At 39.5% G+C, this 144179-nt stretch overlaps 3 protein-coding genes, 2 long non-coding RNA genes and 1 other non-coding gene across 7 annotated transcripts; 3 read left to right on the forward strand and 3 right to left on the reverse strand.

The window, feature by feature from the left end:
* Window positions 1-33352: 33352 nt before the first annotated feature.
* On the reverse strand, window positions 33353-35815 carry LOC103443679 (anaphase-promoting complex subunit 13). The gene is made up of 4 exons (XM_008382570.4): window positions 35539-35815; window positions 34243-34385; window positions 34078-34131; window positions 33353-33596 (listed from the first exon to the last, which is right to left on the reverse strand). Exons 2-4 carry the CDS (start codon window positions 34316-34318, stop codon window positions 33535-33537), a joined length of 192 nt encoding a protein of 63 aa, XP_008380792.1. The 5' UTR covers window positions 34319-34385; window positions 35539-35815; the 3' UTR covers window positions 33353-33534.
* Window positions 35816-46218: 10403 nt separating this feature from the next.
* On the forward strand, window positions 46219-46404 carry LOC114820771 (U2 spliceosomal RNA). Its single transcript, XR_003768249.1, has one exon. It is a non-coding gene; the product is annotated as a U2 spliceosomal RNA (small nuclear RNA).
* A 12145-nt stretch (window positions 46405-58549) lies between these two features.
* LOC139190419 (uncharacterized) lies at window positions 58550-59724 on the forward strand. The gene is made up of 2 exons (XR_011574665.1): window positions 58550-58696; window positions 58779-59724. It is a non-coding gene; the product is annotated as an uncharacterized lncRNA (long non-coding RNA).
* Window positions 59725-73947: 14223 nt separating this feature from the next.
* Window positions 73948-75755, forward strand: LOC103443678 (uncharacterized). Its single transcript, XR_530539.4, has 2 exons — window positions 73948-74822; window positions 75420-75755. It is a non-coding gene; the product is annotated as an uncharacterized lncRNA (long non-coding RNA).
* A 428-nt stretch (window positions 75756-76183) lies between these two features.
* On the reverse strand, window positions 76184-80631 carry LOC103444307 (uncharacterized). Of its 2 annotated transcripts, XM_070810687.1 has the most exons (4): window positions 80266-80631; window positions 79165-79360; window positions 78926-78998; window positions 76184-76639 (listed from the first exon to the last, which is right to left on the reverse strand). In XM_070810687.1, exons 1-2 carry the CDS (start codon window positions 80563-80565, stop codon window positions 79295-79297), a joined length of 366 nt encoding a protein of 121 aa, XP_070666788.1. In that variant the 5' UTR covers window positions 80566-80631; the 3' UTR covers window positions 76184-76639; window positions 78926-78998; window positions 79165-79294. The 2 variants fall into 2 exon arrangements, with proteins under 2 accessions (XP_070666788.1, XP_070666787.1); XM_070810686.1 differs by having other exon boundaries at window positions 76184-78998.
* A 21518-nt stretch (window positions 80632-102149) lies between these two features.
* On the reverse strand, window positions 102150-119526 carry LOC103429318 (ras-related protein RABA5e-like). The gene is made up of 2 exons (XM_029091095.2): window positions 118803-119526; window positions 102150-102881 (listed from the first exon to the last, which is right to left on the reverse strand). Exons 1-2 carry the CDS (start codon window positions 119143-119145, stop codon window positions 102559-102561), a joined length of 666 nt encoding a protein of 221 aa, XP_028946928.1. The 5' UTR covers window positions 119146-119526; the 3' UTR covers window positions 102150-102558.
* Window positions 119527-144179: the final 24653 nt, after the last annotated feature.

A 144179-nucleotide genomic window follows, 5' to 3' on the forward strand; every position in this document is an offset into this window, starting at 1 on the left:
CTCTCCCTCTCGAAACCGTACGGACAAAGAACAAAGCCCTCAAATCTTCACAGATCGAAGGTTCTAAGGTAAGAATCGAACTCCTCTTGAGTCCCTGAGTTCAAATATACTAATTTTAGAACTTATAACCTTCGATATCATCGTGAAACCATAACTCCGAAAATGGGCACTGTTCATGCACACGTAAAACATTGTGTTTCAGAGAATTTTAAGCTCACAGTGAGCTTAAGGAGGTCCTCACGAGCTTTGGGGTACGTCGTTGGTAGAATTTGGACGTCGGAGGACTGAGAACGGAACTTTTCAAATTCGGCCGGAACTTTCGAGGCTTTTTCCGGTGAATCCCCAGCGAGTTGGGGGTCAAGGCAAGTATGGATGTGTTCATCTCGTCAAGATCTTCATTTTGATATATTATACGTCAGAAATGGTGGAGGAATGACGGAGAACAAGGAGATTGAAAAATCTCCAGTTTTCCAGTGACCGGCAAAACCAGTCCGGCGACTGGAGGAAGAAGGTGATGCGCTCGTGGGGGCGTGTGGGTCCGTGCCCCTTCCGGAGCGTGGGGGCGCGTGTGGCCTCAAAAAAAATTTCTAAAAATACCTCGACGTCCGTGACGTCGAGTAGGTCACTGTGGTATATTCATATACCCAAATTAAGCATCATATGAGAAGTTATTTCGAATTGTCGATTATGTGCTTTAATTAACGTTTTTCTAGTTGTTTCGCATATAGGTGATACCTATCCCGAGGACGAGCGCATTCAAGGACGTCACGGGGGTTACGACCCTTCGACTTATCAGTGAGTGGGCAGTATTTTCTGTATTTACCTATATACAACTGAATTTCCCAGAAATTGAATTTAAATGAAAGTATGTTTTTAAAATGCCATGCATGCATATTATGAATTATATGAATTAGTAATTGATGCATATATATGTGAAATGGTGTTGTGGACGCACAAGTGAGTATCAGGTGAGTTTTATGTTATTCATGTGAACTATTGATGAAGTGAATTGTGTTGAAAGTTCAAATCTACACCCCTGGTGTTAGTGCTTATATTATTCACCCTGCATCGCACGCTCACTTTGGATCCAAGTAGGTGCATGTCGTACAGACCATGAGAGCGTTCCGACATGTCGTACAGACCATAGAGTGGTTCCGACTGTAGGTGATTTTAGATTATTAAACAGTTGTTGATGAGAGAAGCACTAGAGCGTATTCTTACACCTTTCTTATCGTACAGACTACTTCAGGTAGTTCCAATTTATGTGCAGAGTAGCGCCGTACAGGTCACTGTGGTGACTCTGGTTGGATTGGATATTGAGCTTTAGAATTAACCGTACAGGACCAACTGCAGGGTCTCCGGTTGATTCCTTATTTCACCTGTTATAGTGTTGCATTCTTATTCTATTGTTGACGTTTATGGCATGGCATACTTTCTGGTTTTTGATAAAGATTTGTGAATTGAGATATTTGAAGATTTATATGCATATTATGTTATTTTCTAGGAAAGTATACAGGTTTTACAGCGAGGGTTTAGAAATGTTATTATTTGAAACGTTTTCGAAAAGGTTTGTTTTACTGACCCACTCAACTTTGTTTTGCGCCCCTCTAGGTTCTAGTTAGCAGCGTTGGTGGCCCACGAGGATTTCCACAGCGTACTGACAGACAACATAAATGTAGGACTCACCTTCAGGTGTTGTAATTTAGTTATGGTCCTACTTGACTGCACCTAGTACTTATGCTCTGAATATGTGTGTTTCACACTTAAACTTACTCTAGCACGTTGCTTGGTTATTATTGTTAGTTTTTGGTTTTTATTTGTTTGTATTTCTCTTATCTATTGCTTCCGTGTCGCACTTTTGGTTACGTCACACTCACGTAACGGCCAGCACGCCTTGATTCTAGGATCGGGGTGTGTCACATATTCTTTCAGTGCTTCATGAATTTCATGGTGTTGGTTAGTGATTTTTCAATATTTGTCGGAATCTAAATATTTTTAGGTTAAAATGTTCATAAAATTAAGTTAGGATAGTTTACATAATTTTTTCTTTTAAAAATGTTACTTTAAGAAAAAAAAATTAGCTTAAATTCATTCTTTAATAATTTGGGGCTAAAATTTTAACCCACAAGGGTTGGAACATAAAAGCTATTTCTAGATTAAAACCTAAATATTCTGTGCTAAAATTTTAGGTTTTAACCCAAACGTTGGAGATAGTCTAAGAGACTGTTTGGCTTCAAAAATACAAAGTTGTACATGATGCAAAAATCTACACCTAAAAACTGTAAGAGCACAGGAAAGGGCGTATGAGCTCCACACCCTACCTTGTAGTTAAAAGAGATGCTAGACTTATGATTTTTAACCTTTCATGAGGACATGTCGGCATCAAACACCCTATATCAAATCCTCAATTTTCTGAAAATCAAGACCATCCTTTTGAGTAGAGAAATTAGAGAACAAAAACAAATAATAAAAAAAGCAGTTAAGGGCAACATGTCAAGACCAAGAAAACTAGAGAATGTTAAAAAAAATAAAGTAAAATAAAAAGCCGAAAATAAACAACAGAGGACAACACCGACCAATATATGAATAACCAACCACCAAGAAATCAGAAGACGCGGCACTGGCTTGATCTCGATGGTAGGTTCCAGCAGCACCTAGAGACAAAAATGCAGAGAAAAGGAAAATGACAGAGGAAATGTAAAAGTAGTTTTTCATTCATATTCCCAAAGGGTATCACAATGGGGATTGTATACCCACATCAGTTACTACAGACAAAAGAGTTGGGTACACTAGTGTTGAGTCACTGTGTTCTACTACTCCACTACTAGACAAGGAATTAAATAAAAGGAAATAGTTGAGATGGACTAGAATCCTAACAAGGCACCCCCCGTAGAAGAAGATTGTCCTCAAGCGTTAAACTCTAGAAAACGCCATTTGATCAACCAGCAAGTGACAGCTTTGTTGCCCTTTTTTAACATACCACGTTGGAGGATCAGTTCGGGGAACCACAAGAAAAATCCATCTGCGGCGACTGGTGGCAGTGTTATTGAGGCAACCGAATGTGTACCCAATTTCAGCTTGAGCAACCACACATGAAAAGTGGGGTGAATGCAAGATTGTGGGGGAAGGTCCAAGGTGTAGGCAACCAGGCCGAATCGGGCTATCACTTGGAAGGGGCCGTAATAGTGAGGTGCGAGCTTGGGGCAGTAAGTCTTGGATACTGAGGTCTGGTGATACAGTTGGAGCTTGAGAAACATCAAATCCCCGACTTTAAAAGTTATCCTTGATCTGTGTTTGTTGGCCTGTTGACGTATTCGATGTTGGACCATTTGCATATTCACCCGCAAGTGCTTGAGTAGAGTGTCTCTATCCTTGAGAGTGACATTAACCAGGTGTACCAGTGAGGAACCTAGCAAATACGACGATATCGTTGGATGAGGATAGCTATAGACGGCCTGGAATGGTGTCATCTTGATTGTCGATTGAAAGGTAGTATTATACCACCATTCTGACCATGGAAGCCAACGAACCCAAGTATGTGGTTTGACCATGACAAAGTTGCGCAGATAGTGCTCCAGTGTTCGGTTAAGAACCTCCGTTTGCCCATTCGATTATAGATGATATGCTAAGCTTTTGCAAAGGGCAGTTTGTTGGTGCTTGAAGAAAGCAGTCCAAAATTCACTAAGGAAAATCGGATCACGGTCATTGACAATGGATGCCGGCATCTCATGCAACCAAAAAACCTCTTGAATGAACACCTTGACAATTTGGGGGGCTGAATAAGGATGCTTGATAGGGGATAAAGTGCCCGCACATGGAGAGACGATCCACTACCACCAATATAGCATTTCGACCATGGGCCGAGGGAAGACCTTCGACAAAATCCATGGCGATATCTGTCCATACTTAGGACGGAATGGGTAGTGGCTGCAAAGGACATGGGGGTTTAATGGTTTCATAATGGGTGCGTTGGCAAACATCACAAGCATCCACAAAGCTCTTGACATCCTTTTTGAGGTCGGGCCAATTAAAGTTATGGGTGAGGCGCTTGTAGGTGTGCAAGAATCAGGAGTGGCCCAAATAAGGAGAAGCATGGAATTCCTGAAAGAGTTGGGAGTGCCACAGGGATGTAGCGGGGACAAAAATACTAGACTTGTAGTAGAGAAGGTCTTCATGCAGCTGAAATGAGCCTTTATTGTGTGGGTCTTGCTGCAACGCCTTAATCACTTCTGCAGTGTGAGGATCTGAAGGAAATGTTGTGAAAAACATGTTCATTTGAGCAACATCTATGGCATGCAATTAACAATTAAAGGTGGAATCATGCTTGTATGCACTCAAAAATAAAACATTACCCATGAAATTCAAAGCCTAGTAGAAGGGTGAACCAAGACTCAACTCAAGAACAAAGTGAGTTAAGAAATATTATACCTTTGTTGATTCCTCTTTGCATAAGCAAAGGCTAATCACCCAAGGAAAGGGCCTTCATTCCTTGCTTCTTAGCTCCATGGATTTCTTGGATAAGGATGGTTGAAAGGATTCTCCAAGTTCCCAAAGTTGAGAACTTCTAATTTTTCCACACCAAGGAGAGACTCGAAGAAGAGATGAGTGACCTTGGAGGAGGGAAGATTGCTAGCTAATCTCCTCCAAAGGGGCCGGCCTCCTAGAGAGAAAGGGAGAGACATTGTGTTCTCATCTTTTCTCCAAAAGAAACCCTAATGAAGAAAAGGCTATAAATTCACATTTATACCTACCTTCATTGGAGTGGCGAAATTGTAATAGGTCCAAAACCCACTTCTTTATCAATATGGCCGGCCATAGGGTTTTATTGGGCTATTTGGGCCTTTGAGAATTATTAGTCATTAAGTTGTCATACAACTTAAGTCTATGGGCTTGACGTTCGAAGCCCATTGGGCCCTGAGGCCCAAAACTAACTCGGGGTCTTTAACGAACTTTATTCGTTTGATTAATTAACATATTAATTAATAATTGCCATAAACAATTAAACCATTTAATTATCCTTACTCATCTCCGTTGTGAAGGAAGATTTTGTGAAAACATGTTCATTTAAGCAACATCTATAAGCATGCAATTAACAATTAAAGGCGGAATCATGCTTGCATGCACTTAAAAACAAAACATTAACCAAGAAATTCAAAGCCTAGTAGATTGGTGAACCAAGACTCAACCAAATCAAAGTGAGTTGAGAAATATACCTTTGTAGATTCCTCTTTGCATAAGCAAAGGCTAATCACCCAAAGAGAGGGCCTTCATTCCTTGCATATTAAATCTATGGATTTGGATGGAAGAATAGGATTCTCCAAGTTCCCAAAATAGAGAACCTCTAAGTATCTTCACCAAGGTTAGATTGGAGAAGAAATGAGTGACCTTGGAGTAGTGGGATTGCTAGATGCACCCTCCAAGGGGCCGGCCTCTTTAGAGAGAAATGGAGAGACATGTTCTTTCCAATTTTCTCCAAAACAAACCCTTAATGAATTTTGGCTATAAAGTCATATTTATACCTTTATTCATTTGAGTGGCAAACTTGTAAATAAGTCCAAGTTCACTACCCTTAACCATATGGCCGGCCTTAGGGTGTTGTTTGGGCTTTTGGGCTTTTGTGAATTAAGTTGTCATACAACTTAAGTCAATGGGCTTGACGTTCGAAGCCCATTGGGCCTAAACGTCCAAAACTATCCCGAGGTCTTTAACGAACTTATTCGTTTGATTAATTAACATATTAATTAATCCTTGCCATAAATAATTAAACCATTTAATTATTCTTACTCATCTCCATTGTTTCTTCAATCTCCACCTTACACGGTGTACGATCCATTAGGTTCCTTTTAGCGAGGCAGTGGACGATTCAAACTCTTTCAAATCGATTGTGAATTGAAACTTACTTTCAATTCTCCCTTTAGTGATTATACACGTTTAGGGCTTCCACAAACCAAGAGTGACACCTAGCAGCATATCATGGTTACCCAAGCTAATCAGAAGAGGTGGAGAACCTATTCAGTTTAGGATTACAAATGCAATACGGTCTTTCTCTAATACAATACTCTTGACCACATTGTTTGGTTTGATAGTTTATTTATTCATGTCTACTATCCAATGTGATTCGTGTGCTTATATGATTACCTTGAATGTGATTTGGAACGCATTCCTAAATCTCATTCATACTCTGGCCAGAGATTCTTCATCATATCATAGAGTATTCTCCCTCAAACAGTTTGAAGGTTAGAGATCCCTTGTTGCGCATTCACTTGCCTCCATGGCTAAGTGGCTTAACCCCAACGATGTCGTGGATACTCCAATGGAATGACATTTGACATAATCAAAAATCAAGGACTTAACCACAAGACAACGACGATGCCTCAGGTCAAAGGACTACTTTGCATTATCCCAACCATGAGTTCTCATGTGACATGAATATGAGAACTCTTCGTTGATCGTGTTCAGTGAACTCATTCTCTATTGAGCACCTACGTACTTGTCTTGATGTCACACACACCAATGACTCGAGACTAGTCACTCTCCCTGAGAGAAGACACAGTACGTACTGATCTTAACGGACTGTCAATGCCCAATTGGCAATCCTATGATCAGGAACATTTAGGACGTGTCTACGAAAGAATGGTCTTATGAATCTAACTTCATTAGATTGCATTCTCCCAATCACATATTCCTTGGACTTTATCGTTTAAGCATATAACATTTATATGAGACGGCTCAAACAATAATCTTTGCCTTTTATAGTTAAACTAGATTAGTTTAACATGTGAAATGTCCGTAAAGTATCATCATATGATTGGCTTTAGGGCACATTTCCAACACGTTGTTTCTTCAATCTCTACCTTACACGGTGTACGATCCATTAGGTTCCTTTTGGCGAGGTAGTGGGCGATTAGAACTCTTTCAAATCGATTGTGAATTGAAACTTACTTTCAATTCTCCCTTTAGTGATTATACACGTTTAGGGCTTCCACAAACCATGAGTGACACCTAGGAGTGTGTCATGGTCGCCCATGCTAATCAGAAAAGGTGGAGAACTTATTCAGTTTAGGATTACAATGCAATATGGTCTTTCTCTAATACAATACTCTTGACCACATTGTTTGGTTTGATAGTTTATTCATGTCTACTATCCAATGTGATTCTCTTACTTATATGATTACCTTGAATGTGATTTGGAACGATTTCCTAAATCTCATTCATACTCTAGCCAGAGATTCTTAATCATATCATAGAGTATTCTCCCTCAAATGGTTTAAAGGTTAGAGATCCCTTGTTGTGCATTCACTTGCCTCCATGGCTAAGTGGCTTAACCCCAACTATGCCGTGGACACCCTCTAACGGAGTGACTTTGACATAGTCAAAGATCAAAGACCTAACCACAAGACAACTATGATGCCTCAGGCCAAAGGACTACTTTGCATTATCCCAACCATAAGTTCTCATGTGACATGAGTATGAGAACTCCTTGTTCATCGTGTTCAGTGGCCTCATTCTCTATTGAGCACCTACATGCTTGTCTTGGTGTTAGTCACGCCAATGACTCGAGACCAATCACTCTCCCTAAGAGAAGACATAGCACGTATTGATCTTAACAGACTGTCAATGTCCAATTGGCAATCCTATGATCAGGAACGTTTAGGATATGTATACGAAAGAGAATGATCTCATGAATCTAACTTCTTTAAATCGCCTTCTCCCAATTACATATTCCTTGGACTTATCGTTTAAGCGTATAACATTTATCTGAGATGGCTTCAAACTATAATCTTTGCCCTTTATATTAAACTATATTAGTTTAACATGTGAAATGTCCGTAAAGTATCATTATATGATTGGTTTTAGGGCACATTTCCAACAATCTCCCACTTGCACTAGAGCCAATCAGTTTGGTCATCAGTGATGATACCTCTTCTATAGTCATTTCAAAAATGGCTGAGTAGTAGGCCTAGACAATGGATATCTATATGTTAACCATAGAAGTAACCTTGAGAATAACGACGTCACCATTATACATAATTCTTAATCATGTGGTTTAGTCTCTCATTTGAGTTCGGATCTTGATGAGACCTTGATTCCCTGGCTTGAGATATCATCCCATTAGTGTCATAGTGTGGGTACACTAGAGACACTTTCTGGTTGGAACCGAATAGAGAGTTCATAAATGAACTTTCCCATCCAAACAACATTGTTGTAAGCTTCTATATGGCAATATATTTTGCATTCACAATGGAACACACTAAAGTCATTCCTTTTAATGTTTCCGTCCAAATATCTCTTTAGTCATAATAAAAAGATACCTGATTATCTCTTCATTCATAATGAAGAAATATCCAATGATAGATTAGATTCATAATCTAATACATTTACACTTCCATTACGGTACTCTAATTCTTCCTCATTCTTTGAGGAATATATCCTTTAGTGTTTCTTAAATACTTAAGGACTCACTTGACAGTTGCCATGGTTCTGATTCCTGGGCTTGCACTGATATCGTCTTGTACCGTTCTAGTACAACTCATATCAATGTTTTTCATACAATATGGAATACGTAAATCACCTTTCTGCGTATGCATAAAGGATTCTATTTATGCATTATGTTTCTTTAGGAGTCAAAAGGGTACGTTCCCTTTGAGAAGAGCAACTTCCTAATCTCACTAGATTTGTCATTCTGATTGAAGTTTATCATCATATGAGAAACTTCCTAGCATCTTTTGTCTATCATTAGGGCTTGATATAATCAAATTATATCCTGAAATCTATCATTATAGATTTCTATCCCATGTTTATAGACTATGTCTCCCATATACATTCTATCGTTATAGAATGTTTAAAGTCATAACTTTAACCAAGAAGTATTCTTTTCATTTCCAAAATTAATATATCATATATGTCTATATATATATATATTCAAATTTAGGAACATGATTAACTCCCACTAATCTTTTGTAAACCTAGTAAACAAAAGATTCATTTACATCTTTATGAGAAATCAAATGATTTGATCTTTCTCTCATAAGACGCTTATAACTCCCACTAGCTTGCTAAGATTCATGATAGATGGATCTCTACAACTTACATGTCTTGTGATTCATAGTTTCAGACATATATTATCAAGATTATCTTAATAATGATTTCGGAAACCCATATTATGTCCAAACATTGAATCACCATTTAGTTGTAGCTAGCAATCTTTGAATTAATTGAAACCAAGACTATGTCAAAGATGGTTTCTTCCAAGTCAACCATTCTCTTTGAGTGTAGTCACCTTAAGCTACCAATTAGCTATGAAGGTTTCATTATTTCGGGTCAAATGGTACTTTACCATTTCCTTGAGCATATGTCGTATATACACTCAATGTAGTCATAAGGATTTTCATTCTTATTTCTTTCGAATTAAGAGGTGTAACTTTATGACATAGTCATAAAGTTCAAACCATTCAACTGAGACAGTTTATAAATCCTTCTCGACTACCTTAGAGCTTGTGGTGTATGAACTAGGTTGTTATATTTGTTGATTATCATCTTGTCTCTCAAAGAACCCATTCTTTGAGTTCTATCTCTGGTTCATTTGCGCTTAGGCAAATCATATTGTAGGATTACAATGAACTACCCAACAAAACAACATTTGTTAGTTGGTTTATAGAAGTGATATCCAAAGGTTAATTAAGGATATCCACAAGATAATTCTCGAACAAATATTGCTTATTAGCACACAACCCCAAATCTTAACACGATTAAGACTTATCTTTCTTTCCAACTACATCCTATGGAGTCATGAAAATTTTGGAAGATCTTCTAATTGACAATCAAATTGTCTTAGATGTATATATCCTATATATGGGTAATTGATAATCCATTATCTCATGATGCTTCTTTCCTTGATATCTTTCAAGGAAACTGTTCTAAAGTGTTACCTTTCCTTGGATCAAATCTAAGGAGGTAAATACTTTAGACATCTTACTCATCAACTTACATTCTTGAATTCTTTGAAACCTTTTGCAAAGTATTCGGACTTGTGTTTATTCAAAATAAACGATAGTCCAATCGAGAGCGATCTTCGGTGAATGTCATACAACATGAGTAGTATTATGTTGTGGACAAGTGCCACTAACATCTAAGTGAATTAACCTCAACAACTTTTTGATTCTTTCTTCCTTTCCAAAAGAATAAAGATTCAAACATTTTGCCTCTATACAATTTTAACAAGAAGGCATTGGATCCGGATCTAACGATCCAAAGCATCCATCTATGACCAACTCGTAATTTATGTTTTAGAGGTATCACAACTCAGTTGGGATTAGTCACTACCTTGCAACCTTTTGGGTTTTAAGCATCGTTATATTCTAAACAATTAACACTATCATATCATCTCTACTATAGAGATAATCAATTAGATTACAATAATCTAATCATTCATTAATAAAGAACAATGTTTTGTCAAACAAAACATTTATCCATTTCTCATACGGAATTAAGTTCCTTTATTCAATTGGAAAGTAAAGACAATCTTTGTTTTTCCATTTTCTTTGGTAGTTCATATGAGGAAGTAAGTACTACCTGCTTTCGCAGAGATCTACATTTGATTCACGTTCCGAATGTGAAGTACTTTCTCTTCTCTCATTAATCTTCTACTTCTTATTAGCCACACTTATACAACGATTGTAAAACATAGTTACTAATACGGAATCAACCATTCAAGTATAAGAACCAACTGTTTTGAACTATTCAAGAACAATTTACAACACCTTCGAAAGGTGTGTTCTTGACACTTGCAAGATATTTCTTGCAAATACCCCTTCCAATGTCCATCCTTTCATAAAGAAAGTTTGTTCCCTTGGAGTTATTTCACCTTCTTCATTTGACTTCTCCTTTAACTACAATAGTCATGGTCCCTAAACTCTCACTATCTCTCTTGAAACTCATTTCAATTGTGTTATACACATCAAACAATTTGGAGAGCGTGTGGTTATTGTTCACTATATAGTTTACAATAAACTTAGTGAACCATTTGGATAGGGACACAAAAGTGAAGTCCTTGCCTAGTTTCCATCTTGTGAAGTGGTTTAACAATTCAACACTCAATGATTCAAATTCAACATAAGTCCATGTTGATGGACTATTTTTGTCAACCAACCATTATGTTCTAAACACAATTGCAAACTTTCAAGAGTTGTTCAAGGCAACTCTCATTTCTTCATACAACAATTTGTAAGTGAAGAATCATGGCACATAAAGTGTCCATGCCCTTGTGCTTACTTCTCAAGTTTCTTGTTCATGTAACAACGAAACGAGCACTAATATTTGCATTAACTAAAGGTTGTTCAAAGCAACTCTTACTTCTTCATACAACAATTTGAATTGAAGAATTATGACATTAAAAGTGTTGTCCTCTTTATGATAAACTTATCTAACATGTTCTTCCAATGATACATTATCAATAGGAAGATTGCGAGGATGAGACTACTTAGGTACATATACAAGCCATTAAAGACAATCTATGGGATTGTAGTACCAAGTCCGGAAACTAAAGCTTTCGGCTTTTTCTTTGTCAAGTTTTGGATAGCGTTTGCAAATATATTGGTAAATAAATACATAACGAATATAAATTGATTGATTTTAAGCCATTTCATCCGGGTCTTTAAATCAAATAGCACCACCCATTATTTTTGGCAAATTCCATATCCTACATCGGAATTCGAGAGTTTTGGAGGAAACTCTTAGTAGGGTATGGGAAACTCATCATTACAAAGCCCACCTCACAATGATATGATGTTGCCTAGAATCAATAATAATGAGAGAGTACGCTTACTCATTTGCATCTCTTGCAAGTACCCATCTTATTTGGCCTCTAGAGAATGAAGCCTCATAATGATATGATGTTAGCTCCATTGCACTTAGTTAAGTCATTCCCACCATGCAAGTTCAAGTAGGGGTTCAAGAACAACCTCACAATGATATGATGTTGATCATTCTCGTTGCCTACCTTCACAACATCATGTATGCATATAGAACTTCTCCTGAGTGTAAGCACGCACTTTGTACTCCCCATGATAGGGTGAAGTTGGTGTACGAGTCACAAACGATCAGAGCCTACCACGATGGAAGGCCACGAAAGAGTGTTCAAAGCACTCTCACACTTATCAACTTAATAATGGTTTGGTTGAGGGTTTTAGGTCTCATCACATATAAGCATGCATTTTAATCTTATTAAAACAATTTGGTCCTATTACAACTATTGGTCCATGTGATTGATTTAGTTGTATATGATACTCCCACTATGCTTGTAAAACGTTTTTTAAAGCAAGAGTATGTGGTACTACTAACATAAGGTTTGCATTCATTGATGGACTATATAGTTGCCTTAGGGCCTTAGGATGATTATGAACCTTTGATTCAATCCAACACGAACCTAGTGTTGAATCTCGGTCTAGGGATGGTGATTGATTTTAGTTACGCGTTTAATCACATTAAGGCTTGTTTTCTTATTGGGCGTTGGACCCTCTACTTCATTTTCATGCATATCAAATAAAGCAAGAAAGAAGTACCTCAAAGTAAAGAAGAGCTTATGCTCTTTTACAACATTTGATCAAAACAAATTACTTTAAAGTAAAGAAGAGCTTATGCTCTTTTACAATATTTGATCATATCAAATTACAACCAAAATCTAATCTACACATTCCCATGGTTCAAACAAATTTGAGACAGCCTTTCACATAGCTCAATTATCGTAGGCTTAGGTTCATAATCACCATTTCTTTAATTAATTAACGCTTTAACTAATTAAACTTGAATGCAACATTTTCATTTGGTTTTTGTATCCATAGAATTTATTTAAATGGAGCTAAATGAAATGAAAATCCAATTCTCATTTAAAGATACAAAACTATTTTGTTCTCAACTAATTTGGGCCGAAAAACAATAACCTCAACTATTGGGCTATATTGCAAAACACAAACTTTTGAGGACACTTTGTAAAAACACAAAAGTCCACTACTTCATGTAATTACAACTAGAACCCAAAAATTTCATCAAAATACAAAAACTTCATTAAAGGAGCAAAACATTTTGTCCTTTAGTGATTTTGGGTCTTTACGTAAAAACGTAAACTTTCGGGTCAAAGTACAAATACACAAAAATATTAAAATTTTATGTAATTTCATAAAAGCCCCAAAAGTACTCTATTTAATAGGGTGGCCGATTTTGGATGAGAGATGGTGTCATAAAACTTTTGAATTTTTCAACAAAAGTGAAAGGTGATGGGTAGGTTTGAAAAAGTGATTTCCATAAAACATGGTTCCTTGAAACAAGGAAAAGGTGTAAGTGATTGGTATGGTGTTGATTGAAAAAGGACAAAACATGTCATACCATTTATTACAATAAAGTCACACCAACCACCATAAACCAAACTTTATGAAAAACATCAAACACTTTGAATCAAAACACCAAACCTTTTTGTTCTTGATTAGAACATAACAAGAACAATGAAGAACATCCATGAAAACCCATAAGAGCTCCATGAACATTTTTCACCCAAAGACACCCCAAAAACTCTCAAACTTAAGGGAAAAAACATATTACCATACTAGGGTACTTAGGGGTTCCTAATGTCACTTTAAAACACTTTTAACAAGACAAACATGAACCCAAAAATCCACCCTTTGGATTTGGCCGAATTTCCCCAAAAACATGGCACCAAATTTTAGCTCCAAAATTTATGCTCGTATGAACTACATCTACAACATTTGAGATGGCAAATTTTATAACAAAATTTACATTCAAAGAAGCAAGAATTAAGCTTGTAACAATTACAACATTCAAATCATAAACTATGAAAATACAAAACCCAAAAGGATTCACCAACTACTAGACTTAGGCTCTTGATACCACTTGAAGGAAATTTTATGAAAAACATGTTCATTTGAGCGACATCTATGGCATGCAATTAACAATTAAAGGCGGAATTGATGTGAAAAATAAGTTAACACACAAAATTAAACCCTCTTTTTATCAATTGTAGCAAAGTATGTAAGTAGGGATCGTTCTAAACCGGGGATTAGGAGGGATTGCTAAACACTTGAAAACTGACTTAGAAATGTAAAAACAAAGTTTAAAACACTAGATTAGACTCAAAGAATGCAAAACTCACGTTTAAAATACTAAAATAAACCAATAACTCAAAATAGCAACTAAAAGACTCAAAACTGCCTTAAAAACACTTTCTGGGCAGTTTTGAACACAAAGCACCAATTTGGACGAATTTCGGTTTTAACTTGTACCAAAACACTTAAAAACATAAACCAACACACTTTCTAACTAATCTAGGACTTCAAAATAAATGGGGAATTGATTTGGACGAAAATGAACTAAATGGACAGATTGCAAGGAAAACAGATTGTAATAGAAACAGATTGTAACACAAAGTTATGAATAATCAATGGATGATGGAATGGCTAAGGGGTTCTTCTCCACACATGAAATATATGCAACCTAAATCAATTTTCAGTTATCAATTTAATAAGTTATGAATCTCGACACTCCAAGTTAATTAGGTCCGTTTAAATTAACCTTCAGATTTCCCTAGAATCATTGAATTGGATGAATATGCATCGCAAACAAATTATTCCCAACAAGTTCTTTATATGAACAGCGTGATAAAGACACAAGTTAGAATCATTACGTTCTTTGGAAATCATAAGCATCGACAAGGCATTCGTAACTATGAAAAGCATGATACTCTTGCCAGGAATCTACTTAACACGATCGTGACTAGCGACCTTCACTACTTACGAATATAAATTCATAAGGATTAGGTGACACAAACTTATATCCTACCATCAAATTCAAGCATGCAAATTAAGCGTGCACTCTCAACCAACATACAAGAATAAGTTCTAAATCAAACGGTTAAGCAAATTGTATTCACGACTTATACAACGATAACTGAAAGTAATCAACTTATTTCACATATATAATCATGGTTTTGAATCCACCCTTAGCCAAAACGAAATTAGCCAATCATACTTAAAGTAAAACAAAGATTACATGAATTAGACATTAAAATCCAAAGAAAGAAAACACCTAGAATGCTCCAACTTGGCAGCAAGTGCATCCAAGATTCCTCATTTCCCTTGCTTGTGGCAGATTGGTTTGTGGACAGGTTTTGGGTAGTTCTATGGTGCAGAAAGGTTTATGGTGAGTGTAGAGGAGTGTTTGATGGTGGAAGGGTGGTGGAGAACTTCGGCAAAGAGGGTGGAAGAAGGTGGAGTGGCTGTGATATTTTCTGGGCACTAGAATGGTGTTTTTGGGGTGTTTTACTGCCTAGGGTGAGTATGGACGAATTTCTGTGATGAATGGTGAATATGAGAGTGTGAACCCTTTGCCAATGGGTGTAAACATGTATATATAGGCCCTAAAAACCCTAGAGAATCGGATTGGGCAGTGGGGAAAATGCACAGCAATGAGGGTGAATTTGTGGTGTGCAATGGTCCAAGGATGAAAATGGAGCAATGATGCAAAGTATGGAGGGTAAAATGGAGTGGTATTTCAGCTAGGGAGCATGAATGATTGTGTTCATTGCATGAAAATGTAAAGGGGAGGTGAAATGTTTCAGAAATTAGTCAAAGGTGCAGCAACATGTGTTGCACACAGCATTGGATCCCAAATGTGGATGATGGAGCATCAATTGGTGCATGGAATGGTTGTGAAAGTTGTGTCAAATCTGATGGGTGAAGGGAACAAGAGGCATGCAGCAATTGAGTGTGATAATTGAGTGAATTGAGGCATGAAATCAGAAATATTTTAGGGGACAAGGATGATTAAGCATGCATGGGAATCCAAAGGGAATGCTATGTGGTTACACGGCAAGGAGTGGGTGTTCTTTTGTGGCTGAATTCTTGATCCTTTGTACATTAATTCTTCACATTCTTAGCCTCTTTAATTCTTCAATTTCGTCCAAACCTTGGTTCCAAATATGTGACACTCCAAAATGCTCCAAAATGCTCCAAAATGCATCTTCTTGCCTACTTTGTCCTTAAAATCTGAAAACACACGAAAATGACTTTAAACACTAAAATAACTAAAGAGACACGACATAAATGCACAAGAACAAGCCAACTAAGTCGCATAAATATGCTCCTATCAAATTCCCCCACACTTAGCTTTTGCTAGTCCTCGAGCAAAACAAAATAACTAAACAAAACCAAACCAACAAAATGAACAAAATCCAACCTAAGCCTTCCAACGTTTGCCTCAGGGATTTCCAATGTACATGTCATGTTAAAAATTGTCATCCCCACAGATTTTAGTTGTCTTCACACTTAAGCACATACTTAATCATAGTCACCACTTACTTGTTCGCAATTAATCGATTAAAACAATGTTTTTGATGTAGTAACATGCCTTAGAGAATTTACTCAAGTCCTTACAAAGTATGCACTCAATTTTCACTCAGATTTTCTAACTACACACACTATACTAGTCATATGTGAGAAGATTGATGTAAACATGAAAACGAACGCTCACATATATGTATTACAAAGAAAGCGATTTCTGGAGCATGTTTAGATATGATCTCATGAATGGAATGCTACTACTTAGATGCGAGAACCAGTGACACCATATGCTCATATCAATTTCAAACTCCACATATTGAACCGCATGACACTCAAGATGAAGTTAAGGGTTGTAACGGGGCTTGGGGTGATGGCTAACAAATGAAGGATAAGGATAACAATCGTTCTTAAAGCAATAGCAAGCAAAGTAATGAAATTGAAACTTAGAATTCACTTAGATTGCAGAAATCAGCTTTTAGACACGAAGGGAAAATTCAAGCAATATTTAGGGCCGAATTCTATGTTTTGGACCCTTTCTTCAACAAGCAGCACTTTAAAACTCTTTTTCACATATTTTTCAACTCCCCTTTTTTTTTTCTCAACTCTTCTTTTCTTTTCAACAAGCATAATAACTCACACTTCCCCCACACTTGTTTTCTGCCATACATTAATCAAAAGAAATTCAATTTGAATCATGCTTTACTATGCTTCAAGAACAAGGGTATGGATGGTCCTAAACTAGGCTAGGTAAGGATAATGTGGTTTAACAAAGAATGTAGGCTATCAAGGCTCAATGGGGTTAACTTAAACATATAACGATATGGGATACATGGCAGTTTGGCTTTGGTGGTGGTAACTACACAACTTCATCTTGAATATGTGTTATGCAAATCAATAGCATGCTTTGAATGAAATAGGCATGAGTTCTAGCATTTGGAACTAAATGATGAAACGCCTTCTAAGTAATAACCAAGCAAAGAATAATGAGATCATGCAACGACTTTAGAAAACAATAATGCACAGATTTTAACTCTCCAAATAAACATTTAGGCTCAAGTCTCACAAGGTTGTAGCGTTAGTTTGAGTTCCTTCCTTCAAGCATGTTACAAAAACTAATTTTTTTTTCTTTTATGATTACATGTGATTTCATAAGTTATAACCACAACCAAGCATAAATAAAGAGTAAATCAAACTTTCATCCATGTTTATAACTCTCTTTAACAGTCATGCAATTACAAACCGAATCCTCATCATTGTGTTGGAAGGTACCCTAAGACACAAATAAGCACACAAAAACAACTCTTTTTGGGATTTTCAAAACAATTTTTCAAATTTTTATGAATTTTCGGATTTTTATGTCAAAACACACTGAAACACTCCAAAACAGCTTAAAAATACTTAAAACAGCAAGGAACAACACTAGAAATAATGGGTGATAATTTTCTACGAATTTTATGCAAAACACTAGTTACCCCCCCCCCACATTTAAATCAAACATTGTCCTCAATGTTTCAAGCATATACTCACACAAAAACAAGCAACGAATAACAGAACAAATATAGCAAAGTAAACAAAAAAAAAAATTAGACAGAGTAGAGGTTAAGAACGCAAATCTGGTTTTTGAGATAGATGATCTTGGTGACTTTCCACAGCTTTGATCTTGAACTGGTTTGGAATTCTGAGCGGGGAATATCAGAGTGTAGTCTGCATTCTTCTCTGCTTGTTTATTCTGCACGGCGGGCAGGCACGAGGTAAAGTTGTTGGTCTGTTTCTTTCTTCAATCTTTCCAAGTGCCCACCTCTTGCTCTCTTTCTCCTTGTCCTTAGTTGAGGATGAATCAGCACGTTGTCTCCACATGCTTCGAGGTATCATCTTCACTTCCCTTATAAGTGAGAGACAAAGCGAAAGCATAAGATGATGAGTACTCGAGAGCAAGAGCTGGCTGGAGAAAGGACAGGGAGAAAGCATGATATGAGATACTTGTGCTCTCAACCCTTATGATATGAAATACTTGTGCTCTGGATGGGTTGTTTGCAGGGGTATCCCAGGGGATGAAAAATACAGAGTGACTCGAGAGGGTTTGTTGGAAAGCCATTTCAGAGAGGATGAAGGGTTAAGTGAGGCTGAAAGTTGGGTGAGACTGCTTCACTTTGAAGTTCAACATTTATAGAATTTTCTTAATGGCTGGGAAGGCATTGTTCCATTACTCGTGTCGGCAAGCCTGCGATAATTTAACAGTAGTTTTCACGTGCATTCCGCTTCTCCAAAAATTTTCGACAGATTGCGCGTGATTTACGCAACGCAGATGTGCAAATTGACAGATGCTGACATGTCTCGATAAAGCAGAGGCCTCTTTAATATCCGGAATTTACGCTTCGAGTTCTGAGCTTCGTTGAGGGCAGAGATTGCATGTGACAAGTGCTGACGAGGTTGAGAGAGACAGATGGTTGGAATCGGTGCTTCGACAGACTGCCCATGATTTTCGCAAAGCTGAGTTGCGTGTGATGGGTGCTGACGAGGCTGAGACAGTTGACACTCTTCGGTATCTAGAATTGGTGGTTTGTGAGCAAGCCCAACTTTTGAGAAAGCTGGCGCCTCTTCGATCTCTGAATGGCTTCTTCGATTTCTGAGCTCATCTCTTCAATCTTTGAAATCCCATCGCGTGCTGATTTTTATAGAGGTATGCAGGACGTTCAAAGCCCTCTTGAATTTCTGTCTGTAAAAACTCCCGTTTTGCACTTTTACGATCTTGACTTATCCGATCTCATCTTTCTTTAACACCTCTGAAAAATGTCTGGCCCTTCCGACCGTCGTTTTGACTTGAACCTTGGTGAAGGAGCAGCCCCTCCTTCTCCAGACAACATATGGCGTCCGTCCTTCATATCCCCTACTGGTCCTCTCACCGTTGGGGATTCGGTGATGAAAAATGACATGATCGCTGCGGTGGTGGCCCGGAACCTTGTCACCCCCAGAGATAACAGATTGCTCGCTAGACGGTCTGATCAATTGGCAGTTAAGGAGTCTCTGGCTCTTAGCGTGCAGTGTGTGGGTTCTGTGTCCAACATGGCCCAACGCCTATTTGCTCGAACCCGTCACGTTGAATCGTTGGCGGTTGAAATACAGAATCTCAAAGAGGAGATTAGAGGACTCAAGCATGAAAATAAACAATTGCACAAGCTTGCACACAATTATGCCATAAACATGAAGAGGAAAATTAACCAGCTGCAGGAAACTGATGGTCAGATTTTACTTGATCACCGGAGGTTTGTGGATTTGTTCCAACAGCATCTGCCTTCGTCTTCTGGGGCGGCACCGCGTAGTGAAGCTCCAACTGATCAACCTCTGATACCTCCTCCTTCCGTGGCCCCACCGACTGCTGAGACTCCGCCGACTACTGCAACTCCGCCGACTACTGCGACCTCTCCCAAGCAGCCTTTGTGAAGGCTCCCTCTTGTATTATGCTATGTTTCTTTATTTCCCAGTTTCCTGTTCATTTCCATGAAGTTTAATGTTAAAATCCTTTGCATATTTGTTAATGTTTCAAAATAGAAAGTCACAACCAAAAATAATTAAACAAGTAATAAAATTGACAATCAAGCAGAATAAATGGGTTGCCTCCCTTAAAGCGCTTGCTTTAACGTCTTCCAGTCGGACGATGAACACCTTCACTTCTCCTTGGAACCCACGGCATGCAGTGGGATCTCCTCCACAACATGCTCCACAAAGTGCTCGTAGTATGGCTTCAAGTGATGTCCATTCACCTTGAATTCTTGCCCGGTTCTCAAGCTCTTAATTTGGACTGCACCATGCACAAAAAGATTAGTAACAACAAACGGGCCAACCCACTTGGAACGTAACTTACCAGGGAATAGACGAAGGCGGGAGTTGAACAACAACACTTTCTGCCCAATTTCGAAAGTCTTGCCTCGAAGCATCTTATCATGGAATGCCGTGGTCTTCTCTTTGTAAATTCTAGCATTCTCATAAGCTTCATGCCTTATCTCATCAAGTTCACTCAATTGAAGATTTCGATGAATTCTGGCTTGGTCCACATTCAAATTGAAGGTCTTGATGGCCCAATGTGCTCTATGTTCTAATTCCACGGGAAGATTACATGGCTTGCCATACACAAGCCGAAAAGGAGACATACCAATAGGGGTTTTGTAAGCCGTTCGATACGCCCATAATGCATCATCCAACCGTAAGCTCCAATCTTTTCTATTTGGCCCAACAGTCTTCTCCAAAATCTGTTTGATCTCACGATTCGACACCTCGGCTTGGCCATTGGTTTGGGGGTGGTAAGGTGTGGAGACCTTATGCGTCACATGGTACTTCTTGAGTAATGCCTCAATGGTACGGTTGCAAAAATGAGACCCGCCATCACTGATTAGCACCCTAGGCATCCCAAACCTAGAAAAGATATTAGTTTTCACAAAATCTGCCACAACTTTAGAATCGTTAGTTCGAGTGGCTTTCGCTTCCACCCACTTGGAAACATAATCAACGGCAAGTAATATGTAAGTGAAACCAAAAGATGAAGGAAAAGGACCCATAAAATCGATACCCCAAACATCAAAGATTTCAACAACAAAGATGGGTACCTGCGGCATTTGATCTTTTTGGCCAATATTACCTGTCCTTTGGCATCGATCACATGTTAAACAAAAGGTTCTAGCATCTTTAAACAAAGTAGGCCAATAAAAACCACATTCAAGAACCTTAAAAGCTGTCCTTTGGGTGCCAAAGTGACCCCACATGCATATGTGTGACAAAACCTTAAAATTGAGTGGAAATCTGATTCATGCACACATCTTCTTATAACCTGATCTGAACAATATTTCCACAAGTATGGGTCATCCCAAACATAAAATCTAGCATCCTTTTTAAGTTTATCACGTTGGAATTTGTTTAGGGTGCTAGGAACTTGTTTAGTCACCAAATAATTCACCAAATCTGCGTACCAAGGAGCACTTACCTGAACGGACAAGAGTTGTTCATCCGGAAATGTTTCGGAGATGGGAAGATCTTCTTCTTCACGCACGAACCTGCTTAGGTGGTCGGCAACAACATTATCACTCCCCTTCTTGTCCTTGATTTCGATGTCAAACTCTTGAAGTAGAAGCATCCAACGAATGAGTCTAGGTTTAGCTTCTTTCTTGGTGAACAAGTACTTCAAGGCTGCATGGTCAGTGAAAACAATAACTTTAGTACCAATTAGATATGATCTAAATTTATCTAAAGCAAATACAACCGCCAAGAGTTCTTTTTCGGTTGTAGAATAATTCAACCGAGCATCATTCAAAGTGCGTGAAGCATAATAAATAACATGTGGCTGTTTATTTTTTCTTTGACCCAAAACAGCGCCAAGTGCATAATCTGATGCATCACACATCAATTCAAAGGGAATGGACCAATCCGGGGGAGTTGTGATGGGTGCCGTGGTGAGGAGGTCCTTGAGATGCTTAAATGCTTGCTCGCACGCCTCGTTGAACTCGAAAGGCACTTCCTTTTGTAGGAGACGGCATAGGGGTTGTGCAATCTTGGAAAAGTCCTTGATAAATCGTCGGTAGAATCCTGCATGACCAAGGAAAGAACGAACCTCTCTCACCGAAGTGGGAGAGGGTAAGTAGCGTACAAGATCTATTTTAGACTTATCAACTTCAATTCCACGTTCAGAGATAATATGACCCAAAACAATACCTTGTTTAACCATAAAATGGCATTTCTCCCAATTTAACACAAGGTTTGTTTCAACACAACGTTTCAAGATTAAAGTGAGATTATCCAAGCAATTATCAAATGAATTACCAAATACACTAAAATCATCCATGAATATCTCAATAATTCTCTCAACATAATCAGAAAAGATGCTAACCATACACCTTTGAAACGTGGCAGGAGCATTGCACAAACCGAATGGCATGCGTCGATATGCAAACGTTCCAAAGGGACAAGTAAAAGTGGTCTTTTCTTGATCATCCGGGGCAATAACAATTTGATTATAACCGGAGTATCCATCAAGAAAGAAATAAAAGGAATGACCTACTAACCTTTCTAGCTTTTGATCTAGGAACGGCAATGGGAAGTGATCTTTCCTTGTGGTTGCATTTAGCTTCCTATAATCAATGCACACTCGCCAACCGGTTTGAATTCGGGTGGGCACAAGCTCATTCTCCGCATTCTCGACAACCGTCACTCCAGATTTCTTGGGCACACATTGGATAGGTGAAACCCAACGGCTATCGGAGATGGGATAAATCACCCCACAATCTAGAAGTTTGATTATCTCATTTTTCACAACTTCCATCATCGGAGGGTTAAGACGGCGTTGAGCCTCTCTAGTTGGTTTGGCCCCCTCCTCAAGAAATATGTGATGCATACAAGTCGTAGGGCTTATACCTTTAATATCGGCCAATGTCCATCCTAGGGCAGATTTGAATTCCTTCAACACACGCACTAGCTTCTCCTCCTCTTGTGCCGTGAGGGATGAGGAGATGATGGCAGGTAGTGTCTCATTTTCCCCCAAAAAGATGTACTTCAAATGGCTTGGTAGGGGTTTGAGATCAAGTATGGGTGCCCGAACGATGGATGGAAGCAACTTGTTAGTCGAAATTGGAATGGAATTAAAGTTAGGAGACTTACCACCATGCTTAGGTAGTGACTCAAGGGCAGCAACCAACTCAAAAATTTCATCACTAGGAGGCACGACATGGCCTAGTCCATGTATGCCATGGGTTACACTAGAATCTGCCCCCTTGGTTGTGAGTTCCATTCCTCGTGTAATGACTTTTTCAAGCGCATCGTCATTCAAATCTTCAAGATATCCCTGCGCCAAAGAGTCAATTATATCAATAGAGAAACATGAATGGTCCTCACTAGGGTACTTAATGGAATCAGAAAGATTAAAATTAACAACTTCCCCATCAAATTCCATGGACAACGTTCCACTATACACGTCAATCTTCGTTCAGGCCGTCTTCATGAATGGCCTTCCAAGGAGGATGGGCAATGAAGAAGCATGATCCGATTCATCCATTTCGAGCACATAAAAATCTGCTGGGAAGACTAAATGATCAACCTGCACCAAAACGTCTTCCAACACTCCCTTTGGATAAGCGTTAGATCTATCGGCCAATTGTGTGATTACACCATCATGTTTCAACTCACCTAAGTTCATAGATACATAAATGGAGTATGGCATAACATTTATAGAGGCTCCTAAATCTAGCATAGCAGATTTGAAACGAGTGTTACCAATGACGCACGGAATTGTAAAGCTACCCGGATCTTTGCATTTGGGGGGTAGTTTACGTTGCAAGATGGCGGAGACATTTTCACCTACCTTCACAACCTCCTTGGTTGAAATCCTCTTCCTAGTGGTGCATAGCTCCTTTAAAAATTTAGCGTATCTCGGGACTTGCTTAATGGCATCCAACAAGGGTATGTTGACTTGAACTTTCCTAAGTGTCTCAAGGATGTCCTTTTCAGCTTCTTCCTTCTTTGTTTGCACAAACCTGCTAGGAAAAGGAGCATTCGAAGGCACAACATTAGTAGAAACCGAATTTGACACATTCTTACCTTTATTGGATGAATTGGATAGATTTGGAGCCATGGGGGCTTGTGGCATAGGTGTGTCCACCTTTGCCGTGGGTGGGCATGCTTCCTCCTCCTCAAATTGAAGTTTTTCATCCTCTTTGTGACCTGTTTTTGATGAAGAACCTGCCCCAATCTCTCTTCCACTTCTCAAGAGTATGGCCTTTGCACTTTCAAAGCCTCACTTCGGGTTTGGAATGGTAGAACTAGGAAGCCTTCCTTGGTCTCTAATCTGCCCAACAACCTTGGCAATCTGCCCCATTTGTTTCTCTAGTTGGTCCACTCTTTTGTTTTGATTTTCCTGCCCATTAGTCAAAGTGGTTAGTAACTTAACAAGTGTATCATTATCCAAAGCATTACCTGAATTATTTGGGGCAGATTGTGGTTGGACTTGAGGGGGTGCGTATGGTTTGTTGTAGAAGCCCGGGGGTTATTGCCTAAAGCCTCCTTGTGGTTGGGCTTGTTGTGGCTCTCTCCATTTGAAGTTTGGATGGTCTCTCCACCCCGGATTATACGTGTTGGAATATGGATCATGTCTTGGCTGATTTTGGCTTTGAAACCCAATGGCATTAGCGCTCTCCCATCCACCATTCTCAATGAGTTGAGGACACTTTTCGGATGCATGTCCTTGGATAGAACATACGCCACACACCATGGGTCCTTGAATCTTCATTCCCTCAGCCATCTGTGAAACAAGAGAAGTAAGATTAGCTAACTGAGATTGAATATTGGAAGTGGAACTTACCTCATGCACTTGTTGCCGTGGGGGTCCTCTTTGGCCTACACCCTCGTATTGTTGAGCGTTCAATGCTCGATTAGCAATCAAGATTTTTACAGCCATGGGCGTTTTGTCTACCAATGCTCCACCCACCGAGGCATCGAGCATTTGACGTTCTAGTGGTAGGAGCCCTTCGTAGAAGTATTGCAAAAGCAATTCCTCCTTCATCTGATGCTGTGGACAAGAAGCAACAAGTGATTTAAATCGTTCATAATATGTAGGAAAAGACTCACCTTCATCTTGTTGAATTCCACTTATTTTTTTACGAAAGAAGAATGATGCGAGAAGTTGGGAAAAACTTCTCCAGAAACGCCCTCTTCATACTCTCCCAAGATGTAACTGTACCGGGAGCCAACTCGTATAACCAATCCTTGGCTTTGTCCATTAAAGAGAATGGAAAAGCCTTCATCCTTAAAATACTTCCGTCAACGGTAACCGGAGTCATACTTGAGCACACCACTTCAAATTCTTTCAAATGTTTGTTCGGATCCTCCATGGACAGCCCATGGAACTTTGGAATGTGGTGGAGCAAACTTGACTTTAACTCGAACTCTTCGGTTTTACCTTGAGCAGCCATGGGATATTGGATACACAATGGTGCGGCATTATCCAAACCCGAGGCAGCAAGCTCCTTGAGCGTACGGTTGTCCATGGCTATACCTTGCTCTTCTCCACCCACTTGTGCCGTGGGATCCTCCTTGTGCTGTTGTTTCCTCCTTCTTCTCAAAGTTCTCTCGAAGTTGTCGTCAAAGTCTAAGATATGCTCATGAACAGGTCGGGAACTTCAAGTCATGCACTAGTACCTAAAAACAAAGAAAACAAAACAAATCAGCAACTTAAACAGAAACTTAAACAAAATACAATAATTCGAAAGAAAACAATCCAAGAGATTAGCAAAGTTGCTAATCCCCGGCAACGGCGCCAAAAATTTGATGTGAAAAATAAGTGAACACACAAAATTAAACCCTCTTTTTATCAATTGTAGCAAAGTATGTAAGTAGGGATCGTTCTAAACCGGGGATTATGAGGGATTGCTAAACACTTGAAAACTGACTTAGAAATGTAAAAACAAAGTTTAAAACACTAGATTAGACTCAAAGAATGCAAAACTCACGTTTAAAAAACTAAAATAAACCAATAACTCAAAACAGCAACTAAAAGACTCAAAACTGCCTTAAAAACACTTTCTGGGCAGTTTTGAACACAAAGCACCAATTTGGACGAATTTGGGTTTTAACTTGTACCAAAACACTTAAAAACATAAACCAACACACTTTCTAACTAATCTAGGACTTCAAAATAAATGGGGAATTGATTTGGACGAAAATGAACTAAATGGACAGATTGCAAGGAAAACAGATTGTAATAGAAACAGATTGTAACACAAAGTTATGAATAATCAATGGATGATGGAATGGCTAAGGGGTTCTTCTCCACACATGAAATATATGCAAACTAAATCAATTTTCAGTTATCAATTTAATAAGTTATGAATCTCGACACTCCAAGTTAATTAGGTCCGCTTAAATTAACCTTCAGATTTCCCTAGAATCATTGAATTGGATGAATATGCATCGCAAACAAATTATTCCCAACAAGTTCTTTATATGAACAGCGTGATAAAGACACAAGTTAGAATCATTACGTTCTTTGGAACTCATAAGCATCGACAAGGCATTCGTAACTATGAAAAGCATGATACTCTTGCCAGGAATCTACTTAACACGATCGTGACTAGCGACCTTCACTACTTACGAATATAAATTCATAACCATTAGGTGAAACAAACTTATATCCTAGCATCAAATTCAAGCATGCAAATTAAGCGTGCACTCTCAACCAACATACAAGAATAAGTTCTAAATCAAAAGGTTAAGCAAATTGTATTCACGACTTATACAACGATAACTGAAAGTAATCAACTTATTTCACATATATAATCATGGTTTTGAATCCACCCTTAGCCAAAACGAAATTAGCCAATCATACTTAAAGCAAAACAAAGATTACATGAATTAGACATTAAAATCCAAAGAAAGAAAACACCTAGAATGCTCCAACTTGGCAGCAAGTGCATCCAAGATTCCTCATTTCCCTTGCTTGTGGCAGATTGGTTTGTGGACAGGTTTTGGGTAGTTCTATGGTGCAGAAAGGTTTATGGTGAGTGTAGAGGAGTGTTTGATGGTGGAAGAGTGGTGGAGAACTTCGGCAAAAAGGGTGGAAGAAGGTGGAGTGGCTGTGATATTTTCTGGGCACTAGAATGGTGTTTTTTGGGTGTTTTGCTGCCTAGGGTGAGTATGGACGAATTTCTGTGATGAATGGTGAATATGAGAGTGTGAACCCTTTGCCAAGGGGTGTAAACATGTATATATAGGCCCCAAAAACCCTAGAGAATCAGATTGGGCAGTGGGGAAAATGCACAGCAAGGAGGGTGAATTTGTGGTGTGCAATGGTCCAAGGATGAAAATGGAGCAATGATGCAAAGTATGGAGGGTAAAATGGAGTGGTATTTCAGCTAGGGAGCATGAATGATTGTGTTCATTGCATGGAAATGAAAAGGGGAGGTGAAATGTTTCAGAAATTAGTCAAAGGTGCAGCAACATGTGTTGCACACAGCATTGGATCCCAAATGTGGATGATGGAGCATCAATTGGTGCATGGAATGGTTGTGAAAGTTGTGTGAAATCAGATGGGTGAAGGGAACAAGAGGTATGCAGCAATTGAGTGTGATAATTGAGTGAATTGAGGCATGAAATCAGAAATATTTTAGGGGACAAGGATGATTAAGCATGCATGGGAATCCAAAGGGAATGCTATGTGGTTACACGGCAAGGAGTGGGTGTTCTTTTGTGGCTGAATTCTTGATCCTTTGTACATTAATTCTTCACATTCTTAGCCTCTTTAATTCTTCAATTTCGTCCAAACCTTGGTTCCAAATATGTGACATGCATTCCAAGCTCCATTTTGCTCCAAAATGCTCCAAAATGCATCTTCTTGTCTACTTTGTCCTTAAAATTTGAAAACACACGAAAATGACTTTAAACACTAAAATAACTAAAGAGACACGACATAAATGCACAAGAACAAGCCAACTAAGTCGCATAAATATGCTCCTATCAGGAATCATGCTTGTATGCACTCAAAAACAAAACATTACCCATGAAATTCAAAGCCTAGTAGAAGGGTGAACCAAGACTCAACTCAAGAACAAAGTGAGTTGAGAAATCTTATACCTTTGTTGATTCCTCTTTGCATAAGCAAAGGTTAATCACCCAAGGAGAGGGCCTTCATTCCTTGCTTCTTAGCTCCATGGATTTCTTGGATGAGGATGGTTGAAAGGATTTTCCAAGTTCCCAAAGTTGAGAACCTCTAATTTTTCCACACCAAGGAGAGACTCAAAGAAGAGATGAGTGACCTTGGAGGAGGGAAGATTGCTAGCTAATCTCCTCCAAGGGGGCCGGCCTCTTAGAGAGAAAGGGAGAGACATTGTGTTCTCATCTTTTTTCCAAAAGAAACCCTAATGAAGAAAAGCCTATAAAGTCACATTTATACCTACCTTCATTGGAGTGGCAAACTTGTAATAAGTCCAAAACCCACTCCTTTATCAATATGGCCGGCCATAGGGTTTTATTAGGCTGTTTGGGCCTTTAAGAATTATTAGTCATTAAGTTGTCATACAACTTAAGTCAATGGGCTTGACGATCGAAGCCCATTGGGCCTTGAGGCCCAAAACTAACCTGAGGTCTTTAACGAACTTTATTCATTTGATTAATTAACATATTAATTAATCCTTACCATAAATAATTAAACCATTTAATTATCCCTACTCATCTACGTTGTTTCTTCAATCTCTACCTTACACGGTGTACGATCCATTAGGTTTCTTTTAGCAAGGTAGTGGGCGATTAGAACTCTTTCAAATCGATTGTGAATTGAAACTTACTTTCAATTCTCCCTTTAGTGATTATACACGTTTAGGGCTTCCATAAACCATGAGTGACACCTAGCAGTATGTCATGGTTACCCAAGCTAATCAGAAGAGGTGGAGAACCTATTCAGTTTAGGATTACAATGCAATACGGTCTTTCTTTAATACAATACTCTTGACCACATTGTTTGGTTTGATAGTTTATTCATGTCTACTATCCAATGTGATTCTCTTACTTATATGATTACCTTGAATGTGATTTGGAACAATTTCCTAAATCTCATTCATACTCTGGCCAGAGATTTTTAATCATATAATAGAGTATTCTCCCTCAAACGGTTTAAAGGTTAGAGATCCCTTGTTGCGCATTCACTTGCCTCCATGGCTAAGTGGCTTAACCCCAACTATGTCGTGGACACCCTCTGACGGAGTGACTTTGACATAGTCAAAGATCAAGGACCTAACCACAAGACAACTATGATGCCTCAGGTCAAATGACTACTTTGCATTATCCCAACCATGAGTTCTCATGTGACATGAGTATGAGAACTCCTTGTTGATCGTGTTCAGTGGACTCATTCTCTATTGAGCACCTACATGCTTGTCTTGGTGTCAGTCACACCAATGACTCGAAACCAGTCACTCTCCCTAAGAAAAGACATAGCACGTACTGATCTTAACGGACTGTCAATGTCCAATTGGCAATCCTATGATCAGGAACGTTTAGGATATGTATACGAAAGAGAATGGTCTCATGAATCTAACTTCTTTAGATCGCATTCTCCCAATTACATATTCCTTGGACTTATCGTTTAAGCGTATAATATTTATATGAGATGGCTTCAAGCAATAATCTTTGCCCTTTATTTTAAACTATATTAGTTTAACATGTGAAATATCCGTAAAGTATCATCATATGATTGGTTTTAGGGCACATTTCCAACAGGATCCATTGCATAGGATGTCTGAATTTCAGCCACACAATCAAAGAGTGGTTACGAGAATCCCATCAATGATAGTAGCTCGGGCCGACGAGATAAGGCATCAGCAGGGACGTTGGATGCTCCAGATCGGTAGGCCAAAGTGTAGTTGTACCCAAGGAGTTTCAGCAGCCATTTTTGTTGTGTCGGAGTTGTGATGTGTTGGTCCAAGAAGTACTTAAGAGTTTGGTGGTCCGTGAGAATGGTGAAGTGGTGTCCAATTAAACAGGAATGCCACTTTTGGACGGCAAACACCACAGCTAGCATTTCCTTGTCATACACCGAGAGTGATTGGTGTTTGGGTGCCAAGGGCTGGCTAAGGAACTCAATTGGGTGATTATCTTAGGACAACACGACACCAATGTCGACGTTGGACACTTCACACTCCAAGCTGAATGACTTGGTGAAATCGGGGAGTGCCAGGACTGGAGTTGTAGACAATGCCACCTTGATGGTCAAAAAGGCCGTGTTCACTGTGGGCGACCATGAGAAGCTGTCTTTCTTGAGTAAGTCTGTGAGGGGCTTGGCAATGAGACCAAAATGACGGACAAACTTGCAGTATTAACCGGCGAGACCCAAGAACCCGCGGAGAGCACAGATGCTCGAGGGAGTCGGCCATTAAAAAATTGCTACTATCTTGGAGGGGCCCACGGTCACTCCACAAGCTGAAATTATATGTCCCAAGTAAGCAATGGAAGGTTGTCCAAAGATGCATTTTGACGATTTCAAACCAAGGTGGTGCTGTTGGAGAATATCAAAGACCATAGTCAAATGTGAGATATGGTTATCCAAGGAATCATTGAATACTAAGATATCATAAAATAAAATAAAAAACGGGGACAAATTTCTGTAGTAGTGGCTTTAGGATGGAATTCATCAGGGCTTGGAAGGTGGCCGGCGTGTTGGTGAGACCGAAGGGCATGACGGTGAATTCATAGTGGCCCTCATGTGTTCGAAACGCTGTCTTGTGGATGTTCGGTCCGTACATGCTGATTTGGTAGTAACCGGAGCGGAGGTCCAGTTTAGAAAATATCATCGTACCCTGCAATTCCACGAAGAGCTCATCAATAATAGGAATGGGGAAGCAATCTTTAATGGTAGTTGCATTGACCGCTCTATAGTCCACACAAAACCGCCATGTTGAGTCACTCTTGGCCACCAACAGTGCTGGAGAAGCAAAATGACTCAGCTAGGACAGATGATGCTGGTCGCGGGCATCTCTTCGACTTGGCGCTCAAGTTCAGCCTTTTGGGCATGCCCGTAACAATATGGTCGAACATTTATTGGTCCCATGCCTAGAAGTAATGGAATCTGGTGATCGATCTGACAATGTAGGGGTAAAGATGTTGGTGGTTGAAAGAGCTCTTGATACATGGTGAAGAGAGACTGAATGCTGGCTGGTGGTAGGGAAAGAAAGTTCGCCTAATACATGGCTAAAATTAAAGTTTAAAATTGACTAATTACAAAAGTTCAGGAAGTAATTGGCTAAAATGAAAATTCAGGAGAAATTGACAACTCTAAACAAATATGCCTAATCCAAATCTATGTGAAATCATCCCCTTCTTCCCTACATATCAAAATTACATTAAAACATGGCCTCATAGCATAGCTGGGTCGTTTAATTCACGATTGTTGTGTGTCGATCACATGTGTTCTTCGCTATGATGCACAAATTCTTCTAGGTCTTAGTCTAACATGGTTGGGTCTAGCCGAGGAGAGCTATGAGCTCCGATCTTCAATAGGAGTAAAGGGAGAGTCTCAGCCCTGGGAGGCTTAAAATAAATAAATAAATCTAATTTTCAACTTGTAAAAATAAACGATGAAACGCGTACGGTTAAATAGATAACGATTATGGTTACCCGCTTATAAACAGTTATGGTTATGGGTATATTCGTTTAGAAAATTGCCTAGCGGGTATTGATCTAAACTGTTATAGGTAAATAACAATGGTTACCGGCCCGCCATAACCGCCGAATTCAAATTGAGTGGTCCGGATTACCTAGCCCTTAAGCTCCATACAATGAGATCCAGAGTGGATCTTTGTCCTTTTAAGGGTAATGGTATGAGAGCCACAAGTATAGGTTTTCAAAGGAGAGCCATGACGAAGCAACAAAGGAGTGAGAAATAATCAAGTGTTTAAGGATATATGCATACAAGAATGACGGAAATTTTTTACAAGTAATTTTACTACTTTAATTTAGCATTTTTATCATCACGCAACTAGATCTAGACGAATTCGGATCCTGTTTGTGAGGATCCTGGGAATCCTTGAATCATATATGTTCATCATAAATCGTGTGATCAAAAATTATTTTAAATATTTTTATTTAAAATTAAATACAAACAGTACCTGACAAAAATTGACCACACGATATACGATGAACAGACATAATTTACGAATCTCCAAAATTTGCACCAAAATGTTCCAGAGAGAATCATGTTGGGACTAGACTTCTCATACAAGGCAAGTGTCGATAAAGCAGACGCATGAGAACGTTGGGTACAAAAACGTTGTTTAATTGAGCTTAAGCACTTTTCCTTGCCCCACCGCATAATTGTACCATCAAATTAAAAGGAGAGAACTTGGCTGCCGAAAAGATCAGCAGCAGCTGTTGCTTACAACCAATCACGGCTAGACACTATTTAAGTTTGATTTTAGCAACAATTGCTGTTTACAACTAATCACGGGTAGACATATGTTTAAGATTGATTAAAAAAATCAAAACTTAGACATGTGTCCAACCGTGATTGGTCGTAAGCAGCTACTGCTGCTGATCTTTCAGCAACCAAGTCCAATTCAAATTAAAATTAGTTCTCACTTACCTTGTAGTATTACGATCCCATTCTTCGTTCATAGGATCAAAAGTACCGGGATCAATTGAAAGTTCGATTCTATCAAAACTATTCATTTTCAAATGACATCTACATCGTTCACAAACATTCGTTTTTTTATTTTAAAAAGGGAAGTGTTATTGGCACTACAAAAATCTCATTCTACACTCCTCACAAGTGTATTTTTTTTTTCCAAATATAGAAAGTTTGTAGTGTAGAATGAGATTTTTGAAGTGCCAATAACAATTCCCTTTAAAAATTTCTTATAATTTAATCCATAACAAATTTCACATCAAGTTCACAAATGTCTATATTTTTTAGTTATATTTAAATTATTAGAACTTATATTAAAGAATCGAACAAAAAATTCTCTCTTTATCACAAATCGAATCAATGTTCGAGACCTTAAATTTCATTTATCATCGATCCAATCACTGTTCACGCTATTTCTTTTTCTTATCAATGAGTAGATCGATTTGATCCATATACTCATTTTCTTAAAAAAAGAGAGAGGGGGGGGGAAGGGACTTCTAAATCTATTTTCTCCTCGCTTTCCTCCATTTCTTCCGTTTTTGAGGTTTCTTTTAGTTTCTTAATAACAATGGGGGACAGGCTTAAACAGTAGACACATGTAATAAATAAGAATGGTAGCTGTACGAAAACAAGCTGTGAACTATCAGTCTCTGCCACTTAACCATGATCAAAATGTACACCAAATAAATCCGAATCTACTCAGACCCTCACAAGAGGATGACGCTAAACAAGCATTTTTCAGAACACCCGATCGAGCTTGTCGCTGGGATCTAAATACTTCTTATATATCTTCTGCACAGATTGTGTTAGGCAACCGTAACATAGTTTCATTAAGTTCTTACAACCATGAAAATACGAAGAATGACAAAACTTGTTTCCGAATAAAACTTAATAAAAAGAACATAATACAGATTAGCGTTGCACATGATCAGGTTCATGTAAAGAAGATCACATTCAACAAACCCAAAAAACAATAATCCATTTCATTTTAAGCCGACACAGCCACTAAATTACACATTCTTACGGCCAAAAGAAAAGGAAAAATCACTGGGAAGGTAATGCAAGATCATGCCAACCATCCGCTTCAACTTGTTGAGTCTCTTGATCTGATCAACGGACAAAAAATGGGAAAAGGGCAATCAGCACAAATAGTGTTTTTCCACAAGAAAACGTAAACATGAAATAGTCCAAACAACTATAGTGACTGAGCTCCAAATAGCAGAGAAATAACTGCCCTAATAGTTCCTAAACATTTTACAAAATCCTCACTCATTAATTTGTTGAAAATCCAAGGCTTTGACTGCATGCAAGTATAAAGTGTTATGAAAAAGATGATACTAGGCTTCCTCAAACGGTACGGAATCATCAAGAGAAAACGTGTTAAAGAATAGGGAACAATGCAGCAACAGAAGGAACAAATGTACGCTAAAAAAAATGTGCCTACGTGACATGATTTACCAGATAATTGAAGGAACTTGATGGCTAGTTCACAAAATGCAACATTGTGAAAGTTCAAAGGGCATCAAACCATTCAGTGAAAAAGTTACACAGGTGGTTTAGAAAATTTGTAAGAATAAAAAGACGTACTGGAATCCTCAGTGTCATCAGTCCGTACAACAAGCACTGGTGGTAGGGGAAGCTCTGCAAACAATAAAGACTATTTATCAATTGAACTACAAGAAATAAAATGATAACTACTTCTTCAATGTATGCATTTTTAGGTACATATCAAAGGAGGGAGGCAAATGCTACCGTCATCAGGAAGAGTGCTTCTCATCCATTCTTCATCCACAATATCTATTATTATACCTGGGTTTAAGTCAGCCATGTTTGCTTTATACCCAAGGCAAAATCTGATCCGGAATTTTTTTTCAGTTCGAACTATTACTAATTATCTACAAAAGAGCAACATGAACTAACACATTAATAAGAACACATGCATTCATATTGGGTAGGACAAATCAATCAGAACCAATGTATTAAACTATAGAGAAAAAAGAACTCTGCCATAACATGCTTATTATACGTGAGCAATCTCTAGGACCCAAGATAGTATCTCTAATAAATTCAAGCTAAATGACATCTACCCAAAAACATCAAATGAACTAAAGTGTAAAGAGTAGCATAACATTTCAACATAAAATGGCCACAACCAAAAACAGTGAACATATTAAGTAAGTCATGTTAAGCCGAACTAAAGTTTCTGAACTTTTACGTTTATTTAACTATTTACTTATTATGGTCGCTTCATGGCAATCAAAATGTAATATTCACATTAAGGAGCTTGGCCTCCCTTCCAAGTTTCATACATGATAAGGAGTAAATACCAAGGAAAGAAAAATGAAGCAGTATGTCAAGGGTCCCCATAAAGAATATAAACAAGTATTTTCTCAATAACCCCTATATTTAATCTACGTATTGTTCCATAATACTTTACAAAGGAAGTTCGTAAGTCCTCAAGCCTTTTCTTGTATCCCTTCCCCTATAACTCTAGCCCCTTCGTAACCCTTTCCCTAACTCCAGCCCCTTTGTATTTTGGCACAAATCATGTCAAATGCTATAACTTGCACATACAATTAATTCAACAGCCAACAGTATCGTGCAGTTCTTCCACTAGGAGCCGGTTATCCGCAGAAAGATAAAGAAACAAGACCAAAAGATAAAGAAATTACTCGTAAGTAAAGGACGAATGAGTTGTTCAAAGTTCGTATTGACAGTGGAGTCCTGATGAGTTATTCACCGAACATTTTCTATACATGTTGCTTGCTAACTCGTATGCGTATTCTTTTGTCAGACTTACTAATCTGCTGAGAAGACGAACATTTTCCTACTTTACTGAAACAACACTATCGCATCATAATGTTTTCGAAAACCCCAAAAAAATCCCATTCCAATTAAAATCTCGAATTTGTTTAGAACCCAGATCATATATCAGATTTACACATCAAATTCGAAGCCAGATCATATTTCAGATTTACCATCACAGAAAAACCCAAATCGCAAAATTATATAGCAGAATCCAAAAACTAAAATGGACGCTACACGTACCTGACTAGCGTAGAAATCTCGCAAGCTCAGCTCGCCGGTTGGTTCTAGGGTTCTGCCGACAGACGATGGCTTCGTGAGAGGCCAAATGGATTGATGAGTTAAATTTAAATGGATTGATGAGTTAAATTTAAAGGGAGGGTTAACGAAAAGCCTACATTACTGTTTATTTTAATGAAAAATCATATTTTTACACTAAAAAGTCAAACTTGATACTATTCATTTTACCCTTTATTTTGTCTTTATCATTAAAACTCAAAGTTTTCAAATCATTTTCATTAGTTTTCCTTAATTTTTAAAGGGAAGTGTTATTGGTATTTCAAAAATCTCATTGTAAACTCCTTATAAGTGTATTTTTCTTTCAAAATATAGAAAGTTTGGAGTGTAGACTGATAATTTTAAAGTGCCAATAACAATTCCTAATTTATTACCGTGAAATTTTTTTGTTTTCAACATTTGATACATAAATTTTTTTTCATTTCAGAGTAGTATCTTGAAACCCTTGTTAAGATGCAACGTGGCGCACCACGTGGATGGTGACTTGGGGGCCCACATAGATATTCAAAAATTTTAAAAAGTTAGAGAAAAATTTAAAAGTTAAAAAACCTAAACAGTTAAAAGTTAAAAGCCTAAAAGGAGATAAGATCCTCTCCACATCCTCCAGATCCTTCTTTATTGTTCGAGTCAGCATCCTAACTTTACCAGAGTCGGCATGGTGGCTTCGTCGGAGCTACTAACGACAACGTCGTAGTCGTCTTGAATGACGAACTCCGCTTGTTGGTCTGAAAAATAAGGTGCGTAGAAGTTCCTAAGAAACAAGCAGAAAAAAATGAAGAAGAAGATTGAAGAACAAGAGGAACCAAAAACAAAACTGAAGAGATGAAAGAAGAAGAAGAAGAAGAAGGATCCGGATGGGGGGGATACGGAGAAGATCCTATCCCCCCTAAAAGAAAAACCACTCTCTACCAAGACCCCACACCCTAAGAAACCACGATCCAAGAGATTCCTTCGAAACCCTACTAGATCCATGTCGTATGCAGTTGCGCTTGCTCACCGTCGCTCTAGCTTGCCATCGGCCCAACTCTCTATCCTCCGCAAGCTGTCGCATGGTAGTACACCTCGAAGAAGGTGTGTTATTTATGGAAAAACAATATGGCCCTCAAGCCATCGGAGGCGATAGGGTGGCAAAAACGAAAGATAAAAGTTGTTGAAACACTATAATATTGTAAGAATCCTACCTTTTCGAATTTAATCAGGCTTTTAGGTTTTGTGAATTTTCAATTTTGATTTTTTAGGTATTTTTTTGGATTTATGGCTTTTCCATTTCAATTTCCTTTTCTGTAGTTTTTGGGAATTGTGTTTTGTAGTGGGTGTCTTCATTGTTTAGCGTTTTCAATGTGTATGTGGTTTGTGTCTCCTGATGGTCCCAATTGCAGTGCTTTAAAAAACCCTTTTATTGATAGTCCCAATGGTTTGGTTGTCTGTTTTTGTCTTCATCAGGCTTATAAAAGCCTTTGTGGTGGTACATGTTTGGTTACCTGCTTTCAAAACCTTGTGGTGCTACATGTTTGTGTTTTAAAACCCTTATTATTAACTTTGTAGGCATGCCATATTTGTTTACCCTTAAGATTAACCATGGTGGGAAGTGGTCTAAAGATGCATATACAAGAGAGTTTGAGGCTTGGTTTGATTACGTAGACAAAGACTTTATGCCTTTTTTTAGATCGATGAGATGGTTAAGCAGTTAAGGTATGATGAATTCATTTTGTATCAATATATGATTCATAGGATGTCTTATAGGGAGTGATTAAGGTTTGATAGAACATGACCCATATGTGGATAATATGTGCAAGTATGTTCGAAGGACTAGGAAAATAAAATTGTAACCTAGAACATCAAAGTACAAAGCAAGTTGCCCTTAAACATAAGCTTTTGACGAATCTAGATAAGGGTGGCATAGTTAAAAGGGGGATAACTATATAAGATATTGAGGAATCGGGAGTTGCACTATCTATTACAAAAGGTAATGGATCACAAGTGAAGAAGACTAGAGCAAAAGGCGGTGCTGATCACTTAGAAAAATGTCTATGCATTTTGTATGATATAGCTTACCATGCTGATTTAGAAGATAATGGATATGAGAGTGATAGTAGTGTGGGTGTTTGGAGGAGTGACACTGAGGGATGACAATGAAGTGGAAATGGTACCGTGAAAGGCTTCTCAATGGTGTTGATTAAGGAGTGGAAAATGAGGCTGAAAATGTTGCAACTGAATGTGGGAAGATGTTGCTGTTAAAGGTATATTGGAAACATTTATCTTTGCAATTTTACTAAAAGTATTCAATTGTTAGGTACTGAAAACATTTTTTTAACTAATATGTATTATATGTGGCAAGTCATGCAGATGAGGACACTACTAATAATGTATTTGTGGATAGTGGCTATACTTTGGATGGTGATGGTGGTGGTGCAATAGATGAAACAGTTGTAGATACAATGCTTAGAGAAGTTGAAAGGGGTGAAGGTTTGGTAATAGTGGAGTCTGTGACAACCAACATTTAAAGAAATTGTTAATGCAAAGGTTGTAAAAGATGTTCCCCTTAATAATGGAAGAGAAGACTTAGATGGCCTGCACAATATTGATGAATCAGGTTCTAAAGTTGATGAGAAGATCATCTATCTTGTGTTCAATGAAGAAGTTGACAGGGATGATCTAAAATTTGAAAAGTGGCTGGAGTTTAGAGATGTTGCACAGTTGAAAGAGGCAGTGTGGTCACACTCTATTAGGCATGGTGCACATTCAATTTGGTTGAAAAAAGAATGAGAGGCAAACCATGATGTTTATGAAAACTCAATGTAAGTGAAGGCATATGTTGGGACACATGATTGTCCAAGGATTTGGAGGCAGAATCCTAACTGCAAAGTGGCATGGCTTGTGAAGAGGTATGTGGATAAGTTCATAATCAACCCAAGCAATACCTATCACTACTTTTATTGAGATGGTGAAGGATGAAGGATAGGTTGAGATCCACCTGAAGACAGCCTATAGAGTGAGAGTAAAATGTTTGAGTATCCTTGAGGGTAGTATGTGGATCAATACACAAAGTTGGTGGAGTATTATAATGAGCTTAGGAAGACACAATTAAGATGAAGGTACTATCCTATGACGAAGATCATGTCATATTCCAGAAGTTTTACATTTGTTTGGGGGCTTGCAAAAATTGATTCAAGAATGGTTGCAGACAACTTGTGGGGTTGGATGGGTGTCACTTGAAAGGAGTTTTCAAAGGCCAATTACTATCTGCAGTGGTAATGGATGCAAATGACAAACTTGGTTATTGAATATGTCATAGTCGAGATTAAGAACAAGGGTAGCTGGATTTGGTTTCTGGAACTACTTGCTGCTGACCTAGGAATTATGAACCAACAGGGTTGTAATTTCATTTTTTTAAGCAAAAAGGGTAAATACCAGCTTTTGAGAAGGTGTTGCCCAATTGTACTCATCGGTTTTGTGTTAGACACTTGTACACCAACTTTAAGGCAGATGGGTTTACATCAAAATGATTAAAGGATGCCTTGTGGAATGCTACCAAGTCAACAACCATGGCTGAGTTTAGAGAAAGTATGGTGGAGGTGAAGAAGATGAAGGAAGCTCATGATTGGTTGGTGAAGAGACCAACATTGAAGGAAATATTTGTTATAACTAGTTCATTTGAGCAACATCTATGCATGCAATTAACAATTAAAAGGTTGAATCATGCTTATATGCACTCAAAAACAAAACTTTACCCATGAAATTCAAGGCCTTGTAGTTGTGGTGAACCAAGACTCAATTCAAATCTTAAAGAAAATAGTTGAGAAACTTTTATACCTTTGAAGCACCTCTTTGCTTAGCAAAGGATATTCACCCATGTGAGGGCCTTCTTTCCTTAGTTTCCTTGCTCCTTGATTCCATGGATGTGGATGGAGGAACTTTGCTTCTTGTCTCCATGACTTCTTAGATGGATGAAGGAATGGATTCTCCAAGTTCCCAAAAATAGGGAACTTCTAAGTCTCCACACCAAGGAGAGCATTGAGGAAGAGATGAGTGACCTAAAGGAAGAAAGATTGCTAGCTATTTTCCTCTAGGGTGGCCGGCCTCTTAGAGAGAAAATGAGAGCTTGTGTTCTCTCCAATTTCCTCTAAGAAAACCCTAATTATGAAATGGTTATAAAGATGCATTTATACCACCTCACAATTAAGTGGCAAACTTGCAATTAAGCCAAGTTCACTACCTCTCACTCTTATGGCCAGCCTTGATGGGTTTATTAGGCTTTCAAGCCCTTTGTGTTTTCAAGTTGTCATACAACTTGAGTTATTGGACTTAACATTCAAATCCCATTGGACCTTGAGGCCCAAAATTAACCCGATGTCTAATACGAATTGATTCATTTGATTAATTAACATATTAATTAATCCTAACCATAAATAATTAAATCATTTAATTATCCTTACTCATCTCCGTTGTTTCTTCAATCTCTACCTTACACAGTGTACGATCCATTAGGTTCCTTTTAGCGAGGCAGTGGGCAATTAGAACTCTTCAAATCGATTGTGAATTGAAACATACTTTCAATTCTCCCTTTAGTGATTATACACCTTTAGGGCTTCCACAAACCATGAGTGACACCTAGCAGTATATCATGACTACCCAAGCTAATCAGAAGAGGTGGATAACCTATTCAGTTTAGGATTACAATGCAATATGGTCTTTCTCTAATACAATACTCTTGACCACATTGTTTGGTTTGATAGTTTATTCATGTCTACTATCCAATGTGACTATTTTACTTATATGATTATCTTGAATGTGATTTGGAACGACTTCCTAAATCTCATTCATACTTTGGCCAGAGATTCTTAATCACATCATAGAGTATTCTCCCTCAAACAATTTGAAGGTTAGAGATCCATTGTTGTGCATTCACTTGCCTCTATGACTAAGTGGCTTAACCCTAACTATGTCGTGGACACCCTTTGACGGAGTGACTTTGACATAGTAAAAAATCAAGGACCTAACCACAAGACAACTATGATACCTCAAGTCAAAGGACTACTTTGCATTATCCCAACCATGAGTTCTCATGTGACATAAGTATGAGAACTCATTGTTGATCGTGTTCAGTTGACTCATTCTCTATTAAGCACCTACTTGGTTGTCTTGGTGTCAGTCACACCAAGGACTCGAGACCAGTCACTCTCCTTAAGAGAAGACATAGTACGTACTGATTTACCGGACTGTCAACGCCCAATTAGCAATCCTATGATCAGGAACGTTTAGGATATGTATACAAAAGAGAATGGTCTCATGAATCTATTTTCTTTAGATTACATTCTCCCAATTACATATTCCTTGGACTTATCGTTTAAGCGTATAACATTTATATGAGACGGCTTTAAACAATAATCTTTGCCCTTTATATTAAACTAGATTAGTTTAACATGTGAAATGTCTTTAAACTATCATCATATAATTGGCTTTAGGGCACATTTCCAACAAATATAACCCCCTAAATAACCTCTGCGAAAGCTTCAATTCTTTTATCATGAAGGCTAAGGATACACCTACAATTAGCATGCTTGAAACTAAAAGAGTTTTGTTGATTAAGAGGATATGGTTAAGAAGAGATACAATTAGAAAAGTACAGTTTGCCAAAAAATTCAAAAGAAGTTCGAGGAGTACACGCCTAAAAGCTCACACAATATCTACATGGTCTGAAGGAGAAAAATTTGGAGTGGATGAAGGCAGGGGCAACACATTTGTCGGGGACTTAATGTGGTGCAGATGTTCATGCATAAGATGGCATTTGAATGGCTTTCTTTGCATACATGGTTGCTCAGCCATCTATAATCAATGAGACAACCTAAGAAATTTGTTTCCTCTTGGTACAAGAAGGAGAAGTACTATGGAGCTTATGAGAACTTGATTCAATTGTTCAAGGCATGAAATTTTGGGATCCCACTGACAACAAATGCATTATTCCACCAAAAATGCAGCATGGGAGACCCCAAAAAGTAGAGAATTAGGGAGGGAGATGAAATGAATTCAAGTTAAGCAAGTGAAGGCAAAACATTGTGAAATGTAGTGGTTGATTTGTAATTGATTTTCATTTTTGTTTATATGTTTTCCATTACTTAAAGAAAATGTGTTGTCTGGCAAGGGTAGTATCTGTTAGCAGTATGTGTTATTCATTACTTAAGCTTCAACATCTAAGGCATCACATGCATGCACTTCTGAAGCTCCACAACCCTCTCAGACATCACAGCCATACACATAGGAAGGCTCCACAACCGTTGTCTCAGCCAACTCAAGCCTCTTAAACCATTTTAAAGTCTACTGCAAGAGGTTAGAAAAGGAGGAGAAATGTTGCTTGATGCTGCTTTTTATGCTTTTGTTATAGTTGTATATGCCCTTAGTATTTTGGAAACTGCTTTGCTATTTTGGAAAGATCTTCGGTGTTTTAGAAAGATCTTTGATATTCTGGTACTCATGTTTTGGTACTTATATTTTGGAAGAACACGTTGACCCAATCGTTGTTAAAGTTGTGGTCTTTTGGTAACTTTTTGTGAATTAAACATTGTAGAACTTGTAATTGAATATGTGAATTGAAAATTGTGGTCTTTGGTACTTTCTTTGTGGTGCTTCAAACTTAGTTTCATTTGTTTAAAAAAAAATGGCGGGAAAATTGGAACACCCAGAAAATGGAAATATGGGGTTAAAATTTTGGCCGGAAAATATAAAATATGGGTTAAAATGATGTAACTAAGGCTAACTAATGATGTCATTAATGATAAGTGATGAAGTGAACAAGTATTGACATTAATTTATACGAACTTAAAATTTTTAAATTTCTGAATCTCCAAATGGACCCCTCTTAGCCAAGTTAAACACTAAATTTGAGAGTGAAAATTCGTTTCAATACTTATTCAGGTAATCACTTAATGTTGTGACCTAACTAATGTCCAATTTTCGGTTCTCAAAACTAATGTCCAATTTTTAAAACATTAAATATTTTTTTGGAGTGTTTTTAAAGGTGTAAATTACATATTACCACTTCAGGTTTGTGGTCAATTTTAATTCCTTACAACATCTTTTAAACATTTCAATTTCATACATTTACTTATCATTTTATTTCAATTTCATACATCCGTTAGAAAATCTGTCAAGTAAACGGTTATGTGATGACATGATAAATATGGGATCCACATTTGTGCTGACATGGCTGCCAAATTTGTGCCATGTGGCAAAAAAAATAATTTTTATACATTTAAAATATTATAATATTTATCCTATTTATAAAAAAAATAAAAAAAATAAAAAAAAACCCATAAACCATTCCCCTCCCCACCCCCCCCCCCCCAAAAAAAAATCCAAAAAACCCACCCCACCCCCACCTCCACACTTCCACCATAGCTTCTTCACCTTATATCATGGGTATGGGTCATAGATTCAAGATCTAAACAAAGTTTGGATCTTTACAAAGATTTTGAGCTGATAAAAAATAAAAAACAAGTTTAAAAAAATGGGAAGCAAATGGAGGAAAGCCAAGCTTGCACTTGGGTTGAATTCATGTCTCTATGTTCCTCAAACTAGAAAGGAACTACCACCCTCATCGAATGACGTTACCGCATCTAGATTATCCGACAGCGCAACCCCCCACTTCCAATCCCCACTCCCTAGCCGACCCCAACCTGTAGCCCACAGACCACAGCCTTTACCCGAACCCGTATCCCACAAATTTCTTGAATCTTACTTGTCGAGACAGCTTGGATAGATGTCATTATGAATTGTGGGGTGGGGAGTTGTGGGGGAGGTGGGGATGAGGCGGGTTTTTTGGATGGGAGTGGAGGTAAAGAGAGTGGAGGAGAGGGAGAAGGTGGGTCAGAGATGGGGGGGGGTTGGGTTGCGGGGAAGGTGAAGGATTTCTGGGAGTGTATTATCATTATTTTTTTAAGGGTAAATTATTATAATATTTTAAATGTGGTAGCCATGTCAGCTCTTAACGAACTAATGGATGAAAAATGTAACAGGTGTATTATATTGAAATAAAATAGAACTTGAAGTATGAAAGTAAAATTTTTTAAAGATATTGTATGAGGTTGCAATAAACTTCAAACCTAAGGTGGTAAAGTGTAATTTACCCTTTTTAAAGGTTGAGACCAATTTAAGATTACTCTTAAAGATTAAATGACTCCAAAAATTAAATAAAATTACATTAGGAAGGACAAAACTGTAAAGTAGCCGCGATTGGGAAGTAGATTGGCGCTTATATTGCGGGGTACCAAGTTTGAAAATCAAATTAGATGTTGCTGTTGCAAAAGCAAAACAAATAGCGCACTTGGAAATCTCCTTTTCTCATTCTTAATTCGCTTTCCTGTTATCAAATCAGATTAATCGCACTCTTGTCTTTTTCTTAGCCATTTATCCAGTTAGGGTGCGTTTGTTGTACCGGACTATCTCGGACTGAACTAGCTTTAGGGACTAACCTGGATTGGCCTAGACTAGATTAAGCTAGATTAACTTAGTGAAGCGTTTGGTGCAGTGTTTGACTAAAAAGCTAGATAATAACAAATTATAATATTATATTATTTAATTCATATTTATTAATATTTTATATTATTTAATACATATTTAGTAATATTTTATTACTACTCCCGTCTGGTTTTTTCATTCTAGAAACCGCCAATCTCTATTCTCAATTCTTTTCCGCTAATCCCCCATTTTCTTCCTTATTTTGCTCCGTCCATCTCCCTCTGTTTTTTCCAAATTTTTATTTGTCCATCTCCCTTTTCATCTCCATCTTTTTCTTCGTATTTCTCTCCGTTCATCTTCCTCTTTTCTTCCTAATTTTTATGGGACACAATTGGCGAATAAGAACCCAAATCAGAGTCTAAGTCATCTGGGTATTCATGGGTCTGCTTCTCTGGCATCAATGGCGAAGGTCTGCGATCAAGGAGTCTGGACTAGGTGCAGTGTGATTAGAGTGACTGCTGTGTGTTTCAGAAGCACAACGATTTTTGTAAATTTTTTGGCCTTTTTGTTTAGAATTTTGGATTTTGATCTGGTTTTGAAAGTGGAAATATTACAGAATTTTTTGCCTATTTTGCTTCGAATTTTGTTGGATCTGGATTTAGAAATGGTAGATGAAAGGGGCGAAGCAAGGCATAGTTTATATATTGGACTTGGGTTCCGAATCGTATGAGGGACGAGTAGATGGGAGGGGCGAAGCAAGGAGGGATGAAAGCAAGGAGGAGTTGACTTAGCAGTCCAGTCGATTTTGGGGGGTCTCGTTAAGACCCTTTAGCGAAGTGCTTAGTCCCATTTAGTCGGGACGAGTATCATTAAAGCTTGTCCCGGTTTGTATCAAACAAAGGACTAGACTACCACTTAGTCCATTCCAATCTAGTGAATGCTAGTGAGTGCAAACAAACGTACCCTTATACTATGTTTGGATGAGGGAAATAAACTTGAAATTTAGATAAAAGTCAAAATTTATAAATTGACATACACCAAGGAAGAAAATATCGGTAATATCGGAAATATCGGTAGTCCGAAAACACGGAAATATCGATGGAAATATCGGGGATAATATCGATATCGATAAAAATTACATGGAAACCACGGAAATTGTAAGAAAAACTTGGAAATTTTTATTGAAACTTTGCAGGATGTTTATTTAGTCAATTATCTATTAGTTTATCACAAAAAATTGGAAGGAAATGCATTGCATGATGGATTTAACATTATCAAGTTGATTATATAGCGAGCTGGCAAACATTGTGAGTGTAGAAAATATGTAGTAATTAATGAAAGAAGTTTAAACACACCGTAATCTTTATATATAATGAATTAGTATAATATTTTACACTTTATACATTGCATGATATTAACAATTTAATGCTCATTTGTACAACTAAATATATGCAACTCGACAAGATTTAGACATGAGTGAGTGAGAAACAAAAAAAAGAGGGGCACTTAAGATCTAAGAGAGGAATTTTAGGAGAATTTAGACATAGTCATGAAGAAATGAATCACAAAAAGATAGATATGCGAGATTAGAAATGCAACACGTGAGGGATTTGCAAATGACTGCTTAAAATGAGTCATTAACAAATTTCTTTTACATATCTTTGTAATGTTCATGTGATACATTTCTAATTCCTCCTATTTAACTTTGTGCGACATATTTCTTCTTCATTTGCCTAAAATGCATGCCTTGTAGTTTGGGAGTCTCTCACCCAAACATACATGTAGTATTGGGTGTGGTAACTATTTGTAATAACTTTTTATAGTGGAAACTCAACTTCCTTTAATATGCAAACATATATGCTTCAGATCCATGAAGAAAACTAAGGTTTCAACCCCAAAATTAATTGGCAATAAGAGTTATGACACAACTCCTAATAAACTTTGTGAGGAATTTCTTAATTAACTATCGGATTTGGAACTTTTCTTACATCCATGCAGTAAGATGAGGAAAAAAGAACTTTGCTTCTAGTAGTTATCCCACATCGGCCGTGCAATAGAACTGAGCAAGCAAACAAGTCTATAAAAGCTAGTTTGCATCCCACATCGGCCGTGCAATAGAAGTGAGCAAGCAAACAGGTCTATAAAAGCCACATTCCAAAGCTGACAAAGGCATTCTTTTCTCGGTCTTTTGGCTAAGATCAGATGTGGTATCTGTTCTTGTTAGTTTAATATTTTCAGTATTTTTGAAGTATTTCGTGATATTATCGGTAATATCGCGATATTATCGGTAATATTGCGATATTTTGACGAAAACTTATTGGATACCTATTAAAATATCGGTAAAGCAAAAAACCGATAATATCGGCGAAATATCGCCGATATTATCGATATTTAAAACCTTGACATACACTAATTCCCTTATTTGGATTCATAAATATAGAAATTTAGAATTTCCATGTAGAAAAAGAACTTGGAATTTAAGACCTCTAATTTCCAAGTTTAAATTCCATGTAAATAGGTGTCATTTCTCAATTTCTATGATTGAGGGCTTAAAAATAACAAATTACGTATTTAACTCTATTGTTTTTTTAGATTAACCAAACAAGAAAATTCATAAATTCTAGAAAATAAAATCTCGTCATTTCAATTTCTGTTATTTTAAAATTTATTAGTAACCTTAAATTTCTTCGTCCAAAACATAGTGTTATGGTTTTGAGCAGAAATCACACCCCTTTCTTGGTTTTCTTAATTTGTCGTCCAATCCAGTTTTCATTTCTCTTGAACGTTTTGTTGTGTTTTGTTTAAATCGGAGATGGGGATTCAAGATTTGAGGACCAATTATAGGGTCTGATTTTGATGCAGTTAGGGTTATGGGTCCGGAAGTAATAGGCTGAAAAGGCAGACAAAGATATCAAGGACTGATGATTGGGATCATCTAAGAGTTTTTCAGAGTGTTTGATGATCTAGTTGATCATGAGGGAGGGACCCAGAAGTAGAAGCACCACAGACGACCATCTTTTGATATTTGATTGTAGAGTTTGATGAAGACATTGAGGAGGGGCTAAGAATCACAGATCATGAATTGGATGATGATGATGATGATGATGAGGATGAGGACTTGATTAGGGGTTTTCTTAACTATATTGGAGATTAAGATGATTAAACCCTCAAAGAAGCGGATGTACCTGATCTAGAGGCGGCGCCGCGGCGGAGGCCGAGGAAGAGGGCTTATTAAAGAGTTTTTCAAATAATCACAAATCGAATACTCTTTAGTACATGTGAATAATTAATTCCCTACAGTCATGGTTCTCCTTTAATTCTATTGCTTGCATCTTTTCTCTCATGAAGTCTGCATTGGTTCTGGACGCCTCCTCCGTGCCAAGGTTCAGTCGCACCACCTCCGGTTATTGGTAATGCCATCTGTTCTTTTGTACCTCATACGCTGGCTCCAATAATAGCTTGTCTAAAGACTAGATGTTGGTAATGTCGAACACGCCTTAAAGTAAAGTGCCAACATATCAATACATCTTATTTGAGAGGCTGCTTTCTGAAACATTTGAACATTTGAAAACCTACCATAAATATCATCATTTAGGATTTCTGTTGTACGTGTAAAGGCTCTCGTTTGCATTGTTCTGTTTTGATGGAGTATTGGCATCTTGTTTTTTCAGTTGTCTAGTGTTGTTTAGTTGATGCCAGATTCAGTTGTTGTTTGAGTGCTGGAATGGTGTTATTGATAAGCATTCATGTGGAGGCAATTCCTCGCGTTGTGGTGTGTTTACAACTTTTTGATAATCGTGATATATTTTGAGTCAAATTTTGTTTGGTCTATTCTTCCATGGATGCAAGTTTCATTGACTCTTCGTTTAAAATCTTTTGGTTTCTATAGAATTTGTATCTGTTTACATCTCTCTTCCAAGAGGAGGCAAGTTATTCTGCTTTTGTCCTCAATATAAATTTTTACAAACTTCACAATTTGGGATCTGTCTGGTGTATCGTTGTTGAGAAACATGGCAAGCCAATATTTTTGTATAGCATGGTTGTTTGGGTTAAAACTGAACTTTAGGCCCAAAGGTGGAGTCGGCCCAACAGAAGGTCCGGATGAAACTTAGGGAGCAGGAAAAAGGGCCACCTGCTTACCTACCAAAGGACCAAGTGGTGTAGACTGATCAGACTGCACAGCCCATAAAGTACTTTATGGTGGCAGTACATGTAATAAAGCTAATGAGTCATCACCCTCAGACCGCATTCGGGCAAAGTTGTCGCTACAAGAGCCAAACCGAGTTGTCTATAAAATGAGGAAGAGAAGACAGGATTATGGATACTCAAACAAACAAACAAAAGCACAAACTCTGCTCAAAAAGCCAGATTTGCCTTTCAAAACGAAGCTGTAGTCAGCCCAAGCCTTCATCCCCCTCGGGATAATCTTTTCTCCTAAACGTTGTAATAGCTCTGCTACCTTGTTCTAACTTGTTGTAGTATCGATTCACCCTTTTTGTATTCTCCTTTCCCCTCTCCACCTCTAAGCTTTCAGACCTTTGACAGAACCACAAAGACAGTGACCTGCAAGACGATCAGCCTTAATTGATAAGGTTTAATCTTGCCCGACCTGTTTTGCTCTGTCTTTGTCTTCTCTTTCTTTAAAGTCTAGCAATATGTTGTATATTTTTAGTTATATGCAAGTTGTTTCTAGCAAAATCACGATGACAAAGCTTTCTCAATACTTAGATCCGATTTAAATATATCTTCAATGCTTAAATCAGATCCAAGTCCTAAACCCGCAGGCTATGAATCTGATTAGTTTAAAAGTCCTTGGCCTCAAGGCATAAAAAAGAACTTTATGTGGACTTAACCCATCCACGACAATACTTGATAAACGAGAAGTCCGAAGTTACTTGGGGCGCAAGTAATCGACCTACCTTCTAGTTTTCTTTCTATTATATCATGATTATCATAGAACGCTTAAGCATGGGATGGACTCTAATGGGAAGCCTCAAGGCCTACACCTAAGGCCTCACAAAGGCATCTATTTGGATTCATCCCATTCAGCGATCTCAAGAGTCTAAGTAAAGAATGAACTCTGATGGGAAGCCTCAAGGCCTACACCTAAGGCCCCACAAAGGCACCCATTTGGGTTCGTTCTATTCCTTGGATTCGGGTAATCAGAAATATAATAGTTAGAAAACTCCTACAATCAAGAGAATAAATATGATGCGTTCGAGCACTGGTTTAGTTATTGATGGGAAGCCTCAAGGCCTACAGTTAAGGCCCCACAAAGGCACCTATTATAACTAACACGGTTTCTTGGATACATACATATATACAATGAAAGAACGACAACCATTTTACATCTGCCATGCTAAAGATGGCAGTGGCACGCCTGAGCACCTAAATGTTAACCTTGATTGTGAGCCTCAAGGCCTATACCTAAGGCCCCACAAAGGCACCTCTCAAAGTTAACGCTGTCCTTCTCTTTCAGCCTTGCCCGAAAAGCCTTGCCCGACGAGTCTTGCCCGACGAGACTTGCCCGACAACGCCCAGAAACGAAGCAGAAGCCCGACAGCAGCCGTCAACCGGCGCCAACCTCTAGGGGAGCTGTGTGCTCGTCGGCCAGGAAACATCCCCAACGGAAATTCCTGCCACGAACATAGTTTTGGCACGCCCGGTGGGATTCAAACTTCCAGATCTTGCATGTCCAAAAGAAGAACCATAAACTTGATAAAAAGAATCCAAAGGAAGGTCTTCTCCAAATGGCAGAACAATCAGAAAATCCTTCTTCCCCATCTGGACAGGTGGTTCCAGATAGCCTGACTGCATCTGAAAGGTCATAAGGAAAGAGAAGCAATGAAGAGCTACAAGCTACAATGATCCAAGTGTTAAAAAGCATGGAAAGGATCTCCCTAGAAACAAAGGGAGAAGTAAGCAGACTCTGTATGCTCACAGGGAATCTACAGAGAAGGCTTGATTTGGAGTTCTCTACTCCAAAGGGTGCTCAAGGAAGTGGAATGAGCCAGGTTGTCACGAGAGATGAGCCAATCATTCCCTTATTCCCACTACTAGAAGAAACAGGAGATAGGGGAAAGAAAAAGGTAATTCCTGAAGAAAGTGAGCTGATCCCGGAGAAAGAGTTTCCTAGTTTCCCATTATTATCATTTAATAATAAGGGACAAAGCGAACGAGAAAGGATGAGGTACGGAATGCCAGGTATGATGGGAGAAACTAGTGGAAATGAGACTACCACTACTACTACCACTACTGCGTCAGATAAACCTCCACCTTATAGACCACCCCCGATGGTCAATAAAGGTGGAGGATCTAACTGGAAGAAGCCCGAACCAAGGAGAGAAGCAAATGCGGGCAGTGACCGGAGCCCGAAGATTGGATTAGCTATCCTCAGTCATAATGATAATTTAGCCACTCAGCAACTAAGGGAGGAATTGGCTGAGTTAAGAAGAACGGTGACTTAAAACGCCCAGCCGCGGGCTCGCCCAGTATTCAGGATTACTTACCAGAAGCCGTATCCTGAACATATCGACGAGCTAAATCCATTCCCTCTCAACTTCAAGATGCCCGCATTCCCTACCTTCACAGGTGAAGACAGCAGTGTGTCTTCCAGAGACCATATTTTCAAATTCTCCAATCACTGCATGGCGTATGAGGACAATCCAAACTACAAATTGAGGTTGTTTGGAAATTCATTGGCAGGATTGGCATCTCAATGGTATTCTCTATTACCCCCCAACTCTATTGCCAACTGAGGGCAAATGGAGATGGCTTTCCATGAACAGTTATACAGGATAGAGCCAGAATTGACCATCAATGATCTAGTTGAGGTAAAACAATACGATCATGAATCCACAGAAGACTTCATGATGAGGTTTAGGAGGACTAAGATGAGATGCCAATTCCCCGTCAATCAAGCACAGCTTATATCCATTGCTCAAAGGGCTTTAAAATTACCTTTGAGGAAAAGGTTTTATGATGCACAGTTCAATAAGCTGCAAGAACTCGTGATTGCTGCCACGAAGTACGAAAGGTTGTTGCAAGAGGAACAGCAAGTGAAGCACACTTCCAAAGTCCCTCCTTTCTACAAAAGCAAGGCTACTATTCACCATGTGGAGGTGGGAGAAACCAGGCCCGAACACGAGGATGGTCATGAGGAAGAAAATATAGATGTATGTGCTGCTGAGATGACTACACCCTTCAAACCATTGACAATCAAAGGGTTAGTCCAACCTGTCAAGGATCAGAAGATCGTGATGAATGATGGTGGTTTCGTCCCCATGAAACCCCCAAAGTATCAGAGTTATTCATTCGATTTAACCAAGGCACCGGAGATCTACGAAGAACTGGTGCGGGCAAGAGTAATTTTTCCCGACAGTGCCAAAAAGATGCCCAAACCCGAAGAAATCAGGGGGAAGAAGTATTGCAAGCTGCATTATACCTTCAACCATTCTATAGTTAATTGTGTCCAGTTTAGAGATTAGGTACAAGATCTTATAGTGAAGGGTAAGCTGCTACTTGATTCACCCCAGGCCAGTATGATGGTGGATACTAACCCTTTCCCGGAGACTCCTATCAATATGATCAACCTCATTTTTAAGGAGCCGGGGTCATCAGCTGAGTAAGAGTGCCATGAGGGGACCAGAGGGCCAGGGACAGATTCTAAGGTTGTCAACAATAAAGGTGGAGAAGAAAAGCAAGTAGACAAGGGAGCAAAGAATTGCCCGAGGCTAGTTCGAACAAAGCAAAGCAGGAAGCAAATTACATATCCATTCAAATATAAAGAGGGAGTTACAAATCATTCTATTCTAAAAACTTTACATCTTTACAAAGAATGATTATTCTAGAATGGTATGTTCGCATGATGGTACAAAGAATGATTATTCTAGAATGGTATGTTCGCATGATGGTAAAAATTCTATTAGGTTCGGCTAAGGCAGTATGGTTGTTTACAAGTTCGGACTTGGCTTGCTCTAACTCCGAAGTTGCCTTCTCTACCCCTTCAATTTGGTGTTCAAGTTTGTCTAGAAGAAGTGCTTGTTCTGCCTTAAGGGCAATCAGTTGCTCTTCCAGTTTCTGGATTTCAGAAGAAACCACTTTAACTCTTTCTTTAGTCTGCATGCTTGCTTCCATCAGTCGGTTAACTTGGGTAGAAGAGTTTGATTCTTTTTCCATAAAGCATTTTGCCTGGTTAGCCTGTCTATCCGCTCTCTGATATTGTTCCCTCAGAGCCTTCAGGTTCTCGAAGAAAAAGAGAAAAGAATCGTGCTGAGGCTTGGACAAACGACCGGTTTTGAAAAATTCAGTTATGACCTTCTCAAGATCACAAAGAGCCTTGAGACTAAATGACGCGGTGAATTCTTTCTTTGCCCATTCCTGAAAGATTTGCTGTTGCTCCGAAGACATGGAAGTTGATGAAGGCTGCGTTGAAGACTTCAACCGCGTATCAAGCCGCCCGAGTGCTTCAAAGAGTTTGGGCAGCTTGGCAGGATCAGAGGATGGGAAAGGAGGAGGGTCCGGCGTGATAGTTCCCTCCGATGAGACAATGCCTATTGAGGGGGCAATCTCTGCCCGTTTAGTCTGCTCAACTCCAAAGGGGGAAGTACCAATACCTCCAGAAGATGAATGAGGATGGGGGCGCTTTGACTTACGAGCCAATGAAGGGGGAGAAGTTTCTTTGAAGCTTGCTACAAAAACCAAAAGACTCGGTCAAGATAATCTGAATACAGGTTGAAGCAAAAGAGGTTCTGGAGAGAAGAAGTGTACCTGACTCAGCCCCGGAGTTTCACCAAAGAATGTACTAACTCTTGGTTGGGGTGAAGGTTCTTCACCGCCAGCAGGAGGGGAAAGAGCTGTGCCTGAACCTGTGCCTGCATCCTGGATATATCCAAAGAAAGCAGTAATTATCAGCAAAAGGGTCGCCAGAGGAAGAAGCAAGAAGAAAACATTCCAGTACCTGAGTCTGATCTTGAGGAGGAGAAGAAGGTTCATCAACTATCGGGCGAGCAAACGCCTGCGAAATCGCTACATCTGAAGCTACAGGGATCTCAGGAACTATGGGTTCCTTATCCGAGACCACTAGTGAGGGAGGTGGCTCATATACTGAGGATGGCTGCAGGAAACATACAAAAGAGTTAATTGGGTAGCAATGCGCAGAATTTCAATGAGGAAATAATAATTTACCAAGGGATCATCATCATCCACGAAGTGCAATATAACTCTTGTGGACGGATCAAATTGAGAGGAAGGGGTCGCATCCAGAGCAGTAGAAGAAGTCATAGATCTCAGAGGGGGTCCATGGCTAGGCAAAGAGGCAGATGCACCAACCTAAGGAAATAAATAGGAAGAAAGAAAAGACCTTAACCATTAGATCCATAAAATTGGAGGGTTAAAGGTAGGAGAGAAAGTACCTCAGCAGGATTGGTCTGGGAGGGGGAAAGATTTTTCTCTCAGGTAGGTCGTGGAGAAGCCTCGGGCGAAGAGAGCATTTCATTTCTCACAGCCTGATCAGAGTAATCAAATTCAGGGTTGTATGAAAGTAAGAAAGTATACAATAATATCAGCCATACCTCGAGTTCTCGAAGGGCGGTGTTTCGCAATTCTTCGGCCTTTTTAAGCATAGCAGCCCGTAGCGGTTCCTCCTTAGAAGCAAGGATTGACCTTTTAGATGCTTGAGGTCCTGTTTGATCGACGAAAGGGACAGTTAGATAAAGGAAAAAGGCAGCAGTTTGATATAGAAAAAAGAAACTCACTTGATGATTGTTGCTTCTTTCTACCTGCCTCAGGAACTGGAGCAGATGGGATTGATGATTCAAGAGGAATGGTAATCCTTGCCCGCTTACTCTTTCGAGTGAGAATTGGTCGTGTGGTTGCTGGACGAGGTGCAGGATCAGGGTTTGAATCTTTAGTCATGGCTGCTTTCTTTCGTTTGGGGGCTTTAGTGATTATCCTGGGCGTTCCTTCAGCTCCTGAATCCCCAATGGATTTTGAGATATCCGTCCCCTCCCCGGCTTCTCGTCTCTCAGCCTCTGCGGCAGCACCATGAAGAATTGCAGCATCAGCGGAGTCATTCTCTGATTCAATGGCTTCAGATTCAATATCCACTGAAGCTGCAGAATCAAGCAAAAGTAAGGAAAGATAGACATCAGAGGAGAAACAAAATCAGATAAAAGAAGATATACCTATCAGAAGTAACCGGTTTTTCTCTTTGATCATCTCCTTCCAATTTGCAAGCTCGCCCGAGCCATGATATGATTTAAGAGAAAGCTGGTTGAAAATGCAATCGTGATTCACCTTCAAATCTCCTCCATACTTTCTAGTCCATTTATCCTCCCACCAAGATGAAAACAGCGAGGTACATTCAAAATTAAGAACAACGGAATGTCGGGCTGCTTGACTCATTACATCCAGGGTGCGTCGGGCGGCTCGGAATGTCACTTCAGTTGGGGTTTGTAACCGGAATGAGGTGCCACAGTGGACAGAGTCGAAGAATGGGACAGGTATAGCTTGCCTAAATCCTAACTGCCGGCTGCAGAAGTTAGGGTGGTACACCTCCAAGCCTCGATCATATCTATTGCCCCGAATCCCCCAGGCCAAGTCTCTTGGTTGAATACAGCTGATAAATTTTTCTCTACAAAATGGGGTAGCATCCTCACCAGGGGCGTCTTGGAAGGCTTGGTCAGAGAACCAAGGGTATCTCCTCAAGACTGACGCACCCCATTCCAAGTCTGATCGAGTCCTGCAGACTCTGAAAAAGTAAAAGCAAGCGAAGGTGGAATGGTCTGTAGGAGGAGCTTCTGCTAGAATTCAGGCAGGAGCCACAACCTCTGGAAACTCTAGATTGGCAGCCCGAAATTCTGGAAAATACCATTGCAGCCAGATTTGTATCATCCAGATTGGTCCGTTCAGGTTGGTCTCAAAGGGCTCATCCCGAGTCATTTCGAAAAGAAGGTGATAGAGATGGGAGAGAAGGAACGGACCTGTGGCTACATCATCAAAATTATGAAGAACCTCCACCAAGGGGATCCATTCTACCCTCACTCCCTTGGATTTGTTGGGGAAAACATGCTTGTTGAGCCAGTAAAGGAGAAAGTACATATGCTCTTGATCTTTGTCAGCCCGAGGGGAGTCTGCCCCAAAATTTTCCTTTACAAAAGGGATGAATCCTTTAAAGGAGGTCCCATAACTCTTGAAAGTGGCGGAGTTATAGCTCAGAGAAAGGAAGGTGGTAGACAAACTCGAGCTCCCGGTGGAAGAAAACGGAACCCAATCTTGAGTAACATCTACTGTCCTGCCTGACGGCCTCAACCCGAAGACCTGGGCCATATCAAGAATGGTGGGAGACATGGGACCCATACGAAAATCGAAGGTATTTGTGCCCGTATTCCAAAAGAGGAGAGCAGAGGCAAGCAATTCGGGCTTAGGGACAATAGAAGTCTTCGAAAGCATAAGTAGTTCATAAATACCGTTGCTCATCCATTTTTGCTCAAAGAAGGGCTCTAATTCGTCAACCCACTGGGCCCAGGTAGGATCATTCATCAAAGGAAAGCCTCGACGATGTAATGACCATTTAGAAGAGGAGATGCCCGACCCAGCCAAATAGGGATTTGGGGAAAACCAGTTTCCCCTGGGCATGTTGTTTTCCACTACTGAGGGGACCCGAGAAATCCAGGCGGGACCCAATGATTGTACCCTATGCGTCTCAAAGAAAAGCTCAGAATGCAAACCTGCCCGCGGGCGATGCAACCTGTTGAGTAGGCGGCGTAGGGTGGCGATTCCGTCGCCGGACTCGTAAGATGGTAGGGTTTGGCTGAATCCTGAAGCCATTTAATGAAGATAGAGAAAGAAGAGCAAGAAAGAAGATAAAAATGCAACCTTGTCGGGCAACAGAGAAAATGGTGGGGAAAAGTAGGGAAGTTTTTAATCGCAGAAGGATTCCTTTCTACGAAACACGAAAAATTAAGAAGTTCAATCGCGAGGTATTCGTGGGTTTAATAAGGAATCTCTTTCAATTAATATTGGTGCCTGGAATTCCAGGTTTAATATCAATTGAAGGGGGCACTGTTTGGGTTAAAACTGAACTTTAGGCCCAAAGGTGGAGTCGGCCCAACAGAAGGTCCGGATGAAACTTAGGGAGCAGGAAAAAGGGCCACTTGCTTACCTACCAAAGGACCAAGTGGTGTAGACTGATCAGACTGCACAGCCCATAAAGTACTTTATGGTGGCAGTACATGTAATAAAGCTAATGAGTCATCACCCTCAGACCGCATTCGGGCAAAGTTGTCGCTACAAGAGCCAAACCGAGTTGTCTATAAAAGGAGGAAGAGAAGACAGGATTATGGACACTCAAACAAACAAACAAAAGCACAAACTCTGCTCAAAAAGCCAGATTTGCCTTTCAAAACGAAGCTGTAGTCAGCCCAAGCCTTCATCCCCCTCGGGATAATCTTTTCTCCTAAACGTTGTAATAGCTCTGCTACCTTGTTCTAACTTGTTGTAGTATCGATTCACCCTTTTTGTATTCTCCTTTCCCCTCTCCACCTCTAAGCTTTCAGACCTTTGACAGAACCACAAAGACAGGGACCTGCAAGACGATCAGCCTTAATTGATAAGGTTTAATCTTGCCCGACCTGCTTTGCTCTGTCTTTGTCTTCTCTTTCTTTAAAGTCTAGCAATATGTTGTATATTTTTAGTTATATGCAAGTTGTTTCTAGCAAAATCACGATGACAAAGCTTTCTCAATACTTGGATCCGATTTAAATATATCTTCAATGCTTAAATCAGATCCAAGTCCTAAGCCCGCAGGCTATGAATCTGATTAGTTTAAAAGTCCTTGGCCTCAAGGCATAAAAAAGAACTTTATGTGGACTTAACCCATCCACGACAATCCTTGATAAACGAGAAGTCCGAAGTTACTTGGGGCGTAAGTAATCGACCTACCTTCTAGTTTTCTTTCTATTATATCATGATTATCATAGAACGCTTAAGCATGGGATGGACTCTAATGGGAAGCCTCAAGGCCTACACCTAAGGCCTCACAAAGGCATCCATTTGGATTCATCCCATTCAGCGATCTCAAGAGTCTAAGTAAAGAATGAACTCTAATGGGAAGCCTCAAGGCCTACACCTAAGGCCCCACAAAGGCACCCATTTGGGTTCGTTCTATTCCTTGGATTCGGGTAATCAGAAATATAATAGTTAGAAAACTCCTACAATCACGAGAATAAATATGATGCGTTCGAGCACTGGTTTAGTTATTGATGGGAAGCCTCAAGGCCTACAGTTAAGGCCCCACAAAGGCACCTATTATAACTAACACGGTTTCTTGGATACATACATATATACAATGAAAGAACGACAACCATTTTACATCTGCCATGCTAAAGATGGCAGTGGCACGCCTGAGCACCTAAATGTTAACCTTGATTGTGAGCCTCAAGGCCTATACCTAAGGCCCCACAAAGGCACCTCTCAAAGTTAACGCTGTCCTTCTCTTTCAGCCTTGCCCGAAGAGCCTTGCCCGACGAGTCTTGCCCGACGAGACTTGCCCGACAACGCCCAGAAACGAAGCAGAAGCCCGACAGCAGCCCTCAACCGGCGCCAACCTACAGGGGAGCTGTGTGCTCGTCGGCCAGGAAACATCCCCAACGGAAATTCCTACCACGAACAATGGTTATACTTGTTTTATTGTATGAACTGGTATTAACAATTGATTGATTTCCATCAATATGAAAGCCAAAGCAATGTTGTAGGCGTGATTTAGAAGTTCTGATTTATAAGCCTTGTTTTGAGGGGGCAAAGGATGAGGAGATGGGTCGTTTATGGAATAGAGTTCAATATTTGGCTTCTATCATGGCGTTAGTTCTTTCAGGACATTGTAATTCTCTTAGTCCGTTGCTTGACTTATAAAGTCCAATAATTTTGTTCTTTTACATTTGGTCACAAGTTGCGGGTCTTACATTCTTTCCTTTGCTTGGTGTTTACGTAGCTTACACTTGTATTTTCATAAACCATTTGATAATTAATTTGAGTTACTCGGGGATTCCTACTGTGTTTTATATTAATTTATGCTTCATCCTACAGTATCTTTAAGGTATGTTTTGTGCCTGCTCAGTTATGCTCTTGTTCATTGAGTAATGTTAATTAATCTTCAATGATTAATGTACACACTTTGGATGTTTAGCAATTAGCACAAACTAAATGATTGCCATGTATATATGTTATCTTTTCATCACATTGAAGAAAGGCTGCACTTTATGATTATCCAATTTATTCATCCACCACTTTAAGGATGGGAGCTTAGTATTTACCAAGACATTGCCACCAACACTACAATGCAAAATGACTACTTTTGCTTCTTATTGTCGTTACTTTCGTTCTCAATAGCATAGCCACCTCAATTTTCTTTCGAAATTCTCACTGCCCGACCCAACTTCTTTAGCTGCCACTCTAATAATAGGGATTTCTTACCTCACAGAATGTCTATCTCTCTCTCTCTGTCTCCCTCTCTCTGCCCTCTTCTATCTAACTCCATTTCGATATTAAAGTTTAAACAATGAGTTTGCCACGCTTTTGCTAGTTTTTAACATCAGGTTTGTTATCAAGCTGTTGAAGTGCAAATTTCAGCTTTGGTCTATTGCACATATTTGTAAGTGTTGCAGATATTAATTCAAAATAAATCAAGGTGCATTTTGGCTTGTTAATGTAATACTCTTATCATTTAATGAAAGGGTTGCAATTGAATTACTCTGCAAGTTATGTCAAAATTCCAGAATCAGGCGATTGTAAGAGGTTATGGACAGAAGTTTGCAAATAAATGGTAACTACAAATATTGTCAAGGTACAAAAATTTGTAGACAATCTTTCCAGGCATGCCTCATTGTTCGTATGAATAGCGTATCATTCCTTGTCATTTGGGTACATCTTTCCTTGAACAAAAATGGTACCATGCATGAACTTTCCTCATCCCATTTTTTGATATGGACTAATGACGGATTTTTCTTTAAGATTACAAGATCAATAATTAGGAGAGTAGTGTGCAAACCATTCAACCTTGTGGCATGAGACTTGCATCTAATGACCAGGGAAGCAATGTGGTTTTTTTGTACCCTTGCTGTGGAAAGTGAGGAACAACGGCAGGAAAAGGTTACAAGTTATCTTCTTTTATAATAGGTATTACTGCTTGTTGGCACCCTCTGTTGAAGATTGTGCCGTGTCATCCGATCAGCTCGGATGATTGGTTTCCTGTTTCTGAATAATGATATGAAAGCATTCCAACCCGCCAAATTTGCTTCATAAGAGGCTACTACCATCTTCAGATTGTTGTCATAGACATGCAAATCACTCTGCTCAATGTGTTGGACCATGCCGAATATGTTGGAAGATTAGCCACATTTCTCTCACCATAATTGACTGGTACCAGTGCCAATGCAGCTCTTCCTTAGCCAGACAGGTTTTCCAGGTTACAGATTCTGGTGCCATGTATCAAATGATGCAGTTTTGTCAAATTTACAACTGCCAGTAGCTCAGGTTTTACACAAATGTACAGTTTCATTCTGGTTGCATATTTATGTCCTTTTTTAGTTCTTGTTTAGATTTGCTTGTCTTAGTTTCTATTCAACTTTGTACTATTCAGACCTGACTTTGATTAATGACAATAGTGTCGTATTTGATTAACGATAATAATGTCACATTTGTATCACCAGCTTCTCTTTTATTATTTGGTTGTTCGTCAGTTAGATCTTCTTTGCCATTCCGACAAATGAGATTAGCAAAAAATACAATTATTCAAACTAATTTAGAAACAAGATTAATTTAATCAAGGCTAAGGCAACGCTATATAACACATCCATCCCTTCAATGTAATTAGGAAACATTTCTAATAAAATACCAAGCTCAAAATACATAACACCACAAGACTCGTCGCAACCAACTCAAGCATCCGTGAGTGAAGAGTTGGAGCACCGCTCTGAGTTATCACTTCAGAATGAGAGGCAGAAGGTGATGAGGATCCAGGAGCTGGGCTTGGACTAGCAGACGAGTCAGCTGGTATAGGTAGGGCCTAATGACTCGGAGCGCCACAGAGAAAGTACATGTGTCCAGACCTTTTAAGGGTGATAGTGTCGGAACCAGAAGTATAGGTTATGAGAGGAGAGCTAGTGTTGCAAGACTCGAAATCTTGGTAAGCGACTTGCATCACATTGTGGAATTGATTGCTGTAAGCAAAAAGGGAATTGGAGTTAGCTTCATTCCACGACGGTAGAAGGTAATGCTGGTGGTGGTTGATAAGCACGATCCTCAAGCCCTCACTCAAGACCTGCAAGCAGCCAAGGAATAGAGCAGTGTATGGAAGATGAAGAGAGAGAGAGAGAGAGAGAGCAGAGCTCTGCAACTGTTTTTTGTATATATTCCTTTTTTTTTTTTTTAATAATATGACCGTTCCTTCACTTAAGCCACAATTGGCCTATATATTCTTTCTCCAACATTCACAGCCAGCTGGTTTTTACATAAAAGGCTAATAACTAATTAAAAGCGACTCATACTTACTAGAATTACTTAATACCCCCTTATTGTGATCAAGCTAATCACAATCCTATCATTACCCTCTCCTTCCACAACAACCTTGTCCTCAAGGTTACAATTCACAGCTTAAACCCTGGAAATCGTGCAGTGAAAGAATCGTAGTCTTCCCATGTCGCTTCTTCCTCAGAGCAGAACTTCCACTTGATTAGTAGTTGAACCCCAGCTGCACTGCCCTTCTTGTATATTCTTTGTTTGAGCACTTCTTCTGGTTCTTGAGTGAGTAGGCCATCATCTGTCACCAAGGGTAGCAGAGGAACGGGTTCGACCCAAGCACCCAAGTGTTTCTTTAAGCAACTTACATGGAATAAAATGTATTTTGGATTCAGGAGGAAGTTTAATTCTGTAAGCAACATTCCCCACTTTCTCCAACACTTCAAAGCAGTGGCGAAGCCAAGAATTTTCAAGGGGAGGGGCCAAATTTAAAAACGTTAGTAGATTCTGAAACAAAAATTAGACAATGAAATTCTTTTAGATAGTAAACAATAGTAATGTTGTTCATAATTTATCGATACAAACAAGTTGTAATTGTTATCAGCAAGGTTTCATGTCATAATATCGTATAATAAGCTCATTATCAATAAATGCAAGATCATCTTTCAATATAAACAACCAGACTATCACACAATTGTTGTACATCTCTCTCTATGTAAACATTTCTTTCAATAAAAACAAAAACATTTCTCACATAAAATGAACACTAATACCTTACCCCACAAAACTTTTTGTATATATGAAACAAGTTCTGAAGTCATTATTTCTCAAGAATTAAAAGAAAATAAGATAAAATAATTTTAAATACTAGAAATAATAACAAGAATTAATAAAGAACAATAACAAACATCAATCTTTTTTTTTTTTTTTGAGTACATCAATATTTTCACACTAAGGGGAAGGAGAGTTCTGCTAAGCCACATAATGAACAACCTAATGGAGGGGGAGTTCAGCTAAGCCACATGATGGATAATCTAATTTGGTATCGAATTCGCCATGTACAAGATTCGAACCTAAGACCTCTCACTTTCAAGTGAAAATGAATATCACCAGACCGTAGTACTGAGTGACAACCTTTTGTTTTTCTTAAGTCTAAAAGTTCAAACAAATGAGAGAGAGGGAAAATAATTTTAATTGTGCACGGGTACTGCGGTTGGAAAAGAAACCACATCAATAGAATTAAAAAGTAAAAATGAAAATAAACTGTTTCATTAAAGGAATATTGAGTTTTATAACCAAAGCATATAATAATGTAAACGACGCCATTGGGTTCTAAACAAAATAGGATCGTCGTCTTCCCTTGATATCAAAACCCAGAAGCGCAACAGGTTCAAAAAATCAATCGAAATTCTCACTCTCAGTGGCGATTTTTTACGATGTCATTTTGAAAAAAAAATTGAATGCAGCTCTGCTGCTCGCAGAGCAGATGCAGACAAAGACAGCATCGGAGGAGATAAAGAGCAGCAGCAGGAGGGGAGGGGCTAGCCAACCCTCTAGCCTTGTTTTTCCGGCGAGGGGAGTGGCAGCCGCCACTCTTCGCCCTCACATGGCTCCACCACTGCTTCATAGGGACCATGATACTTGGGATACAGCTTGTGATAAGTATGCATAGCCAAAGACTGCAGCTGATAGGGAATTAACTTCAAGTACACGAAATACCTAACTTCAAATACTCTTTCACTCCTATGTTTGTTCACCTGGACCCTCATTCGGTTCTGTGCAACCAAGAGATTTTCTTTCAACATGGAAAACATTTGATCCCGAGCTATCAATCCTTGTTCAACTATTTCAAGTTTGGCAGTACCCCTTTCATATGCAGCAATGTGGGGAGGAGGATATCCATAAACTATCTTAAAAGGAGTGAACTGTGAAGAAGAGTGAAAAGAGGTGTTATAGCCAAGGGAGCCATTGGAGCCATTTCTTGGGCTGGCAGCTTGTGAAGCACCTTAAGTAAGTCTCCAGGCAACGGTTAACTACTTCATTTTGCCCATCTCTTTGGGGATGATATCTCGAGCTAATGCAAAGTCGAGACCATTATAGCTTGAAGAACTCTTTCCAAAACATACTAAGGAAGACAGGATCCTTGTGACTTACAATGGCAGTAGGCATCCCATGCAATTTAAACACATTTCCCACAATTATTGAGCCATTATGCTAGTTGTGCAAGGGTGCCCTAGTGCAATGAAATGGGAATATTTGGATAGTCGATCAACCACAACCATGATCACTGATTTACCTTTACAAGTGGGTAGGCTAGTGATAAAATCCATACTTATATCACTCCACACCTTTTCAGGTATAGGAAGGGGTTGTAGAAGTCCCAGAGGCGAGATTGTCTTGTATTTGTTTTGTTGGCAGATTCTACACTCGGCTACCCAATGCTTGATGTACTTCTTCATACCAATCTAATAGAAACTCCCTTTCAACCTTTGATAGGTTTTTAGCACCCCTTCATGGCCCTACAATGGGAGTGCAATGGTGCTCCTCAAATAACTTCTTCTTCCAACTAGAATACGATCCTACTACCATTCTAGAATTATACTTCAAAAAACCATTGTCTAAGTAGTATTTGGAAAGAGATTTATCGATAGCACATGAAGTGGGGTTTTCCAGGTCTTCCTTGCTTTTCTTTAATATCCAAGGATCATGCTCCAAATGTCTCCGGATATCATCTAACCACCCAAAATAGGGATAGGTTATTGTTGTGCATTTTTAGAATCTTCAAAATGTCTTTAGGTAAGAGGTTGGAACTAGGAGCTCGAGACAAGGCATCTGCAACAATATCATCTGCCCCATGCTTATACTGGATTTCGTAGTAAAATCCTAAGAGCTTGGAGACCCACTTCTGCTAGAAAGAAGTGGTTACCCTTTGATTGAGGAAGTATTTCATACTTTGGTGGTCCATTTTAATGATAAAATGATGCCCTTGGAGATAGTTCTGCCACTTTTGAGTAGCATGGACTATAGCTATCAGTTCCCTTTCATATGTAGACAAGGCTTGGTTTCTAGGCCCCAATGCTTTGCTAGTAAAGGCAATTAGGCTTCCCTTTTGTTGAAGAACAACCCCTATACCCACACCTGAAGCATCACATTCCAACACAAAATCGGCTAAAAAATTAGGTAGTGTAAGCAATTGAGGAGATGTCATGGCTGATTTAAGCTACTGGAAGGCCAAATCAGCATCTTGTGTCCAATGGAACCCATCTTTCTTGGTCAATTGATATAAGGGATGAGAAAATTTTCCATAAGCTGGAATGAATTTTCGGTAATACCCTGTCAAGCCTAAAAACCCCTTGAGTTCTTTGACATTGGGAGGAGGAAGCCAATCAATAATGGACTGAATCTTTGCTGGATCTGCGGATACCTCTTCTCTAAAGACTATATGGCCTAAGTACTCCACTTGACTTTGACCAAAAGAACATTTTTGTCTTCTTCACAAATAATTGATGTTGCTGCAAAATCTCCAAAGCTTTGGACAAGTGTAATAGGTGGTCCTCCCATGTTGTACTATAGACGAGGATGTCATTGAAAAATACAAGGATAAAATGCCTTAAATGTGGTCTGAATATTGCATTCATAAGACATTGAAAAGTAGCTGGAACATTGGTTAAGCCAAAAGGCATAACCAAAATCTAATAATGGCCCTTATGGGTTCAGAATGCTGTCTTTTCAATATCTTCAGTGTTCATTCGAATTTGGTGATACCTTGAGTGCAAATCCAGTTTAGAAAAATATCTGGCACCATACAACTCATCCAACAAATCATCAATCAAGGGAATAAGGTATTTGTCCTTGATGCTGATGTTTTTTAGCTCCCTGTAGTCCATGCACAACCTCCAGGTTCTGTCTTTCTTCTTGACTAACAACACCGGAAAAGAAAAGGGAATATGGCTAGGCTTGATCAAACCACCATCCAAGAGTTCTTGCACAACTTTCTCGATTTCACTTTTTTTGTAATGGGTCATAATGGTAAGGCCTTATGCTAGGAGGTTTAGTACCCAGGATTAAGGGAATTTGATGGTCATGCTCCCTTGGAGGTGGCAATTCGGTGGGAATCCCAAATACCTCTTCAAAAGTACTCAAGACCCTATGCAGGTTTTGCAACTGTTGAGTGCTCAAATAAGAGGCTTCTAACTTGTTTCTTTCCAAGGAATAAAGTAGGACTCCCAAAGTAGAGTTATATAGCTCTTTGTCAATATTGCATAAACTGATGTCATGCAACTGGGAAGAAGGAAGTAGGGCTGAAGACTGAGTGAGTTTGAAAGCGACCTAATCCACCGAGAACTTCATAGTGAGTTGTTGAAAATCTCAGAGCATCGAGCTTATGGATGATAGCCATTGGACCCCCAAGACAACATCACAACCGCCCAATGGCAACACAAACAAATATGTGGTGCACTTGTACCCCCCAATCTTCATGTGCACATGTTGACAGCAACCTTGACTTCTCACTTTACCATCATTTGCTATCATCACCTTAAATGGTTTTGTGGTTTGAAATTGCCAACCAAAAATTTTCAATAACCTATAATCAACAAAATTATGGGTGCTTCCGGAATCCAAAAGGATGGTGATAGGTAGGTTGTTGATGATCCCATCAACTTTCATGGTCTTGACTAATTGTTTCTCTTTGGTACCATAGAAAGCACAAGCACTCAGACACATATTGTGCAACTCTGATTCCACCGATTCCAATTGTTCCTCCTCGATTACCAAATCATCACACACATCAAGCATCAGAAGCTGTTTATGTAAGTACTTATGTCCCTTAGCCCATTTTTCTTCGAAAAACCAACACTCACCCTTATCCTTCTTCCATTGTACCTCATCGGGGTCAGCTTTTTGTATGGTAAGGCAAATTGTTTAGGTTGAGGAGTAGCTAAAGTAGGTAGTGCCAATGCAGAAGGCTTAACAAAAGGAGTAGGTTTATGAGGGAAATGCTTCAATTCATAGAGGCGGTGGTTCTTCCTCTGATCCATCAGGCGCCATTACTGATACAACGTTGCCCACACCACTTGTACCTAAGAAGGGTGATTTTGTCTGCATCAAAACCCCTGACTACCAACGGTGTGACCAGTTTAATGGCGGTGGTTATCTTCCTCGCCCACAGTGGCCCTAATGGTTGGAATTTCCTCGATTCACCAATGGCGAAGACCCCTCAGCTTGGATCTACAAAGTTGAGCAATATTTTGCTTATTATAACACTCCTGATGTCTAGAAAGTGGTCACTACATCTTTTCATTTCGATGGAGAACCCCTTCAGTGGTTCCATTGGAGAAATTGCATCCATACCACTCCAAGGGGGAATTTATAGTCGCCTTGTGCTAGGAGTTCGGGCCATCCAACAATTGCACTAAATCCTTGTTTAAACTCCACCAAATAGGTACTCTCAAGGACTATATACTGGAATTTAGAAAGCTAGCTAATCATAATCCTATCAGTGGTGCTGCAAAGAGATCAGGCAGGAAAGTCGGATTTGGGTTTAGGGGTTGGCTCTTATTGAAGAGGTGGGTTTTGTTAGATACTTGGTCTTTATGAGGGTCTAGGGTTAGGGTTTTGGATTGGAAATGTGGTGGTTTGAAATTAGGGTTTTCTTGTTGAGGGGCTTCATCTTAAATTTGGTTCATGGTCACATCGGGAATTTCGGTAGGAGTAATGGCCATGGTGATGATCTGGTTCTAGTTTTTGAATTTCAATGGTGGAGGCATGTGGAAGAAGAAGACGGCTGCTACATAATAAAATGTTTTATTAGTTTATTGTCCACGTAGCTTAAACCTTACATTCCCATAAGCAAAAATGTGGGTTTTATATTTGCCACATCATTATTTAACTGTCAAATTAATACACAATAAAAATATAAGTAAATGTAGAAGCCCAAGCCTGAGGGTGCAAAGTGCAATTTACCCTTGTATTTTTGTTTCTTAATTTTCTTTCTGAGCAGGATAGCTAGGTTAGCTGCGAGTTTGTAGGGAAATCTCTATATATATAAAGGTTGGCTATCAATACTTCATTCTGGCAAAATAAGTTTTTGCCGATCCTGATTTTACATGGTATCAAAGCAGGGTTAATCCTTAATACGCCCTACCTTTTCTCTTTTGCTGCCGAGTTCTCTCGCGCAACGACCATTTTTCTCCTCTTTCATTTTGTGTCATTGATACCAGCCATGGGTTACGACCAAAGCTCGGATGAGGGCAACTAAAAGCTTATAGTCCAATTTTTATCAATATTCTCGTCTCTGATTACAAATTATTCTACTTGGAGCAAATCGCTTTCTGACACCCAATTTCAACAAATCACCTCCATCATAAACAACAAGAGAACTGAGCCGTTAACTGCTTCTCAAGCCAATGTTGCAAGCAGTACGTCGGCTTTCTAAACTCCCAGTGCATTTTCGCACATGGTTGATTGGCAATGGAGACTGACCACATCATGTCTTCACCACACTTGCTTGAAAACTTGCCTTTAAAATCATATATACAATTGAGAAATGTTTTGGGGGTGTCTAGTTTCACGGTTGACCTTATGTCAATTAGCAAGATTACAAGTGGTTTGAGTTGTTTAAAACCTTTTTTTTCCATATTAGTGTATTTTGGAGGACTAGGTTACGAAGAAGATGATTGATCTAGGTAAACAGCATGGGGGACTTTATTACCTTGTGGTGTTAGCGTCTCAAGGATCTTCTTCTTTCAACAACATATCATCCTGTCATTTTGTCACCGTTTCTTTTGATTTGTGGCGTCAACGTTTGGGCCACATTTCTAAAATCTAGTAATGAATTCTTCCTCAACTAAAAAACTTATGCAATTGAGAAAACAACTTAAATTGGGTACACAACTTCAATTAGGAAAACAACTTCAATTGGAAAAACAACTCCAATTAAGAGAATCATTCCAATTGGAAAAAACACTCCAATTGGAAAAACAACTACAATTTGGAAAACAACTCTAATTGAAAAACCCACTCCAATTGGAAAAACAAATTATTCCTCTAATATTATAATTCTTAGTAGACTTAGTACAACTCATCATGGGCTGGAAAAACCCAACATAATGTGATGCCCATTAGCAGCAGGCCATGCACTCTAAAGTTGATGCCTTAGAGCCAACAACACCTAGACTCTCACTCAAATTCCTTACGAGAAACACCCCATTGATTGTAAATAGGTGTATAGAATCTCAACCACTGTTACGATAGGTCTATTGAGCGTTATAAAGCTCAACTTGCGGAAAAGGGGTTCACTCAAACTGAATGCTTTGACTATCACGACACATTTTCTCCCACGGTGAAGATGACCTTCGTGCGTTCTCTTCTTGCTGTTGCTATTACCCGTAATTGGTCTTTCCACCAGCTTGACGTCAACATACTTTCTTTCATGGCGATCTTCATCAAGAAATCTACATGTCTCCACCTCCTGATTTTCGACGCCAGGGGGGGGGGGGAGAAACTTAAATGTCTCCTCAACAAGTCACCATATGGTTTAAAGCTCAACAAGTCACCATATGGTTTAAAGTAAGTCTCTCAGCAAAGGTTGCTAAATTCACTGACACTATTCAGACAACTAGTTTTGTTCAGTCAAAAACGGATTGTTGTTTATTTACCCACAAGCAAAATCAGTCTTTTTATTGCTTTGCTAATCTATGTTGATCACATAGTGATTACTGGAAACAATGAGTGTGATATCAGTTGCCTCAAAATTTCTCTTTACTCGCTTTCGTATCAAAGACCTTAGGCGATCTGGTCGTGGGAGTGGCGTTATAGCCGGCTCGCCCTCTTCTCCTAAATTTGCACCATCTGTACAACTATGAGAAGTCCTTCCGCTCGTTGTTTTGTATAGCTCGACACACTTAGGTGAACTTTTAAAAATCTCCCAAGCATGTTGCAAATTAAATTTTGCGTGGTTGCATGATTTATTTCTAGCTCAAACAATCGGTGTGCTTTCCACTCCTACGCATATAGTAAGGGAAAACTAATAAGATGAAAAATGTGAATACAATTAAAACTTTAACATTTAAAGATGTGGACTTACCATATCTTCTACATTGGTATCACATGGTGGATTACAATATGCTGCACTTGAAGATGCACTCCATAGTTGACCTTGTTGGTTGAGAGTTTTTGTAATACCCTGAAAAATTTAAATATATAAATATATGAATTGAATGTCAAAATTATGATTATGTGAAAAAATTTAGAATTTATATTAATTCACTTGAGTTTAGTTTAAAATTAAACTAGTTACGAATTTTAAAGTTTGGAAATTAATAAATTAAAAACTATAGACCTTTTGAGGTCACAATTTATATATGTGGATAGAGCTCGATCTCACGAACGCGTAGGCGCAAACCATTCGTGAAACGGATTTATAACGAAAGAGTTATTGACGTTTAAAGTTAAGGACATTTTTGTAATTTTGGCTATAATTAGAAGGCTCCAGATTTTTGAAGCCATTATTGTAATGCCACGTGTGTGGCTGAGATGAAAAGGAAAGGATAGAAAAGAAGGGAGATGGACGAATCAGGGGGGAGGAGAAAAAAAGGAACGAATTGGGGAAAACAATGAGGAGGGAAACGAGAGAAAGAGAGAAGCATGGGGAAACCGGGTTTTTCCCCAACCCGTGACCCGACCCGGCCACCTTTTGAATTTCTAGCCACCTTTGACGCCGCAAAAGGTGCCAAAATGACCCTCATGTCATTTCCATTCGATCTCCCCTCTAATTTCTCTCTAAAACCGTTAAATTGGGGTTCGATTTTATGTAAAACCCTCAAAAGAAGGGTGCGGCGGTTTGGGTGGTGTTTCACCAATTATGAAGCTAACTCCTCAATTACTACTACCAAAACACTCTCCTCAAATCCAAGAACAAAGCCCATGCATTGGTTGGGGCGTCGGAGTTGGTTTGGAGTCGAATCAAGAACACCCAAAAACAAGGGTTTCCGGCAATTCGTGGAAAATTTGAGGTGTTTTCTGGCCAAATTGGACTTGGCCGCAAGTATGAAACTTGCTCTACTCATTGAGATCTGCAACCCTGTTAAATTTGAGAATTTTTAAAAATAGTTGATTTTTCCGGCAAGTCGGGACGGCCGACCGCCACTTGTGGCGGCGCGTGGCTAGTGAACCAACATTGCCTTTTTCATTCAAATTTTTGTATTCTGAACCCATAATTGATAACTGTCTAATGTGAATTGATTGTGAAAAGTTAATGTTGATTGTGGTGGTTACTAGAATACCTTTGGAAATTCATAAAAGAACGAATTGTTAACTACGAGTGGCTTGATCCCTATTAGGGTACGTAGGCAATCTAACGAGACGTTAGATGCAGCCATATGATAAGTAAGGTTAAATAACTGTGAATTAACCTTTGGTTAAGAAGTGTTTTTAAAGTGAAGAGAATTTAGAGAAAAGAAAAAAAAAATCTAAGCATATGCCTTATAAATTAAAATTATGGTTATGTTTAGTTGAAGGAATTAAGGAATTTGAATAAAGTTTTGTAATTTGGGATTTGATAATTAAAGTAGAGTTTAGTTTGGGCCTATCGATAATAATAATAATATTATTTCTTGAATTAAAGGATTAATTTGGGGCGGGGCGTTACAGTTTTGAAGCAAGACTTAACATCCTCCTTGTAGTTGAGGTTTTGCCCAACAGTGCCCAAATTGTTACAAGAAACTTTTTGTAAATATCCCCCACATTGTATCAATTGTTTGAAAGCGACCAACAGAACCATCTTCGGCGATCTACACCCAAGCTAAGCATAAGGCGACATATTCACCAGGAAGCCAATTGTCATTTCTAGCACTCTCTTTGTCTGCCATATAAGCTAAATTTGAAAGGAGAAGGGAATGATTGAAGAAATTTTGGTAGTGAAATATGAGAAAATTGATTTCTTTTATGGATATTTGTAGAGTTTTGGAGGAGTTTTACATTATGTTTGGATGAAGAAATATAAAGTTACTAAGGAATTTTAAAATGACAAAAATTAATATGACATGATTTTATTTTCTTGAATTTGTAAATTTTTTTGTTTGGTTAACCTAGGCTGTATAAAAGAAAAAAGTTTCAAAAACGACTGCTGGAATGGAACAGTTAAGAAATCTGGGCTGCACAACAAAGTTTGTCATTGGAAAGGCCTATAGGGTTTAGGAACGCGCCTCTTTGTATCATGACTCAAGAGGCACGCCAGTTGATGGATGACAATGACTAACGCATTTGGGCCATTAAAAATGGGATTGTTGTGAGCTTGACCGCAAAGACTCTCTCAAGTCAATGGAACTGACGCTCATGTCCACTTTTTTGGATTTCACGTGATGCTCCACCCCTAAATTCTTATTTTCTCGCCCCCAAAATACATCCCTTGGAGATGATTTGGACCCAAATGCTGCTTTTTTTTTTCCCCACCCCTCTGTTGGAGACAATTTAACCATCCTTGGGAGGCTTGAGGACTGTTTCCCTTCCACATTTTTTACCGGAGTTATATTCTAAACTAGTATAATTTGCAAAACTTTGAACTCAAGTCCAAGAGGGCAAGCTGACTGCCTTGGCCAATTTGTCTAACCCCCCACACGTGCACATATTTGTTTTCATTCAAGAGTATGTTGTGTTGTTTTCTTACCCAGAAAACAAAAAAGGGAAACTCACATTCAATTGTGGACATAAAACAGCATTATATTATCAAATGAATATCAGTGAAAAGATGATACTCAAAATCATATATACTAAACGTGAGTTTCCTCCGGCACTGTAGATCACCAGTGTCCGGACGGAAATGCCCTTGCTTTGTTTGGGGTTTTGGCGCTGCTGTCTGAGTTTTGTACACTGGAATGTCACTTTTGCCCACACTGGGTGGGCCGTTTTCAGCTGGCCGAATTGCCCTTGGGCTTTTTTATGGTTTATGGTAGTTTTTGGTGGTTCCTGCAGGGATAAGGTGGGAATTTATTTCACTTTCATACCTTAAATACTATTTTATTTCAAAATAATACATCGGTTACATTTTTCATCCATTGATCTGTTAAATGCTGATGTGGCTGCTACATATATGCCACATGGTTGCCAAATGTCTGCCATGTGGCAAATAAAATAATTTTTTAATTTTTTTTTAAAAACCTAAATTTTCTCAAAAAAAAAAAATGAAACCCACATCTGCAAGAAGATGAAGAAGAAGAGGGAGGAAGAAACAACAACAACAAAGCCTTTTCCCACTAAGTGGGGTCGGCTATATGAATCCTAGAACGCCATTGCGCTCGGTTTTGTGTCATGTCCTCCGTTAGATCCAAGTACTCAAGTCTTTTCTTAGGGTCTCTTCCAAAGTTTTCCTAGGTCTTCCTCTACCCCTTCGGCCCTGAACCTCTGTCCCGTAGTCACATTTTCGAACCGGAGCGTCAGTAGGCCTTCTTTGTACATGTCCAAACCACCGGAACCGATTTTCTCTCATATTTCCTTCAATTTTGGCTACTCCTACTTTACCTCGGATATCTTCATTCCCAATCTTATCATTTCTCGTGTGCCCATACATCCCACGAAGCATCCTCATCTCCGCTACACCCATTTTGTGTACGTGTTGATGCTTCACCGCCCAACATTCTGTGCCATACAACATCGTTGGCCTTATTGCCGTCCTATAAAATTTTCCCTTGAACTTCAGTGGCTTACGACGGTCACACAACACGCCGGATGCACTCTTACACTTCATCCATCCAGCTTGTATTCTATGGTTGAGATCTCCATCTAATTCTCCGTTCTCTTGCAAGATAGATCCTAGGTAGCGAAAACGGTCACTTTTTGTGATCTTCGCTAGATTGCTCCGGTCATTAGTGTGGATAAGTATATAGATGGATAGAGATAGGAAAGCAAACACAAGATGTACGTGGTTCACCCAGATTGGCTACGTCCACGGAATAGAGGAGTTCTCATTAATTGTGAAGGGTTTACACAAGTACATAGGTTCAAGCTCTCCTTTAGTGAGTACAAGTGAATGATTTAGTACAAATGACATTAGGAAATATTGTGGGAGAATGATCTCGTAACCACGAAACTTCTAAGTACCGAAGTGTGGTATCGTCTTGACTTGCCTTATCTGTCTCATATGTAGATGTGGCATCTTCTCTGGAAGTACTCTTCCTCCATCCAGGGGTGGTATCTGTAACTGGTGGAGATGCACAAGGTAATGTATCAATTTCACTTGAAGCTTACTTGTACTTTCAGGCTTGGTCAAGCGCGATACAAACCATGTAGTAGGAGTCCCCCAAGTCGCCGAGCTAGGGGATCTGCTGAAAGAGGTGACAGACAAGGTAAGCAATCAGAGCTCCGGCTGATTGTTCACATTCTCCCTATCTTGCAGGCAGCATGAAGGATAAAGAGAAGAAAAATGAGAAGAGATGATATGGGATACTTTTGCTTTTGAATAAGTAACTTTCCACAGGCTTATTCTTGAACTGGGCTGGAGGGTTTTCTGGTTTCCTCCAGAATATAAGGCCGACTGAAGAATTTGAGGGTCAAAACAAGTCCATCAAATCTAGAGTACGTTCGACCCTGCTGATATGGGATACTTTTGCTTTTGACAGAGTAGTGGATGTATCGGCACGTGTGCTGTTACGCTTGTCTCCACATGCTTCCTTGTATCCTTCTCACTTGCTCTATCTGTTCCTCAGGTAGATGCGGTATCTTCCCTGGAAGCATAAGATGTTGAAGATGAGTACTCGAGAGCAATGCCAGGTAAGTAATCAGGTAATGGGTTCCAGGCAGTCAGTTCCTTACAGTCATTTCCTGGAAGAAAGAAAAAGAAAAAAAAATTGTCCCTCCCCCACCCCCTAGCGACCCAGAAGAAGAAGAAGAGGGAGGATGAAAAGAAAAAAAATAAAAAATTTGTCCAACCCGCTCCCACTCCCCCCCCCCCCCCGCCCCCGCACCCGTGAGCCAGAAGAAGAAGAGGGAGGAAAGGAGCTGGGTCGGGGTAAGGGGAGGGTAGCCGGGCGCCCCGGGAGGGGAGAGGGACAATTTTTTTATTATTTTTTCTTTCTCCCTTCCTCTTCTTCTTCTTCTTGCAGATGTGGGTTTCAAATTTTTTTTTTTTTTTGAAAAAATTCAGGTTTAAAAAAAAAAATTTAAAAATTATTTTAGTTGCCACGTGACAGACATTTGGACCACGTAGCATATATATGGCAGCCATGTTAACATTTAATGGATCAATGGATGAAAAATGTAACAGATGTATTATTTTAAAATAAAATAATACTTAAGGTATGAAAGTGAAATGTTTTAAAGATGTTGTAATGAATTGAAATAGATCTCAAACATTAGGTATGAAAGTATAATTTACCCCTTCTTTTTTCTTTTGTTCTCCACCGTGTGCTTCCGTTTGGCACGCTTTTGTGTTTTCGTCTTCTCAGCCGTCATTTTCTCGCTTCGCAGCTGCTTGCTTCGTTCGACAACTCTGTGGTGCGTGATTTTCTTTGGATTTTTATCTTCATTTGTAGATTTTTGTGTTAGCTTTCAAAACGGGTATTTTTTTGTTCTGTTTGGAAAGATCTGGACCTTATCATTGGACAACTCAGTGGTGCGTGATTTTCTTTGGATTTTTATCTTCATTTGTAGATTTTTGTGTTAGTTTTGCAAAACGGGTATTTTTTTTTGGTTGTGTTTGGAAAGATCTGGACTTTAGCATTTTAAACTCTGGCAGGGGTCGCCGTCTGTGGGGAGAAAGGTCTCTATTTCAGTTTTTGAACCATAGGAGAAAATCCAAAATTTAGACACAGGTTTGTCAAAAATTGAGAAATCAAAGAGGCTTTCGGGGGTTTTTAGATCGTATTTCTTAATCACCGTGTCATTTACTCTTAATTGCCAACATCAGCCATGGCTGCTTGCCAGAGGTTTTCAGAAAGTTAGAGAGAGAGAGAGAGTTTGGGTTATTCTGTTATGGGGTCACGGGAAGATGAGGGTCTAAAGTGGGAAGAGAGAGAAACCATTGTTGTGTTTTTGTGTTTGATTTTGCCACCGGCAGGTTGTCTTTCAAGACAACTATTAAATAGGTCATGAAGAAGTTGGATTAGTATAGTAAATGAACAAACATAATGAATTTAATTATTAGTATAAACATATTGTTTATAACCCTTTTGCGAGCTGTCTGTTTTCGATGCTCATCTGCATCTTCACAGTGGTAGTTATAGTTTCCCACCTGCAGTCATTTTGGATTAGCGTTCAACCACGCAGTGGTAAGACCTCTTTTCTTGATGTGCCTCTTTTTTCATTTATTCTTCTTCTTTTTCAGTTTTTAATTTACAGATAAATTTTACGTTTAAGCACTCATTTTGGCATCCTGCAGATTTTATCTTCGTAATCAGATGCTAAATATTGCTCTCTGGTTTTGTTCTTCTTCACTTTCAAGAACCACAGCTGTTTATTGAACGTATATAATCCGTTCGGCTATTTAGTTTTCAATGTATCAAATATTTTGCGTTGTTAATTTTCTGTTACTTTCGTTGCCCAAATCATCCAATCCACATTTACTAATGAAACAATTGATTGTTGACAATTTGACCCAAGCACTTCTACAAAATACCTATGCATAGACCACTACTGTAATCCGTTCTCAGTGTATACAATTTTTGTTTTTCCTTATGAGCCTTTTGTTCTGGCGTTCGGTCTGCAGATACAACTTTTGCCTGTTTTGTTTATGTGTTGAGATGCCCAATTTTCCAACGTACTATTGAAAAATGACTTCTCATACTCCCATGACAAATATTCTGGTATTGCATATTGGATTCGTTTTGGTTTTCAGAAAACAGACAGGTAATTCTTTGTTTCTGCAGGTGAAGATAATAGACACAAACAGAGTATTCCTACACATCGGAATAATGCGTCAACTCCAAACTAGCAACCAACAGACTATCCCTAACACTCACAAAGTCACACAAGCCACCACCAGGAAAGCACCCTCCAAACCTCTACATCAGCATCCAAGTAAATCCCACTCCTGCTCTGCTTCATAAGTTCATTGTTATTTTCTGTAATATATTCTGATTTCTAGGAACTGTAAATTCGCATTTGGAAATGAATTTTCTGTGCAAATTTGGATATTTCGATGTTGGTTAAAATTAGGGGAATGACTCCGATTTTGTTACTCAATTAATTTACTTTTTTGTGTATCTCAACCTTCTAATTGATTTCCTGCATCATTGCTTAGTTTTACTCACTACTCACTGAAACTTGAGTGAATTTTTTTACCTTATGACCCCATATGTGATTATCAAGTCCATGATTGTCTTTTGATCGGTTTTCCTTTGAAGTGAATGCCAAACTGCAGAAGTTTTCAGCCCTTTTTGCAGCTATGTTGTTTTTAGATTCAACCCAAAAAAATCTGTCCAAGAGGCGAGTAAATTTATTTGATGGACCTGTTTGATTTGTAAAAATTATGGGAGAGAATAGGTAATTGCATCTAGACAGGTGGTTTGGTGTTTAGAAGGCTTTGAAAGCTAATTTACAAGACTTGGAATGCTAATCATGAATTTTACGTTATCGATCACAGATGCAGTATATTCTTGCATATTTGTTTATTTTAGTTAGTATATGCAGATTTAAAGAAGGAACATTATATCACTATTTATTCAGCTGTTACATTTCCAGTCGTATTGATGCCTGCAAAACAATGTTTACTTTTCTAGGCAATCTATTACAATTTCTTTCCTGCTACATTAAAATAGAAATGTAAAGAATAAAGCCAATTTAAAAACCTAATATGTATTTATGTGCTTAATTCTTCCCTAAGATTTTTCGTTATGTGAACAAAATAGATGCATGCTCTGCCCATTATGCGAAAAAACGGTATACAACAATGTAACACCGCAGCAACGCGTGGGCAGGATAGCTAGTTTGCACTAAAAATGGACCAAAATTTGTTATTCCGTCGGGCCCATCTTTTTCCCCTTAAGCTCTTTCCCAGATATTCATGGACCATAAAGACCGAGACGCAAGGAAACCTTGTTGTAGTCGATCATGGAAGTAGTTCTGGTACAAGTCCCAGAATTCATCTCTGCCAAATAAAATCAATGCGAGGCATGTGGAGTGTATAAAGTTAAAAGATTTTCTATTCAAAATAGAGCACAAAGACGAGAAATCGAAAAGAACATATCAAGATTCTTCTCTCTGATTTTTGAACCATCACTGCCCACTCTGGCCAGGGAACTTGGAGAAAAGGAAAATGTGAGGGTGAAGATTTTTCAAAGACTATCATTAGTTCGGTATTATGGATTTCAGATGAATTTATGTTTGCAAAAGAATTTCCTGAGAAATAATGTATAAACCTTAAGGAAGGTTTGCCGCTCCACCCCGTCATATGAATCCCAGGGGAGACGAACCATGAGGCGTAAATAAAGCAGACATTCGACCTAAACTTTCTCAACTTTTCCCCTTTACCAAAAAGACCCACAATGAACGTGGTGAAAGTTTACAGTGACTATAACTCGGATGCATAAAATCATACGGGGGGATGAAATAGAACGTAATATATATCCTCAAAAACAAAGCTGATAGGCTAACAGAGAGATGAAATAGACCTGGTTACAGTCCTAAAATAACAGGAATAGAAATTGTCAAAAAAATAAATTGGTAATGTAACATTATGTTACAGGTTTCTACCAAAAGGACCCCCAATGAACCTGGTGAAAGTTTACAGTGACTATAACTCGGATGCATAAAATCATACGGGGGATGAAATAGAACGTAATATATATCCTCAAAAACAAAGCTGATAGGCTAACAGAGAGATGAAATAGACCTGGTTACAGTCCTAAAATAACAGGAATAGAAATTGTCAAAAAAATAAATTGGTAATGTAACATTATGTTACAGGTTTCTACCAAAAGGACCCCCAATGAACCTGGTGAAAGTTTACAGTGACTATAACTCGGATGCATAAAATCATACGGGGGATGAAATAGAACGTAATATATATCCTCAAAAACAAAGCTGATAGGCTAACAGAGAGATGAAATAGACCTGGTTACAGTCCTAAAATAACAGGAATAGAAATTGTCAAAAAAATAAATTGGTAATGTAACATTATGTTACAGGTTTCTACCAAAAGGACCCCCAATGAACCTGGTGAAAGTTTACAGTGACTATAACTCGGATGCATAAAATCATACGGGGGATGAAATAGAACGTAATATATATCCTCAAAAACAAAGCTGATAGGCTAACAGAGAGATGAAATAGACCTGGTTACAGTCCTAAAATAACAGGAATAGAAATTGTCAAAAAAATAAATTGGTAATGTAACATTATGTTACAGGTTTCTACCAAAAGGACCCCCAATGAACCTGGTGAAAGTTTACAGTGACTATAACTCGGATGCATAAAATCATACGGGGGATGAAATAGAACGTAATATATATCCTCAAAAACAAAGCTGATAGGCTAACAGAGAGATGAAATAGACCTGGTTACAGTCCTAAAATAACAGGAATAGAAATTGTCAAAAAAATAAATTGGTAATGTAACATTATGTTACAGGTTTCTACCAAAAGGACCCCCAATGAACCTGGTGAAAGTTTACAGTGACTATAACTCGGATGCATAAAATCATACGGGGGGATGAAATAGAACGTAATATATATCCTCAAAAACAAAGCTGATAGGCTAACAGAGAGATGAAATAGACCTGGTTACAGTCCTAAAATAACAGGAATAGAAATTGTCAAAAAAATAAATTGGTAATGTAACATTATGTTACAGGTTTCTACCAAAAGGACCCCCAATGAACCTGGTGAAAGTTTACAGTGACTATAACTCGGATGCATAAAATCATACGGGGGATGAAATAGAACGTAATATATATCCTCAAAAACAAAGCTGATAGGCTAACAGAGAGATGAAATAGACCTGGTTACAGTCCTAAAATAACAGGAATAGAAATTGTCAAAAAAATAAATTGGTAATGTAACATTATGTTACAGGTTTCTACCAAAAGGACCCCCAATGAACCTGGTGAAAGTTTACAGTGACTATAACTCGGATGCCGCACAGTCCACGGGTTTCAATCCCATCTCTCATTATATTTTTTAAGTTTTAAATTTGTAGACCATCTAACACAGACACTAAAAATTGAAGGGGAAGGGCAATAGATTTCCCAGACTCCCATGTCAAGTAACAATTCTTGATACCATATACGACATGGGTACGCTCAACATATTGAACTGTAACCAAACAGATGCTAGTAAGCCTAGCAAATAGTAGAACATGCAGAAACAACTGTGGGGTAACAAATAGTAATAAATGCGCCATTAACTAGGGAATTTTAAAGATTCCGAGAAACTACCTGTTCTTCAACCTTCATATGCTTAGAGAACAGCTTTGCTGCACGACATTCATTAGTCAACAACCGGAAGCCCCTATAGGAACAGAATAAAGGTTCAGTGATATGCATGTAACAAAGGGGTCAAAGTCTCTGGTGCTACTGAGACATTTTTTATGAAATTCAAACTTAAGTTTGGCATTATCAAATTTGCAAATGGTTCATGTTATGGTACAATAAGAAAGGAAACTAACGTATTTAACCTTAGAAGTTCTAATGCTCTCAACGCAGATGTACTAATAATAAGAATTGCTGGACTCCCTGGATCAATTTTTCCATCCACGAGATCCTTTTCACAAACTTCTTGTTTCCATGATGGACCAAAAGCTTCCTTCACATGTTTCCCCCAGATGCTGACATCTTGATCCAAGCTTTCAGACTGATCCAGAAAACACTTATCTGCAAAAGTAGACGAATAAATTTCAGTTCGTTCCTCAGACGGCGGCATTTTCACATTGTGCACAAGTAATTCATTAACTCCACATATAAAAAAATAAATAAAGCTGAACATAAATTCAACATCAATACTGAACTAGTTTGACTGAATTTCGAAACATAGCTTCAACCAATCACACTAAGGCAATCTCCAACTGATCCGGCCAGAGGGTTATAGGGTCAAAAATAATCTTAAATGACAACAAAACCGTCTCCAACCGAGGGCTAGGCCAAAGGGCTCGTGGGCCCCACCAGGCCAAAAGCACCAAATCAGGCCAACCCACTGGCCCAAATGAGCCAGCCAGCTAGCCCCGGGCCAACCCAAATTTCAAATGCCAACGGCTACTTATGTCAACATGATGCCAGTAGCCGTTGGATTTGAAGTTTTTTTATTTTTTGGGACAAAATTTGAAAAAAATGATAAATTTTTAAATTTAAGTTGTAGTATTTAAATTGAAATAATAAATTATGTTTGAGCTATGGTCCTTTGGCCCTCTCGATTGGAGATAATTTTTTGTCACAATGCTATGTTTGACCTATGACTCTTTGCTCCCTTGGTTGAAGATGGTATGAAATATAGCATGACAATGTTCATTAAAATATAATTTTTTGGAGGGCTGTAGGACTAAAGGGAGCTCTGGCCCTCCTTCGGTTGGAGATTGCTTAATATGTTGAAGTTCTGTCTTAGCCTTGAATTTTGTCATAGTTGAATCTTAATACCTCACAAAAACTATATCCTGTCCTCTGCTTGCTATTTTTAGTTGGAAAAATTCCCAGAAAAGTGAGTATTTACAATGTTTCATCTCAAAAAAATAGATTAAAAAAAAAAGAGAAAATAAACTAAGACAAATTAATAAACTAAAAGGTACCATTGAAGGACTCCAACTCGAGGTAAGAAAGCTAACGCCGTTGGCAGACTGAAACTTGTCCAGAAAGAATCTGAGCTGCGCCGACACTGACGCCGGTTGTACCTCACCGTCTCTTAAACCGTCGCTGTTTTGGTTGCTTTGATTGCTCGCTTTCTCGTCAATTGGGTTTTCATTGCTGCCGCCATTGCTGAGCCGTTGCTTCTTCTCCTTCTTCCTCTTCTTTGTCTTAGGGCCAAGCGGATTGCCCTTGTTGTTTCTGTGAGACAGCTTCGATGGCTTCTTCGCCTTCCCGCTCCCCATTTTTGCAGCTGCTGGTTGATTACTGCTAAAACCCTAAAAAGTTGAAAACTTGGAACTTTCTTAACAGTTATTAGCCATTATGCCCTCGATTTATTTCGACAATTCAATGTTTGCCCATTCACCTTTTTTTTACATTTTTTTTTTCTAAACAAACAATATTATTTACCTAATTCAAATTTGACTTTGCGGAAAATCAAACTTAAGACATTTCATTTACAAGTGGAGAAGAATACAAGTAACCCATTCACTTTTAAGTCAATGAAAAGAGTGAATTGAAAATTGTGAGTTTTAATAACAAGGGCTTGGGATAAGTTTATTTTAACAAAAAAATCATCATATAATTTTATTTAATGAAAATGACAAACTTTAATGAACATGAGTGAAATTTTAATGAAAATAACAAAGGTTTAATATAATAAAATAGAAAAAAGCAATAAAAATCTGACGCATGTGATCCCGCATGTCTATCACACACTATTTCTGAAATTGAACGGCATTACACTATTTCTCAAACTTAACGGTACTACATAATTTCTGAAACTGAACACTAGTTATTTATGAAACTAAACATAAGTACTACACTATTTCCGAAATTGAACACGATACTACACTATTTCTAGAATTAAACACTATTTCTCATTTGTTTTGAGACATAACAACTACCGGCAAGTAGAAATCCGCCATTTTCATTTATTTTTTTTGACATAAAGGTAAAGATAATATTACCAACACACCGTAATTACAGAGAAAGAGGTTCGATCACAATAAAAACACAAAATAGATGTAGACCCCTAACCGAAACCCAAAACAAAAGTTTTGGGCCAGAAACATATAAACCAAACAAAAAAAACAAAAACAAAAAACCCTACATTCCTGCAAGAACCGCCGCCGCCAAAGTACCGTCGAGATTTTGCCGCAGACCTCCAACTAGATGCCATAGGTCCAACCAACCAAATCCGCAAAATTGAAGGAAAAGACGACTCCAACAACTTCCATCGAGCATCACAAAGATTGGAACGACAACCACAAACCGAAGGAAGCTAGTGAGAGATAACCCACCAGCAACAAAGCCATTGAAGGCAACCAAGCCACTAAAGACAAATCCACGGGAGGTGGTGGTGTGAACACACGAGCCAGAGCTCTATGCATTTCCCGAAAAAATGGCGTCAAAATGCGTTCCTACATCTGTTTCTTTTGAAATTATAATCCTTGCAAATAATATATGTGGATGCAAATTTCTTCCTCCTTGATCTTGGACAATTTTGCACCTACAAAACAATTAACACCTTAGGTTAAGGCCAAGAGCCTCACGCGCCCACGATGAATGGGGGGGGCTTTGGCCGGAGAACCTTCGATGCCAAAGTTAGAATTTAGAGAGAAAGAGTGTTTAGAGAATTTTGGGATTTTTGCCAAAGTGTTGGACTTGCTTTTTGGTGGAAATGGGAGCCTATATATAGGGATAGGAGGTGGCCGGCCTAGCTAGGGGTTTTGGGTTAAATTTAGGTTTAATTAGGGTAATTAAAAAGAGAAAATATGGTAGAAAAGGTAGAAAACATGGAGGATGGCCGGCCATGTGGTGTTTTATGGGTCACCATGTGGTGTTTTATGGGTCAAAGGGATCACTTAATTGACAATTTAAGGGATTAAATAGGCAATTAACCCCTTAATTGGCCATTTATCATGATTTTTAGAAGGAAGGTTTTAGAAGTTATGGAAAGAATAAAATAAATAGCTAATTGATTAGCTAAAAGAGGGAAAAAGAGGTAAGAAATATATGGAATGAAATAGGTTTTAAATTGATACCTATTTTGGGCACTTTTGACTTGGTTTAGGGATGATTGCCCGCTGCTCGCGCGTAGGAATCCCAGTATGCCTTAAGGGTAATTTTGTCCTCTTTTACCCAAGAATTCACGTGTCGCCTTGTGATTATTTTTGGCTCCACAAATGCCCCCACACCTGTTGGGCTGCTCGCAAGAAATGGCAGCAGGTGTAGAGATCTTCTTGCTTTAGGAAACTTAAGACTGCTTCCTATTTTGATGTTGATTCTCTCTTTAATAGGAAATTAGATCCTTCTAGGAAAGGGAAATAAATTTCTCTCAAAGCCTATTTAAGTCCACCTTAAGTGGGTTATTAAATCAACTTTGGAGAGAGATTTATTCTACCTTACAAGAGAGAGATAGCTTAGAGGATATTTGTTCCCCCTCCTCTAGCAATCTTCTACATCTTGCCTGTGCAAAGGACCGTCTTTCATTGCTTTCTTCATCTTCTTCGTGCCGCACCAATGTAAGAAAAAATTAATTTTCCTTGTCTTGTTCTTGGATGGTGCTACCGTGGAGCAGCCGTCAGGGTGGTGCAGCATGTCGGCTGGCATGGGCCAGGAGTCGTCTCGGCATGGGTCGATGAGGTATTGTGGCAGGGACCACTGCTTTAAGTTGCTCGACTTGGCTAGAACTAAGGGCAGCTTGTATGGCTGGGGCCACGGATTGTGGCGCTGTGCTAGGCGAGTCACATGGCTCATGTCCTTTTAGGCTTTTGGACATGACGCGAGCTAGGCATGTGATTGAGAGAAATGAAGAGGTTGCGAGCCTCATGAGCTGTTGGAATGTTGGGTTGAACTCCTCTGCTGGGTACCACGAATGACGTTGGCTACTTTAACTCTCTTCGTCAGGAGAAACGTGGGCTGCTCCCAAAAGAAGAGGTGAATAGGATCAAGGCGGATGCATTGGCTCGTCCAATCACTGTTGTGGATCCTACTGTAAGTGAATGTGGGAAAAGGGATCTTCCTTGCCTGCTTAAGAGATGTCGGTTGAGAAAAAATGAAAGACTTCTTTCGCTGCTCGCGCGGGCTCGCTGACTGCCTCCAGGCTTGTGATTGACTTGACTTTTTCCAAGGGGACGAAAAATGAGGCTGCTAGATCTGAGCATGTGGCGTCTGCCATGTTAAGAATGGCTAGTATGATTGCTGATAGGATTGTTCGGCATAAAGGTCCTGTCATGCCCCTAGTGCTTAATTTTGTACCAAGACGTTTGTTGGGAGCTAAGTCCGGTTCACCTTTGGAGAGGCTTGCTATTATGAAAAGCGATAAGGTGGACTCTGCTGCTGAAGTGGCGCTAAGGCCCATTCCTTATGCTGCTGAGACTAATTCGCCTGCTGGGAATGAGAAGACTGCTCGCGTAGGCAGCTGTGAGAAATCCACTAAGCCTGTTTCTGGGGAGGCTGCTGAGATTTATGTGCTTTTGAAACCAGATCTTTTGAAAACATGGACATTTGTGCCAAGTTTGTTGATGGCATCAGAAAGGTTGTTTGCCCAAGCTCGTTTACGAAGCATACGACCCAATATAGAAGGACTGCTCTGCTTGCCATGATGCAGATATAGCAAGGCTGCTAAGGAGACGGCAAATACTATGGCAGATTCTGAGCTCATTGCTTTGAAGGGGTCTAATATTTTTGCCCCTACTTCTTTGCAGCTTGAGACCGCTCGCCAAAAGATCGTTAACTTGAAGACTAGGCTTGACGCGATCCAAGTTAAGCATGAAAGTGTAGAGAAGGAGATTGGATGTTACATACCTCAGATTCAAGATCTTGAGTATGCAGTTTTTTAGCTTCGTTTCGCTGCTTATGCAAAGGATGAAAAGTTGATTGCTGCTTATAATCAAGTGATCCACTTCAAGAGAATCATCGATAAGCTTGAACCCCAAGTGTTGGAACTTCAAGGTGTACTGAAGATCAACAAAAGTCTGAATAAGGAAGTGGATGAGCTGCAGAGCATCCATGTTGGTCTGCTCGAGGAGGATGAGCAGCTGAAAGGTGAAAAGGTTGGGCTCGGGGTTTCAAGACCTTCTCTATATCTTCGGAAGACTTGCTTGATTTTACTTTTGAGGCTTCTATTGGTGAAGTAGTTGGAGAAGTTAGTGCCCAGGCTGGGGCAGCCGAGGGTGAAGCGCCGGATGATACCGCTGCTAAGAGCGTCGCAGCTGCTGAAGGTATGGCGACCGAGTAGTCGTGAGATGTCCAAGCTGCTATAGCCTTCTAGGTAGCCTTTAAGATTTTATTTGTTTTTTCTTGTAGCTCTCGTTTTGCTTGAACTCCTTCGGCCTTTGCTAGTTGTTTATAAACATGTTTTCCTTCACATTTCTTCATCTTCGCTTCTTTTGTTCATGCCCTAACCTTTAGACTTGATATACCAGTGGCAGGCATGCTACTTTTTATAAGCAGACAAGCCCGCATAGCCTATGCAGTCGTAGCTGTTGGTGTAGAACTTTGCAAAGTTGTTAGCCATAGGGTTGGCAGCCGGATACCTTACTTACAGAAGCAGACAAGTCCGCATAACCACTAGGCTGTTAACTTGACTTTCTTCAATTCCGTAGGTTGTGTAGTAAGTATCACAACACTTTAGAACTTGGTGTAGGTTGTTCCGCACTTGGTAGAGGTGAAGCTTATTGACTACGTAGCATGTCGGCAGTGGATAAAACTTTGTATATGCACGCCAGCTTGTTTAACCTTTCACAAGAATGTGTGGTTGTATAAGTCTAGAGTGCTTTACTGCTAAAAAGGCAAGCCATAGGCAGTCTTCCGGAATCCGTAGGCTACCTTAGTGCACTCGGTAGTAGCTTTAGGATTCCAAGGCATGGTCTATAGGGCGTATTGCGTAATGTGCCCCCTCCGTCTCTAGGGCCCAGTTCCCCGCGGATTAGGCCGAGAGACCCAAAATCCTTTAGTTAGCTAAGCCTTGAAAAAGACCATTGTGGCTAATTCTAGGAATCCTGGCGCAAGCCATCATGCATCTAGTTATACTAGGGTAGCCAGGCTCATCCACGTCTGGATATTCGGAGTGTAAAGTTTATCCTCTCGTCTTGGAGAGCTGACCCATATGGGTGTAGGGAAATTGGTTTACCCTCTCGCACTGGAGAGCAATTAGTTTACCCTCTCGCACTGGAGAGCATGGTTGGTCTCTCGAGGGGCGCAATTCCTGCTATGGGTCCCTAAGAAGGACGCTGTCTTCTTTTGAAGTGTCGGAGTGATCAGTTGTTGTAAGCATGCAGTCGAGCCAAATTGTGATTAATTCTGAATTCCTCATTGAAAAACGAGTGAAATAAACGAGAACTTAGCTGTAAGGTAGGAACTGCATAACAACTAGATAGTCATCGACTTGTGAGGTGGTGCCCGTTGAGCTTCTTGAGTCTTTAGGCTTTGATGTAATGGAAGGTCACACATGGTATTTCTTCAGATTGTAGGTGCTCCACTACTTTTCGATCTTTTTATCGATTCATGGTGGCGAGGGTGTAATTACTCTTACCGCCTATTCTACTGATTTTGTACGGACCTTCCCAGATGAGATCCATCTTTTTGGAGCCTTCTTTGTGGGCAATGATGAAGGCTCTTCTTAGGAGTAGATCTTTGGGCTGGAACTGCCAAATCTTGGCCCTTTTGTTGTAGCTGGAAATGAACTACTGCTGGTAAGCTGTGATGCGGGTGATAGTCTACTCGTACTTTTCCTCTGTTAGATTTAAGCTTGTGGCCATCTCTTTTCGGTTACTCGTCTTTTGGTGGTGCGATATGCCCATAGACATCCAGGGGTTCGTCTGGCCATTTTCTTTTCTTACTGGTGGGGGATTTCTTGTGGCAGTCGAAGATCATCTTGGTGGATACTTTGGCATGCTTATTGCCTTGAGAATATCTTGGCGTAGACATGTGCTGCTTGATGCCATATTTTTGGAAGAACTTTGCCAAATCTTTGCCCACGATTTGCGGGCTGTTGTTGGTGACGATGGATTAAGGGATGCCAAATCAGTAAATGATGTTCCTCCATATAAAGCGCTCTATGTCCGTATGAATCGTGGTCGTCATGGGCTCTGCTTCTACCTATTTGGTGAAGTAGTCGGTTGCCACGTTCATCATGCCTTTGCCCCTAGTAATCTGGCTAGTGATTAGCTGGGAATCGGAATGAATTGAAAGATTTTTCACCGTCAAGTCTTTTGTCATTCGAAGGCCTGCTAGTGGGGCTTCATACTCTGCTTCCTTGTTAGATGCTTTGAAACCTAGAATGATCGCCTACTCGGGCATCGAACCGCCTGGGGTGACAAGGACCACGTCTGCTCTGAACCTTTGTAGTTGGATGCACTGTTGACATGCAAATGCCAGAAGTCTCCATCGGGTGGAGCAAGCGCGGCTGAAGTGTGCTCAACTACCTTCGGGGCGTCATTGGGCCGCTCTGTTACATTGTCAAGGCTAGGTGTGAAGGTGCGGTAGGGAGCCATGGAACTAGGGCCATGTTACATGTGGCAGGAGATGCTCAACTGCCGGTATTGGGCCACTCTAGAGCTGAATAATGGAGCAAGGGTCGGCTAGGGTCATGTGACACGCAGCAGGAGGTAGTGTTCAACTGCCGGTACATGTTGCTCTTATGTAGAATCTTCTAGGGCGACGAGGATAAAACTTGCTTATGAGTGTTCCTTCCAGTGTTCGTCTGCCCTTGGCGTGTCTTTTGGGCTGAGTTGTTGCGTTCGTCAGAAAACTTTGCATCCGCCAAGGTCTACGCCTTTATTGTTGTGCGTCTGGATTCAACGGAATAATGTGTCATGATGATGACTGCGTGCGAGAAGAGCTTTCAGGTTACAACAAATATTGCCAAAGTTAACTTTTGAATTTCTAATAGCATCGAAGAGAGCTTTTAAACTGTAGAATACAGGTAGTCAGGCCCCCAGCTTTTCTTGCATGATGATAGAGCTTATTGCTGCTCTAGATACCGTCAAACATGTGAATAAGTCCTCTACTGCTTCCGGTTTGGATAGTAGGGATGTGACGTCGGGTATTTCTTCAAGTTTTTGAATGTGCATTGGCGATCCTCGTCCCAAAGTGCATGCTTCTCTGCCAGAGTTAGATCTTCTTTCATTATCAGTTTTCTGAATAGTGGGTGGTCTGCTGGAAGTTCTTTTTGGAAGGCTGCTCTAGCTATCGAGTCGTTACATCCGACTATTTTTGCCTTCTATGCTTTGAACCTCCTCACATAGTTGCGAAGCGACTCTTTTGGGTTTTTCTTAACGTCGAACAAATGGTCGGACTTTTTTTTGATCGAGCGATAGGATGAATATTCTTTGGTGAAAACCAAAGAAAGTTCGTCAAAATTCCGGATGGATTGTGGTGGCAGGGTGTAGAACCAATCTTGCACTTCGCCTTGTAAAGTGGTGGCGAATATCTTGCACATAAGATCATCATTGTTTCGATAAAGGATCATTGCGATTCGGTAGCGCTTTAAGTGTCTCTCCGGATCTTCATCCCCTTTGAAAGATGCGAAATGTGGCATGCTGAACTCGCGTGGAGGCTCTGCTTGCTCGATCTCGTCCGTGAAGGGTGACCTGCTTATGTTGGTCATGTTCCGTCGTAGTGCCTCGTCGGTGACCTTGTTGCGCTGGAAATCATGCAATCGCTTAGTCAATAGTCTCTCTACTTCTTCCTGAATTTGCCTTTATTGGGGTAACGGAGCACTCGGCTGCCCCCAGCCATGACTTGCTGGTCTAGGCTTCTCTTCCATGTGTTTGGCTTGTCTATGCCGCAGATGCAGTGCATGTGGTGCGTTCCTAGTAGGTGAGCGAGTTTTTCGCAAGCTGCTGGTTGAACTTGAGCTGGATTGAGTGACTGCTTCTCTCCGTCCGTCATGCTACCTACTCTGATGTGAGGTGGAGGATGCTCTTTGCAGGCTTAGCCGTGAATGAACACTTTGCCAGAAAGGTTGCTCAAGTTGACTATTGGAGTGTGACCCCAACCGTGAATGTATGCTCATCCGTGGGCTTAGTCTAGAGTGCACGCTCCTCCGCGATCTAAGACGGGAGTATACGCTATCTCGGGGGCCCAATCGAAAATGTACACTGCCCGAACGTTTGGCTCGTGGCTGGTTGAGTGGCTGTTTGCCGGGACGCTGCTGGAAAGGTTCGTCTGCTCTTGTCCTACTTCGGGATAACTCCTCTGGGGCACGTTGGATCTCGATGCATTGCAAAAGTTGATTCACCAAGGTTGTCTGTTGTGCAAGGGCGCTCGTCAACTCTATGACTTGTCGAGACAAGTGTTGTTCGCCATTTGGATTGGAAGAGCTTGGAAGGAATGCGCCTTTTTGGGCAGTGGAAGGGTGGTAGACTCTGTGCACGAGATTTGAGTTGGAAAATGTCAAGTCTGTGAAAAAATGTGGTGAGAATGCCCCCGGCTCGATGGTAGGTCCGGATGGTTGAGATAGTCTTGGGCCGACTTTGGCTGCTTGGAAAGCCACGGGAGCAGGCTGGGCCACGAGAGCAGGCTGGGCCATAAGAGTGGGCTACTCGATGGGAGCAGGTTGGACCACAGGAGTGGGCTGCTCGTCGGGAGCAGGCTGCTTGGCGGGAGCAGGCTGAACCACGGGAGTGGGTTGCTCGTCGGGAGCAAGCTGGGCCACGAGAGTAGGCTGTTTGGCGGGAGCAGGCTGGGCTGTGAGAGCAAGTTGGGCCATGAGAGCAGGCTGGGCCGGGAGAGTGGGCTGCTCGTTGGGAGCAGGCTGGACCACGGGAGTGGGCTGCTCAGCGCGTAGGGGTGGGCACTTAGAACCGAAAATCGAAACCGAAACACGAATTGAATCAAACCGCACCAAACAGTTTGGTTTTGCGGTTTTGAAACGGTTTCGGTTTCAAAACCGAACCGCGGCACCCAAAACGGTTTGGTTTCGATTTTGGGTTTTCAAAACCGCACCGAAACCGAAACCGCACCATATAATGAATAAATGTTATATAACTTATATTTTAAACTTTTCAACTAGGTTATAACTTATAGGTTTGTATTATGGCAAACTTAACCTTTCAATTGGGTTGTAAAGTATTGTGATTGGTGATCAAGTTCAATTTTAGTAGATGTGATGCATAAGGATTTAAAATTTAAACCCTTTGATGCATTGGATGTTGTCTCAATTTTAGTAGTTGTCATTTGCTGCAGTTTTGGTACAAGTTTGGTACAAATTAGCTGCACTTTTGGTGCTGTTTTGGTGCTGTTTTTTTATGCAGTTTTGCTGCATTATTTTTTGGTGCAATTTTGTGCAGTTTTGGTGCAGTTTTGTGCAGTTTTTTGTGCAGTTTTGCCGCTGTTTTTATGTAGTTTTGCTGCATTTTTTTGGTGTAGTTTTGTGCAGCTTTGGTGCAGTTTTTGGTATTGTTTTGGTGCTGTTTTTTATGCAGTTTTGCTGCATTTTTTTTTTGCAGTTTTGACTCTTTTTTGCTGCAGTTTTGCTGTAATTTTACTGCATATTCATTAATTAATATACGAAGAAAATAAGACCGTCTTATGCATAAATATGTGTATATTTTAAATTGTAAATTTTTTTTTCTCAAAAACCAAACCAAAACCGTTTGAAACCGCATCGCACCGAACCGAACGGTTTGGTTTCATTTCGGTTTTGGCTTCAAAATCGCACCGCACCGCACCGCAAAATGTTTCGGTTTCGGTTGTGGTTTCACTCGAAACCGCACCAAACCGCACCGCGCCCACCCCTATCAGCGCGTGATGCATGCAAATGCGAGGCTTAGGCTCGGACGCGTGCAAGCTTGGATGGCACGGCTTGGGCCGTGGCCTTGGTGCCGTGAGCCTTGGATGGCACAGCTCGGGTCGTGGTGAAAGCACCATGGACCTCGCCACGAGTGGCTACCGAGGTAGCCACCGTAGTGGTTCCCGTGGTGGAAACTCGTGGTGGTGGTGCTGCTCCACCTATTACCGCATTTAGCCTCGCGGATCTCCGCAATCCCATTTCTTGAACATTAGAATTTTCACTTGTGGAATTTTCTAAATTTCTAGCCATTATATTTTGCTTATACGTTTTATCAAAGAACCTTTGCAAGTAAAAAATTCTAATAATAAGAACGTATGAAAAATATTCAAATGGACTAGAAAATAAAGAAAAAACCTTTTTGTGCGAGAGTCTTCTACGAGTATGGATTTCAACTCTCAATGAAAGCACCAATTTGTGGATGCAAATTTCTTCCTCCTTGATCTTGGACAATTTTGCACCTACAAAACAATTAACACCTTAGGTTAAGGCCAAGAGCCTCACGCGCCTATGATGAATGGGGGGGCTTTGGCCGAAGAACCTCCGATGCCAAAGTTAGAATTTAGAGAGAAAGAGTGTTTAGAGAATTTTGGGATTTTTGCCAAAGTGTTGGACTTGCTTTTTGGTGAAAATGGGAGCCTATATATAGGGATAGGAGGTGGCCGGCCTAGCTAGGGTTTTTGGGTTAAATTTAGGTTTAATTAGGGTAATTAAAAAGGGAAAATGTGGTAGAAAAGGTAGAAAACATGGAGGATGGCCGGCCATGTGGTGTTTTATGGGTCACCATGTGGTGTTTTATGGGTCAAAGGGATCACTTAATTGACAATTTAAGGGATTAAATAGGCAATTAACCCCTTAATTGGCCATTTATCATGATTTTTAGAAGTTATGGAAAGAATAAAATAAATAGCTAATTGATTAGCTAAAAGAGGGAAAAAGAGGTAAGAAATATACGGAATGAAATAGGTTTTAAGTTGATACCTATTTTGGGCACTTTTGACTTGGTTTAGGGATGATTGCCCGCTGCTCGCGCGTAGGAATCCCAGTATGCCTCAAGGGTATTTTTGTCCTCTTTTACCCAAGAATTCACATGTCGCCTTGTGATTATTTTTGGCTCCACAATATATATATATATATATATATTATTTTTTAAAATTTTTCTAATCCTTAATACTTTTGTATTATGAGCCTTTGCAACTAGAAATTAAAATTCTCCATCTAATCCAACACCATTAAACACATAGACCCCGAATTTAAAAAATGTCTGTACACCCTACAATCACAAGAGCTAAATTGCAGAAATGAAGACAAAAGATAGCACTAAGAGGGAGAAAGCTTAAGTGGTGAAACAGTGACAACATCGTTACCCGTAAAGCCATATAAGAAAAAATAAAAAATAAAAAAAGTCGATTTCCAACCATTAATGTTGATATGTGTTGATGCAAAGAGTTTGAGAGAGAGACCCAGATGCAGATGGGAGATAGAAAGATATAAAGGAGGAGGTAGACGAAGGAAAATGCTCTGCAATGTCATTTCACGAGAATAAAAGGTTGAAGTACGCTCACTCGCTTTGATAAGTTTTTTATTTTATTTTCTTTCTCTTTGTTCTTATTATTAAATAAAGTTATTAGATAACTTTTGTTTTTATTTTTTTGTCAAATGGATAAAACTTTCGATTAAAATTCAAAGTTTTGAAATCTTTTTTATTAGTTTTCCTTAAAAGTAAACACTAATAACATGACCACCACGTGTTGGAAGTATGCCTACAAAGCCACTCATTTGATGTAATAGCTTTTGGAATACTTATTGTATTAAACTATTATATGTTTAATGAAGGGCAAAGCTTATTGTTAATCACTATTTATTGTATCATGTGTTTAAGCAATAAGGGAATCCAAGGAATGTATTTGATCTAAGAGAGAAGTTATTTAAGTAAGTTAGATTAACGAGACATTTCTCTTATGTTCATTCCTAAAACGTTCCTAGCCATAGGATTGCCAATTGGGCATTGACAATCCACTAAGGTTAGTATGTGTTATGTCAACTCAAGCGTGAGTATGACTAGTCTCAAGTCATTTAGTGTTGGACACTAAGACAAACACATAGGTGCTTGAAAGAGTAATCAAGTACACTGAACAACGATCAAAAGAGAGTTCGAACATACATGTCATGTAAGAACTCGTAAGTTGCAATATGCAAAGTAGTCCTTTAACCTGAGGCATCATAGATGTCTAATGGTTAGGTCCTTGATCTTTGATCATGTCAAAGGCATTCCATTGAGAGTGTCCACGGCATTCCATTGAGAGTGTCCACGGCATTGTTGGGGTCAAGCTATCTAGTCATGTAGGCATATGAATGCACAACAAGGGATCTCTAACCTTCCATGGTGGAAGGAGAATACTTTAAGATATGATTCGGGAGTCTTTGGCCAAAGCATACGAATATGACTTAGGAAGTATGTTCCAAATCATATTCAATTGAATCATATAAATAAGTATTACATTGGATAGTAGACATTAAACAAACTATCACTCAAACAATGTGATTAAGAGTATTGTATTAGAGAAGGACCGTATTGCATTGAAATTGTAACTGGATAGGTTCTCCAACCAATTCTATTTAGCTTGGGTAGCCATGACATGTTGCTAGGTGTCACTCATGGTTTGTGGAAGCCCTGAAGATTAGCAAACACTAATCTTCAATAAAGGAAGAATTGAAATGTTGTTTCAATTCACAATCGATCGTTAAGAGTAACAATCGCCCACTGCCTCGCTAATTGGAACCTAATGGATCGTACACCGAGTAAGGATGAAAGTGAAGAAATATAAATGAGATGGATAAGCAATTAAATGGTTTAATTGAGAATGGTCAAGATTAATTAATTAGTTAATTAATTTTACGAAAGGTTCATATTGGGCTTTTAAGTTGGTTTTGGGTTGTGGGGCCCAAAAGTGTTTTGGCCCACAAAGCCCATTATGTTTAAGTTGTATGACAACTAAAACAAAATGGGAAATTAGCCCAATAACAAAGACAAGGCCGGCCATAAGGGTGAGTGGATGCAAACTTGAATTAATTACAAGTTTGACACTCAAATGTGATGTAGTATAAAGTTAACTTTATAGCTATTTTCTCATAAGGGTTTTCTTTGAGGCAAAGAGATGAAACATTATTCTCTCTTTTTCTACAAGGAGGCCGGCCACATAGTGAAGAAATAGCTAGCAATCTTTTCTTCTCTAAGTCATCCATTTCATCTTCACACCTCATCCTTGGTGTGGAGACTTAGAGACACCAAACCTTCGGTGTTTTTGGAGATCCTTTCCTTACATCCTCAAGGAGCAAAGGAACACAAAAAGGGAAGGAAATCACAAGGAATATCCAAGGAACTAGGAGGTGACTTGAAGGCCATCCACTTGGGTGAATTCCTTGTGTAAACAAGGATGAGCTTCAAGGGTAATAAATCTCTAAATCTTACCTGCTCTTTAATGTTGTTAAAGAGTCTTATGGTTCACCATTCACTAGGCTTTGAAAGTCATGGGTTTTAGAATTGTTTTTGAATGCATGCCTACTTTAATGTGTTAATAGTTTGCATATGTGTTCAAATATTCTCACATGTTCTTAGCTAGGACAAAATTTTTCCTTCACCACATCACCCAAGAAAGTGGCTGCCAGTTTGGAGTTGATGCGATGTGGAAAAAAAGCACTATTTTCAAAAGTAGGTATAGAGTTATTTCTGCTTTTTGCTGTTTTGTACCAATTATTTTGACAAAAAAACACTTTTTATTTCACTTACCAAACACAATTTTAGAACCAGCTTTTTATTTTTATTTTTAAACTGTCTTTTAAATAATTTTAGCAATGTCAAACTAGCCTGTAACATGCTTTCTTTCTCGAGGTACATTTTTTAGTAACCTAAGTCGGTGAGAGTGGATAGAGTGATGGACAAGAGTTTGAAACCCTCCATTGTAAACCAAAAACAAGGTTTGAATTGTTGTAATGTAATATGTGGATGGCCCACATGAATAGTTTGTTTGACACACCCTGACCTGGAATGTCCACTAGGACTCCGAATCGAGCTGTGATGGCTGACACCTGGAAGGTGACGAAGACATTAAGTGTATATTAGAGCATAAGACAGTATAGTAAATAGGATGAGGGTTATACCACTAAAGATAACCATCTCCTGAGATTTGCCAGAATGATCGTTTACACTTAAGCACAACTACTAAACCTAGAGGGGCGAAAAAAAAACAAAGTTGAGTGGGTCAGCAAAACAACGCTTGTAAGAAAACCTTTACTTTCGAATATACTAACCTCTCGCCATAAAACAAGTATAGTTTCCTTAAAATCATACTACGTATAAGTATGAAGATTTAATGTATGCCAACAATATATATATAAGAAATAGTACACAATGGGAATAATTCATCCGCAATAAAAATATAGGCATGTGCTTGACAATATACTAGCACGCAAGTCGGAGTCACCTAACGTGACATATACAACTGCACTTATGGCTCATCAATCTATATTATCACACAAGTCAGAGTCACCTAATGTGACATGTACAACTGCACCTATGGCTTATCAATCTACACTATCACACAAGTCGGAGTTACCTAATGTGACATGTACGACAGGTTAGGTGTAATAATATTATACGCTCTAGTGCTCTAACATCACATGTGAAATGGGTTCAATCCCGTTCACCTGCGCACTTTTTTAATTAGGCACTTTTATGTTTAAATTTATTCACATTTTCCACATCATTACACTTTATGGCTTCGTCACCTTCCAAGTGTCAGCCAGCACAGCTCGATTCGGAGTCCTAGCGGACATTCCGGGTCAGGGTGTGTCATCATTACTATTCATATGAAGAAAGTTTGTAAAGCGAATAGTGTTGTTGCAATAATCTTTTGCCTATAAAATGAGAGCATAAGGAGGAAAGGAAAGAAAAGAGAAGAGATAGAAGATGTATGTAGGAGAAAGTATCAGTGAGCCAAGTTAGAGAGAAGAGAGAAAATAGTGAGAATTATTTTATACTCCCATTATTTAAGATAATGAAAGATATTACTATTGCTGCCCTGAGGACGTAGGCTTGCTGAACCTCATAAATATTGTGTCTTATTTATTTTATATTCCACTGCACACATACCGTCAATTTTACAGCGCATTATCAACATGAGAAGCTCTCATGTCAGTGGAAAACACAACGCCATAAATCTGGTGAAGTACTAACTACCTCTCACCTCCGTTGGTTGGAATCTCACAGATAAGAAAATCTTTTCATTTCATCTTCATATCTCTGTATGACTAATTTTCTTAAAGTAAATATACATTTGGTTATATAACTATTATCATTATTATTGGCCGAAAATCTGACAGCTATGTAATTAGCCTTTAAACTCCAACTTTCTCACCTCGGATTGAGATGCTTCCTTCTTAAAAGTTGTTCATCCGCCCAGTGCCTATAACATACCAAAATTTCAGAAATTCCAATGGTGCGATCGTCACAAATGTATGAAACACCAACCCAGTTTTCAATTCCATAGAAAATTGGACAATCATCTTATGAGTACCAAAACTCCATTTTCAATAGCTTAGGTCAAAACCGTTTCTTCACAAAAGTTGTTTGGTATCCTCTTATCCATATCATACTAAAATTTGAGTCAAATATAACGATTTGATCTACTCATAAGTTGCAGACACTACTCTTGACTCCAAAACTTATGGAAACCGTTTCGACTCTTTCGAAACTCACCAAAGGAGGAACACCAATTGGGACTTTTGTTACTATTACTTACTGGGTAACTAAAAGGATTTAGAACTGTTAAATGAAAATAAAATAAAAAGGATGAAATAAAAGAAAGTGGCAGACAAAGAAAAACAAAAAACAAAAGATGGAGACTTAATCATTGCCTTTTCTATTTTGGTATATTTATGTGAATGGTGCTGGTTTAAAACTCTATCACAAGTTCTATTTATTTAAAGCAATTTATTTATAGTGGGTAGAATTATTACCCTTTGCTTTAAGCTTTGATATTTTTGTTAATGGTGCTGAATCAAAGCCCTTGTCACAAGTTTTATTTACTTAAAAGCAATTTATTTACCATGGCTGAAATTACTATTTATTGCTTTAATTTACTTACTATGCTACATTTTGTTATGATGAGTATAACACAGACACGAAGTTCCTTGATCAGATTAGAACCTAAAGTTTCTTGATCCTCATCATATAAAAAGATTGGACCGAAGTTCCTTGATCAAAAATCAAAACCTTAAGTTTTTTAATCAACTGAGAGAGCAGCATATCCTCAACTAAATTCAAATGACGGCCATAATCACCTTAGCCCATAAACTATTAAATGAGGGCCAAAAGTTCCTTGATTCATGTAAATGAGGACCATAAGTTCCTTAATCCATGTACAGATTAAGTATGGGTATGAATTCCAAAAATATGAACCTAAAGGTTCTAATGATGTCGATATTGAAAATAAATTCCAAGTGCATATGATAATGTTTTGACCTGAAGTTAAAAATATGAATAATGTTAAGAACTTGAAGTTCTAACATTTTGTGTAGACATATGTTACATGTGGTATGAGTTAATTATCACAATTTCCGTAATACTTGAATTTCTTCCTTTTGGGAATAAGAAAATGATGAACTGAGCAAAACCCAATTATGTGACCATCGACATCTTACACAAGAGATATTTTCATGAATTCATAATGCCCGAGAATTCATGTGGAAGCATATGATATTAGAAAACATTTATACTTAAAGGCTCATTGAATCATATTCATAGAACCAGAAGTTTCCATCGTCTCTTCATTAATTCATTAGTTATGGAACAAGAAGTTTCTATGGGTTCCCATATAACAAGCTAAAGTAGAAGCTTTTAGACATGTATAAAATCAAATGGGAAAAAACAATTATACATACACGTGAGTTACAACTACAAAAACAAACAAATTGGGGGGGGGGGGGGAGGGGGGGCGCCTTCATAAAGGTTGTTCATGTGAAGCCTCAGTACTTGGCAGTATCCCAGAAGGGGGACACACTGGAGATTGATCATGTGACGCCCCACTATTTGGCAAAACACCAGAAGGAGAAGGCACCAGTTGCCTTCGGAATCTAGCCACAAATCTCTGGTGATCACTTTGAACCCAACTTTCAGATTCATGCAAATGATCGAGCTTTCTTTTCATGCTCGTCGAGTAAATATTTTCAAATTTGTGCAACTCTTTATTCTCGTGCTTGAACCCTCTGATCTCTTGTCTAAGACTTGCCACCTCAGCCATTAATGTTTTGAATTGGCGAGTTTGAGCAAGTAGACATTGGCCCATGTTGGATACAGAACTCGCACACTGAACAATAAAAGCCAAGGAGTATTGAATAGCCAATTCATCAGACCTCTTTGAAAGTATTCTTTTATCTCTGGGAGTGAAAAGGTTCCTAGCTACTATTGTAGCTGTTATATCATCCTTCATCATAGGGTCTCCAATCGTAAGAAGGCCATTAGAAGATAAAAAGGACTGGCACCATATATTATCCTGAAGCGGGACGTGTGCATCTCCCCCGAGACTCAAATCTAAATAAAGGTTAGATGGGCAAGCCAGTTTCAGAAAATGATGAAAGAAAAGGGTTAGATATATGAAATCGCAAAAATACAACAGACACAATTTTCAAAGGCGGGCAATTTTCAAAGCGTGCATTTTGAATACAATTAATACCTCTATAAAAAGAGAGGCAACACAACCACTTGTTCAAAAATTGAAGAGCACCGCTTTTTGAATTTCAAAAGCCGAATTTTCTTGAATAAAGTTTGTCAACATTTTCTCAGATGAAATCTCAACTTTCTGGATATTAAGGACAACTCTGTTAAAATATCTCTGGCAAAGTTAAAACGCGTAAAGTTCACTATTCCAACTACACCACTATTGCCAACAAACGTGGGTGACAAGGTCACAACCGCACCACTACCTGCTATTGGGAAATCCCTATATATGTTGACCTTTGTCTTCGATTGCAAGGCTCACCTCCAAAACGCCTAACTCATCTTCCTTGCCGAGAATGCATCTGTAACCAAACCTCTCAACATATTCAGTCTCCTTTCTCTATGAGAATACGTCTTCAAGCAAATCCTCAAAATATCAAACTCATTTTCTCAGCAAGAAACCATTTTCGATCGAAAAGGTTTACATTAAGATTTTATACTTTTTCATTCAAGAGCAAAAGTATCCCATACCATCAGGGTCGAAAGCAAGAGTATCTCATATCATGCTATTTCCTTGTCTTTTCCTTTGCCCTTGCTTTTGCTTACAAGATAAGGATAAAGAAAGCAATCAGTTGGAACTTGAAATCAAACTTCTGGTCAGGAACCGACTGCCTGGAACTTTTCCTTGATTGCTTACCTTGCATTGCTCTCAAGTAGTCATCTTCAACTATTGTTGGAGCTGGGCCTCAAGTCACCAACACCGCAAAATAATTGGTATGATGTTGGTTTTTTACACTAAAGATGCCAAGCATGGATGAGTCACCAAGAAGTGATGGATTGCGCACCACTTCTACTGTGCAAGAGACTGAAGCAGAAGAATCAACGATGAGCCCATGGAAGCCTTGAGTGAATGGAAGACCAAAGTTCAATGATGGGAATCCTACTTACAACCCCAACAAACACTACCAATTTATATAATTCACATGATGTACAAAAAGGTAATGAAAATTACTAATTGATTACAAGTTACAGAGATGCCACACAGATTGGAGTCTCAGTCAGACTATCCATAGACTTGGCACTACTAAACTGTTGCATGCTCGAAGCATAACAGTCGCCACATGGATTCAAGTGCCAAAAGGGATAATCCATGGACACGAAAATTTTAATATATCTCATGCCTGAAGCATGATCGATGTGTAGTTTCCAATGATTCAACTCCTCATAAGTGGAGATTAAAAATCCAAACTCTATAACGCTCTAGAGGAGGTTATGATCCAAATTCTCAAACAATTCATCTAATAAGAGATGATTGTCCTAGAAGAGACAATGTAAGGTAAGGATATCCAAAGTAATGAAATGCTTATAAATATGCATGCGCATGCACATGAGAATTATGGGATCACGAATTGATGATTACCAATGTTAATTTTGGTTTTACAATAGCTACTAAATTCATCAAAGAGCTGTGTTGATATTGAGCCACGTTCTTTTGTTCGTCAACAAAAAGCAAAATTATTGGCCAAAATGGAGAAAGGCAATTCCATTACAGTTGATTAAGAATGTGGAAAAATGGACCTATAGTACAAATCTCCAAATGATGTTGAACCCAAAAGGTTACATATGGGCATTTGTGATACAATGAACTACACTCACATGATATGACACATGATTCCTAGTTGAAACCTAAAACTGTGATATACTCCTGCAAACATGATTTCTCATTGTGAAACTTGTTCATTTAAATGGAGAATTATATGTACACGAACTTTCTGATGCCTGAAGCATATCTCCACAAGTAAATTCCTCAAGTATACATGGAAGGAAGTTACTCTGTATAAATTCCAAGGAGAATGTGTTAGGAAGTGTAGAAAATCCTTGAAGGATTCAAATTGCTTGAAGAAAGCCCTGGAAAGGTAAAGCACAAATTATGTACTCAATGCCAGTGGATTGTATAAATCTCCTTAGTGAGTACTATCACTATGATGTTGTTGCAACATACTAAGTTTCTTGCAAGAGTTGATAATATTAGAATGAGACTCCTTAAGAGTCTAGAAAGATTATAAAGTGTTGAAAGGAATATTGTCTCGAGTTACATATCGAACAATATGCCAACATGATTCTTATCCACCAAAAGGGTTATATGGTATTAAAGAACCATTTGGATTGAAGATCATGAGTTGAACACTCAAATGGTAAATTAATTTTTAGGCACTAAGAAAGATCATTCATCCTCGTGAGGGAAATGATGAATTGATATTTGGTCCAAGAGTACCATATCTTAATAAAGTATGTGCTTTACTATACACACTAAATCAGATGTTACACTCCCTGTGTAGCATAATACCAAAAAAATGGATATTGCAATGAAATAAAGTTTATTTGTTGATATCTCCAGGACATTATAGACATGTGTTTGTTTTATTCCAAAGAACTCACTAAAAGTCATGGTCTTATTAGGCAAGCAAAATTTTAATACCTCTTTAGCCTGCATACAAATCGCTCTCAGAAAAGATTTGTATTTACATATGAAAATAGATTGACTTTGCAACGATCAAGGAAGCAAGGATTCATTGATGCATCTTCATATCTCTCATAAATACATATCTCCATGAAGCTAGTCATGAATGTATTTGGCTAATACTTGCAACCCATTAAAATTTGGAGCGCATGCGAACCACCTTCAGAAGCAAACACTTCAATTATCATGCATGGTATCATATTACATCAACTTAGTAATCAGCCAAATTGAAGAATTCAAAATCTGGGGAAAGATACCCATCAAGGGGAGCATCCAAAATAGATCAAGGTTTTAACGAGGCAACCAAAATTGACGTATGGTCATCCAAGGGGGAGTGTTGTAATGTAATATGTTGATGGACCACATGAATTGTTCATTACTAAAAATCATATGTATTATTATTCATATGCAAAGCCGGCCCTGAGGGTAGCTGGAGTAGGTGCCAGCCTAGGACCCCCATTTCGGAAGGGCCCCCAGGCAGGTTTGGACGGAGATATGCGGGAGCTATGCAGGCTTATATGTAAACACCGAAATATGGAAATCTTTTGTTGCAGGGTCGGCCTTGCGTGAGGAAGAAGACAACCCTATTCCCAACATCATTTTAATTGCACGATTTTACATAAGATTGTCCCACCATCTTTTTTATAGCTGCAAGTCTTCTCCCTTTTAAATAGTCCCCATCTTATTTTTACTTTTTTGCTTCTCTCTTAAATATCACATTTATGTTTATTTTTATGGGGTTTTATTACTCTATTTTAAGATCACACCACATTTATCTTTATTATGTACCTAGAAGATTAAAACTCACCTTTTTGAAAAATGACATTATTTAATGTTCAAATTAATTAGTTTGTATAATATATAATAAATTATTCAAATCCGTCTCATCCGCCTAGGTTCGTATACAAAAATTACTATCCTCTTTTTACTCTAGTATTTTTCCTAGTTGTAAGATGTTGTCTTTGTAATCCAACCATTCATTCATTTATTGAATGTAATACGTAACATTGTAACAATAGAAAAATGTTTGGAATTTGGCGTATTGGGTAGGGACTTCTCTTTCAGTTTGAATTGGTTGAAAAATTAGATTATGTAAACTTAATAAGTGCATTTGCATCTAAAAATGCGAGACGGGAAATATTTGAGTAATGTTTGTATATTTTTCTTTTTTTAATATTAATTTTTAATGATATTTGACGTAGAAATAGATTTTTCATGTATTTAGTGAATTTTTTTTACACACGTCAATGTACAAAGGGTCGAGAGTCAGAGAACTCTAGCACCCCACTTCAAAGGCTCGCCTAGGACCCTCAAATTCTCAAGGTCGGCCCTGTTCATAAGAAGAAAGTTTGTAAAGCGAATACTGTTGCTACAGTAATCTTTTGCCTATAAAATGAGAGCATATGGAGGAAAGGAAAGAAGAGAGAAAAGAAAGATGTATGCAGGAGAAAATATCAATGAGCCAAGCAAGAGAGAAGAGAGAAAATAGTAAGTTATTTTGTACTTCTATTATTTCAGATAATGAAAGAAAGTATTAATGTTGCCCCAAAGACGTAGGCACACTTTGCCGAATCTCATAAATATTGTGTCTTATTTACTTTATATTTCACTGCATACATATAATCTATTTTTCAACATGAAATTCAATATCTTCAAATGACGAAAGAGACATATAACTGATGGAAAACCAAAAACAAGAAAAAAAATTGATAAACTTCTGTACCAAGTATTCTCTTTTGGACAAATCTGTACCAAGTATTCAGAACATACAGAAACTCGCAAAAGAAAGTCTGCTAAATTTTTCTCTTTGATAGATGTGCATGTCACGAATCAGAATAACACCGTTCGATATTTTTTTCCACTGCACTATTAAATCACATACAATTTCTGTCTAGTTACTGAACTTAATATGCTTATCAGACCGATTAATATCACACAAAAGAAGATGGTTGCCGGCCTTCATTTTATAGAAGTTACATGGCCTCCATACAGAGTACAAAAATTCTACTTGTATTACATGAATTAAAAAGAGAACTTCTATGTATAATATCGACTTGTTTGGAAACCTTTGAGTAGGTATTACCCAATAGCAAACAAACAAACCAATTAACGAACCAAATTGAATAACCAACCTTGAAAATGCTCTCAAGTGCTCTTTCTTACACTTGTTTGTCTTCTTTTCGGAGAAATAAGCCATATCACCCGGAACAGCAAGAAAAATAGCCCTGGGTTTTCTTTAATCCGTCTGCTCCATTATTAACAAGGCTGACCCTGTTCACAGATAACTCTGCTTTGTAGGTATCCGAGTTCAAGACATTCCGGCTGACATTGTTATATATTTCTTGAATCACAAGCTCAAAAGCCATTTTAACATTTGTTGAGTCCAGGGCAGATGTCTCCATGAAGAACAACCCCTCTGCTTCAGCAAGGCTTCTACCATCCTCAACACTCACAGCCCTAATATTCTCTAAATCACATTTGTTCCCTACTAGCATCATCGCGACAGTCGTATCGGAATGAGCTGCACCAATGATTAAAGCAAAGCTCAAATAAGAACTTAGTAGTAAAGCAAGAAATGGAGGGTACGACAACCAAAAAATCATAAATAAGCAAAGAGTTGTGCAAACTTAAAGTTCAAATAATATAACAACGATACATTCTATAAATACATTCGGTAAGACAAATGAATTCATGTACAGACTCAGTTTTGAAAAATCATTCAAAGCTAATATGATAGAAAGATAAAAATAAATATTGACACAAGGTAGGTATTTCATATAAGAATAGATCACTTTCACTATAATAGAACTGATGATAGCCAAGATAAGAATCCATGTTAGTGACACAACCGTGACAGGAGTAAGTGTCTAGAAGTAGAACGTATGCCCCTTCTTTGCTAAACATAGCGGTCTCTCTACCAATAAGAATACAGATATATCATCTTGTGACAGAATTTGCCATAATCCATGACCTGAATAGAAAAAAAGCACCTTTTGGTTGGTCTAACGGGCGAGAGGGTGTGGAAGTAGCACTACACTTCTCATTTTTCACATTTTGCTTTCTACTAAAAGGATATTACCGTGCGTTCCTTTGTCTGTAATGAAAAGTAATTAGAAGGACAGCTGTGGAGAAAGGGTCTTTACAGAAAATGAAGCATCATAGTCCTAGTATCATTGACAGTGAATTATTTTTATGTAAGTAAAAAATGAAAACCACAATTGATGACAAGACTATCACAAAGATAGCAGTATAATCTTCGTTTTCTAGGAATCTTCCTCATCATAAAGCAATACTCTTCTTGTAACATGAAAAGAAACAAATATAATGAATAGATTTTGTTAGATAAAAAGAATAGTTCGATGACATAGGTTCAGTCTGCATCTCGGAAGTAGAGGATAAGGGGTGTATGACATGTATAAACAAAAATAGAACAAACACGTGTACTGAACATCACATACAACAACAAAGCCTTTTCCCATTAAGTGGGGTAGGCTATATGAATCCTAGAACGTCATTGCACTCGGTTCTGTGCCACACCCTGGCATGAACCCGAATTGGTTGTTCTAGACCTTGTCTATGCTCAATTACTCTCTCCCAAAGCTTCATTGTATGACTCATTAACTTAATACCCCTATAGTTCATGCAATTTTGTACGTCGCCATTATTCTTGCAGATAGGTACCAAAGTGCAATTTCGCCACTCATTTGACATCATCTTCGTTTTCAAAATCCTATTGAAAAGGTCTGTGAGCCATGCTATACCCGTCTTTCCCAAGACTTTCCACACTTCGATCGATATATCATCTGGGCCCACTGTTTTTCTATGCTTCATATTTTTCAAAGTTACAAACACTTCTTCCTTCCTTATTCGGCGGTAAAAGGAGTAATTTCTACTCTTTTGAGTTACTCACCTCCCCCAAACAAGTACTCCTTGTAGATAGGTACTCCTTTCTACACTCTTTGACCGCGTTCTCTGTAGCAAGAACATTTCCATTCTCATCCTTAATGCACCTCACTTGGTTTAGGTCCCGTGTCTTCTTTTCCCTTGCTCTAGCTAGTTTATAGATATTCAACTCTCCTTCTTTGGTATCTAGTCGCTTATACATATCGTCAAAAGCCGCTAGCTTAACCTCTCTCATAGCTTTCTTTTCCTCCTTCGCTATTCTATATCTTTCACCATTTTCATCGGTCCTATCCATGTATAAGGCTTTACAACATTCCTTCTTAGCCTTAACCTTTGTCTGTACCTCCTCCTTCCACCACTAAGATTCCTTTTGGTGTGGAGCAAAGCCCCTGGACTCTGCTAATACCCCTTTTGCTACTTTTCGGATACAACTAGTCATGAAATCCCACATTTGGCTAGCTTCCCCCTCTCTATCTCAAACACATTGGGTAATTACTTTCTCCTTGAAAATGGATTATTTTTCTCCTTTTAGATTCCACAATCTAGTCCTTGGGCACTTCAAGGTCTTGTTCTTTTTTCTCTCTTTTGATATGTACATCCATCACCAATAAGCAATGTTGATTAGCCAAGCTCTCTCCCGGTATAACTTTGCAATCCTTACAAGTTATACGATCCCCCTTCCTTATTAGAAGAAAATCTATTTGTGTTTTTGACGACCCACTCTTGTAGGTGATCACATGTTCTTCTCTCTTCTTAAATAAGGTGTTGGCTAAGAAGAGATCGTATGCCATTACAAAATCCAAGATGGCTTCCCCATCCTTGTTTCTTTCCCCAAAACCATGGCCACCAAGAAAACCTCCGTAGTTGCCTGTCTCCTTACCCACATGTCCATTCAAATCTCCTCCTATAAATACCTTCTCTCCACCAAGGAAACCAACTAAGAAGTCAAAATCCAAACCCAAATAGGGCACCAAAACCAAATAGGTAACACAAACCTAATTTTTTGCATCATCCTAATTTTGAGTCGTAAAACCCAACAATCTCAACCTCGACGAGAAATTAGCAAACTTCCAAATCAAATACAAACTTCAAATTCGGGATACCAAAATACAAATGCAAACGTGCACCAAATTCTTTCGAAACTGACCTGCCTAGAATAAAAAAATCCAAAAGTCTTCAAACTTTAAATTTCCTCCAACGCCTTCTCCAACAAATTCCATTACTGAAACTAACAAATACAAAACAAAATCCAAGCAAAAGCTTGAACATACGAACAAAAAGTGCGAATTGCACTCCATCCAAAGAGCTTGAGTACCAAGCTCCACCTCCTCACATAACCTTTAGAGGAGTTCAGAACAACGATTTTCTACAATGCTTGCATCAACACTAGCAAAAGACTTATCAAACCGCTTTTTTTTGCCCTTGAGTTTAGGGCAATCTACTTTCCAATGACCTTCCTTATAACAATAGCTACAAGTGTTCTTTCCAAGCTTGCTCTTTTCCTTATTCCTTCCTTGAACTACCAAAAGCTTCATCTTGTGTGTTAGACACTTTATTCTTTAACTCTTTAGAATTCAAAATGATCTTTTGGCGAATGGATTCGGGTAACAGAGAGAACGAGAACCAGAGGATATCAGATATCTTTTGATTTGGGTTGTGCAGCATGGATCATTGAGCAGCTAAAGGCGGTCATTACCACAGGTGGTTTGAACTTCTTCAGAAAATACAAAGGCCACAACTATCAGTTTTGGGTTGAAGGATTTCAGAACAGAAACGGGGAGTTCCTTGTCCTCTCCAAAACCGAAAAGGATGGTTTTGTCAGAAATATCTTCGTTCCAAAAGGTTTCAAAGGTATAGGATGGAGAAATCTGGAGGAGCTGATGTACGAAATACTGCAAGGGGGAAAGAAGACGGGGAATAAATTGAGGAAGAGGAATCGGGTTGAAACTGAGCCTAGAAGGGATATGTTGGGAGCCGGTACTCAAGGTTCTTATAGGGATGCAGTCACTGGAGGAAGGCAGACGACAAAGGAGGAATACAATTGGAGAGCCAGAGAGGAACTTTGGAAAGAATTCACTTGGAACCAGAGGAAACGCTCTAAAGAATCTTACAGTTGGGGAAGCGTTGTAGTCTGTGAGAGAAAGGCGGTGCATCAATCATGGAGGGAGGTGGAGGCATCACTTCGAAATCTTCTGGGAACGGACATCAGACTATCGCCATTTCAATGCAACAAAGCACTGTTTGTTTGCCAGAACGAGGAGGAAGCAAAAAAAATAGCACTACTCGGAGCAATAGGTATGAAGGAGTACCCCGAGGTGAAACTGGCGGGGTGGTGGGAGAGTTTGAACACAAATCAAAGACTGGCGGTGAGTTACGGTGGTTGGGTTGCACTGGAAGGTTTACCACCGCACCTGTGGACCAAAAAATCTTTCCAGGACATCGGCGAGGCTTGCGGAGGTCTGGCGGATATCGATCAAACAACAGCTGGATTCGGTTTCTTGCTCGAAGCAAAGATAAAACTCAAAACCAACTTAACTGGTTTCATCCCTGAGGTAGTAGAAGTGGCTGATGGAGACCTAGTCTTCAGGGTCAGGATCCGGCAACTTTCGCCAGCGAAGAGACCCATGACTACGGCTGAAGGTAGGGGTAGACCTGAAGCTTTTGTTGGGTCTCTGGAAAAGGAACAACAATTACAAAGGACCTCTGGAACAAGTCATCCGGCGACGGCCGAGCTCGGGGAGGCAACCCACGCGACGGGAAAATGCGCCAGTTTTCGAATCGGCGCCATCGACTGCCCAGTCACCACCGGTGATGACAGAATGTTTGGTCACGACGGGACTGAGAAAGCGGACGCGAGTTACGAGATGCCCGCATACCAACTCTCTGACAGTATTGTCTCTGACAAAGAGTATGGGACGCCACTTCAAACACAGGGCGGGAATGATGGCGGATGTTCGAGTACAGAGGGGGCACAGATTTCATCAAGCAGGGAGTACTTTAATGGAACAAGCGTGGAGATTTGCACTAGAAATGTTGCACATGTTTCTCTGGGTAAAAGCAAAAGGCTGGAATTAGATGGGAAAGAGGGCGGTGGCTCGAGTACAGAGGGGGCACTGATTTCATCAAGAAGAAGGGAGTTTTTCAATGGAACAAGAGTGGAGATATGCATTAAAAATATTGTAGAGGTTTACGATGGGAGGGGGCCCAACAAAAACAATTTTATTCCAATTAAACTGGATGGAGTGGTGGGCTCGGATATTCAAAGCCCAAATATTGGAGATAACATGGCGGTCACCGGGCTTTTGGGTGCAAAAAAATTATTTTCAATTATAAACAGTAAATCGATGGGCTGTAAAGCTTATTGGGATGGGTCAGATCGAGGTCCACTTATTCACACTATTCAATGGATAAGACATCAATCCGAGAAGGAAATTTTGTATAAGTCTCAAACGGTGTCGAATCTTTTAGAGGATCCAAAGCTGCTGACTCTAAGGTATCCAGTTGGAGGATATATGGTTTTGGGTGATAACAAGCAACCACGGGCAAGGGATTTTTATACAGCAGGCACTCCAAGTAGATCTTCTTTGAGCACATGTTCGAGCTTCTTTGGGAGATTTGGCCAACCTGATAGGGGCGGATTGCGGTTAAAGATACTGTCACCACAAGATTTTGGCTCTGGTCAGAACCAACTAGAAGTGCCTATTTTGACGAAAGGCAGGCCTTCTAATCTCACATTCACTGATTCAGATAGTGAATTAGAGGAAGCTCAGGTAAGCGAGGCCGATGAGGACCGTGCCGAGTCACTGAGCGGGTCGATTGAGAAGTATCCAGCAGACCAATGGTGGAGAAGGAGGGAGGCTTTAGGCATGGATTCGGCTCAATTGTTTGACAGCGACGACGAAGATTTCTCCGCCCAATCTTCTATTGCTGATGGGGAGACGGAGGCTTACGCTCAAGAGGAAAAAGAAACATATGAAGAATTTGAATTAACCTGTGATGATCTCCACAACCTATTCAAGGAATTAAATTTGGAAGAATTGACAACTTTGGAGGAGGCATCTAATCAAGAGGAGAAGTCTATTACTAAGGCAATAGGAAAAAACAAGGAAATACTAAAGTACAGAAGAAGGAAAAAACTGGCAGGCCAATTAGTCAACAGTGAGGCACAACATTTAAATTCCAAATTTTTGTCTAAAATGAAGATTTCCTTGTTTCCATTGAAAAGGTCTCTGTTACAAGAAGCGAAGAAAGGAAAAGCCAGAAGAGGCAAGAAAGAGGATGGTTTTAAGGGAGATAGTAAACTTCACAGGGGCAATATCAATTTTAATGAAGATAATTAGTTGGAACATTAGAGGATTGGGAAGTAGACGGAAGAGGCTAACTTTGAAAAAGCAATTCCAACGATTACAGCCCGACATCATCATACTACAAGAAACTAAGAAAGCTACGATTGACAGAAGCCTTGTGGCTAGTGTGTGGGGAAGCAGATATAAAGACTGGATTTATGCACCTGCACAAGGAAGTTCAGGGGGCATAGCTGTAATCTGGAATACAAAACACTTGTCAGTATCTGAATCCTTGATCGGCGTTTTCTCTGCATCAATAAAAATTATGGCTCCCAATGGGATGGAGTGGTGGCTTTCTGGAGTCTATGGTCCATGTAAAAATAGAGACCGAAGGGAGTTTTGGGAAGAATTGGCGGGACTTTATGGTATGTGCGGACCAAGATGGTGTGTAGGAGGAGATTTTAACGTGGTTAGATTCATAAATGAGAAATCAAACGGGGGGAGGTTGACTAAAAGCATGAGGGATTTTAATGATTTCATTAGAGAGACAGAACTCAAGGATTTGGAGTTGCTCAATGCACAATTTACTTGGTCAAACCTCAGAGAAGAACCTGTGTGTCGAAGATTAGACAGGTTCTTATGCTCTATAGGTTGCGAAGATATCTTTCCTGAGGCCAGACAAACGGCTTTGGCTAGGGTCATTTCTGATCATTGCCCAGTCCAGCTAGACACCATCAAAGTGAAATGGGGGCCATGCCCTTTCAGATTTGAAAATATGTGGCTCCAAGATCCAGAATTCAGGAATAAATTCAAGGAATGGTGGCAATCGGAGCAAGTGGAGGGGTGGGAGGGTTATAAATTTATGATCAAGCTAAAAGCCATGAAAAGAAAGGTGCAAAGCTGGAGTAAGGAGAGCTTCGGCGAGATCGAAAAAGTCTTGAAAGAAGTGGAAGCAAACATAGAGGAGTTGGACAGGAGAGAGGGGTTGGAAGGCTTAGATTCTGAAGCTAGAAGCAAAAGGGCAGAACTCCAAACCATTATAGGAGACTTGGCTTATAAAGAAGAAGTAAAATGGAGGCAGAGAAGCAAAGTGGAATGGGCAAAGGAAGGGGATGGTAATACAAAATTCTTCCATCGAGTTGCAAACGGGAGAAGGAAGAGAAACTATATTGAGAGGTTAGAGTCGGTTGGAGGGGGAATAATAGAGGAAACAATAGAGATCGAAGAGCATATTGTCAACTTTTTCAAATCCTTATTCAGCAGTAACGACGAAGCATGTTGGGGATTGGAAGGGATAAATTGGGCTCCAATAAGCGCCCTTCAGGCAGTTTGGCTTGAGAGGCCTTTTGAGGAAATAGAAGTCCAAAGAGCAGTTTTCGAATGTGGAAAGGATAAATCACCAGGACCAGATGGCTTCTCTATGCAAATGTTTCAACATTGCTGGGATATTTTGAAGAATGACATAATGAAGATCATGGAGGAGTTCTTTGAGAAAGGGATAGTAAATGCAGTGACAAACGAGACTTTTATTTGCCTGATCCCGAAGAAATCAGATTCTTTGAAAGTGACAGATTATAGGCCAATAAGTTTAGTAACTGGATTGTACAAAATTATAGCCAAAACACTGGCTTCAAGATTGAAGGAGGTTTTGGATACCACTGTCTCTCCGAATCAGGGGGCGTTTGTCAAAGATAGACAAATTTTGGATGCTGTCCTCATTGCAAACGAAGTGGTAGAAGAGATGAGGCAGAAAAAAGAGAAGGGATTGGTGCTTAAGATCGACTTTGAAAAAGCATACGATCATGTGGAATGGAGATTTCTGGAAGAAGTATTACAAAGAAAAGGTTTTGGCAATAGATGGAGGAAATGGATGCAAGGATGTTTAAGCTCTGCAAATTTCTCCATTTTGATCAATGGAAGGCCAAGGGGAAAATTTCAAGCTTCAAGAGGTTTGAGACAAGGCGATCCACTGTCACCATTTCTTTTCATTTTAGTAGTTGATGTTCTGAGCAGGTTAATGGAGAAGGCACAAGAAACTGATATCATCAAAGGCTTGTGTATCGGACAAGAAAAGGTGGAGATATCTCATCTCCAATTTGCCGACGACACCATTTTCTTCTTGACGGAAGACGAGGAAGTTTGGAACAACCTAATCCAAGTGCTTAATTTATTCTGTTCGGTCTCAGGATTGAAAATCAACAAAGCTAAGTGCTTTTTGGCTGGGATAAATTCAGAGAATGAGAAACTAAACAGGTTGGCAGCTTCTTGGGGGTGCGAGGTAGGGTGCTGGCCGATAAAGTATTTGGGGCTTCCCCTCGGAGGAAGGCCAAGAGCAATAAAGTTTTGGGATCCAGTGGTAGAAACAATGGAAAGAAGACTTCAAAGTTGGAAGAAGGCTTTCCTATCCAGAGGGGGTAAACTAACTCTAATTCAATCAGTCCTGGGAAGCTTGCCGATCTACTGTATGTCCTTGTACAAAATTCCATGCGGGGTAAGAGGTCGTATAGAAAGATTAATGAAGGGGTTTCTATGGGAAGGTATGGAGGAAGGTAAGAAAACTCACTTGGCCAAGTGGGAGTTAGTTACTAAAAACAAAGAGGAAGGAGGTCTAGGGGTGGGGAATCTGAGGAATCAGAACGAAGCATTATTGGCTAAGTGGTTGTGGAGATTCCCAAGGGAGTCACAGTCTCTGTGGCACAAGGTGATAAAAAGTAAGTATGGGCTACAAGCTAATGGATGGGAAGCACTCCCTCAAAGGAGGGTTTCAAGTCGAAGCCCATGGAAAGACATCTCGAGTGGTTCTCAACAGTTTCATAGATGTTGTACGTTTGAGGTGGGCAACGGTGAGAGGGTGAGGTTTTGGGAGGATGGATGGTTATCAGGGGGACCGTTGAAGGAGCAATTCCCCAGACTATTCCTACTATCGAGGAAACATAATCAAAACATCTCGAGCTTCGTGGAAGTGTCAGCAAGTCCTTTGAGTTGGAACTTTGACTTTAGGAGAAACTTGAATGAGATGGAGATAGTAGAGGTGGCCACATTATTACAGAAGCTGGAAGAGGTTCGATTGTCTCCAATAAAGAGGGATATCAGAAGGTGGAACCTGGAAGTTTCAGGTTTGTTCTCATGCAAATCTTATCGTTCATTACGGAGCAACGATGGGAGTGTGCACTATTTTCCACCCTACCATCAGATTTGGAAATCAAAGGTTCCTCCGAAGGTTAAAATTCTTGTATGGCTTGTGGCCATTGGGAATCTAAACACATGCGACAGAATTCAAAGGAGAAACCCTCTCATGTGCTTATCACCACATTGGTGTAGCCTGTGCAAAGCCAAGGAGGAGAGTGTAAATCACATCTTTCTTCATTGCTCCTACTCGATCCAACTGTGGTGGAAATTGTTTCAGGAGGTTAAAGTAAGTTGGGTCATTCCTAAAGGGTGTTTCGAGCTACTAAGCACAAATTTTAAGGCACTTGGAAAAAGGAAAAAATCCAAAGTTTTGTGGGGTTGTCTGGTTTCGGCAATTTTCTGGAATATATGGCTGGAACGTAACAAGAGGATTTTTGAAGACTATACTGGAGTGGGGGCAGAAGAATTGTGGGGGAGAGTTAAATATTGGGCAGCTTTTTGGGCTTCGGTCACTAAAGAGTTTAATAATGTTTCTCTATCTCAAATACTATGGGATTTGTTAGCTGTAGTTAAGTGATTGTGGTCTAGAAATGGCTGCTGTAGCCAAATCCTAAAGGGTTTTTCCTTGTCTTACAGTTAGTGGATTTCTTATCCACTTCTGTGCTTTTCTTTTTTCTTTTAATAAAATTGTTTCTTCTCAAAAAAAAAAAAAAAAAAAATGACTTTAACATCTTCCAAACTAATATTTTCTCTACCAAATAGCATGGTATCGACAAAGTGTTCATACGAAGGAGATAAAGAACACAACAAAGTTATCGCATAATCCTCATCACTAATTTGGTTGTCCACACTAGGGCTGGGCAAACGGGTCCTGGACCAGCGGGTCGAGGCGGGTAATACGGGTACGGGGCGGGTACGGGCCGGTTCTTAATTTTGTAAAAACAAATCAGGGCGGGCCGGGCCGGGTTATTGAAGTTTTCGATTCGGGCCGGTTCCAAAAGTATAGGAACCGCGGGTACCCGGACCGGCCCATTTGTGTTGCAATGGACGGACGAGATTTAAGATATCTCTCCATCCAATCTCAACCGTTAGTTTCAACCCTAGCCAATTCCACCTCCTGAGTTCCAGAAGCACCCTCAGTCTCTCGGATTCTCACTCTCCCTCGACTCCCTCTCCCTATCCCTTCCCTCGACTCCAACTCTCACTCTCACTCACAGTGCTCACCGTCGTCGGGACCAACACAACAGCACCACCAACTCCGCCTTTGCGACCACCATCACTCACCCCATCACCACAGTCGAGCTCCAACTCTCAGACTTCACAGCGCTGTCGCGACCAACACAACGGCACCACCTCCGCCGTCGCTACCACCATCAGGTGCTTCTGCTTAAATCTACTTAATTTTTCAGCACTCTTCTTCGTGTTAGCCATAGCGTATAGGGGAATTTGATTGTTAAAAGTGCTTTTGCAGATGGGATAATTGTGCACAGTCAAATTGCTTTGGGTTTGGGCTTAACGCTTTATATGCACACTCACATTTTCATTTCTCAATTTTTCTATCTATGCATGTAAATTGTAATGAACTTTAGGTTTATGGGTTTGTATGTATATGAATTGAACTTTTGGGTTTCTGGGTTTGTGTTTAACTGCATAGAAATTCTTGGATCTTGTGTCCTTTCTTATTTTTTTCTTTCTTTCATTTTCCGTTTTGGTGTTTTGGGTTATGTTCATACATGAATGGTTAAAGTCCAAAAACTTCTTGTGCGTATTTCAATCGTGGGAGTATAGATAATAGATATTGATTATTTATGCATGTATTGAATTTCTGGGTTTTGTGTGATAGAAATGGATTCCTGGGAATTATCCTTTTAAAATTACATTTTGGTTGCTGTTTGTAGCTTTTGCAGGTTTTGGGATTTCAACTTTTTCTTGCGTGATTATCTGTATTTATGACTGCTGATATATTGAATATTTTTCTATTTTCATAGATATATAGGAAGATACGCGAGAAATATGGAGTGGAGTACTCAGAGGCCGAGATTTTAAACAGATACAGAAGAGCTTACGAGCAGCCTTGGGGAAGATCTCGTCTCAGGTCTCTTCCCATCTTCATTTTCAATGTTTCTATTTCCCCTTTGTATACTAGGGTACATATGGTTTTTGCTAATCCATTTGCTATCCTTTAAAGTGTAAATTTTACGTCTTTAGTTTTTTATTCGTTGGCATTTTATGGGATTGAAAATCTTTACATCAATTTTTGCCTTTAATAGCTATTATTTGGCAAAGATGTGATGCTGCATGCAATCAACTCACTTCGTTTTTCATAACCGAGTAATTACTGGAAAAGATCTAACAATCTAATGGTCTTGTGGCTCCTTATTGTATTTTGGGAAATATATTGACAGTCCCCTAAAGTTTATCATAGAGTTTTCCCCTGTCTAGCCATTATGTTTTCAATGGGGTTGGTCAAGTAGAAGTGAATCCTTTCTTTCTGTTTCTTTTCAGTGTCCCCCTTAATCTTCATGCAAATGTTTGTTTGTTTGTTCCTTTCTTCACAGTCAGATTTCCAGCATGTTTGTTGTTTATTTACTTTGTTCACTTAGTTCAGGTGGTTTTTAACAAGAAGGAGTTCCAGTGGTAGAGGCTCTCTGTTTTCTTAAAAAGTAGGTGCAACTATGTATGTTAACTTGTATCCCTTAAAGTTAATTTCCTATAGGAATGTGTAAACTGTAAACTGGAATCTGTGCAGTTTTTTCAAACTGCAATCTGTGCAGCAAACATTTTTAAACAGCAAAAAAAAAAAAAAAAAAAAAGGGATTTTTAAACAGCAAAAAAAATAAAAAAGGACCCGTGGGTAAGGTCCGGTTCCTATTTTCAGAATTGTAATGCCCGGCCCGGCCCGCCCCGTCTCCTTTAATTCCAGGTCCGGTCCGGTCCCTTCAAAAATAGGGTCGGCCCGCCCCGTGCCCAGCCCTAGTCCACACTTTTCAAATCCATCATAAGTTTATTGAATTCATCAACATGCTTATGAATTGATGTACCTTCATCCATACGAAGAGTATGCAAACTTTTCTTCAAATACAACCGTTTAGCAAGGGGTTTGGTTATATACAAAGCTCTCCAATTTTAGCCACAAATCCGGTGCAAATTTGATGCTACCAACTTCACGCAAGACTTTATTCGATAAAGTCAGCAGGATTGCTCCAAGTGCCCGCTCCATAACATCTTTTTCTTCATCAGTCCACAAATTCAGCAAATCCTTCACACCCTTTAGCGTTTTTAAAGGTCCTTGTTGAACTAACAAAGCACGCATCTTCAATTGCCAAATACCAAAGTCATTGCCGTCGAACTTTTCAATATCAACTTTCACCGACTACATAGAAAGCTTCATAGTGACTGCCAAGCAAAGCCCAAGCCAAAACCTGGGCTCTGATACCACTTGTTGTACTTTTATGCGCAAATGGAAGCGAATTCTAATAAAGTACCAATATTAATGTTGTAGGTGAAAGCTAAAACAAACAATCTCAAACTAACAAAAGAGATTTACGTTGTCCGGCGTAAAGCCTACGTCCACGAGCGAAGCACGGCGAGGAATTTCACTAAACAGACGGAATTACAAAAGAGTATTTAACTCTCACAACCCAAATCCCACAAATTACAAACCCTAAACCAAATGAATAGAGAACCCAAAACTAATGGAGAAGATTCTCCCAAATTGCTCTCTAACTCATAAATTGACTCTCACCAAATTACCATACAAAAGAGCCACACACAAATAAACTAACCCTAAGGTCCTATTTATAGTGCATAGGACTTAGGTTATAATAAGAAACCTAATAGGAAGTAAATCCAAATCCTAATCAAATAGGTAATTAACAAAATCTCTCCACCAAGGTAACCAACTAAGAAGTCAAAATTCAAACTCAAATAGGACACCAAAACCAAATAGGTTACACAAACCTAATTTTTTGCATCATCCTAATTTTGAGCCGTAAAACCCAACACAAACAATCTCAAACAGAAAACAAGAGCTTAACATGGTTCGGCATAAAAGCCTATGCCCAGAGGTGAAGCACAACGAGGATAATTCCACTAAACAAATGGAGATTACAAAACGGTGTTTAAACTCTCAAAAACCCAAATCCCACAAAGGTTACAAATCCTAAACCAAATGAGTAGAGAACACAAAACAAAGCGGAGGAGATTCTCTCAAATTGTTCTCTAACTCTTCAAACTCACAAATTGACTATCACAAATTTGCCAAATGAAAGACCCATGAATTTGCCATGCACTCATGATTCCAAATGGTTACAATCCCCCCAAAACCAAAAAAGAGAAAACTCTCTACACCAATGGTGTCGGCACACACAATAAACTGACCCTAAGGTTCTATTTATAGAGTATAGGACTTGGGTTACAATGAGAATCATAATCCTATTGGAAATAAATCCAAATCCTAATACAACAACAACAACAACAAAGCCTTATCCACTAAATGGGGTCGGTTTTATGAAACCACTGCGGTTGGTTTTGCAATGATCCTTGTGGATAGGCATGAAAGTGCTTTTCCGCTACTCATTTGGCATCTTATTCGTTTACAAAACCGTATTGAAGATGTTTCTAACCAATGCTATACTCGTCTCTCCCAAGACCTTCCACACTTTGATCGGTATACTGTCACGACACACTGCTTTTCTATGCTTCATCATTTTCAAAGCCACAAGCCTACAACCACTTCCCTCTTTCTTGATTCGAAGGTAGAAGAGTAATTTCCACTCTTCCGAGTTACTCAACTCATCCAAAAAGTACTCCTTTCATGTCTTTCAGTGAAAAGACAATGAAAATAAGCTCTCCATATGTCTTTGACCGCGTTCTCTACAGCTAAAACATTTCCATTCTCATCCTTGATGTACCTTACTTAGTTCAAGTCTCTTGTCTTTCGTAATTAAATCCAAATCCTAATATAAAAGGTAATTAACAAAATCTGTCTAGAAGCAAACAATCCAACCATCTCATCCTTACGCCTAAAGATATTCTCACTTTGGACAATTATTTGGTGAAAGATAAACACAATGAATCTCTGCCGTAGACGGGACAATCATGACCATTCAGGAAGGGTGTGATGTGGTTACATATTTTGGGCATTTGAATCCAGTTCTTTAAAAAATGAGGTAAGATTGATAAAACAAAGGTCGACTTTCCAGGAGTAGGGACGCAGCTTGATTCAATTGGTTTCAGTAGTACTCCTACTTTAGGTCAATATTTGGAATCTCAAGTAGGGTGGCTGTGTTTAATGAGGAATTCCATTGCAAGGGCAATGATGAGACATGGGACCACTTAATCCGGTGGAATCTAGTGTACAAATCAAATGGAGCCATTGCAAACTTATTGAGCAAGACTCTTACTGGTGTTAAATCATTAGGAATAAGCAGAAAGTCCAATCTAATGGGTAGGATTCTCGGATTGTCAAGAGGAGTTCCTTTCAATGTCGTTAATAGATGTGTCAGGGTTATTCTTCATCATCTCAGTTGTCAAAACTTGAGATAGGGAATGGAGCTAAATTTAAATTTGGGAAATTTTTTGGCACGATGAATAAATTTCTTCATTTATACCGGTTACTATGAAAGTAATGTAGTAATTGATTCCATCAATTTCTTTATCAACACATTGAGCTCCTTGGAATTTAGTTCTTGGAAGAAATTCGAATACAGGATAGTCCTATAAAGGATATGGATTTGTCCATGCTACAGAGACTTTCATGCCAATCCTGTTCCTTCTATGCTAGAAATTCCTGTCGGTCAAGTTTTTAAGCGGTTTTTTCCCGTGTGGTTTGTTTGGATGGTCCATTTACGACAGACTTAGATTTTTAGACATTTAGCTTTCTCTAGACGTCTAGTGTAATTCATAGTGATTTAGGGAGTATTTTGAGCTGAATGGAATTATATTTATGCAAGTACTAACGATAGTTTGTAGGACACAAACAACTGACTCGACTTTGCAGTATCATGGTTAACATACAGAGGAGAAAAAAAGAAAGAAGGCTACTCAAAACAACTTGTGATCAGTGCTAACTCAAACAAACTTGGAGATCATGGCAAAAAGGAATTTTAATAATGTCAACAAAATAAATAGCTTGATCATAACCATCATGAAAATATAACACCAAGAAAAAATCCACAAGAGAATTATGAGACGAACGTGAATACTGGTGTGAGTTTGAAGAAGATTAGCTAATACAAGAAGCCAAAAACAGACTCTATTGATGTTCATAAGGAAAAATGGTAGAAAATAAAAATTGGTTTGTGTAAGAAAAACGTTTAATGTAATTCACAAATAGAAGTGATTGATTGATTGCTCGCTCACAAATAGATTTGGATGGTCAAAGCTCTTAGATTCAGCAAACAAACATGTACCACTTGAGCCCTCATATCTCAGACACTAAACAACCAATCACTATCTGTCTCACACCTCCTCAATAGATTATACTTATAGTGTCATTCATGCATCTAAGATCATAACTTCAACCAAAACCTCTTGAATATATACAATTTTTTAGCTGTTTAGAAACTTTAAGAATCCCCTATATTACCCCTCTTTAGCCACTAATACTCTGTATAGAAGCTAACACGCCATACCACATACATTCAACCACAAAGTGTTACACGAGGATATGTATATGTCTTTAAGTTTATCAACTCCCTAAATCTTAAGACACAACAAAACAACCAAAGCATCAAGTTATCTGAATTTTCTCAGCTATCCAACGTACCTACGGCCTAGATTCTACAGCCAAATGAAAGTAGACTTATTCCATTATTGGCTACGGGTACGTATTCAAAAGTAAACAATTTACACATCCCTCCAAAAAACAAAAGAAAAAAAAATAGCTTTCTTGTGATAGAAGTCTTCAAACAGAGAATTCTTAATCATAATATAAGATCTAAATCCACATCCATCACATCCACCCAATACAACCCCCAAAACCCACATTCACCAAAAACAAACACAAACCCAACAACCACAATTATCACAATTACTTAAGCACCTTAGCTTCAAGATCAAAACACCATAACCAAAAGAAAAAGCATAAAACTTTATCTGAATCAGTAGTGTAAGCAGCTTACTCTTGAGCTCATCGAGCCAGCGGCCGACACTCTCGAACGTGGTCTTGCGGGTGATATCATAGACAATGAGAGCTCCGACCGCGCCGCGGTAGTAGGCGGAGGTGACGGCCCTGAAGCGTTCTTGGCCGGCCGTGTCCCAAATCTGAGCTTTCACCTCTTTGCCGTCGATTTGCATGCTCTGGGTCTGAAACTCCACGCCTATCGTGGCTTTCGAGTGAGCGTTGAACTCGTTCCGTGAGTAGCGGGACAGCAAGTTCGATTTCCCAACTGCCGAGTCGCCGATTATGACGATCTTGAACAGGTACTCCTCCTCCCCAGACCCCTCCTCGTCTGAAGACGACATGTCGTTTGCTTTCTGGGTTTTTCTTGCTTCTTCTCCTCTGCTTTGTTTGCTTCCTGGGTTTCTTGGTTGAAGTTAATTCAGCAGAGGAATTTTAGCACGCAGTGAAGAATGGAAAGAATGGGAGGGAGGAAGCGAGTTTTGACAGAAAATGGTAGACTGTCAAATTTTGGAGGAGAGAGAAACTGAAAGAGAGAGAGGAAGGATGGCGCATGTGCGCTGCGCTGCCAGACGGACATACCGCGCATGTAGTGCCTTCATTATACATTTTCGGGCATTTTTTTCTTGTTTTATTTTTATTTTCTTTCTTTTTCTATTTTATTCTTTGATTTGCGGTTACGAATACATTTGCATCCTCTATTAAATATTTAAAGAAAATAAATTCTAGGTGTAACGGTTTGATTGGGCCTTTTTTTTTTTTACAATTTTTTTGAATTGTCATATGAATTCATGCATATATTTTAATTTGTCATATGAACAAATTTTAATCAATTTGTGATATGAATTTTTTGAAATCATTCACTTGTCATCATGGTATAAAATATCGATGATATCGGAAATATCGGTAATCCAAAAACATGGAAATTTCGATGGAAATATCGGGATATTATCGATATCGATAAAACTTGAATAAAAACCACGGAAATTGTAAGAAAAACTTGGAAATTTTTATTAAAACTTTGGAGAATGTTTATTTAGTCAATTATTTATTAGTTTATAAAAAACAATTAGAAAGAAATGCATTACATGATGGATTTAACTGATTTAAGTTGATTATACAGCGAGCTGGCAAACACTGTGAGTTGAAAATATGTAATAATTAATGAAAAAAAAGATTAAACACACCTGTTTAGACCTAAATTTGCACCGTCGATCCGTGCAATCAAGGCCGTTGAGTGAGCGTAACTTAACACCGTCAGATGAAAAGTGGAGATAATTCATTTTGGTTATTATTAAGGGATAATGTTATCATAATTATCTTTTAATAATAATTTATTATGAAAGATTTTCCAGCTGGAAACACGGTAGCATAATTCAAGTTAATCTGAATGTTTGGCGTGTGGATGTGTAGACGACAGAGGGTTGTTTTGCGTGCATGGATAACCGAATATTCTTGGCAGGATGCCAAGAATCTGATCAAGCAAATTGCATTAAGTTGGAACTCGTGGGCTTTGAAAAGATGGAAAAGATGGGATCAAGTTTGAACTTTTTGATAAGTGCATAATTGCACCTTGGTTCCAGCACGTGGAGATTATCATTATATTTAGATAATGATGGACAAAATAAGGAGAAAAGAAGATAATGATGGAGGTTTTAAATTGGTTGGATAGTTTATTTATGAGTCTGATCCATGTAAAAAAAAAATCTCATGCAATGCTCATGGATCAATGCAACACGTCCCTATAAATACAGAGGCACTGTGCACGGAAGAAGGACCTCTAATTCAACACACAAAACTGCCCTGCGCAAACTCTCTCAACAACTTTGAGATTTTTTATTTTCTCTTTTCGCTGACACATCTTCCATTGGCATCAACAGCACTGTGAAAGCAACCGGTGATATCTTAAGTCGGCATAGATAGCTCTGTCACCGTAGAATCAGCCAGTCTCGCAGCATCTTCCGTTGGCATCAACAGCACTGCGGCAAGGACGGTTGATTACCTATCCAAGTCTCGGTCGAGAAGGATTTCTGAATCCTTATTGGTCGAGGTCATCTCATCAGCCTTCTCGGCAAAGTGAGGTGTTACAAATATTACATTCGGCACATTGAAAGCCGAATTTGATATTGAACTTCGTAAGAATAGTAAACTTGTCTTCAGGTTCGAGAGCCCAAGAGGCCGAGATGTGTTCCTTTCTCGGCCGCAATCGCAAGACGCAGAAGTCAGCCGCGCACCCAACGCAACATCAACAAAATTTACTCCTCGACCGAGCTCGGCCGACGAGTTGGCACGCCCCGCATTCACCGAAGGACGTAGTTAGCTTATTAATTACTCGGCCTGCGCGCCACGTAGGCTTGGTAGTTTTCAGGGTCAACATTTTGGCACGCCCAGTGGGACCTAGTGCTAAAACTACGAAGTTCACATGATCTATCTCGATCAGGCTTCATGGGAAGAGTGTCATCTCCTATTAAAGAAGCAAAAACAACTCCTCGAGAGTTTGGGAAGAATTTCTGAAAGGCAAGAGGCCGGGGGGCAAATTTCCACTTCGGCCACAACCAATATTCGGCCTAAGAAAATTGTTAATTCGGCCGAAGAACAAAGGCCACCTATTTTTTCGGTCGAGACTGAAAGTGTGGTAGGCCTAGAAGAAAATGTTCAAGTTTCTGAGCCACAAATTGAGTTAGAAAATGATTCGTCAGAGAAGTGCTCCAATGACGAACAAGACCAATACACGACTTCAAACCATAAAATCACATCGATTGATATGGTAATTGAAGACATAGGCCTAGCCGAAAAAATTACGCCAATTGATATGATTATTGGTGATAAAGCCGATATGGAGAAATCCCATTCGGCTAAGTTGCTTGAGTTAAAAGCCGAAATTGGTGAAATAATTATGCCCGGGGGGCATAATAATTGTTCAACACATTCGGCGGCCGAAAATGAAAAATATTTCATTAAGTTAAAAATATTTGAAGAAAATTCTTTATTCGGCTTAAGGCGAAATCAATTTCAAAATTTCCTTATTACAGGATCTCGACTTGGAATAAAGCATCGTTGGCCTCCCCCTGATTATGTTTCGGCTGTTTTCATTTTCTTTTGTTAAAAAAAAATATTGAATAAATTATTTTCTTAACCAATCGGCTTTTTAGGCCGATGCATAAGAAAATAAGGGGGTAACAAGACGTAGGCTTCCTTGTGCTCGGCTTAAAAAGTTGTTCTTTAGCCGAGCCGAGAAAAGATGTTTGCAGAAGACCCTGTGCTAGGTGGTAGGCCTTCATGTAACTTAATCCTTATTCGGCGAGATTAGTTGGCCGAATGAAAAATTACATATAATTACAGCTTTCTCAACCACTCGACCGACACCATCTCAGTTTGACAAAGGTTGGGACTTTTCATTACAAGGGATTCGGTTGAGTGGGCCAAAGCATGCATGGTTGCAACCTGCAACGCTTGCTCAATTAAGTTTCGATGTGCGGTTTTATATATATATATATATATATTTGTCAGAATGACCCATCAACAATGTCCCACCACATGAGACAGAAAGAGAGATGGCATGCGGAAAAAACAAAGGAAAGTTCATGAAATTAATGAAAAGCTACCCATTTTAAAACGTAGGTTTCTACGTGGGCTAGTCTTTTTGTTTGGTGATGTAGTGATTTGGTGGAGTTTGTCTAGGAAGCACTGATTTAAGTACATGTCAATCTGGGAATTCTTAACAGCATTACTTGGTGGAGTGGTCTGCGCTCGGCCAACCATTAGGCCGAAGTCGAGAAGAGTAGTTTGAAAAGGTCAAGGAAAGTTGGCCGAAGGAATATTAAGAACTCGAAAGTCCTCTGCCAATAAAGAAAGTCATTTGACTTAACTTTTGGTCGAAGGGACTTAACTGAGTACCATGAGAAGTAGTGGGTGGAAGACTTCGACCAGGCCATGGAGTGGATTCCTCAACCATATATAACATCGACTGTGCTAATTTCCTTAACCATTCGGCTTAAGAGCCGAAGCTCAAGGAAATTGGGGGGCAATGTTTAGACCTAAATTTGCACCGTCGATCCGTGCAATCAAGGCCGTTGAGTGAGCATAACTTAACACCGTCAGAAGAAAAGTGGAGATAATTCATTTTGGTTATTATTAAGGGATAATGTTATCATAATTATCTTTTAATAATAATTTATTATGAAAGATTTTCCAGCTGGAAACACGGTAGCATAATTCAAGTTAATCTGAATGTTTGGCGTGTGGATGTGTAGACGACAGAGGGTTGTTTTGCGTGCATGGATAACCGAATATTCTTGGCAGGATGCCAAGAATCTGATCAAGCAAATTGCATTAAGTTGGAACTCGTGGGCTTTGAAAAGATGGAAAAGATGGGATCAAGTTTAAACTTTTTGATAAGTGCATAATTGCACCTTGGTTCCAGCACGTGGAGATTATCATTATATTTAGATAATGATGGACAAAATAAGGAGAAAAGAAGATAATGATGGAGGTTTTTAATTGGTTGGATAGTTTATTTATGAGTCTGATCCACGTAAAAAAAAAATCTCATGCAATGCTCATGGATCAATGCAACACGTCCCTATAAATACAGAGGCACTGTGCACGGAAGAAGGACCTCCAATTCAACACACAAAACTGCCCTGTGCAAACTCTCTCAACAACTTTGAGATTTTTTATTTTCTCTTTTCGCTGACACATCTTCCGTTGGCATCAACAGCACTATGAAAGCAACCGGTGATATCTTAAGTCGGCATAGATAGCACTGTCACCGTAGAATCAGCCGGTCTCACAGCATCTTCCGTTGGCATCAACAGCACTGCGGCAAGGACGGTTGATTACCTATCCAAGTCTCGGTCGAGAAGGATTTCTGAATCCTTATTGGTCGAGGTCATCTCATCAGCCTTCTCGGCAAAGTGAGGTGTTACAGTTATTACATTCGGCACATTGAAAGCCGAATTTGATATTGAACTTCGTAAGAATAGTAACCTTGTCTTTAGGTTCGAGAGCCCAAGAGGCCGAGACGTGTTCCTTTCTCGGCCACAATCGCAAGACGCAGAAGTCAGCCGCGCACCCAATGCAACATCAACAAAATTTACTCCTCGGCCGAGCTCAGCCGACGAGTTGGCACGCCCTGCATTCACCGAAGGACGTAGTTAGCTTATTAATTACTCGGCCTGCGCGCCACGTAGGCTTGGTAGTTTCTAGGGTCAACAACACCATAATCATTTAAATATAATGATTTACTACAATATTTTACACTTTATACATTGCATGGTAAGATATATGAGTGATTTAGTTCCACATAAAGTTCCTATGAGGTTCAAAATTTTCACTATCTTCATCATTTCTATGTGCAAAGTAAGTTTATTGTGAAGAGTATTCATCAAATGATCCCCAAAATAGTTTTGCATGTAATTGTTAACATGCCACTCATATAAATATAAATATTTTAGCATATTATCACTAAAACATAAGTGATATATGGTGGTTACAGTCTTGGAGAAGTAAAATGGGAGGGGTTCAAATCCCCTTTGTGTTTTATTTTCCTCCATTTTTTCCCTTTTTTTCTTCTTTTTCTTTTTTTTTTCCTTCCTTTACACCGATATTTTCGATGTTTTAGCGATATTACACCGATATTCAATATTTTCCGATATTATCGTCGATATTGTCGATATTTGTACGATATGTACATGGATATGTTCCAAAATATCCGTGATTCGAAAAAACCGAAATATCCTTGATATTTCGTTGATATTATCGATATTTCAGACTATGCTTGTCATCACACTCTTAACTCCATTAACTTTTATAAATTACATAAAACTATTTTAATTATAAGTCGAACCACAATATCATAATTCATGTTTTGAAATATCATACCTTAACTATTAATTTGTTGCAATATCATATCTCAACTTATGAATTAATTTGTTGCAATATCATATCACTCCCTCCTCCGTCCCCCTTCTTCCTCCCCTTACTCCCTCCTTCATCCCCCTTCTTCCTCCGTCCTCCTTAAATACAGCCACCATCCTCCAAACTTTCTCCGTTGTCGAACCCACTATTATCCCTAGTCCCTAAATCAACCATCGAATCCGTTGTCGTAGTGAGATTGACGACAATAAAAGATGCAATCGAATAATTCCAAATCAAGGGTGCAACCGACAAGATCTCTTGCAAAGCTAGAAAAATAATTTGTGGACATGTGTTTTCTTTTCTCCATATTTATGTTTTTGAAGGTGGGGAATGGGATCAACGGAGGAAAATTGTAGGAGGTTGGGGTATGGAGCATGGAGCTTCACAGACTTTGTTCGTTGGTGATGGGATAGGGCAGGGAGGTTCTCCATATGTATGTTGTCTAAAGACCCATACAAAAATTGGATGCAATTTGCAGCGAGGAGGAATCGACGAGCATGTTGGGGGTGATAGAGGCGAGGAAGTCAATGTAGTCTTTGGAGTGGAAGCGGCGAATGTCGATGGAGTTGGCGGGAAAAGGGCGATTGATCTCCATCCGCAGCCCATGTTGGTTGATCTCCATCCGAAGGGTGACGATCGGCGGTGTATCCTTGCCTGAGGAAGACGAGGAAGAAGGGGACGAAGGAGGGAGTGAAGGGAGGACGAAGGGGGTGGTTTCTGGGGAAGGGGGCGATTTTTGGGGAGAAAGGAAGAGATAGTATTTTTTTAGGAAAACTAATGAAAAGGGGCTTGAAAACTTTGAGTTTTAACGATAAGGACAAAATAAAGGGTAAAGTGAATAGTACCAGGTTTGACTTTTTATTGTAAAAATGTGGTTTTTCGTTAAAGTGAACAGTACCGTGAACTTTTCGTTAAAACTCCTATTTTTTTTTTGGGTAAATTACACTTTTATACCTCAAGTTTAAGATCTATTTCAATTCCTTACAACATCTTCAAAATATTTCACTTTCATACCTTAAGTACCATTTTATTTCAAAATAATACATCTGTTACATTTTCCATCCATTGATCCGTTAAATGCTAACGTAGCTGCCACATATATGCCACGTGGCAAAAAATATATAATTTTTAATTTTTTTTTTAAAACCTAAATCTTCTAAATATAAATAATAATTATAAAAATAAAAATAAAAACTAAAACCTTATCCCCCTCATCCTCCTCTCATCTCCCCGCAACCCCCAAACCCATCTCCCCCATCTTCATCTTCTTCCCTGCAACCCAGAAAAAAATAAAAATTAAAAAATTAAAAAAAATTAAAAATAAAAATTAAAAAAACACTAAAACCTTATCCCCCTCATCCTCCTCTCTTCTCCCCACAACCCCCAAACCCATCTCTCCCATCTTCATCTTCTTCCCTGCAACCCAGAAAGAAGAAGAAGAAAAAAAAAAAACACTAAAACCTTATCCCCCTCATCCTCCTCTTTTCTCCCCGCAACCCCCTAACCCATCTCCCCCATCTTCATCTTCTTCCCTGCAATCCAGAAAATAAAAAAAAATAAAAAAAAAACCCTTCAGTTCGTCTTCCCCTCTCTTCTCCCCTATCTTCATCTTCTTCCCCCGACCCCCTACATGCAACCCAGAAAAAAAAAAAAAAAAAAACCCAGATCCCGTCTCGCCATCGCCGAGTTCATGGAATGGGTGTGGATTTAAGGAGTGAGGGGTGTGTAGAGAAGGGCAGAGGGTGGGTGCGAAGGGAGAGAGGGTCACGGGTTGGAGGGGGTACGCAAGGAGGGTCACAGGCAAGTGGGGGTTGTTTCTGGGTTTCTGGTTTGGGGGGGCGTGGGGTTGGGGTTATTGGGTTTCTGGGTTTTGGTTTGGGGGGTTGACAGGGTGGTTTATTTCAGCTTTTTTTTTAATAATTATTATTTATATTTAGAAGATTTAGGTTTTTTTAAAAAAATTAAAATATTTTTTTTGCCACATGGCATACATTTGGCAGCTATGCGGCATATATGTGGCAGCTACGTCAGCATTTAACGGATTAATGGATGGAAAATGTAATTGAGATATTATTTTGAAATAAAATAGTACTTAAGGTATGAAAGTGAAATGTTTTGAAAATATTGTAAGGAATTGAAATAGACCTCAAACTTGAGGTATGAAAGTGTAATTTACCCTATTTTTTATAATTAATTTTCATTGTTGAATAAAAATTTAATAATTAATTAATTTTTTATTCTAAAGGAGTGGGCCCGTTCTTGCCACATTATCATTTAACTGGCAAGTTGATAGAAAATTTAACAGATGTTTGACATTGCAACAAATTCATAAATTGAGGTATCAGGAGGGACATATGTCAACACTTGACGAAAAGTAATTAAGGAATTATTTTATTCAAATTAATTGATTTTTTTATTTTTTTTCAATTTATTTGATTTTTGTTTAACTAAATCAAATGTTAATTGATGGAGTCAATGTGACAACCTGTCCCTAAAATTTCGTTTTTTTTTTATTTATTTTAATCGAGGCAATTGACGAAAGTGCCTTGAGGCAAGGATTTTGATTTATGTTGACCATCGTCTAGAGGAATGTGTGACTTATTCTTTTGACGTATTTAAGTAGTACTCGTTGGTACGAACGCATAGGCAAAAACCTTTTGCGAGTCCGGATTATAACGGTATAGTTATGAACGTTTAAAGTTGGTTATTTAAAATTAATTAATTGGTTAAAGAGGACCAATTAGATAAAAGGTAGAAAAAGGGCAGTAGCCCAATCAGAAATCAGAAAAGAGAAAAAAAAAAAAAAAAAAAAAAGAAAGCTCCCCCAAAACCGCACCCACACCCATTGCGACCACCCATCTTCCAAGGTTGATTCCGGCCAACTCCGATGGAGTTTTTCGATGCCACCACCGCCATCTTGAAGCTCTCATTCTCCTATACAAAACCCACCCAAGAATCACCTTGATTAACCATGGTATATGGCGGTTTGAGGCCACGAAAGTCGACGAATATCAATAGTACTACGGCCACCTTTTTCAATTTTCTAGCGAATCGGCAAAGCAATGGCCAATGCCACCACTTGGGCTTTGTAGCCCATCATCCCAGGAGCAAAACCCAACCAACCTTGACCCCGTTGGACCACCGTAGACGACGAATCGACACCGGGAAACTTTAGGCACCTGCCGGCTTTGTGGGCAAAATTGACCATCTTCCGTCCACTCTTGGACTTCGTGGCAGGTATAAAAGTTGTTCCACTCAATGAGATCTACATTTCTGTGAAGTTTGAGAATTTTTAGAAATAGTTGATTTTTCCGGCGAGTCGGGGCGGCCAACCGCCACCCACGACGGCGCGTAGCCAAGGGGCCGTCAATGCTATTTATTGATGCACAAAACCGGAGGTTTTGGTACAATGTAAATCCGACCGTGAATCTGCAAGAAATGTAAATAACACAAGATGTATCGTGGTTCACCCCAAGGTTTGGGCTACGTGCACACTGAATATGTATTTATCTGAGGGAGAGAGAGAGGGAGGAGCTCTTCAATGTGAGAGCCTTGAGAGAAGGTGAGAGACTTAGGGTTTGTGAGGGTGAGGAGGCCCTTTTATAGAATAAGGGCTCCTCCCCTAATTACATATTTGCCCATTCCTTTATTACATAATTACATTTAAGTCCCTCGAGTATTTATACGAGATCTAAATACGAGGCCCTAAATATGGTATAAACAGTAGTCTCCCAAGTCTTCAGTTAAGAGAGTCTTTTGGCTGGAGACTTGAAATTCAGTCCATGTGTGGGCCGAAGTAACTAGATGTTGTCTTGAACTGATGCTCGATATGAGGCAGTGCTCAATCTGAAATGACGCTCAACTAGAAGTAGCACACGCTGTGAGGCTGCTCGGCTCTTGGCTTATGTTGCCTTGGTTGGCTTGGCTTGCGGCGTTTGAAGGTGAGGGAGTCCCTTTTATAGAATAAGGGCTCGCTCCTCAATACATGAATGATGGGCTAGAGTTGATGCTCTCTAATGATGGTAAGGGAGTCCCTTTTATAAAATAAAGGCTCGCTCCTCAGTATATGAATAATGGGTTAGGAGTGATGCTCGTGGTGAGGCAGTTGCTCAGCTGGCGGCGATGCTCTCTAACGAAGGTGAGGGAGTCCCTTTTATAAAATAAGGGCTCGCTCCTCAATACATAAGTGATGGGCTAAGTCCCCCAGGTATTTTTCATGAGTGCTCTATAATGAAAGTGAGGAAGTCCCTTTTATAAAATAAGGGCTCACTCCTCAATACATGAATAATGGGTTAAGTCCCCCGAGTATTTTTCATGAAGCCCAGTTAAGGCCTAATATATGGTACATAATGTAGTTCCCCAAATCTTCGGTCAATAGAGTCTGTTGGCTGGAGACTTCAAATTGAATCCATGTATGGGCCGAAGTGGCGGTTGTTCGGAGGCGGTATTTGTATACCCTGCATTGAAGCTTTGTAAGTGAAGCTTTATAAGTGAAGCTTTGAATCTGGAGCTCTGTAAATGAAGCTTTTGCAGCTAGAGCTTTTGTAAATGAAGCTTTTTGAAGCTGATTGACATGAGTGATGCTCATGAATGTTTGATTGACATGAGTGATGCTCATGGATGTTGACATGAGTGATGCTCATGAATGTTGACATGAGTGATGCTCATGATTGTTTATGTATGATTGACATGAGTAATGCTCATGTATAATATGAAGTACTAAGCGTACTTTTGATCACCTGGTTGGTGGCATGAAGAGGAGTACAGGTTGTACATTTCATCACCTGGTTGGTGGCATGAATGGCTAGTTGCCAAATTAGAGTACGGGTTGTACATCTCATCACCTGGTTGGTGGCATGAATGGCTAGTTGTCAAATGATATTTAGAGTACGGGTTGTACATTTCATCACCTGGTTGGTGGTAATAGCGGCGGGTTGCCGAATAATTTTGGAGTACTAAGCGTACTTTTGGTCACCTGGTTGGTATAATAGCGACGGGTTGCCGAATAATTGTGAAGTACTGGGCGTACTTTTGATGACCTGGTTGGTGCTATTTTGGGCTTATGGGCCTTCGCCCTCCACAACATGCCAGCCCATTTATTTTGGGCTTTGCCCTTTTTTTTTTTTTAGGTATTATTATTACCCTCTGATGGGGTTTATACAGATGTATCCGAAAGATAATAAATTACATCATTCTGGTGGGATGTTTATTCCTTGCTTTTGCTTTTCTCTTTTCTTTTCTGCTTTTGTAATTATCTCAGTGGGTAGCCATACTTTCTGCTTTGTTCTTTTCCACCACAAATCTCATGTTGAAAGGGTAGCTATGCTTTCTGCTTTGCTCTTTTACTTTGCTTTGCTTTTGCTTTCCACTTTAATTATTCAGTTGCTGGTTCTTGGTGGAGAAAATAGAGGCGGTGGAAAAGCAATCAAAGTCTTGGAGCAATTGGTCCATTCTCCCACTCCCTGCAACTTCACCGTCTAATCGTCGCACAATGTGTAAAGCTCCGTTAGTTGATCTCGGCTTCCCCCACCAACACCTAAGTTGATTCTGGCCCGCATCGCCAACACCACCTCCTTCATTGCCACGTCAGCATCCCCTCTGTTCCTTTAGCAAAATCTCTCCCACCTGGGTCGACGTGAGTACTCCGCCTGACCTCACGCACCTATCTGCTGCTTCGAAGAGCGGGTGGGCATCGAGTCCCAAGTAGTTCTTTGCTAGCTGCCAAAAGGCGAGGGGACTGCAGGTGCCGAGGCTGACGTGGACGTCCATGCGTCCACAGCACAGCAACGTCGGGTCGTTCATCTCCGCAGTAAGACCAGAGGCCGTCCTTGAAGTTGAGTAACCCTGACAGCGTCACTCTCGCTCCGCCGTTTTGCTCGTCGTTGTCTTGCTTCTGCTGAGCCTACTTCCTCGATGATCTCAGTCTAGCTTTGGAAGTTGAATTGGAGATGATTTGCTGCATGCGTTTATTGAGGCGGCTGGGGCATTCGCAGACGAAGGTGAATGAGCAGACCCTGGTTGGGAATGAGCAAATGAAGGCGTTTTCGACTCGACCTGGCAGCTGTGGAATGAGCAGATCCTGGGAAGCCTGGTGGGTTCTTTGTCAGCACCAAGACTCAAGGCAGCGGCCAAGAGACCACCTTGTGAGCTTTTGCCTCATTTCTCAATTCTAAACTTCTTTTACGAAATTAAAAAAAAAATTAAGTTGAATTGGGATTAGAAACAGAGAAGTTTGAGCTGAAAGCCATGATGATTTGGAGCTGGGTTTAGGTACAAAAACCGAGTCTGCTGAGTTCATTGACTCTGGTATGGCGTTGACTTACTCTTTGTTAAATTTGTCTCCAAAGCACATCAGAACCAGGAGGCAGACCCTGGCGTATTGGAAATACTTGACCACCCTAACGCCGCCGCCTTTGATCTGAGACTGAATTTCTTGAAAGACTACGGTGACTGATCATCATCGGCGACATGATTGAGGGGGCTGGAATTGGATTCCTCTACTTCCATGCCGTGAAAGCTCCGTCATTTGGTTCCAATTCCAGCAGGGAATGCGAGAGACGTCGACAGAAGATGGCAGAAAGTGAAGAACGTGAGAATCGTGAACCCCAAAGATTATGTGCTCTCTCTTCACTGATTCTGCAGAGTACCGGAGAGTAGAGAGCTAACACTGTCCCTGTAACTCTCTTTCGTAGCCCTTTTGTGGGTTTTGCTAAAATCCGCCAGCGGTCCCTTCAGCTTTTGGGTTCTTGGGTTGTGCAGATTCACGGTGGAGGTTGTAAGCTTTGATGAAAAAATGAAAGAGAACCGACATAGCTTTTCGTGTCGTTTCCCACAGACGGCGCCAAATGTTGATGCACAAAACCGGAGGTCTTGGTACAACGTAAATCCGACCGTGAATCTGCAAGAAATGTAAATAACACAAGATGTATCGTGATTCACCCCAATTTGGGCTACGTCCACACTGAATATGTATTTATCTGAGGAAGAGAGAGAGGATGAGCTCTGTAATGTGAGAGCTTTGAGAGGGGGTGAGAGGCTTAGGGTTTGTGAGGGTGAGGAGGCCCTTTTATAGAATAAGGGCTCCTCCCCTAATTACATATTTGCCCCTTCCTTTATTACATAATTACATTTAAGTCCCTCGAGTATTTATACGAGGTCTAAATACGAGGCCCTAAATATGGTATAAACACTATTTTTAGGCTAAATTAGATGTCTTGAGTTCAGTTTTGATGTTAGTATGACATTGGTTGATTGTTTGAACCTAAATTCTTTATGATATGTTACTTGGTAAAAACATGAATCAACGATCTGACCGTTGGATCATCACCAAACTTTAATATTATAATACGTAATATTTGAGGACCATAGGAACTTACGGATCGGGAATCCTATATACGGATCTTCCCGAATTGGATTTGTAAGTTCATGAAATAAAAGGTTAACCGCCACTTAGTTTTGGCAATTGGCGGAGATCCGACCGTTGGATCGTAATGGGATTTTAGGATGTTGTTCTAGAGGTATAATGTGTATCTTTGGAAGCAACAGATCGGACATCCATGATGCAGCTCTTCCAAATTGAATTAAGGATGTGTTTTATGTAAATTGTGTATTTTATCGGTCAGAACTCTGAGATGTGATTTGATAATTGGTCATAGGCAACGATGGTTTGTGATGTCTCGACATGCGTGCTAAGGATTCGTGGCACAGACCTCAGGTGAGTGGGTCTTTTCCATTCTATCCTGTATTATATATATATATATATATGATAGACAATTCCATAAATGTTTATAAATCGATTATTGCTTATGATTAATGTGAATGCTTTGAAATACTATTGTGAACTACAAATGGCTTGATCCCTGTTTAAGGTACGTAGGCAGCCTAATGAGACGTTAGATGTAGCCATACAATATTGAGACAAAAACCTTGTTTGGGAATTGAGTAAAGTGAAGGAAATTGGTGAAAATATGAGATTTAACCTTATGTTTTTAGTGATTGGATGTTGGTCATAAATCAATGTGGAAGGAATCAATAAATTGAAATAAGGAAACGTAAGTAATGATAGTTAATTAAACTAGTGTTTAGTTGGACTTATCCCCGACAATTATTTCTGAAAATAAATAATTCGGTAGTAGGGCGTTATCGATTGTGCATTTTACGCCACATTATATATATATATATATATATATGTATGTATGTATGTATGTATTTATTGGAAAAATGCTATAACATGGTTGAGTATTAGATTGTATCATGGTTTATCTATATGTATATTACCTGCACATAATTATTGTAAACGCTTTGAAGTGCAAAAGCGAACGCAAGACACCCAGGTAAGTTCAGGTGAGTTTATGGTATTAGTTGAAATGATCGAGTGATGGCATGACTATATTATGTTTTAGGCAATTCCAACATTGTCGTACAGGTTGCCTATGAGTTGTATATGTCATATGAGATGTATTTAGAGCTCATAAACCAGCACCCCGGTGTTAGTGCTCCCACCCGTGGCCAGGGCACAGTCCTTCACGTGATGTTCACTTCCCGCACCTTACGCTTACCTTGAATCCAAGGTAGGTGCACAGTCATGTCGTACAGAGCATTATAGGTGGTTCCGACTCGTAGGTGACCCACGATTATTCGCACAGTCTTCACGTGATTGTAGCACTTGAGCATATTTAATTACACCCGATCCTGTCGTACCGACCACTTTAGGTGGTTCTGACTCATGTGCAGGTATACTTATTGAGCTATGGATATGTCGTACAAGTCACTAGAGGTAACTCCCGACTTATGAGCTAGCATATGTGATGAACTAGGATATACGATGAGATATATGATGAGCTAGCATATGTGATGAGATATGAATAAGTCGTACAGGTCACTAGAGGTGACTCCCGACTTATGAGCTAGCATATGTGATGCGATATGTGATGAGCTAGCATATATGATGAGATATATGATAAGCTAGAATATGTGATGAGATATGGATAAGTCGTACAGGTCACTAGAGGTGACTCCCGACTTATGATCTAGCATATGTGATGAGATATATGATGAGCTAGCATATGTGATGATATATGGATAAGTCGTACAGGTCCCTAGAGGTGACTCCTAACTTATGAGCTAGCATATGTGATGAGATATGGATAAGTCGTACAGGTCACTAGAGGTGACTCCCAACTTATGAGCTAGCATATGTGATGAGATACGAATAAGTCGTACAGGTCACTATAGGTGACTACAACTTATGAGTTAGCATTGATTGATGAGTTATGGGTGCAGTCGTACAGGTCACCATAGGTGACTCCGACGTGTGTGCTAGTATGGGTTATTAATCACATGATTATTGATATTGCTGATGAGATGTTGTGTTGTGGTATATTTATGGATTCCTGTTGATATACTTTTGATTTCATATTGAAACGGGGTATGATTTTCTGGAAACTATAAAGATATTGCAGCGAGGGGTTATAATACTTTAGATGGTTTCTATTAAAATTCCATTTCTAGGGCCAATCACCCTTGTTTTGTTTTCACCCTCCATGTTTTATTAGCTGAGCTTTCTTATCGTCGAAGATTCGTGGCGATTCTTAGTATTGGAGATTCTTTCGATGGTACGATTCTTAATCCACTCTACTGTACTTACTATCATCTAACGTTGCGTGTGAAGTGGGTTCCTTCCCGCTCACCATGCCACTCTGGTATTTAGGCACTCTTAGGTTTAAATTTGTTCACATTTTTCCACATCATCACACTTTATGGTTTCGTCACCTTCCAGGTGTCGGCCAGCGCAGCTCAATTCAGAGTCCTAGTAGACATTCCGGGTCAGGGTGTGTCAGTCAAATCACGAACTAAGCCACAAATCAAGTCTTGGTTCTTTCTTCAATGAATCAAGTCCACAATCAAGGTTAAATCCAACAGTTGGCAAGACTTGGAGAGCCCATAATTACGAGGCTCAAAGACAAAGAAAGGGTCCATAAATCATTCTCACATACAAATGCTAAAGCTCTTAAGCCTTCTAAACTCCCAAATTCCCAAACACCCAAACATTCAAAAAGACTCAGAAAACTTTATGCATTCTTCGGCAAACTCATGAAGAATCATCAAACATCACTAAACGTGTCGATTCTTCCATCACCACAAGCTAAACCCTTGTGGTATTCATTCATCTAAGATCAAGTCATTGCTACCCTTAGATCAACAACCCCCTGCACACATATTACATTCCGAAAAATGAATCAGATGATTCAAATTATAAACAGAGATTGTAACCATAAACCTAAATAAATACAAAACATTTATTTTGTACACGTGTTCTTGTCGCATTTGTCATAGGAAATTTCATGTTTACAAATTTGACCCACCCAGTGGGACTATCTCTGCCTCTCATCTCTTTCTCCATTCAAAATCCAAACACACCTTTAAAATCAATGGCTTCAAAGAAGGGTCAAATTACTCTTGCCACCAAAGCAAAGAGTGTGAGCACTTCAGCTGCAAGTGGAGACTTTGTTGGCTTCTTGACTCGAAGCAAAGCAAAGGTAGTGACCACGATCCAACACGCCACCTCCAAGCTAGTACCGTTACGGGAACAGGGGAGCATAAAAAACTCGAGCCTTTCATCAGCCTAGCCTCATTAGCGGCACCAAAGCATGTTGCTGTGACACGGGAGAAGGCTTCTCGAAGCAATGAGAAAAGTTCTTTGGCTTCAAATAATTTAAGGGAGTGTTCCTTGTCACCGATTTCAAATGCAGACTCAAGCACTGTTGGAAAATATTAGGATTTTAGTTTATTTGAATATTTAGTTTTCTGGGCTTAGCTCGTTAGCACTAGGGTTTCAGTTTCTTACCTTTTAGGTTAGGGTTAGTTTATTATAAATAGCATGCTTGTTATTCAGTTTAGAAAAATTCATTCACAATGTAGTCTCTTAGGTTTTTTTGTAGCCGTTCCAGCATTCTCGTTTGTTTAATAATATTTCTTATTATTTTGTTAGTCTTGTTCGTTCCGCACTCTGATATTCAACTTGGTATCAGAGCAGGTTTGATCCTCCGGGTTAAATCTGTTCTTGGTAGCTAGTTTGTTTGTCTTGTCATCTTCTTGGTTGTGATTTGTTTTTTCGTTGTGGCCTAGGCTAGGGTTTCACGGTTTAAAAAAAAAAAGAACTGAAGCTTTGTTGCACGAACCGCTTGCAACCTGATCAACCCCGATCGACCCACTTAGCGACCTGTAAAGCAGCCACAACGCAAGTCCGCTGATCCGCCGCTGCTTTGATCCGCAGACCATTTCCATCACCATCGCAGAATCAGAACTACCATTGCCATCGTCACAACCACCTCACATCTCCGCCTGAACCATGAACCAGGCTCGAATCGAACTCGCTTGCATCCGCACCCAGATTTGTAGCCGTTGTTGCCCCACGTTGCTACAGTCCGACCCGTTTGTATCTGGACCTTGTTCTTGCACTCTCCGCTACACCTACTCCGCTGCACCTACCCCATCTGAATTTGCCATGAACCTGCATCACAACGTCTTAAAGCCGTCATGTTGTGAACTGCAGCCCAGATCCATCCCGCCACCGCACCAGTCTGAGTGGTGTGCTTTAGTTTTTGATTTAGTGTTGATTGACTTGTTTTTTTTTATGCTATCAGTCCAGAAAGAAAAAATGGGAAGGAAGGAAAGCATAGAAAAAAAAAGGCAAAAAAAAAAGAAAAAAAAATTTGTTTGCTATTAGTTTGAGGCCCACACAGGCAACAAGAAAAAATATTTGCTTATCCTATTGTGAGGTCTTCGGTTTGAAGTTTTTTAAGGCCCACACGGATAAGCGTTGCGAGTTTGTTTGACCGTCATTCGAGTACTTAGAATTGTGACCACTCGAGCGATAGTATTTGTGTTTTTTAGTGACGGGTTGCTATAATTGAGATATGAAAATCTCGTCCGTTTAGTGACGGGTTCTTTCCATACTCTCAACACTAGCCAATTTGAACCATAATCAGTTTGCTAGCAAGAATCAAGAATCAAGAACCAATCAAGTCAAGTTCGCCAGTCAAGTCAAGTCAAGTTCGCCAGTCAAGTCAAGTCCAGTCAAGTTTGCATGCCTGCCAGTCTGCCTAATGGAGCCAGTCCGCATCTACTTGTTTACAAACCCATGTCGTATACCGCCATGAGTTTGACGGGGGGTGTTGGAAAATATTAGGATTTTAGTTTATTTGAATATTTAGTTTTCTGGGCTTAGCTCATTAGCACTAGGGTTTCAGTTTCTTACCTTTTAGGTTAGGGTTAGTTTATTATAAATAGCATGCTTGTTATTCAGTTTAGAAAAATTCATTCACAATGTAGTCTCTTAGGTTTTTTTTGTAGCCGTTCTGGCATGCTCGTTTGTTTAATAATATTTCTTATTATTTAGTTAGTCTTGTTCATTCCGCACTCTGATATTCAACTAGCACTAGATCATACCACATATCGCAAACTAGCAACCATTGCCGAGAGACTTCTTTGTCATGTTGCGACTCATCTCTAGTCCAAGTGATGACATAAAAAAAGACTCAAGTTACATCTATGCACGCAGGTAAGAACATGATTGCTTTCACCAAAAGGCACAACTTGGCTGACATTGTCTCACGAGGTAAGATTTATGCAACCCGACACATAACTCCTGTAGCATTTCCACCGATATCACATGAAGGTCATTGTGAGAATCAACTAGCCATCAACTTCATCACCCGAAGTGAGTCAAAGGTTACTGCTACCATGGCGTATCCGTCTAAGTCACTCAAAGTTCGTTAAAAGCAAAATTCGGTCATCTCCACTACTTCACAGACAACAAAGAAGCTTATATCTTGAAGCAGTGAAAGGAGCTCACCAAAATCGAAGAATTCAACTGAGCAGTCACCATTGTATGTCTTTAGTATCGGCTTAAAAGTGCGCCCATGCCTAGGTTCCATCCAGGTGATGATGGTGGGAGTTACTTCTGCTGACGAACAACTGGCTCAAATGGCTCAAGCAATTGAGAAGCTGACAAAAACCATTTAGGAAAAAGACATGCAAATAGGGTCACTCATGAGTGAGCTAGAGGATAGGCATAGAGAAGAATCGATCAAAGGTGCACCTTATTTAGAGAAATAGGTGCATTAAGAATTTACCTCTTACAGGAAAGAGCAGCCAAAGCCTCATTCCACTTCAATGGCATCTTTGTCAATCCAACAACTCCAATACATGACTGCCAACACTATCAAAGCATAATATGAAGGTTCTTCTCGAGATTAACTCACTTACTCCAAGCCGTACGCGAATAAGCTTGATAATCTCCGAATGCTAGCAAAGTATCAGCCTCCCAAATTCTTGTAGTTTGATGGAAATGCAACCCAAAACAACACACTGGTCACTTCATTAAGACATGCAATAGTGCTGGCACCAATGACGATTACCTCGTGAAGCAGTTTGTCCGTTCACTTCGAGGCACTGCATTCGACTGGTACACGGACTTAAACTAGAGTCAATTGACAGTTGGGAATAAATAGAGATAGAGTTCCTCAGTTGCTTCTTCAGCACACGTTGTATGCTAAGCATGATGGAACTCACCAATACAAAAGCAACGAAGGGATAAGCGAGTGGTCGACTACATCGGCGGTTGGTATGCATTAAGCCTTGATTACAAAGATCATCTCTTAGAATTGACTTTCATCAAGATGTACAAACAAGGAATGCATTAGTGTTTACAATACATCATTTAAGGTATCAAACTTCGTACCTTTGAAGAACTGGACACTCGAGCTCATAACATGGAGCTAAGCATCGTAGCCATAATGAAAAGAAGGATACAGTTAGTGACAAGATGTCCTCTTCAAAGAAATCCATCATGGAGTCCATGACGATAAACACTGGTTCGTTCAAGTCGTCGGTATTAGACAAGAAGGGTGTAAAGAAAGCCAATTCAAGTCAAGCCCAAGAAAGGCCACGACGCACACTAAAAGAAGTGGAAGAAAAGAAGTACCTTTTTCCGACTCATACGCCGTTACTATGTTAGAAGAAATGATCCAAAAAAAAAGGTGATTGAGTTGCCAGAGTGCAAACGGTCGGAAGAGATGAATTGCACCGACAACTCAAGATACTGCAAATACCACCGCGTCATCAGTCATTTGGTTGAAAAGTGCTTCGTGATGAAAGACCTCATCATGAAGTTGGCACAAGAATGAGTCATTAAGCTAGATCTTGATGATATAGTGGAGTCAAACCATACTACCGTTACTTTTGGCTATTTTGACTCAACATCTTCACCTCGATTGCTGGGCTCATGCTGCAAAACCATGCAAGTCAAGCCAAGTGAGAAGGATGGACTCATGTCACTCCAAAGAAACTGTGCAAGAAGCATACATCTTATCTACAAGTTGACCAATTAAAAATGAAGCAAAAAAGCTTTCGTTAACCTCTAAAGCGACATTGAGTGGTTAGTGATGATGAAACTTTGATACGAAGATTGTCCGTCCCATCATGATGAGCATTTTCAAGAGTGCACGCTCATCCACGTGCTAAGACAAGAGTATACGCTATCTCGGAGGCCTAATTGTGACTGGTCAAGTGGCTACTTACTGGGACTCTACTGGAGAGGTTTGTCGTCTGCCCTTGTCCTACTTTGGGATACCTCATCTGGGGCACACTACATCTCGCTACGCTGCAAGAGCTGATTCACCAAGGTAGTATGATGCGTGAGGGCGTTTGTCAACTCTATGACTTGTCGAGACAAGTGTTGTTTGCCATTTGGGTTGGAAGAGCTTGGACGGTATGCGTCTTCTTGAGTAGTGGAAATGTAATGAACTCTGGGCGCGAGATTTGAGTTGGCAAATGTCAAATCTGTAGAGAAATAGGGTGAAAATACCTCTGGTTCAATCGTCGGTCCAGAAATCTGAAGCTAGGACAGTTGAACCGATCTTGGACCAGTTTGGGCTACTATGAGGGCCACGGGAGTAGGGCTGGACGTTGGATTTGATGCATGAGCTGGTCAGATAGGCGGAGCAGGTCAGGTTATTGGTGTGGATTACCCCGCGGGCGCTAGGCCTAGGCTCAGCTAGGGAACGCACTCGGCCGGTGTGTTATTCTAGTACCTATATGCCCCCGACGCGTGATTATGCTAAGTTGCTGCATTTGTCTGAACATAAGTAATTATTGTATCCTTCAGTGGTTCTGTCTGCTGGATATTCTCAAGAAATGTGACCTATTTATGTTGGTCATGTCTTGTCGAAGCGCTTTGTCAGTAGCTTTGTTACTTTGGAAATCGCACAATTGCTCTGTCAATAGCCTCTTTACTTCTTATTGAACTTGCCATTGCTAGGGTAGTGAAGCTCTCGGCTACCCCTGATCGTGACCTGCTGGTCTAGGCTGCTCTTACATGTGTTCGACTCGTCTATACCGTGGCTACGGTGCATGTGGTACGTTCCTAGCAGGCAAGTGAATTTCTCGCAGGCTGCTGGTTAAACTTGAGCCGGATTGTGTGACTACTTATCTTCATCCTTCGTGTTGCTTATTCTGATATAAGGTGGAGGATGCTCCTTGCGGGCCTAGCTGCGAATGAACACTTCGCCTGGAAGGTTGCTCATGTTGATTATCGAAGTATGGTCCCAATGGTGAATGTATGCTCTTTTGTGGGCCTAATTGAGGGTGCACGCTCCTCCACGTGCTAAACTAGAGTATACGATATCTCGGGGGCCTAATCGTGACTTGTCAAGTGGCTACTTACTAGGATATTACTAGAAAGGTTCGTTGTCTGCCCTTGTCCTACTTCGAGACACCTCGTCTGGGGCACTTTGCATCTCGGTACACTACAAGAGCTGATTCACTAAGGCAGTCTGATGCGCGAGGGTGTTTGTCAACTCTATGACTTATCGAGACAAATGTTGTTCGCCATTTGGGTTAAAAGAGCTTGGATGGTATGCGTCTTCTTGAGTAGTGGAAGTGTAATGAACTCCGGGCATGAGATTTAAGTTGGGAAATGTCAAATCTGCGGAGATTTAAGTTTCGTTTGTCATGGATTCCAAATTTCCCTTCATTGTATTTTTTCCTCACCTCTATTTAAAGAATTAAAAAATTCTAAGAATAAGAAAGTATGAAAAATTTACCAATGAATGAGAAACGAGAAACTTTGAATGCGAGAGTCTTCTTCGAGCATGTGAATCAAACTCTCAATGAAAGCACCAATTTGTGGATATAAATTTTTGTCGTCTTTTCCTTTGACGAAAATGCACCTACAAAATAATAACACCTAAGATTAAGGCCAAAAGCCTCACACGCCCACGATGAATGGGTGGCTTTGGCCGAAAAATCTTCGATGCCAAAGTTAGAATTTGAGAGATAAAGTGTTTAGGAATTTTTAGGGAGAGAATGACTTGCATTTTTGTGTGAAGATGGGGCTATATATAGGGATGTGGCCAGCCCTATTTGGAGAAATAGGGACCGGCCACTTATGGTGGTATTTTGAATATAATTGCAAGATATTATGTCAAATAATATCTTGCAATTAATTTGGTAATTAATCCCAATTTGAAAAGAATAATTGGGAGTTATCTTGTGGGTGAGGATTTGATGATGAGTGATGAGAGGGTTTTGAATAAATACCATTTTGATCACCTTTGACTCTTCGTTGATTGAGCTATTATTGTCCGTTACATGCGTGTGGGAATCTCGATGTGGCTCGAGGGTAATTTTGTTCTTTATACCGTAAAGTACTCGTGTCACCTCCATAATTTTCTTGATTATTTTTTGCTCCACACAAGCCTTCCAATGTGGGGAGTGCCGCGGTCATAGCCTTCTCAACCTCCAAGACAGACTGGAATTGTTGAAAATGATGAATTGTAGAGAACAAACATAATTTACAGAAAGAAATCTAATACAGAAATGTATTGGAGCTCTGCTATATCTTCATCTTCTTCATTCCATTTCCCATTTTGTATATCGGTAAAGGTTAATAAGGACTGAGATTTGGATTTTATCAACTGGGAATCCGGTGGTGGCTGCAACTTGTAAGCCTTTAACACCAACTCGTTCTTCATATTATTTTTTTTCAAATTGCTGAACTCTTTAAAATTTAGTTGAGTATTTTGGTAAACATTAGGATATATACAATGGTCATTTAAACTACATATTACTATAACTTTGATTGTCTAACAAAAACCAATAAAATTACTATTACACCCTTTATACATAATTGAAAGAAGATATTAGAAAAGAAAATTTGTGGGCATTAAAGTAATTATACACACAAGTTATGATGTTTATTTTTCTTCTGAACCTCACAGTCATGTCACCCTATCAATACCTTAAGGGGGCTTTTATTGCATCGGACTATCTCGAACCGGACTAACTTCAGACACTAAGCTGGACTGGGTTAAAATAGATTATGCTGGACTGACTTTGTAAAGCGTTTGGTGTAGTATCAGACTAAAAATAAGATAATAAAAACAATAAACTCAATGAAAATACCTTCAACAATTCCTCACAATTCCTTAACTAATTAAATAGCTTCACTTAGAAAATGAAAATACCTTTAACAATTTCCTCCCACAATGACAAAGTCTCATCTGTACAAACACAAGCCACTTCGTTACCGTATTCCGGCAGAACCCAATCAATTTTCACAATGCCAACAACCTCATGCACCTAAAGCAAAAACAATCACACATTTTGTCACATCCCAACTTGACTCCGCCATAGCACGATATTGTCCGCTCTGGGCTTACCATTCCTTCATGGTTTTGTTTTTGGGTTTCGACATGAGGACTTCCCAGGGGGGTCACCCATCCTAGGACTGCTCTCGCCCAAACTCACTTAACTTCGGAGTTCTTATAGGATCCGGAGCCAGTGAGTTCGCAAAAGGGGTCACCCATCCTAAGACTGCTCTCGCCCAAACTCACTTAACTTCGAAGTTCTTATGGGATCCAGAGCCAGTGAGTTCCCAAAAAGCCTCGTGCTATAGGGAGGGGAGCATGTACATATAAGGCACATCACCACCTCTCCGTTGGTCGATGTGGGATCTTATAATCCACCCTACTTAAGGGGAACCGGCGTCCTCGCTGGCACATCTGCATTGAACAGCATAATGGCTCTGATACCAAATTGTCACATCCCAAACTCGACTTCGTCATAGCACGGTATTGTTTGCTCTAGGCTTACCATTCCCCCACGGATTTGTTCTTGGGTTTCGGCACGAGAACTTCCCTGGGGATGTCACCCATTCTAAGACTGTTCTCGCCCAAACTGACTTAACTTCGGAGTTTTTATAGGATCCGGAGCCAGTGAGTTCCCAAAAGACCTTATATGTACATGCTCCCATCCCTATAGCACAAGGCCTTTTGGGAACTCACTAGCTCCGGATCCCATAAGAACTCCAAAGTTAAGTGAGTTTGGGCTAGAGCAGTCCTAGGATGGGTGACCCCCTGGGAAGTTTTCGTGCCGAAACCCAAAAACAAAACCTGAGGGAATGGTAAGTCCAGAGCGGACAATATCGTGCTATGGCTGAGTCAAGCTAGGATGTGATACATTTCAAAAAATGGCACTAAAAATTTCAACAAAAAAAAAAGTAAAAAATTAATGGTTTAATTCTTGAAATGTGAAATCAATTCAAGCTGACCTTAGATTTTGAGGTGCAAGAGAAAGAGAATGAGCAAGGGTATATGGGTCTTGTTAGAGAAAGAAGATGGTAGAGAAGGGAGCCTGGGACTCAAACTAGGCAAAAAAAGACAGAGAAGGAAGATGGTCTTAGCAGTTTCCTCCTTTTCGGGGGGTCTCGCTAAGAACTTCTGGCGAGGCAGTTAGTCCACGCGAGTCACCTTTAATCCCATTAATCTTAGTTCTTGTCCATGACAAACACTAGAATACTAATAAGTAGCCCAATTTAGGCTAGTGAAAATTAGTGAGGCCAAACAAACACTCTCTAAACTCACTCCTATTTCCTACATGTGTACCCCACATCTACTTTTCTTTCCACTTTTTCAAACTTCTCAAATCCAGCAAGTGGCCATTTACCACAATGGTGGAAAGGTGTTGAGCCTTTGCATGGTTTCGTGGGTTCAAACCCCGTCGGTTGCTAATCTAACATTTAATCTAACAAAATCTATCGTTTGACCAAAAAAAAAAACTTCTCAAATCCCCTATTTTTTTATTTTATTTTATACAATTTGACATAATTTAATTCTTTTTAAAATTTTAAATCACATACAATAGCGTGTGTAGTGCATCTAATTAAAATTAAAAAGTACAAGCAGTGATGCCCTCGCAATGCTGCCGGTTTCAAAACTGTCTTAAACGTGTAAAAAGCAGGGCTTATATACATGAGAAAATATGTGCCAAAGAGTAGAGTTATATACATATATTACATGAGAAAATTGAGGATGCTGATTTGGCATAATTAGAGAGTGCCTATTTACATTCTTATATTACATGACAAAAATTAGGATGGTAGTACGCCATAGCCAGA

Source organism: Malus domestica, chromosome 13 (genome assembly GCF_042453785.1).
Source record: "Malus domestica chromosome 13, GDT2T_hap1".
Taxonomy (NCBI): domain Eukaryota; kingdom Viridiplantae; phylum Streptophyta; class Magnoliopsida; order Rosales; family Rosaceae; genus Malus; species Malus domestica.

What these genes read in the sequence shown, in the direction of transcription:
- LOC103429318 (XM_029091095.2), bottom strand. Translation starts at nt 119,145, where the DNA reads ATGTCGTCTTCAGACGAGGAGGGGTCTGGGGAGGAGGAGTACCTGTTC. An exon ending in CTGGCTCGATGAGCTCAAGA is followed by an intron (nt 102,882 to 118,802) that starts GTAAGCTGCTTA and finishes TCATTGGTGCAG; the next exon opens with CTCATTCCGATACGACTGTC.
- LOC103443679 (XM_008382570.4), bottom strand. Translation starts at nt 34,318, where the DNA reads ATGGCTGACTTAAACCCAGGTATAATAATAGATATTGTGGATGAAGAA. An exon ending in AAGCACTCTTCCTGATGACG is followed by an intron (nt 34,132 to 34,242) that starts GTAGCATTTGCC and finishes TATTGTTTGCAG; the next exon opens with AGCTTCCCCTACCACCAGTG. An exon ending in TGATGACACTGAGGATTCCA is followed by an intron (nt 33,597 to 34,077) that starts GTACGTCTTTTT and finishes TCCGTTGATCAG; the next exon opens with ATCAAGAGACTCAACAAGTT.
- LOC103444307 (XM_070810687.1), bottom strand. Translation starts at nt 80,565, where the DNA reads ATGGGGAGCGGGAAGGCGAAGAAGCCATCGAAGCTGTCTCACAGAAAC. An exon ending in CGAGTTGGAGTCCTTCAATG is followed by an intron (nt 79,361 to 80,265) that starts GTACCTTTTAGT and finishes CTACTTTTGCAG; the next exon opens with ATAAGTGTTTTCTGGATCAG.